The sequence below is a fragment of the Chamaea fasciata genome, unplaced genomic scaffold, assembly GCF_029207755.1.
Source record: "Chamaea fasciata isolate MVZ Bird 193981 ecotype frontalis unplaced genomic scaffold, bChaFas1.0.hap1 SCAF_25, whole genome shotgun sequence".
In the NCBI taxonomy this organism is placed as follows: Eukaryota; Metazoa; Chordata; class Aves; order Passeriformes; family Sylviidae; genus Chamaea; species Chamaea fasciata.
Genome location: NW_027094110.1, coordinates 2,990,547 through 3,108,227, shown reverse-complemented (window position 1 = coordinate 3,108,227; position 117,681 = coordinate 2,990,547). Strand labels below are relative to the sequence as shown.

The window sequence follows — 117,681 nt, the reverse complement described above, 5'->3', positions numbered from 1 at the left end:
TGATCTCCCTTTCTGTAAAATCTTTGTCCTGACATCCCACCTGGACTTCCCCTGCTGCAGCCCGGGGCCGTGTCCTCCTGTCAGCGCGGCCCCTCGGGCTCCTGTACCTGGCGGGGGCTGGGGCAGGATTTGGGGCTTTTGTGGGATGAGGTGGGTGCTCCGGGGGGTGGCTCTGCTGTCCCCAGGGATGGCTCTGCTGTCCCCAGAGGGTGGCTCTGCTGTCCCCAAAGGATGGCTCTGCTGTCCCCAGAGGGTGGCTCTGCTGTCCCCAGGGGTGTCTCTGCTGTCCCCAGAGGGTGTCTCTGCTGTCCCCAGGGGTGGCTCTGCTGTCCCCAGAGGGTGTCTCTGCTGTCCCCAGGGGTGGCTCTGCCGTCCCCAGGCAGCACAGCCCGGCTGTCCCCTCCCGTGTCCCCAGGGCAGTGCCAGCCCCGCCCCAGCGGTGCCGGGTTTGGGTTTCGGGCGGGTGGAACACACGGAGGGCAGAATTCCTGCCCGCATGGCCGGGACCAGACGGAGCCGCAGGGGCTGAGCCCAGATCTCTGTGTGCGGAATTAATCCCTGGGAATGTGCTGGGAGAGGGAGAGGGAGAGGGAGAGGGAGAGGGAGAGGGAGAGGGAGAGGGAGAGGGAGAGGGAGAGGGAGAGGGAGAGGGAGAGGGAGAGGGAGAGGGAGAGGGAGAGGAGAGGAGAGGAGAGGGAGAGGAGAGGAGAGGAGAGGAGAGGAGAGGAGAGGAGAGGAGAGGAGAGGAGAGGAGAGGAGAGGAGAGGAGAGGAGAGGAGAGGAGAGGAGAGGAGAGGAGAGGAGAGGAGAGGAGAGGAGAGGAGAGGAGAGGAGAGGAGAGGAGAGGAGAGGAGAGGAGAGGAGAGGAGAGGAGAGGAGAGGAGAGGAGAGGAGAGGAGCTCTGGGTATAAATTGCTGCAGGAGGGGCAGGGGGGGCTCAGGCTTTCCACAGAATCCGCCAGGGGCAGATTAAGGATCGGAATCCAAATGAATATTTCCCCCCACTCCCAAGCCCTGGGGTTATAAATAAATTTATAAATAAATAAACAAATAACCTCCCCCCAGCTCTCCCAGTTTGGGATTCCAGAGGATTCCCAGTGCTCTGGGAGAGCAAAGGGTGAATTTAAAGGCAGCAGAAATGGCCCTAATTAAAGAGGCATCTGCTCCCCTAATCCACTTTGTGCCCTGCCCCAAACCCAGATCCTGCTCCTAATTAAATCACCAAAAAAAAAAGAAAACAAAAAAATTAAGGCCACACTATCAGTGCAGTGTTTGCCTTTGGCCATTCAGATGGGATTGACCCCGAACCAGAGCCCAGGATCTGGTGCCAGTGTGGATCTGGAGCTGGAATTTGAGTCAAGTGTCTCTGAAACTGGGTCACACCCCAGAACACCCGAGTTTTTTGGGAATAAAGCTCTTTCAAACCACAAAACCTTCAAGTTTTGTGGGAATAAAGCTTTTTCCAACCAAAATACTCAAGTTTTATGGGAATAAAGGTTTTTCAAGCCCCAAACCCCCAAGTTTTGTGGGAATAAAGCTTTTCCCAGGTAATCGCCAGGACACAAAGTGAATGGGAGTGAGCAGGAGCTGGGAGAACATTCCCACTTTTATCATTTCCCTTTTTTAAACAGAATCCTCCCCTTGCCAGGCACGTTTCCCTCGTTGGCACATGCCTGGAATCCTCAGGGCCTGGCTGGCATCCCAGAGCAGGATCCCCTCCCTCCCCTGCGATTTTTCCCATCCATCCATCTCATGTTTTATTGCTGCCCCCAATAGCTGGGATTCTCCCTGGGATGTGCAGCAGGGGCCCAGCAGAGCTGCAGGGAGCTGACCCTGACCTCCCATCCCTGGGGAACACCAGCCCGGCATGTCCAGGACTGGGATCAGCCCCTCTGGGAGCAGCAGAACCTTTGGGGCATCCTCTGAGAACAGATCCCAGCAGCTCTTTCCCTGAGCCAGTGGGGTTTTCTCCATCCTCTGAGGTGGCAGCCAGAACCTCCTCCTCAATCCTTTATTCCCCACATTTCCCTGAGCAGCTCCAGGAATCGCAGTGGGCAAATCCAGGAGGAGAAAACCCTGGAGATCCATCTGTCAGAGGGAGGGGAGCTGGTTCCAGGGTGACCCGGCCGGGGCTGGGCTCTGCTGGAGCAGGATCCGGGCTGGAATGTGCCCAGGGATCCCCAGCAGTCCCGTGTCCCAGGCCCTGGGAATGCTCAGACCTCCCTGCCCTGGCGTGGAGCAGCTCTCAAGGCAAAGGCTCTGCCGTTAACATCAGCCCTGACTCAGCACAAGCCGTAAATCCACTCTTCTGCCCGCTGAATGAGCCCAGCCCGTGCTCAAGTCATCCCCAATCCCGAATTCCCTCCCCAAAAATCCCCTTTCCCATTCGTTGTGCTTTCATTTCCTTACATAAGCCTCGGCTCTCTGCAGGATTTTCCCCTTTATTTTCCCTTCGTCAGGAATTCCTTGTGTCCCTTCACCTTTTCCCTTCCCATTGCTTCTCCAGCCGGGTCCCTTCCCCACCCCGGGAGGGACCCTGGAATTTCCCTGGGCCGATCCCATCCTGGCGGGATCCACGGCTGATCCAGGCTCAGAGCTGAAAGCTGAACCCTGCCCTGGGCAGCACGAAGCTCTTTCACAGCATTTTTCTTCTTTTTTTTTTTTTTTCTTTTCTTGGCATCTTCTGGCAAAAGAAATGCGCGGTTGCACCCTGGGAATGAAGGGCTCCCCCCGGCAGGGCACCAGGTGGCTTTTTAAGGAGAAATCAGTGGATTTTAGCACATGAGAATAGGGACAGGCAGATCCAGGCACAGGGAAACCCTGCGGCTCTGCAGCTGGTTCAGCCCCGGAGCCTTGTGAAGGAGTCTGAGGTGTTTATTTCGTCCCTGCTGCATCCCCACCTCTGCTATTCCCAAATCCCGGGGCTGCTGCTGCTCTCCTTCCCTGCAGGAAGGGAATTTCACTGCCCTCGCTCCTCTCCGCATCCGCCAGGAAAACAGGGATAAAGCCAAAATCCGTCACAGCCCCGAACCCCAGCGGGGTCCCCAGGCAGGAATAACCCGGTGCTGGCTCCAAGAAAGGATCACAGAATCCCAGAATCGCTGAGGCTGGAAAATCCTCCGGGATCATCGAGTCCGAGATGTTCCCAATGCCCACCCTGAGCACTCAGTGCCACCTCCAGGTGACACCTCCAGGGCTGGGGACTCCAAACCTCCCTGGGCCCTTTCCACGAGGAAATTCCTGCTGAAATTCCAACCTGAGCCTCCCCTGGAGCAGTTGGACAAATAAATGACACGACAATTCGTGTTATTTTCCGTTGTTGTGGTTTCATTTCCTTCAATAAATCCCGGGTTTCTGCAGGATTTTAAGGTTTATTTTCCTTTGCCGGGAATTCCCTGCAGTCCTTGCCTTCCTTCACCTTTTCACTTCCCTTTTCTTCCAAGACTGAGGGAACACACAAATCCCCCACGGCGTTTCTCTAAAGAAAACCCTCTCCCAGCATTATTTAGATGCCTTTTTTTTTTTTTTTTTGACAGTTCCACGGCCCTCAGCATAAATATTTAGACCCCAAAGAAGCAGCAGCCAGGAAGGAAGTTTGCTCTCCCAGCAAAACGAGCATTTCCATTTAAAAAAAAACCAACAAAAAAAATCTGAAGTTTCTCAGCCACTCCTAACGTGGGCTGAACTGCGCAATAAACGCAAATTCATGGAGTTCTCCAGCCTGCTGCTGGTGCTTTCCCAACTTTCCCAGTTCACTCTCTGGACAGGGAAACACCCAGAGTTGTTCTGTTTTTGTTTTTGGTTTTTTTACAGCTCAGAGTCCTGAGGTTTCCTGCTGCCCCTCAGCTCCCTCTGGAAGCACCCAGGAATATTTCACATTTATGTTCTGATATTTCACACCTGGTGGGCACCACGGTGCTCCCAAACCCTTTTTTTTTTTTTTTTTTTTTTTTTTCCCCCGGCTGGAAATGTGTCCCGGTGTAATTTAGGGCACATCAGCACAGGAAAGTGAACTTGAGTGAAGCGAGGGCATCCCCTGGAACGGCAGCAGCTTCTGGCAATTAACTCTGAGCGCCGGGGAGACCTTGGAATGCAGCTCCAACTGCTCCCTTTGAACCCTTTAAAGTCCTTTTGCGAACGATTTTATCGCGGCTCCCTTCAAACCCAACCCCGGTGTGACAATGACACAGGGGCTGCCACCCCGGAGCTGGCTTCATTCCATGCCCTGCCCGGGAATTCGGGATTTCTGCTGCGTGTTCATCCCCAGGGAAGGGTTGAAGGGCTGGAAATGGGTTGGAAAGGGGCTGGAAGGGATTGGAAGGATTTGGAAGGGGCTGGAAGAGTCTGGAAAGGGCTGGAAGGATTTGGAAGAGCCTGGCAGGGACTGGCAGGAGCTGAAATGGGCTGAAGAGGGTTGGAAGGGGCTGGAGAAGGCTGGAAGGGGTGAAAATGTTTGGAAGAGGCTGGAAGGGTTTGGAAAGGGTTGGAAGAGGCCGGCAGGGGCTGGAAGAAGTTGGCAGTGGCTGGCAGGGACTAGAAAACGCTGGCAGGGACTGGAAGGGACAGGAGGGGACTGAAGGGGGTTGGAAAAGGCTGGAAGAGGCTGAAAAGAGTGGAAAACTTTGGAAGGGGCTGGAAAGGAGTGGAAAGAGTTGGAAGAGGCCGGCAGGAGCCAGAAGAAATTGGCAGGGGCTGGCAGGGACTGGAGGGGACTGGAAGGGGCTGTCCCTGTCCCGGCTGCCCCAGGGGGCTCCCAGGGCAGGTATTACCGGTCAGGGGAGCCGAAAGGCAAATATTTCCCGTCCCCTTCGGGCTGGGCTGGGGCCGTGCCCGTGCGCGGTTCATTAGCGAGGCTCGGCTGCACGGCGCTAATTCGTTAATCTGCAGGACCGTGTCCCGGCCGTGTCCGGCTTTGTCCCGCCTTGTCCCGGCTGTGCCAGGGGCAGGAGCGGAGCCGGGGCCGTTGGAATTCGCTCCTGTGGCTGCAGGGGCGGCTCCTGCGGGCGGGTAAGGGCGAGCCCCGGGCTGGTGTTATCACACCAGGCAGCTCCTGCCGGTCCCTTTCTGTCCCCTGCAGCCCTTCTCTGTCCTCTCCAGTCTCTTTCTGTCCCTGTCTGTCCTCTCCAGTCCCTTCCAGCCCTCTCCAGCCCCATTTTGTCCCCTGAAACCGCTTCCATCCCCCTTTTCCATCCCAAATTTTCCATCCCTCCCTTGCCATCCCTAATTTTCCGTCCCCCCGTTTCCATTCCCCCTTTTCCATCCCCCTTCCATCCTTTTCCAGGCCCTGTGCACCCCAAACCCAGCCCGTCCCTTAGGTTTCAGGGTTTCAGAACGCACCAAAACTGAACTCTCAGCCCCAAACACGATCCGTTTAAAAAATTCCCTCGAGCGGGGAAATCCGGCCTCCCGCTCATCCCACATCCAGTCTGAAGGGCTGTGGGGGCTCCAGCCCAGCCCACATGGAAAAATCCCGACTGGAAATTCCTGCATCCCTTCATGTGATCTAGGATTTTTATGTCTGCATCACCCCCCCCCCCCCCAAAAAAAAAAAAAAAAGACATAAAAAAATAAAAGTAAGGTGGTGCTTTCGGTTTGTTTTTGGGTTTTGGGGGGGGGGGGGGTGTTTGTGGGGTTTTGGTTTTGTTGGGTTTTTGTTGTGGTTTTATGTTTGTTTGGGTTTGGGTTTTTGTTGGGGTTTTTTGTTTGTTTGTTTGGGGTTTTGTTTTTGTTTTGGGTTTTTTGTTTTGGTTTGGGGTTTTTTGGTGTGGTTTTGTTTTGGGGTTTTTTTTTTTTTTCCAGTACAGCACAAGGAAATGTACTTCCGTGCCGCAGTGTCGGGGCTGGCAGGTCACAGCGGCGTCCACGAGGGTCCTGCCTGTCCCCTGCCACGTCCTTGCTGGCAGCCAGGCGAGTCCCCACCCCGGCAGCCGGCCCGGGCCTCCTTTATTGCCGCTGTAAATCAGGGAAGCTCCGCCGCCTTCCAGGAGCTCTGCAGATTTATGCCGAGAGCTGACCCGGCATCTCTATTTTCAAATCTAGGGCGGATTGAAATATGCTGCTTTTCAATAATATATTCAGGTTAACAGGGCCTTTCTATTTGAGCAATTAATCTTGCACGGAGCGAGCACCTCCGGGGACGACGTGCGGGGGTTGCTAAGGAGAGGAAACAAACAGCGTTGTGTAACCCGGCCCGGCGGATGATGCTGGGATGCAGCTCAGCCCCGGCTCCCAAATCCCGAGTGTCCCGAGCCTCGGATGGACACGGCTCCGCTGCAGAGCAGCCTCAGCTCAGCCTGGGTTACTGTGATCTGACACAGAAATATCGAGGTGTAAATCCGTGGGGAGAGGGGAAAGGCAGGGCTGGGCTGGAGGAAACCTTTCCAGAGCATTCCCAGGGCTGCTCCCTGGTCCAGCATGTGTTCAGGGCAGGAGGGAGGCTGAGGGCACAAAACACATCCCTTGGGGTGCCCGTGGATGGATTCGTGCCACAGGTAAATCCAGACTGGCTCCCAAATCCGATGGTGCCACCAAAGACTTCCCAAACCTGATCCTGCTCTTTCCTGATCCTTGGGATGGACATGGGAGGGGGACATGCAGGTTCCACTGCAGAGCAGCCTCAGCTCAGCCTGGGTGACTGAGAAGTGATTCAACACAGAAATATCGAGGAGAAAACCTGTGGGAAGTGAGGAAAGGCTGGGCTGGGCTGGAGGGAGCCTTTCCAGAGCATTCCCAGGGCTGCTCCATCCTCCAGCACGTGCCCAGGGCAGGACGAACCCCAAGGGCACAACACACATCCCTTGGGGTGCCCGTGGATGGATTCATGCCACAGCTAAATCCAGGCTGGCTCCAGCAGTGGCGGTGCCCCCAAAGACTTCCCAAACCTGATCCTGCTCTTTCCTGAGCTGTGGGAAGGACATGGAAGGGGGACATGCAGGTTCCACTGCAGAGCAGCCTCAGCTCAGCCTGGGCTGCTGACAAATGATCCAGCACAGAAATATCGAGGTGTAAATCTGTGGGAAGAGGGGGAAAGGCAGGGCTGGGCTGGAGGAAACCTTTCCAGAGCATTCCCAGGGCTGTTCCATCCTCCAGCAGGGCAGGAGGGAGCCAAAGGCACAACACACATCCCTTGGGGTGCCCGTGGATGGATTCATGCCACAGCTAAATCCAGGCTGGCTCCAGCAGTGGCGGTGCCCCCAAAGACTTCCCAAACCTGATCCTGCTCTTTCTGCCTCCCTCTCGCTGTCTCCTGCCGAATTTCAGCTCCATCACCACCCAATAAACACCAGGACAGAGAGAGGCTCCTCCTGGCTCCAGGCCAGCCAGGTCCCACAGCCCCGTGCCCAGGAGGGAATGGGAACTGCTGGGAGCCACCTGGGGCAAATCTCAGCCCGTTTGTTCTCACCTCTGGTCTCCCTGTGAATGAATCGGGATGGAATTGTTCCCTGGGAGGGTGGGGAGGCCCTGGCACAGGGTGCCCAGGGGAGTGGGGCTGCCTCTGGATCCCTGGAAGTGTCCAAGGTCAGGCTGGACCAGGCTTGGAGCAGCCTGGGACAATGGAACGTGTCTCTGCCCGTGGCAGGGGGTGGCACTGGGTGAGCCTTAAGGTCCTTTCCCACCCATGACTCCCTGATCCCTTTCTTTGTCCTAAAGTTCAGGAAACACACAACTTTTAGGGCTGGAACTGCCCCTGGTATTTTTTTCCCTCTTCCCATTTTCTATTCCCCCATCACCAGCAGCATTCCCAGCGTCGCAGATTCACAGATCCTCGGGATCTGACCCTCAGCTCCTCATTCTCCCAGCACATTAAATCCCAAACCAGCGTGGGCACGCTCCTGCCAATCCATCCAGTGACCACGGGACTGGGCTGGTGCGCAGGGGGACAAAAACCTCCAGCTGAAAATGATCGAATTTGGTGCTTTTTGCCAGAGCTGCCGCGGGCTGGTGGAGGCAGCAGGGGCTGAGCTCTGCAGCACAGCGGGGCCTGACTCCGATGGAAACCATTCGGGCTCTTTTAGGAGCCGCATCATTCCATGACACAAATTTCCAGTCGCAAATAGCAACAGGCTCGGGGAGAAGATGCAGGTGGCCGGGGCGTGATTAACGAGCGCTGCATCTGTCACTGGAAGTGGGAATTCCACTGGAGCAGCCCCTGGCAGGGCAGGATCCAGGCTGGCTGAAAATCTGGCTTTTTACAGTGGTTTTTTTTCCCCCTTTTTTCTCATCCCACCAAAAAAAAAATAAAAAAAAAAAAAAAAAATCATTTCCTTGGGAGCGCAGTAAAAGAGATTTTCCTGATTCCTGTTGCAGCAGCAAAATCGCAGCGTGTGAGGAGCCAGCCCTGCTCCTGCCTCCATGAAATCCAGGTAATGATCCAGAACTGCTGGGAATTAGTGTTTCATTTTGCCAGCCCTGGCAGACAGCTCCCTAATGGAAATTGATTTCTGGCTTTTCCCTCTGCCATTCCACACGCCCGAGGAGCAGCTTCGTGTCACCTGCCGGGGGATTTGGGCCAAAGGGCCTCACGGGTGGCCCTGGGAAACACCTGGTTAATTACTGGGGTGTTAATGAGCACCTGGGGGCACGGGGAGGGTGGGACAGGCCAGGAGCGTGGCAGGGACACCCCGTAATTGTGGCAGTGATATTCCATGAGTGTTACAAGGACACCTCTGAGTGTGACAGGGACACCCTGTGGGTGTGACAGGGATATCCCATGAGTGTTGCAGGGACACCCTGTGAGTGTGACAGTGACATCCCTTGAAGGCAACAGTGGCATCCCAAATTCTGGGAGATTGTCCCAGGGCCCCAGCACCCCAAATTCCTGGTGATTGTCCCAGGGCTCCACCATCCAAAATTCCCAGCAATTGTCCCAGGACTCCAGCACCCCAAATTCCCAGTGGTTGTCCCCAAGCTCGAGCACTCCAATTTCCTGATGGTTGTACCCAGGACTCCAGCACCCCAAATTCCCAGTGATTGTCCCCAAGCTCGAGCACTCCAATTTCCTGATGGTTGTACCCAGGCTCCAGCACCCCAAACTCCCGGGGATTGTCCCAGGGCTCTGCCATCCCAAATTCCTGGTGATTGTCCCTGGGCCCCAGCATCCCAAATTCTCAGAGATGGTCCCCAGGACTGCAGCACCCCAAATTCCCGGTGACTGTCCCAGGGCTCCACCATCCCAAATTCCCAGCGATTGTCCCTGGACTCCAGCACCCCGAATTCCCAGCGATTGTCCCCAGGGCTCCGCCACCCCGAGCTCGGGGCGATTGTCCCCAGCGGCAGCTCCGGGTTTAATCTGATCCGGCGCCCCCGCACCGCCCAGTTTGGGGCTATTTGGGTAAAACCCGGGTGCCAAGGGCGGCACTCGGGGCTCGCCGGTCGCCCTGGATGTCCCAACCCTTCCCTCGGCCAGGCGGAGCGAGGCGCTGACCCAGGTAAGGCTCAGGCAGCCCCGGAGGCGGCAAAAGGAGGTTTTTCAACCCTCCTTCACTTCTGCAGCCGCAAAGGAACCGGGGGAAATGCGATTTTCCCACGTTCCGCTCCTGCCGTGCGTGTGGGAAGCAGAACTCGGCGGGGCTGGGTTGCCTTTGAAGCAGAATTCGAATTTGTCTCAGTTTCCCCGGTTTTGTGGGTGCTTTGAGAGGGCCATAAATTGTTTCGTTTGTTTCCCGGTTCTGTGGGTGCTTTGAGAGCGCCGTGAATCGCCAGGTGAAGGAATTGTTGGTCCAGGTGGTGTCCGGGGTGTTTGTTCCTTGCTGAGGTGGGAATCGGCTCCCGCCGCGTTCCCAAACACGTCGTGGTGCGGTGACAACAATAACAATTAGCCGAGCGTGCGGCGGAGTGTTAATTGCTAACTGCAATCCCAAGCAGAGCCTGTTCGGGTCGGTCCCATCCTCTATTCCCGCTTTCCCTGGGCAGCGCTCCGGGACATTTCCCTGGCTCGGGGACTGCTCCGTGCCCGCTCCGCTCCTCCTGCATTCCTGAATCCCAAACCTCCCCAGGTGCATTTTGTGCTGGTGCTGACAGCTCAGAACTGCGCTCCTGCCTGGCCTTCCTGCCGAATGTTAATCGGGCTTTCATTCCCGGATGGATCCGGAGGGAAGGGGAATTCGGGGAGGAGGGAAGAGTGGCAGGTTCGGAGCTCTGCAGGGGAAGACGCAGGACGGACACTGAATTCCGGATGTGTCCCGGTGTTACCCTGCATCGTGGGGGAACATTTTTATTATTAAAGCAATTTTCCTTTGGTTTTATACGAAAGGAAATCCGCGAACAAATTCAGGACCTCTCCCTGAGCCTCAGCTCCCCTCTTGCACAGGTGAGAGTCCTCTCTGCTGGGGGTTCCTGGGGCACTTCAAGCTGCTGGAAGGATTTTTTCCGTCACAGACCTCTTTGAAAATAGAAATTAAAATAGAAATCCACGGTAAAAAACCATGGGGAAGCCTGAATGGAGTTTGGGGTTTCATCCTCAGGGCAGCAGAGGAGGGGGAGCAGCTCCAGGAGGCAGCTCAGAGCCCGCCAGCCCCAGGGGCAGGGGATGGGGACAGCCCTCACCATCCTCCCACCTCGCAGGAATATTGCAGGGAGCTGGAAAAGAGTGGGAAAATCAGGGGGGAAGAGCGTCCCAGGCAGGAATAATCCCCATTTCAGAGAGGGGCAGAGGGGGCTGAACACATTAAACCCTTTCCGTCTGCCTTAGGGGCTGCAGCGCAACATGGACTGAAGCGGAGCACGGAGTCAGAGGATGGAAGTAGGGAAAAAAAAAAAACTTTAAAAGTGATGCTGTGATTTTTATTTTTTTTTTTTAACTTAGAGCAGGAAAAAAGCGATTTCAAGCCCCTGAGGGAGGATGTGGGCTTACACCGTGGGTTTCACCGTCCTGCCCCACGTCGGAGGATTCCTGGGCTGGTTCCTCAACCGGAAGGAAATCCCAGAGTGGTACGAGAAGCTGAAAAAACCTTCCTGGTGCCCGTCCCGCAGAGTGTTCCCGGTGGCCTGGACCATGCTGTACACGGGCATGGGGTGAGTGCTGGGAGCGCCGCTGCCGCCCCGCCAGGCTCTGCCCCGGCCTTTGGGGGGTCCCAAAGCAGCCAGGGGTGAGCCTAGCACGGTGCTGGCAGGGACACAGCCAGCCCTGGCACCGGGCAGGGGGCAGGAGTTACTCAGGTGTGGGACAGGGGAGGTTTGGGACATAGAATCAAGGAATAGCCCGAGCTGGAAGGGGATCATCCAGTCCTGCTCCTGGCCCTGCAGAGACGCCCCAAAATCCACCCTGGGCATCCCTGGGAGCGCTGTCCAAACGCTCCAAGCCAGTCCTGTGGCTGTGCCGATTCCCTGGGGGAAAAACCTTTCCCAAAATCCAACCTAACCCTCCCCAGCGCTGTTTCCTTGGCCCTGTCCCTGCTCCCAGAGAGCAGCTCGGTGCCTGGGCTGCGCCGAGAAAAAAATTGTTGGTTTTTTTTCAAGTGCGGAGACATGAGAGTACGTAAAATTTGTGAGCCTGCTCCCAGTTGAAGGTTGTAATTAATGATGTAATTGTCAAAAAGCCCCGTGCAGAATCTGTCAGGTGCAGTGCGAGTGCCTCATCCTGGAGCATTTCCATGCCGTTATCAACCAGGAAAGGTTAAAAGTTTTTAAACAACAGGGATTCCAAAGGATCCTGCTGTGGTGCAAACCTCCCTGATGGGGAAAACATTCCTGCAGGAGAGACCCTGCGCCTCCCGAGGGTGGGTGCGGGCACTAAACTCGTGTCCTTCCTCCCAGCTACGCCTCCTACCTGGTGTGGAACGACCTGGGCGGCTGCGGCAGCAAAGCCATCGTGCCCCTGGGGCTCTACGGGGCCCAGCTGGTGCTCAACTGGGCATGGCCCCCCCTGTTCTTCGGTGCCCGCAACCTCAACATGGTAACAATGGGGCTTCCCTGCCGGTTTTGGGTGCGCTTTGGGGCCGTGCAGGGGGTTTGAGCCCCGCTGCACACACACGATGGTATCAGCCCCCCCCGCAGCCTCGCCCCGCTCCGATAGCCGGGGTGGGGGAGCCGCGGCTGGGCAGTGCCGGGGCTGCACCCCCCAGTTAAGGGTCCGCGCTGGGAGATAAAGCCCTTTGTGGGGTCACACCCTGGGTGACAACAGCGCTGTCGCATCCCTGAGGGGGTGAGCGGCTCCCGGGGGCTTATCGGGCACAGCCAGGGCGGGGCTGGGGCGCTGCCACACCCGCGCTGGGCCAGCCGGCTCTGCTCAGGGGACACAGGCACGGACCGGGATCCGCGTTCCCACCTGGGTTTTGGCACTCTGGGGGTGAAAGGGGCCGATGGAGAGTTTGTTCAGTGGTCACGGGCAGGAGCAGGCTCTGTGTCAGCAAAGGGGACACTCGCCATGAGCAGGGATTCGATTAGGAGCAAAGAGCGCATTAATTAGTGTCAGCTCGGGGTGTGACACACTCAGATGTCGCAGGGACAACGTCCTGGGGGTTGGGGCGGCTCCAGCGCGGACACCCCCATCCCTGCCCCAGCTCTCCAGCTGTACCGGGATATTTTGGCTGTCGCAGAGTTCAATCAGTGACCACGGGCAGGAGGAGCAGGTTGTGTGTCAGCAGAGGCACTCTCCACGAGCAGGGATTCAGTAATGAGAAAAGAACACATTAATTAGTGTCAGCTCGGGGTGTGACACACTCAGATGTCGCAGGAACAACGTCCTGGGGGTCGGGGTGGCCCCGGTGCCAACACCCCCATCCCCGGCCCAGCTCCCCGCCCGTACCGGGATCTTTTGGCAGCGCAGCGCGGGGCCGTGCCGCCCTCCCGGGCCGGGAATGACCGAGCTGTGTGTGCCGCAGGCGCTGATCGATATCCTGCTCCTGGACGGGCTGGCCGTGAGCACGCTGTGCTCCTGGTACCGCATCAACAGGGTGGCGGCGCTGCTGCTGCTGCCCTACCTGGGCTGGCTGGCCATGGCCACCTGCCTCACCATCCGCATCTGGAAGGACAACCCCGAGCACAAGAGAGACTAAACCCAGGGATTTCGTGCGGCTAAAGCGCCCCGAGGTGAAACAAAGGTGTAATAATTTGGGGGGTTCGTTTTGGGATTTGCCTCTTCTTCGTCCTCTTCCTCCTCCCGCCTCTGTTGTGAGAGGTTTGCAGCGTTCCCTCTTTAAACAGGGTTTTCTCCAGCAGGTTTGGGGGCTCCAGCTGTTCGCTGGCCTCAGTGCCACCAGGTCAGATTCCAAATGAGCTGGAATAATTCGGGCTGGGAACCCTGGGCACTCCTCACCGCTGCCACCATCCCCCCGAGGGCAGAGCGTGGTCACACGCGTGGCCAATCCCATCTCCTCTGCTGGGACCAAACCAAAATGGCCTTCACCTCTGCACACCCATCTTTTAAGAATTTACTTGATTTTTTTTTTTTAAATAAATGGATTTTTAAAAAGAAATTACTTGGGGTTTTAAATTTTTTTAAAAATAATTACTTGATTTTTTAAAAGAAATTACTTGATTTTTTTTAATTACTTGGATTTTTAAAAGAAATTACTTGATTTTTTAAAAATAAATGACTCTTTTTTTTTTCTTTCTCTTTGTTCTGTTGCTTCGTGTTCCTGTACGCCCTGGTTTGTGCTTTAGCTCTTTATCTGCCAGCAGGGATGGGTCTTGTTCTGCTGGTGGATGGAGATTGGGCTCTGCCCCATGTTTGGGGAGCGCCCCACTCCTTCCCCTCCCTGCTTCTCCCAGGAGGAAATTCCTCTCTCCCACCTCGGTGTGCCATTCCTCAGCAGAGCTGAAAAACCCACACCAGTTGCCTTTGAAGAAAACTCTTAATTTTGTTCTTTTTTCAAGTGCAGACGCACGAGAGCGTGTAATATTTGTGAGCCTGCTCCCAGTGCCTCGAAGGCTGTAATTAATGATATAATTGGCAAAAAATCTCCGCGCAGAAGCTGTCAGGTGCAGTGCAAGTGCCTGATCCTGGAGCATTTCCATGCCGTTATTAATCAGGAAAGGTTAAAATGATGAGAATTCCAAAGGAACGGGAAGGAGTCAAACACAAGGGGTGCACGGACTCATCCTGGTCTGTCCCTTTTCCTGGAAACCTGAGCTCCGGAGTCTCCAGACAGAATTTACGTTATTTTTAATTGCTAAAAGCACTAAATGGAAAGAGAAGGGGCACGTGGATCTTCTTCCTGGCACTGGCTGTAATAGGGGCTGTAATTAATTTGGGTTGTAATTGGGGTTGTAATTGGGCGTGGGAGGGCTCAGCTGGGGCTGTAACATAAATTGTGTTTGCTTCGAATCAAACAAGCCGTTCGTGTTTTTTGGAGAATAAATAAATAAATCTGAGTTACTCTCGCTGCACTGGTTTGGGGTGAGGTTCCCAAAAGCTCAAGGGATCGAGGGAAGGGATTTGGGAAGGCCCCACAGGTGGGTTCATTCCCGGGGCAGGCTGGGAGCGCATGGCCCGGGTGGGTTTGGAACCCAAAAGGTCCCCAGGGACACCTTCCCTTGGGGTGACGAGCTCCTCAGTCCCACCAGCCCAGCTCTGGGGTGAGCAGGACAATTCCTGGCTCTGGGAATCCAGCTGGATTTGGGGGGATGCTGAATGTTCCTGGATGCAGCCTGGGCAGAGCTGGGGGCTCAGCGCAGCTGAGAAACGGGAGCTGAGAGCAGCTGGAATTCGTTGTTCCTCCTACAGTTTGGTGGTTCTGTCATTTTTGATCCGTTATTTTTCCCCCCTGGCTCGGGACTTCTCTCCCCAGGGCAGCTGCCAGCCCTGGGCTGTGCTGTTCCAAGGAAAAGCTGCAGGAAAAGGCTCTGGAGCAGCCCCACAAAGCCCTGCCAGCAGCGCTGGGGACATCAAAAGCTGCTGAAAAAAATGAAAAGAAATAAAGAAAGAAATCCTATAACACTTCAGGGCTTCCTTTTCTGTAATAACACTGCAATTATTTACAGCTCCTGTGTCTCCCTCATGCCAAAGGACAGGCAAATGTAAATTATCTCTCCCTCAAACCAAGGTGGGGTCTGGCTGATTTGGGGGTTCAGGCTGATTTTGGCTCTGCCCATCCTCTCCTGAGGGAACAGGGATGAGCAGGGCCACGCAGAGAGGCCAGGAAGGATTAAAGGAAATCCTTATCTCCTTTTGGAAAGGGGAGAGAATTATTTAAATCACATTTAAATTGGCGGCTCTAGATCCAGCTCATACCTGCAACTCTTTAATAACATTTCCAATTAAATAGATGAATGCATATTTGATCAGCTTTCATAAATTGGGTCTATTTCCTCTTCCCACTTTTTTTTTTTTTTCCTGCAGGCAAAGGAAAATCTGAAATTAGGATTAATAGATTTTTTTTTCTCTCTCTGTTTGCCCTCCCCATTTTCCCAGCTGCTGGGACTGGCTGCCTTGTTGTTGTTTCCCTTCCAGTTTCTCCTCCTCCCAAGCCAACCTCTAAGTGCAGAAGGAGCTTTTCTTTGCCTCCTGCCTTTTCTCACAGGCAGCAAAAATAGCAAATACTCCTCCCTGTCCTATCCAGAGCAGCCTGAAATCAATTGGGAAAATTAAATTCAGTGAGACACCCTCCTGTATTAATATTTAAAGCATCGTTTGGTGCATTTGCTGTTCAAACAGATACACTGAACCCCCTTGCATAAAAATAACTTTAATGACATTTCAAAGTCATCCGGAGGGTTTCTTGCCCAGGCTGTGCAGCACAGCCCCAAACCAGCCTTGGTTTTCCAGGATCCTGGAATTCTGGAATGGTTTGGGATGGAAGGGAACTTAAGGATTATCCCATCCCACCCTCTGCGAGGTCAGGGACACCTCCCAGTGGCCCAGGTGGGTCCAAGCCCTGTCCGAGCTCGTGTTTGTCCCGCCCCAAGCCCAGATTTCCCTTTGGAATGGGCACAGTGTCCCAGCCCAGGGATGTGCCCTGATGGCTCCAGGGGCTGTGGCACCCGGAGCCCAGAGCCACCTCTCCAGGGATGTCCCTCACTCCAAACTCCAAACCCCAGACACCCTCTTCAGGAGATGGAGGAATTTGCCATTAAACTGACAATGCCCCTCGGGCCCAGCAGTCGCTCCCTGGCTGCTGCAGCCACAGGATTTGTGCACAACCAACTCCCCTTCCCTTCCCCTTTTCTTTTCCCTTTCGCCTTTTTTTCCCTCTCCCCTTTTTTCCTTTCCCCCCTTTTTCCTTTCCCTCTCTTACCCCCTAACTCACAGCTGCCCCAGCACCCTGGCTGCAGCAGGACAGAGCTTTCCCTGCTCTGCTGCTGCCTGCAGCCGTGTTCAAAGCACCCACCGAGGTGCCAGCCAGGGTTTGTCACCTCCCTGCAGGTGACACAGGGCTCCGCCAGGCCCTGCCCCGGCTCCGGGTGCTGCAGGAGAGGAATTCCTGTGCTTGGAGCAGCTACAGCAGGGCTGGGGCTCTCTTTCCCCCAGATCTACTCGCAGGAAGCTGCAGCAGGAGCTCCAGCCCTGCTGGGAGCTGTCATTAACTCCCACTTGGGCTTGGAATTAATTGGGGAGGCAGCAGCGCCTGCCAAGGCTCCTCGTGTGCCAGGCCGGGAATGGAGAGCCAGCGAGGGTTGGGCAGGGAGGATGAGGCAGGTACAGAGGTGAGAACATCCCTCACCTGGGGCTCAGCACAGCCGGAGCATCTCTCACCAGGATTTTGGGCACTGCCCGGCTCAACCCCGCGGCACAGGAGGGGCTCCAGCCCTCCTTGAAACCTCCCTGGACCTGAGGCAGCAGGAGAGGACAGGTGAGAACCCCGAAGGAAGGGAGGAAGGAAGGGAAGCTGTCGGTGTTTGTTTATTTATTTGTCCCGTGGTTACAGCTGGAAAAAGCCGGCGGGGGCCGGCTGCCAGACAATGTCTCCAGGGAGACGTTTGTTAGTGCCACCAGCTGTCCCCTCGGCATTAGAGCGCGGCTGAGCCGTGACTCACCGGGCCAGGCTCTCATGTCACTCTCGCATCCAGCCCGAAATGTTCCTCGGGCCCCACGGTGCCATAAAAGCTCCGTGCTCCTGGCACGGCCTGCGGCAGGCGGCTGTGGGTGATGGGGAGAGGGAAGAGCCAGGTTAACCCCGGGAATTCCTGCTGCCGGGAGAGGGGCGGGGGACACAGCAGAGAGCCCTGTTCGGGGATAAAAACCATCGGAGGCGCCTCTAAAGTCACTGGGAAAGCCTCTCTGGGCTGGGAGGGATGCAGGATCCTCAATATCCAAAACTCCAGCGAAGCCTGGAAGCTTCTGCCAGCACACGCTGTCCCTGAGCCCTGCCCTGTGTGTCCCCTGTGTCCCCTGAGTGGGGAAGGGTCTGGAGGATCCCGAGGGAGCTGGGAAGGGGCTGGAGGATCCCGAGGGAGCTGGGAAGGGGCTGGAGGATCCCGTGGGAGCTGGGAAGGGGCTCAGCCTGGAGAACAGGAGCTCAGGGGGAATTTCTGGCTCTGCACAACTCCCTGCCAGGAGGGGACAGCCGGGGGGGATTTGGGATCTCATCCCAGGGAACAGGGACAGGAGGAGAGGGAACGGCCTCAGGCTGGGCCGGGGGAGGCTCAGGTTGGAATTCCAGCAGGAGTTTCCTCATGGAAAGGACGGCCAGGCCTTGGAAGTGCCCAGGGAGGTTTGGAGTCCTGGAGGTGTCACCTGGGGGTGGCACTGAGTGCTCAGGGTGGGCATTGGGAACATCTTGGACTCGATGATCCTGGAGGGATTTTCCAACGCCGCGATCCTGGGATTTTATGAACAAATTCAGAGCCAACTGGATAAAAGATGAAATCACTGGGGACAGGGGCAGCTGGAGGGGAACATCAATACAAACTCTGGCTGGCAGGTGCACAATTTGGGGTCCCCTGGGTGCTGCCGGGAGGCCCCTCCTGAGCCCCTGGGGACACGTTTGGGGGTCACAAACAGCCCCCAAAGCCACCAGAGCCCTCACCCACCCCCAGCCCCGCCGCAGCAGCTCCGTGGTGCCCTTTTATATTTTTGGCTGCAGTGGAGGGAGGATCGTGGCTGTTCCAGGCACTGCCCTAGAAGGAGCCGGGCAGCAGCTGGGGGAGCCTCGCTGCCACATTCCCCAGATTAGATTAGAGCTCGGCCCTCGCAGGGGCCAGCCTAAAGCTGCAGCAAAACTGGGACCCCAGCCATGAAGAGCTTCCAAAAATAAAGCAGAGTAGGCCAGAGGGGCTGGGAGGCTGCGTGAAAATAGGAGGATTAGGAGGAAATGAGCTGTCAGTCATTGGGAGAGGATTCCCACCCCAAGAGCAGCCCCTGAAATGTCAGAGGTGACAGTAATTGGACAGGGGAGGTGGAATTTGAGCGTTGTCACCACACAGGAGGCAAAACACCACCCCTGTCCCGCAGGAAAGTATTTTAGGCTTAAAAATAAATAAAATCCTGCACCGTGGAAGATATATGTTCCATGGATAGGATGTCTTGGAATCTGTCAAATCCCTGGTTGGGCTGTCACCACTGCCAGCTCTCTGTCACCTAAACAACACCACCTAAACAACAACTCATCAAAGGGGTGCTCTGTCCCCAAAATCTGCATCCATGGCGGCACTGGGGAACAGCTCCAAAGGATATCCAGCACAGCAAGGCAGGGTGATGGCAAGGGGGGCTGGGAAGAGCAGCCAGAATTAATTATCTGCGATAATTTGTTATTAATTTTCCCTGATAATAAATGACCTGCCCGATGGTGCGGATTTATATCGCTTTGTGGTGGTGCAGCCTCATCCCAAGAGCTGGGTTTAACTGGATCACAAAGGCTGAGCTGGCTCCAAAGCAGATATTCCCACTGATTTGATTTTTATGGAATACCTCTTCTCCTCCTCAAACTAAGAGCAGGGGTTTTTTTCCACTAATACTGACTGAATACTCCATCAAATACAGCTGAATATTCCACATTCACCCAAAGTTTGCTGCCGGTGGGTTCTGAGCTAAGTGCAGAGCCCACAGTACTGGAGGTTTGATTTCCAGTGTGCTTTGATCCCCAAATCCTGCCCAGCCACACTGTTCCCACTTCCTTTGCCCCATGGAATGACCAGGATTGGTTCCTGGGAGAACCTCACCCAGGTTTTTATTAAACTCGGCTCAGGCAGGATACAAACTCTAGATGATTGAAATTGAGAGTGAGATGCTGGGATAGTTTCATACAATCCTGAAAGGAACAAAAAAGAGAGGGAAAACCCCTCCAAGCCCAGATATGTCCCAGTGCACTGGGAACTTATGGGACACTCCAGCAACGGGGAGGAAAATGCAGAACAATGGGAGAAGCAGCACTGCTGCCCACTGGGAATTCCAGCTGCACTTTCAAATATTTGGGAGAAGGTTCTGGCTTGGATTTACAGCTCCAACGAGGAGATTTCCTCCTGAGTCCTGCATGAGCAGGGTGGGATGAACCACAGGTCTCCTGCTGGGATGCTCTGGGTGATCCAGGAAGCCAAACCCACCAAATCCAGGGATTTTCCAGCAGAACGGCCACGACCCCTTCACCTCTTGCCTGAGCCAGGCCAGCCTGTGCTGGTCCTTCAAGGTCAGCCGTGGAATCCCCTGGCAGAGGAGGCTGTGAGAGCAGGGATGTGCCCCGTGCCAGCCCAGGGGATAAATACACGCCTGAGCTTCCAGGATTTTCCATCGGGGAAAATTAAGGGCTCATCCCGCCCACCGAGAGGTTGTCACCCGGTTTGAAATTAAAAGGGGAGCAAGAGGGACTGCTGCAAGGAGCTGGAGGGAGCAGGGGCAGGAGGTGACACCCGAGAGGCCCGGGTCACCCAACGCCGTCCAGCCCCTGCCGCCGCTGCTTTGTTCCATATTTAGTCCCTGACAACTGTGCCTGGGGCAGGAACTCCCAGCTCCGTTCTCCCTCCTCTCTCGGCTCCCAGAGCTCTCAGAAATTGTTCTTTCTCTCTGCCAGTGGCCACGGCTCGGCCCCAGCGTCCCGGGGAAGATGGCAGAGAAGCAGGAGGAGCCCAGCAACGCCCAGAACGGGGAGCCCGACAACGCCGAGGAGGGCGAGGGGAAGAAGAAGAAGGTGAAGAGGGAGGACCTGCCACCCTTTGAGATCGTGACAGGGTAAGAGGTTGGGATTTAAATACGGAATTGGGGGAGTTCAGAGAGCTCCGTCGCAGCTTTTAGGTGGGGCAACACAAGCAGCATCTTCCACCAGTGCGTTTCTGAAGAGTCTGAAACGGTTTGGATTTATTGTGGGGTTTTGTTTTAAGTTTTGCTGACTTTTAGAGGGCGGACTCCCAGCAGGAAGGCACAGAAATGCACTTGTTTTATGGCAACAGCTCTGTTTCTGCAGCGCTGGTTCCCTTCCAGCCCCGCAGACGGGATGGGGATGGAGGTGTTGGCTTTGATGAGAGCCGGGTATTGATTCCTCGCTGTGATCAATGGCTCTTGTCTGAGAATTTTTCCACCTGTGGATCAGGAAAAACACCCCTGCCACGGCTGATTGGCTTGATGGGCCTGAGGGACAGGTTTTTCAAGAGACCTAAAGGTTCACATTTTCAAGAGCTCCGCGGCCACAGCTGGAACCTGACTTTCATAAGGAAACCAAAAAGCCCAACTGGCAGAAAGGCTCCAAAACAAGAGGCAGTTTTGAAGGCAGCAGGGCAGCAGGGAGCCTGGCCTTTGGAAAAGTAGGATGTCACAGGGATCTGGTGGAAGCTGAACTCTCAGCCATAATTGACAGCTGCAAGTAGGAAAACCCTCGGTGTCTGTTCCCTGTAGGAGCAGCAGGATGAGTCCCTCTCCCCTCACATTTCCCTTATCAGTCACCAAAGGAGTGTCTCAGCAAATAAATCAAACCCAAAATTTCTTCCAGCTACTTAAAAGTAAAGCTCAGGCCTCCAAAATATCCCCCGGGATCCTCCTGCCTGTGCCATGGGCACTGCAGGTGAATTTTGGCTGCTTGTTCCGACCAGGACGAGTGAGGCAGGAGAGCACCCTTGCCACAAAATTGGGTTCCATTCCTGCCCAGGGGAGGGAAAAAAAATCTCCATTTTCTTCTCAAAATGTGACTGCTGTGAAAAAAAAAAATCCCTTCTTGGGGTGATCTCTGTCACATATAATCATAGAAATAAATGATTTGCCGTGGCTTTGAAGGAAAGAACATCCCTCTGCCAGAAACGGAGCTAAGGCACCTAAAATTGTAGATAGAAACCACTGAACACTTAACACACGTCCTAAAATGAATTTTAATGAGCAAATCGGGTATTCCAGCCTTGGAGCACTCAGCCTGCAGTTAGAAATGCTGAGGGGACTGAGGAGGATTTCCAAACTTCCCTGCTAAGCCCAAGGCCCTGTGCTAACCACGGCTGAAAAACTTCCTCAGCACCAGCCTGCAATTAAATCCTTTGTTGGAATGCCACGGGTGTCCCAGGATTTCACAGGATTTCCCACCCTGCGAAGGGGAGAGTGAGGAAGTGAAGCCCAATCCCTAAAGGACCCCCAAAGAGGTACAGAGACCCCAGGGATTTTTTAACTTTCATTTTAAGGAGGACACCAGGGGATCAGGCCTGGGATCACCACGTGGGTTTTTCCCATGATTTCCGAATTCCCAGCCAACCAAGGCAGTTCATGGGAGTGATGAGGAAACACAACTGCAGCCAGGGAAGAAGCACTTAAACCCAATTATGTTGCATTTCGGCTTTAGCCCTCGGATTAGGGGCATCTCAGGACTGCCAGCCAAGTTCTCACTCTGCTGTTTACAGCTCCAGGAGGAGTCTGGCTTCCAGGAATCACTGGGAAGCCAATTATTCTCTTTAAGAATATTATCCCTTTTTTTTTTTTTTTTTTTTTTTTGGCTGAACACAGCCTGTAATCCCAATCTGGGAGCATTTCCTGCCACATTTATTTCCACTTTCCCCGGGTGTAAATGAGGCTCCTTGTAGGAATTCTTTGTTACTCTTTTAGATAATCCACATTTTTGTTCCCTCATTAGATGTTTCCTTCTTCTCTCCTGTGTGACAGTGCCAGGGTCACACTGGGTAGCTGCTCTTTCCTCCAGCCCACCTGATTTCAGCAACTTCAATCCCAGACCGAAGATTCTGCCTCAAAATTTCAATTTATTTTTTGGTCTCAATATGATCTATCACTTTGCTTCCTAGGGAAAGCTGATAAATTAGGTTGGAGCATTTAGAAATCCCTAAAAAATGCCATTTAATGATGCTTTTCAGGGAAGGTTTCAATTTTGACCTTTCCTATCCTCAGGTGAGCTGTGCCACCCCAGCCCAGAGTCAGAGCAGGGGTTTATATTGAGAATACTGGGGAATTCAGTGCCTGTGAACAGTCTGTAAACGATTCCCATAAACATTTTCACTCTCCACAACCCCCCGACAGGAGGCTGGAGCCAGGTGGGGATCAGCCTCTTCACCCAGACAACAGGATGAGGGGAAATGGCCTCAAATTGCGCCAGGGGAGGACATCGGGGGGAATTTCTTCACAGAAAGTGTTGCCTGGCCTTGGAATGGAAGTTTCTATTCCTTATTGGAAGGTTATTAATTGAACTAATGCAGAATCCAAGTGGCTGGGAGCAGAATGGAGGTGAACATCCCAGCTAAGCTCGGGCACACGCCGAGATAAAGCAATAAAATCCATCTGGAAGGGCTGGATGCAGCTCCCAGTCAATCCATCCTGGAGCAGGCTGCTGCTGCTGCTTCAGCGGTTCCATGAAAACCCAGAGTCAGCCTGGGCACTGCTGTGACCCCTCTGCTGCCAGAGGGTTAAACCAGGGATGAAACTCCCCGTGCCTCTGATGTATTTAAAAACCTGATGTTATTGCGAAACCACTCGTTGCAGACATCGCTCTGGAATGGGTGTCTCATGTCTGCCCTTCAAAAAAATTGTTAATTAAAGAATCCTTAGCCAAAGAAGCACTCAGTTCTCAGGATATCAAGCAGGAAAAGTGCTATTCTTGGGAGCACATGCATTTTTTCCCACTCTTTTCCACCCCTTTCCCTTCCAAACCTCCAGAGCCATCCCATGAGATGTTCCATCACGAGGTGATCCTGGAGTCACAGAAGGGAAGATGTGGACAATAAATTAAAAGAGTAGGAGAAGGTTATCAGTAGGGACTCCAGCAGGAAATCCACATTTTCACAGCAAGGTCGGATTTGATCCTGGATATTTTATAACCTAAACCTTGGAACAGAGAGAAATCAAGGGGAGATGCAGTGATTTGTCTATGGTCCCACACAGGGGTGATCCAAGAGCGTGACCTACGGCTTTTTTATCTTCTTTTCTCTTAGAGTTGGGATTAAATGTTCCAGTGACAGCGTTTGTGTTCGGACTCAGATGTTTATTAATTCTTATCTATGTCACAGTCTCATAAGCTGTGAGTTCTAGCTAACAAAGTAGAAAATGGCTTTGTATCTCTCTGCAAGGCCTTTAAAGAACAAATTGTCCAACTATGAAATGACCCCTATATTATTTTTACTTTTAACCCAATAACCAACCACCCGTGGTCCACAATGCAGATTTTTCTACCCAATTACAAAATCCCACCCAGACACATGAAGAAGAAGGTGAAAAGACTCAGCCTCTGCCCTAAAACTGCCATCTTGCTTTATATATATTACTGTATTCTAAAGCCTTAAACTCTAAGTTTTCCACCCTGTGATATCACACACTTCTATTCAAACTGCACACCCACAATCCCAGCGCTATCAGTCAATTCTGGAAGCCTTCTCCACGGCCACAGGTCAAAAGCAGTATTTGCTTTGGGGTCAGCACAGAAAGCCTGAAATTCTCGGTGCCCAGAGTTCCAACAGCGACTTTTACCTAAATCTATCTCTGAGCCTCCTCTCTGCTCTCCCCTCCCTTCCCCAGGGAACGCCTCCCAGCCATCTTCTTCAAATTCCAGTTCAGGAACGTGGAGTACAGCTCGGGCAGGAACAAAACCTTCCTGTGCTACGTGGTGGAGACGCAGGGCAAGGAGGCGGCCACCAGCCGGGGCTACCTGGAGGACGAGCACGCGGCCGCCCACGCCGAGATGGCTTTTTTCAACACCATCCTGCCCACCTGCCAGGCGGGGGCCCGGCACGATGTCACCTGGTACGTGTCGTCCAGCCCCTGCGTCACCTGCGCCCAAGGGATCGTCGAGGCGCTGCGAAAGAACAAGGGGCTGCGCCTCACCATCATGGTGGGGCGGCTCTTCATGTGGGAGGAGCCCGAGATGCAGGCCGCCCTCAGGAGCATGAAGGAGGCCGGCTGCAAGCTGAGGATTATGAAGCCTCAAGACTTTGAGTATGTCTGGAAGAACTTTGTGGAGCAGGAGGAAGGAGAGGAGGCCAAGTCCTTCGTGCCCTGGGAGGATATTCAGGAGAATTTCCAGTACTACGAGGAGAAGCTGGCTGAGATCTTGCACTGAGGTTCGGGTGAGTGGGGGGGGGGGGGTCACTCATTAACTCTCCTCTCTCTAATTTGGGTTCCAGTTTCTCTTACTGTCAGCGGAATGTTGCTAACAATCCCAGGCAGTGCCCTGCCCCTTCCAGGGGCTCCCCCCACAGCACATTCCCATGGGATTTAGTGCTTTTCTGTCTTCTTCTCCAGGAATAAAGAATAAAAAGGTTCCAGGGCCAGCGGAACACCTCCCTGTTCCCCACAGGGATGATGTTCAGGACAACTGGGAGAGCAATGGAGATTGAAGGGGATTTTACTCACACCCCAAAGTCTAACCCTAAAAAACACCATTAAAGGAAATCCCAGTTGTTGCAGAATTCCCTTTTCTATGGGGTACTGACAAGTCACCTCTCAGTCTCTAGGACGTCTCTTTTTCCCTCCCCAGGATGAGAAAGGATCCATGAAGAGATGTGACAGACCTGGACACCTGGGACAGTCCTGCTTCCCAAAGCTTTGATTCCAACAGGATGGAGAACCAGCCTCTGTGGGACTCTGAACACACACACACACACAACACAGACCTCTGGTGTTTGGGATTTTTTTGGGTGGTTTTTTTTGTTCCTCCCCCTCCCTGCCCCAACCAAACCCAAGCTGTGGTGAAAGGGATGGCAGTGATCCACAGGCAGGCTGTGGGATCACGTTCTGGGAATATTTAATGGGAAGAGACCTTAGAACAAAGCTACTGGTTAGATAAATGCATTAGAAAGGGGAAAAGAAAGGGATTGAAGGTGAAAAAGAAATTTTCTCCCTCTGTTCTCCTCAACAGTCAGAGCTGTGATTTAATTCAGGGCCAACAGCTCTCTTCCAAATCACGATGGAGCCCAAGAACTCGAGATCAAACAATGATGTTGGGATATAAACCTGGGAAAAGCAAAGTGAAATAAAATGGGAAGCCACTGCAAAAGCCAAAGCGCTGTTTATTCCTTCTTCTCTACTTGCAAGGAGTCCTAAATTGAACCTGACAAGTCTGAGTTCAAGGACATCCAGGGACAGCCACACAGGGAATATTTTGTAGCTGGGAAGGGAGAACTAAATGCCTAAAAAATTTCCAGAGTACACACAAGTGTTGGAGAGCAGGATCATTTTCCATGTAAAACAAAGGTCACGGGGATGCCATGAGTGAGGAACCAGAACAAAAACCCAGACACAAATATGGGGAAGGACTGAATCCATGAGCAGCCTCAATGGCTGCTCTGGATCAGCTCATTGCTCCAAATTCCTCTTTGTCCAAGGCTGTTTTTCCCAGCTACAGCAATTCCCCACCAAACAGGTTTACAGAAAATGGGCAAGGGACAGGGAGATCTTAAAGACAAACAGGATTTGCAGCAGCAAAAAGCCCCACAGAACTGAGTAACTCAAGGAAATCCAATTTGGAACCCTGTCATGCTACAAAATTCCCGACTCTTATGTCAAATTTTTATATTTCTTCAACACACCTGGCACTTTCCTGGGCAGTCAGAATCAGAGAAGTCAAAAAGAATTTGTTATTGTGGGAGGGTAGGAAACCAAACACAAAGTAAATGTCTGTGGCAGTTCCTCAGTCCTGGAACAAACTCTTCCAAATCAGTTTTCCATGGATCTCAGAACCAGGGGCGGTACTAATTTACTTTTGTTTTGGGTGACAAACACCAACCTTTGTGTAACACTTGGTCTACAAATGCAACAAACAAAGAAACGTGAAAATCCCACCCTAAACTCCATCCTGTGAGTTTCTAGAGCACATCAGCCTGTTTGGACCCTCACCAAACAGAGCTCTGCAGACTATAAATTATAGAGCTGCTGTACAGAGCACACCCACCAGGTGTATTTACACCGCTCATGCATTCCCTGCAATCCCAGAACCGCCACAGGGACCAATCCAAGAGCAGGGCAGAGTTTATTTAACATCACAGCATGATCTTGAGCGAGCACCATCTCAGCAAACCCAATTTGTGGCCGGGAGGGAGGAATGAAACCGTCCCCACCCGTGAGGACAGGTGGGTGACCCCAGTGCCAGGCGGGACGGGGCAAAGAGAACAGAGCAGAGGCGGCAGCGCTGCCCGGGGCAGCTCAGCAGCACCGGAGCAAACACAAACCCCGAGGCAGCGGCTCCGATTCGCCGCGTGGAGCCCCAGTGACACCTGGTGGCTGCGGGGACACACTGTGCGAGGGTTTTCACAGCCCCTCCTGCAAATTAACAGCCCAAAGGAACTTCTCGGGGGCTGGCTGCTGCTGGAAGCCCGTGTCGCTGTCACACGAGTGAGTGACATCCCCACACAAGTCCCCCCTGGTCAGTTCACAGGTTCTGCTCCTAAAACTGGGGGAAACGGGGATCTTTGTTCTGCTCACAGGCTGTAGACTGTGATCTTGATGTCGGTGTTGTCAAACACTTCCTCGAGGATGGCTGACACCTTTTCCCACTGCAGGCCGTCGAGTCCACACCCAATCCTGGAAGATAAAGCACCAGAAGAGCTGTGGGGCCTCGTGCTGTGCCCCAGCAGCCCTGGGGGGGGCTGCAGTGTGAGGCCTCAGCTCCCCACAAACCCCGCAGAACACGGGGACAACAAGGAACAACCCAAATGTGCTTTGCTACTATTGAAATGCACAGGGAAATGCAAATTAGATTTGCCTTTTGAACAAAGGATAGAGGTGGATGCTTGAATACTTATTTCACGTGGGATCAGCCCTCAGAAATGAAACACCCAAGCACTGGGATTGCAGCTCCAGAGCCCCTCACCTGGGCATGGAGATGTCGGTGACTCCGTTGTTCAGGCAGTGAGCTTTCATGGCTTCCAAACTCTTCTGCATGTTCTCATATGTGGGCTTGTGAGAAACCTTCTGCTTTGTAATCTACAGCAAAAACGAAAAGCTCAGCTGTGCCTTGGGCATGACCCCTGCAACCTTCTGTCTGTTATAAATACTGTTACAAAACGCACATTCCATGATATCCCAAAATTCCACACCCAGACTTGCCTCTGTGGAAAGACCTGAGCAAAGAACTCACATTTCACAGCTTAAAACGCTCTAATTTAGCAGCCAGTTCTGTCCGTGGAAAGGTGAAATGCAGGTGCACAGAACAGCTTGGTTGTTCCTCACCAGCAATGTTTGACACATCTCTTATTGAGGGAAAATTCCAGAAACTCCCTTCCAGTGCCCAAAGGGAGCCAACAAGACACAGACCATTTACAAGGGCCCCGGACTCACAGGACAACGGGAATGGCTTCACATTGCCAGAGAGCAGGGTTAGATAGGATATTGGGAAGGAATTGTTCCCTGTGAGGGTAGTAAAGCTCTGGCACAGATTGCTCAGAGCAGCTGTGGCTGTCTCATCCCTGGAAATGTCCAAGGCCAGGCTGGACAGGGCTTGGAGCACCCTGGCATAGTGGAAGGTGTCCCTGCTCAGGATGAGCTTTAAGGTCCCTTCCCACCCAAACCATTCTGTGATTCCCCGATTCCATGAACACGACCAAAACCCTCACAGCTGTTAATGCCTGATATGTGACAGTTTAGCCCCAGGGAGGTGTCCCAGTGCCACCCCAGCCCTTACCAGGTAGTAAATGTACCGCTCGTCCCTCTGCAGAACCGCCACCTCCCCCGTCTTCTTCTCTAAAGCACAAAAATCAAGATGCTTTATCAAACAGCCACACTCCATAACCCCAATCAGCTCCAGGAGCTCCTTCAGGCAGCACTCACTTTGATCCAGGAGCTCCTGGACGCCTCCAAACTTCTTCTTGAAGAGCACAGCGATGCCGGCGCCCATGCGGCAATCCTCGCTGATGCAGTGGGCCAGCGCGTCCGTGCCCGGGCACGAGAACAGGTCCCCCTTCACACACCTGATCTGCACAGCAGGGGAACAAAACCCCCTCAGAGGGCACACAGGGCTCTGCTGCCTGGGGACTGGGCAGCAACTGGGGCAGGGGTTGAGTTCGCTGTGCAAAGAGCAAGTGTTTGGGCATGCAAACCCAAAGGGAGGGAATTACGAACCCCACGTGGGGAATTACAAACCCCACAGACAGAATTGCAAACCCCGGAGACAGAACTGCAAACCCCACAGACAGAACTGCAAACCCCATAGGCAGAACTGCAAACCCCACATGTAGAATTGCAAACCCCATAGGCAGAATTACAAACCCCACATGTGGAATTACAAATCCCGTTGACAGAATTGCAAACCCCATAGGCAGAATTACAAACCCCACAGACAGAACTGCAGATCACACCCACAGCCTTACAACCCGAACTCACAGAATGACAAACCCAATATAAAGAATTACAAAGCCAATACAGAGAATTACAAACCCACTATAGAGGATTGCAAACCCACTACGGAGAATTACACGCCCCAAACGCAGAGTTACAAACTCGCTACACCTTCTCAACAAGATCATTTATAGAGCCTCACGTGCCAGCGCAGCGGGTAATCTTGCAAAATCAAAGCTTAAAAGGGTAATTATGTGACAGAGAGCACAGCTGGATTAGTGAAACCCCTGGAGCAGCAGCAGTCTGGAGGTGCTCAGGCAGGCAGGTGTGCTCTGTGCTTGCTGCACAGCCTCTGCCCCACTGACATTACACACAAAAAGCACACGGAATTCAGCACTGGCAGCCACTTCGCTCCCAAAAGCTGCAGGATGCAGCCAGTGCTGAGATGTGAGGGCAGTAATGAGGGGAAAGCCTCTTTGCACAGACAGTAATATCCCATGTAACCCATTTCCTACGCACTCTCTCCTCCTGATCCTTGGAGAAGTGGGTGGCCATGGTAACGTGGGGTATGGAGAAGGCTCCTGCAGCTGGAAAGATGAGAGAAAAACAATTATTAGGACCCTCAAGCTAGGCAGGAAGAGTGTGTTAGAGGGGGCGAGGGCGAGCCTAACTGATCTGTGACAGCGGGACAACCCTGAACGATGCCGCTGGCCCTGACCCGGTCCCGTTGCGCCTACAGCTCCGGCCCGGGAGGAGGCCCCAACCCTGGGTCACCGCACAAAGGGCACCCCCAGGCTGCCGCCCTCCTCCTCATCGCCATTATCGCCCTCCTCTTCCTCCTCCTCCCCCTCCCACCCCTCAGGGCCACTCGGCCGCCGCACCCGCGGGGCGCGCAGCGATCACCCGGGCCAGGCCCACGGCCTGCGCCACGCCGAGCCCGCCCAGCGCCGCCCACATCGCTCCGGCCGGGCCGCAAGGGCGGCCCCGCCTCACGGGCACAGGGCCCCGCCTCAGCCGGCACGGCGGCTCCGCCTCAGGGGGGACATCGGCGGTACCGCCTCGGCGGCCCCGCCTCGCGGCGAAATGGCGGACCCGCCTCAGGGGGACTCGGCGGCCCGTCCTCAGCCCACGCGGCGGTGTCGCTTCACACCGGGCCGTATGGCCGCACACCACACGGCGGTATGGCCGCACTCAACATGGCGGCCGCGCCCCACACAACATGGCGCTACGGCCGCACTCAACATGGCGGCGGCGCCGCTCCGCGCGCGCGGGCGGACCCTCTCCATGGTGCCGGCCCAGAACATTCCGGGCAGGGGGCGGAGCCTGGAGGGGGTGGGCGGAACCCATCCCGCGCCTGCGCCCCACGGCCCCCGCGCAGCCGCAGCAGCGCCGGGCAGGGCGAGGCGCGCGGTTGGGCGGCCGCGGCCGGGCGGGGCCCCGCCCCTCGCCCCCTTTGTCCGCGGTTGGGCGCCATTTTGCGCGGCGGGCGAGTGCGGGCGCTGATTGGGCTTCGGGGCGCCGCGGCGGAGCCAATCAGCGCGGGGCGCGGACCGGGCAGCGCGGCACGGTGAGCGCGAGCGGCCAATATGGAGCCCCCGCGCGCCGGGATTGGCGGGGCCGCGGCCACTCAGGGGCTGAGGGGGGACACCGGGGCCGGGCCGGCCGGGGCCGCGGGGACAGCGGGGCTGAGGGCCGCGGGCTCGGGGGCTCCGCGGGGCTGAGGGCAGCGGGCTCGGGGGCTCCGCGGGGCTGCCGGCACCGGGCTCGGGGTCTCCGCCGCTGGGCCGGGGGCGCGGCCTCTTCTCCCGGCGGGGCCCGCGGCGCCCCGCCCTCCCCGGGAGCCTCCCCGCCGGCTGAGGGGCCCGGGCTGCCCCGGCCGGCCCCGCTGTGCGCGGTGCCGCCTCCACAGGTGTCGCTCCGGCAGCAGGGCCGGCCCTCGGGACACCGGGACTCCCGAGCCGGGGCGTCCCGCACTGAAACAACAGCCCCGGGTCACGCCTGGCTTCCACCAGCCCCAAAGCTGCGCTGCACATGCCGTGCTCAGTCCGCCCCCGGCTTAAATCCCGCTCGCGGTGTGGGCGGGAGGCTCCGCCGTGTCCCTGGAGCGGCGGGATCCCGCGGCTCTGCCCCTTCGGGAGCTCTGCTCCCGCCTGGGACACGCTCCCGGTGATGCTCTGGAGCTCCCGGGCTGTTCATGGCTCTGGTTTGCTCCTGCTGTGGGTTGGTTGATGGGGAGGCTGTTCCTGGTGCAGCTACGTTTGTATAAATACAAGTTCTGTATATTAGATACGTATATATATAAGTATTTGTATATATTTTGGAGCTATGCTGTGCAGGGCCAGGAGTCTGATGATCCTAATGAGTCCCGTAAAACTCATTTTTAAAAAATATATATAGTGTTTATATAAATATGTGGAACTGGAACACTCTCTCGTTCCCAGAGCATTCCCGGTGAGGAAGAGCTGCCCATGAGCTCACCGGGGGAGGAGCTGCCATCCTCTGCCGTTGATTGATCCCCGAGCTTTAATATTTAACTTGGCCACTCTGTGTTTAATGGAGGGGTTGAGATAATCCCTCGGAGGGTGAGGATCCAGCGCTGGGAGAATCTTGCCCAGTACTTTGGGCAGCTGCTGCTGGGTGTTGGGTCTACAGAGCTGTTAATGTTTTAATTAAAGGTTTTAATTTAAGGCAGAAAGGAAGTGTCCGGTGTGAAATTGAAATGAGAACCTGACGGCAGCGTTTTTAGAAAGATTATTTATCTTCTTTTATTCTGGCTGTGAAAAAAGTCTCAGGAAATGGGCAAAGGATGGTGCTCAAACAGCAGCAGTAACCACAGCAACGGGTACAGGGAGTCTGTGACTTAATCCTGTCAGCATTCCTTGAAAAATTGAGGGAGCCGGAGGTTTTGTGGCTTTGGACTTGGAAAATTAAAGTTCTGGGCTGTGTTCTCTTCCAGCAGTGCAGCAGGAACTTGTTGAGTCGTGGCATAAATCAAACACCTCGCTGCAGCAGGAATTCTGCTGCTCTTGGGCCAGTGAGGGGAGAAGCAGTGGCAGGGAAAAGGTGATTTGATAAACTCAGCACGGCGGTGTCGATGTGTGCAGGGAAAGGGCCGAGGAGTGAGAGGTGCTGGGAAACCTGCTGGTGGTTCCCAAAAATACATGAAGGATGTTTTTGAGTATTTAAATACTTCTTTAGGGAAGAGATTCCTCCCTCTCTGTGAGGGTGGGGAGGCCCTGGGTTAGGAGCTGTGGCTGGATCCCTGGAGGTGTCCCTGCCCTGGGGGTGACACTGGATGATCCTTGATGTCCCTCCCCACCCAAACCATCCCATGAGAGCAGGAGGAGAGGGGAGGGAAGCGAGGTGTGCCGTGGGGGAAGGAGAGAAGCCTTCACAGCTCTGCTGAATCCTTCAAGTGCAGTTGGGTTTCACACCTGAAGGCTGCATTTCCCGAGGTTTTCCTTCAGTGACACTGCCCTGCGTGGGCCCAGGGTGGGCAGACTCACAGAACTGGTGGAGCCCATGAAATTTGGGACAGAATTGAGGTGGTTTTGCTGCTCACTCAGTTGGATGTTCATGGCTGAGATGGGGCAGCTCTGGGAGAGCTCTGCCCTGGGGCAGCTCCTGCTTTGCTGGGCTTTGCAGCTGCTGGGGGACAATGGGGATTCCCATGCCTGGGGACAGCGGATCACCTGGTTTTTGCTTGTCTTGCAGGGGCTGAGGCACCATGGAGCAGTACACAGCCAACAGCAGCAGCTCCACGGAGCAGATCGTGGTGCAGGCGGGGCAGATCCAGCAGCAGGTACGGAATGTGGGAATGTGGGGGCCCTTTGCACCCCTCAGAGGGGCACAGCAGCACCATCCTCACCCTCCTGGGTGCCTGTTCACCTGACCTCTGTCACCTGGGCACTGCTGGCACCTGCCTGGGCGTCAGAATAAATGTGTCTTTTAAAATGCACTTACTAGATCTTAAAAATAGAATTAATAAACTTTTATAAAAATTCATAATTTTTAAAATATTATAATTTATAATATAAAATACACAGAATTTATTTATATAAATTCATAAATTTTTATATAAACATAAAAACTTTTATAAAATTAAATTTAAATTTATAAAATTAAAATTAAATTGCAGGTTGTGCAAGTGACCGAATTTCAGGGAGTTTGCAAAATGGTAGTGACACGGGGAAAGTGAAATATAAAGACATATAAAAACACATTAACACGTCTCTGAAAATGCAGGAAACAGAATATTAACAGAGACAATCTGTTCTCCACAAGAAAAATTCCCCCCAAAGTTGAAATGGGTTTTGTTCAAGCCCACAGAGGTTTCCTCCAGCTTCATCAAATGGACATTTATAGAGATTCTTCGTTTCAGGACAACAGGTGGAGCAAAACAAAACACGCAGAACAGGAATTAAACCAGCCATGGAGCTTTGGATGGACTCATCCATCCCACAAAGAAGTTCACGTTTCAGTGTGCAAAACACCAGGGCTGAGTTTTGAGGCCTTACTGATTTTTTGGGGGGATGTATTTATAGCTGCCTCTGAGTTTTTGTTGCATCTTCTACTGGATGATGTTTTCAGGGAGATCTGCTTTGCTTTTCCCTCAGTAGGGCCCAAATCCTTCCCCTGGCTTTAGCTGGAGTTGATTTTTCTCAAGATTGCACTCGAGATTAAAACATTTTATATCAAGGATTATCCGAAATACCCGTTTGCAGCAGATAACCAAAGGTGCAGTTGGTTTATTGACATTTTTTAGGTGAAAAGGAGATGAAACCATCTCCTGGCTTCCATTTGCAGTACAACTTCCTAAAGCCTGTGTGTGACATGAAACATTTTGCTAAAATAAGTTGTTTTACCAGGCTGTTGCAGCACTTGGGAGGGAGCTGTCCTTCATCTCCCCATGCTAACACAGTTACTGGGAGTATTTTGGGACTCTTAGCAAAGAGCCTAAAGATAGCAAAGGCTTTTAGCTCTGCCTGCTCCTGCAGCCTCTGCAGACTGTCCCTTGGGGTCACTGGTGGGCAGACAGTGACACAGGGCGGGCAGAGATGAGCTCAGGCTGTGCTGCAGGAGGGGCTTTGTTGGGACCCTTCCCAGTGCCAAACCTGGGCAGTGAGCAGGCTAAAACCCTGAAACTGAGCTTCAAATCCTGCAAAATGATCCCTCCCGTTCCCTGTGAGTTGGGATGTTGAAACCTGCAAATTAAAACCTTGACACTGAGCTTGAAATCCTGCAAAATTTTCCCTCTCATTCTCTGTGAGTTGGGATATTGAAGCCTAAAACTTCCAAACTAAAACCCTGAAACTGAGCTTGAAATCCTGCAAAATTTCCCCTCCCGATCCCTGTGAGTTGGGATATTGAAGCCTGCAAAATTAAACCCCTGAAACTGAGCTTGAAATCCTGCAGAATGACCTGTCCTGTTCCCTGTGAGTTGGGATATTAAAGCCTGAAACTTTGAAACCTAAAACCCTGAAACTGAGCTTGAAATCCTGCAAAAAATTCCCTCCCATATTCTGTGAGTTGGGATATTGAAGCCTGCAACCTCAAAATTAAAACCCTGAAACTGAGCTTGAAATCCTGCAAAATTTTCCCTCTCATTCCCTGTGAGTTGGGATGCTGAAGCCTTCAAAATTAAAACCCAGAAACTGAGCTTCAAATCCTGCAAAATTTCCCCTCTTGTTCCCTGTGAGTTGGGTTGTTGAAGCCTTCAAAATTAAAACCCAGAAACTGAGCTTGAAATCCTGCAGTATTTTCCCTCGTGTTCCCTGTGAGTTGGGATGTTGAAGCCGGAGACTTCCAAACTAAAACCCTGAAACTGAGCTTCAAATCCTGCAAAATTTTCCCTCCCGTTCCCTGTGAGCTGGGATGTTGAGGCCTGGCAGTGCCACGGGCAGTTCCAGGGAGCTCCATCCCTCGGTTTGCTGCAATCCCCGTCCCTGGTGTTCCTGGGGCAGTGTGTGTGACCCCCACGCCCTGCCCCAGCAGCGTGTTGTGCATTTCCATGTGTCAAGCTCTCCCTGTTCCTGTTCCCAGCAGCAGGGAGGTGTCACAGCTGTCCAGCTGCAGACTGAGGCCCAGGTGGCATCGGCCTCAGGCCAGCAAGTCCAGACCCTCCAGGTAGTGGTGACCTCTCTGATCGTGTTTCTGAGCACTGCATGACCCTCCCCAGCACCACATATCTAATGCTGTGTTTTCCCAGGGTTTCCAGGAGGAGCAGGGGCCTGTGGAGCAGGAATCTCTCTCTGCAGGCTACTGCCTGAAGGGTTTGCCAGGGTGTTGGAGCTGTTCCCAAGGTGCATGCCAGGAGTTCTGGAAGGGAATTGTGGTTCAGTGAGGCTTCAAAGTTAAAAAATGCCAAAATGAGGAAGTAACAGTCGGGATAAAGCCCAAAGATTTCCTGTAATTCCCAGGAAATGAGGGTGTTGAGCTCTTCCCTGAGGAGGGCTCTGCCTTCACTGCAGGGGACAGACAGAGGTGGTGCCAGAGCCTGAGCCTGGGCAGTGGAACCTTCTCCCCTGTGGCTGAAAGGGCACCTGGGGACAATTATTGGCCTCTGTGGCACTGAGAGATCCAATTTCTTGTTTACAATGTGAACAACCCAGGGAAACCCAGGAGCCATGAGAATCCAAGCAGTAAATACATCCCAGTTTGGACAGAAACTTGTTTCAGTGTGAAGTGTTTCCTGTCCTGCAGCCTCCACCTCCTTAACTCAGCCAGGCTTTCCAGGAGCCCTCTGCAGAGCACTTGACAGTTTTGCACTCAGAATTCTGGTTTGGTTTGTAATTCCTCAGAGCAGGGTGGTTCCAAGGGGCTGGGATGGCCCTGCCAGGTGCAGAATTAACACAGCATTTTTTATGTTCAGAGTTCAAATCTCAGACACTTCCTGACTTGGATTGCTGGGCTCACTGGGGCCTCTGGTTGTTGTTATGTTCTTCCCCACCATTTATATATATTTTTTTTTCTTCTATTTTGCCTTGCTCTGATTCATTAACAAAACTCCTGGAATGTCTTCTTTTCCTTTCTGCTTCTTGGACATTGTGCTGCTGCCTGTGCTTCTCTGTGCTGACCTGAGCATGCTCCTCCCTGTGTGATCCAGCCCAGGGGCTGAGGGCCAGAGTGGGGACCTGGAAACTCAAATTCCCAGGGCAGGATTTGGCTCCTCACTCCCCTGGGGTGTGAAACCCAGGAACTGGGTGACTTCACCACATTGTGATGTTCTTGTTCCTAAACAAATCAGAATGTGTGACTCCCGAGCTCAGGAGACTCATTTTGCGTTTAGGCCCTGAGGGCAGAGCGTTTTTCAGGATGTGTGTGGGGAATTTGGGGACTTGGCAGGTGAGGGGGTTCAAACGGGGAGGTTTTCCCCTTGTTTTTCTTTTCATGGGCCCTTTTCCCAGTGCCCAGAGAGATACCAGAGTCCAAGAGTCCAGAGATTTTTAGGCCAAAGTCGCCACAGAATCCCAGACTGGTTTGGGTGGGAAGGGCCCTTAAAGCTCTCCCAGTTCCAACCCCAACACCTTCCCCTATCCCAGGGTGCTCCAAAAACCCCAATGTCCAGCCTGGCCTTGGACACTTCCAGGGATCCAGGGGCAGCCACAGCTTCTCTGAGCCACCTCTGCCACGTCACACTTTATTTTTATATTTACTTTTTTGTATTTATATATTTGTATTTCTGGGATTTTTGGGCCCAGAAGTGGCTGCTGCTGATCCACTTTGACTTTCCCTCCCTGAGCTCCATTTTGTGGTGTTGCTGCAGTTACAATTTCCCTCGATAACCGTGGAGAGTTTCTCTCAGCACGTGCCATGCTCCATGTCAGTTGGGAAATGGGAATGTTGTAGGCATGAAATTGGAGAGAGCTGAAGCCATCCCAGAACCTCCCTGTCAGAACAGAGCTCTCTCAATAGGAACCTCAATTAAAGATCAGTAATTGTGAGGTGAACACTGAAGTTTTTTATCCCACTTTGCTCTTGGGCTGTGCATGAGGGCAGTTCTCGTGGCTGGAAAACGTGGTTTTCATGCTTTGTAACAACTGGCCTGCAAGAGAAGCAGGTAATTCACTAAATCCACAGCACATCCTGGAGCCCAGAGCTGGTGTGAAGCAGCTCAGTGCCCGTTTCCCTGTTCCTCTGCCCCCACAGCGCCCCAGGTGAGCTGTTGGGCTGCCCTGGCGGGGTTTTCATTGTTGCCTTGTTGTTCACAGGTGCAGGGGCAGCCCCTGATGGTGCAGGTGAGCGGGGGCCAGCTCATCACCTCCACGGGCCAGCCCATCATGGTGCAGGCCGTGCCCGGGGGACAGGGACAGACCATCATGCAGGTGCCCGTGTCTGGGACACAGGGGCTGCAGCAGGTGAGACAACCCGGGGACACTGCACGGCCTGGGGACACTGTACAGCCTGGGGACACTGCCTGGGGACACTGGACACCCTGGGGACACTGCCCAGCCTGGGGACACTGCACGGCCTGGGCATGCTGCCCAGCCTGGGGACACTGCACACCCCGGGGACATTGGACACCCCAGGGACACTGCACAGCCTGGGGACACTGCACAGCCTGGGGACATTGGACAGCCCGGGGACACTGCACAGCCTGGGGACATTGGACAGCCCGGGGACACTGCACAGCCTGGGGACACAGCCTAGGAACGCTGCACAGCCTGGGCACACTGTGCCTGGGGGGACGCTGCACAGCCTGGGGACACTGGGGCTGCTGCCACTGCCACCCAGGGCTCTGCTCAGCACCCCAAAACCAGGCACAGGTGGTACTTGGTGGCTCTGGTGTGCTGGGAATGAGTGAAAGTCCTTTATGAGCTCAGGTTTAGTCTTTTATGACCTGGTGTAAACCTTTTAGATCAGTGCTAAAACACAGCTGGGTTGGTTGGGGGTTTTTCATCCTGGAATGATTTGGGTTGGACGAGACCTTAAAGCTCATCCAGTTGCACCATCCCTAGAGCAGGATTTTTGTTAGTTGGGATGTTTTATCTGGCCCTTGCAATGTAGTTGGAGATCTGGTGCCTGTTCAGTTTTATGGCCCAGAAAGAGGATTTATATTAAAAAAAAAAAAAAAAAAGATTTAAGAAAAAGCTTCTTACAAGTAACTTGTGCTTGAGCCTCTCTAATATGTGATGGCTGAAGGGGAATTTAAACAGCCTTGTTGCACAGAAGACAATGGTGAAGGAGGTACAGAAAATGGATTTTTGTCTGGAAGGTAATTACCTGTTTAAAAGACAGCTGGTAAATTTGAGGAGGTGGTCGAAGTGTTCCAGAAAAGCAAAGGGAAGAACTGTAACTGTGGCATAATGAAAATGTCCTGATGATTTAGGGTGGGATTTAGGAACCCAGCACAGTCCAGGAAGGCAAATGATGTCTTGGTGTTTTGAGAGGTTTATTTAATATTTCCTTTGTTGAAAACCACTGTAATTTGTATGAGGTTCTTCTCAGTCTGGTTGGTGGAGGAAAAATCCATAACTCTTTTATTAAACACAAAACTTTCAAACCATATTCCAGCTCTTTTTTTTTTTTCTTTTTTTTTTTAATCTTAAGAATGTTCCACAGTGGTGGAAAGACTCTGCAAAGCTGAGGACAACTTCATATATCCCAGAAGTACTTCTGAGTGCTGGATAATTAACACCCCACAGACGTCTTAAATCTTAGTCCTCCTCTTCCACCCGACTCTCTGTTCCCAGTGGATGTGAATAATTGATTTCTCCTGAGTGATTTATTGTGTAAGCAGTGCAGAGCTGCTGGAGCACAGTGACACAGCACGCTGGTCCCTCTGGCCCGTGTGCCTGTGTCACAGGGAGCGATCCATTACAAACTCCTCACCTTCAACTTGGAAAAAGGGAAGACTCGCTGCTTCCTTTTTCTGTGCAACGCTAAATCACCCTCAGAGATGACTTGGTCATGCTGAGGCCGAGGAGGGAGAAATCAGAGGCATAGTTAATGTTCCTTTCTGACTCTTTCTTCCACAGATTCAGTTGGTCCAGCCAGGTCAGATTCAGATTCAAGGTGGGCAGGCTGTGCAGGTACAGGGGCAGCAGGGCCAGACCCAGCAGATCATTATACAGCAGCCCCAGACTGCAGTTACTGCTGGCCAGACACAGGTAACTGCACCAGCATGAAAGGCTTTTCTGCAGAGGAACAGGAAGAGAAACTTGACAAATGACTTAAGTTAAAAAAAAAATGAAAAAAAAAAAAGAAAAAGAATTATTAATATTGAGGAGAACTTGAGAATCAGTGTCATGTTTTTGTAGTGTTTCATACATGACTCTGGGGCAGAAAAATTAGATTGCATGTTTTTCTCCATCGTGTTTCTGTATTTTATTGGTTCGTGGTTGGTTTTTTTTTGTCTCTTTGTTGGATTTTGAAAACATGAAGCATTGCTAATTCCATACTTGGGCCATTGTGTGCAGTAGTTCAGTCACACCTGGGGTTTCTGCTGATGCTTTTGGTTAGGGCCAAAATTGAATTTTGGAGCAGAACAGTTCTTTCACATCTTCATGGTGAGACAGGAAACCTAGAATTTGGGGTATTTTTTTTTTTCATTGTTGAACTGTTAGAAAAAGCATCTTACATGTGCTTCAGGTGTTTGATCTCCAGGTATTTGCTCTGTGCTCCAGCCTATTTCTTACTGCTGCTAACGAGGCAACAGAAACAGACACCTGGAACACCTCAAGCACCATGTGTTCATTCAGGAATTGTAAACCCTGGAGGAAAAAAAGAGGCAATTTGTGACGTTCTTGTGCTCCTTGTTTTGTTCAGACCCAGCAGCAGATAGCAGTGCAAGGCCAGCAGGTTGCCCAGGCTGCTGAGGGCCAGACCATCGTGTACCAGCCCGTGAATGCTGATGGCACCATCCTGCAGCAAGGTAGGAGGGCTGGCAGGAGCCAGGGCACCTCTTGGAGAGGCTTTTTATTTATTGAGGTGTCTCTGTGCTCTGCAGGGAGTCACTCCTGGGTTCTTGCCCCAGAAACAGAAAATCCTCTTGTCTCTGGCGAGGGCTGGTAGAATAAAACCCCTTAATTTTGCTTTTCCACCTCAAGAGTATGTGGTTACTCACAGTGAGGTTGCAAAGGCGAAAACTAGGAATTCTGCTGGAATTAAATCCCTCACTTCAACACTTTCCTGACTCTCTGCATGTTTTGGAAGGATGAATGAGTAAAACACAGAAGTGGGACTAATGCTGTTCCCTTCTTTTTGTGTGCGTGTTTTTGTTTCTTTTTTATTTTTTTCCTCTCTTTTTTTTTTTTTTTCCCCTTTCTTTTTGTGTTCTACTTCCTTAAAGTTACAGTCCCTGTTACAGGCATGATCACCATTCCTGCAGCCAGCCTGGCTGGAGCCCAGATTGTCCAAACAGGAGCCAACACCAACACCACCAGCAGTGGCCAGGGGACGGTGACAGTGACACTGCCAGTGGCTGGGAACGTGGTCAATTCAGGGGGAATGGTCATGGTAGGTGTGAAATCCCCACTGCTGCCTCTGGAGCCTGAACTTTAAGGTGTTTGTGCTCAAACCCAGCAGGATTTTCACAGGGGTAGGGATGGGATGGTGGGAGTGAGTTGAAGGGGGGCAGGGTTGGGTGGGATTTTGGGAAGGAATTCCTCCCTGGAGAGGGGGGAGGCTCTGGCACAGGGTGCCCAGGGACGCTGTGGCTGCTCTGGAAGTGTCCAAGGCCAGGCTGGAGCACCTTGGGATGGGGGAAGTTGTCCCTGCCCATGGCAGAGGGTTGGAATTGGGGTGATCCTTAAGATCCCTTCCAGCCCAAACCATCTTAATTCATGATTAACTCACCTGAGATTCCGATAATTCAGTCAGTCCCCTCTGTAAGTTCCATTAGTTTAAAGTTTAAACAACACAAATTTTCAGCTTCAGAGGCCTGGATCCTGCTGTGATCTTTGCTCTGGACTTTCCCCCACAGCAGCTCAGAAATCCAGAAACTGAAATTCAAACTGAGCTGTGAGCTGATGAGCAAAGGTTTAAATAGAGGTTGAGTCACTTCTGGTTTTCTTGAGGATCCCTTAGGATTTGTTTCCATCATTTATAGAGGTTTTTCCTGCCCATTCCTATTTCTTTTGAACAGTATTTTGAATGCTGTTGGTCCCCACTAGATGTCAGCAGCTCTGCAGTGTTGGCTTAGAGATGCTCTGAAACGAAATAATTGAAATAAGAGATAACCCAAAACAAAGGGAAGCACTGGCCACGTCCTGTTTGTTTAATTGTCCAAGGAGCAGCAACACAGTCAAGGAATTGCATTGAAACTTTATCAGGAAAACCCAGCAGGACTGATAAGGAATTGATTAGTACAAATTGATCCTGCAGTTTGACAACGGCTTCATTGCTCCTTCTCATTTCAGCAGCTGCGTTACCTGAGCAAAACCCACTTTCTGTTTCAGTGCTGGGGTTTTTAATGACACTGTTGTGTGCAGTTTGTGTGCTGAGCTGCAGGAACTAACCCCAGGCTCTGTGTGCAGATGGTGCCTGGGGCTGGCTCGGTCCCAGCCATCCAGAGGATCCCTTTGCCTGGGGCAGAGATGCTGGAGGAGGAGCCCCTCTATGTCAATGCCAAGCAGTACCACCGCATCCTCAAGAGGAGACAGGCACGGGCCAAGCTGGAGGCAGAGGGGAAAATCCCCAAAGAGAGAAGGGTGAGGATAAAACTCAGGTCTGACACGGAGGAAGGCACAGGATCCCACCTGGGCTGGGAAACGAGGATTGGGATCTTGGTGTTCCTCAGTTTTACAACGATTTTGTTCATGGGCTACATCAGAGTACATTTTTTAAGTCCCTTGAGGATGATTCTGCTTCTTTTGGGTGTTTTTGGGAGTGTCTGGAGCTGTGTGAGCATGCATTGTCAGCACAGTGCTTATGGGGCAGGGGATGGATGGGGACTGGGAATTTCTTCTGGGAAAGCAGTGAGTGTGAATCTGTGGGGCAGGGGATGGATGGGGACAGGGAATTCCCCCTGGGAAAGCAGTGACTGGGAGTCTGTGGGGAAGAGGATGGATGAGATTTCCCAGGGAATTCCCCTGGGAAGGCAGTGAGAGGGCAGAGTGGCTGCTCCCTCACCTGCTCCTTCCTACCCTGCAGAAATACCTGCACGAGTCGCGGCACCGGCACGCCATGGCCAGGAAACGGGGAGAGGGGGGCCGCTTCTTCTCCCCCAAGGAAAAGGACAGCCCTCACATGCAGGTGAGCGGGGTTTGGGGCAAATCCCCTCTCATTTTCCCACCTCAATCCCTTCAGGACACACATCAGAGGTGTCTGTGCTGCTTTGTTTGGGTTTTGGGGGCTTGGCTGCTGAGCCTTGTCCCTCCCTGCCTCTGAATTTCTCTGCTGCTGACCCTTGTCCCTCCCTGCCTTTACATTTATTGGGAATAAAACCTCCTGGCACTGCTTGTGGAGAGCAAGGGATGGTTGCCCCGAGGAATTAAATGACAGTAATGTGGGTAGAAGCGTCTTCACTTTGTAGTTTTTAGGATAAATGCACACAAACGTTCTCTGTAAAACAGCTTTGCTGCTGGGCACTGGGGTGTTCTTTCAGGACATGAATTAAAGGGAGAGACACCTTATCTTTACATCTGATGGAAAATTAAAAAATGGGAATGTCTCATTCTTAGCTGCATCTTGATTTGCAAAGAAGGTGCAAGGCATTTTTCAAAGGAAGGGACACAGTGGAGTAGAATGAACAGGTTCTGTGGCTGCCCAGCGCTTTAGAGCAGTCCTGTGCCTTCAGGGAGTGTTTCTTCTTTTGAACTAAAATCATTCCTGAATATCAGACCAGTCCTAAGTCTTCCTACATACCAGAAACAACAAATTCTATGAAGGTATTAGGATTTTTGTGTCCCTGGCTTGCAAAACCCAGGAAAGATAGGACATTCTTGGAGATCAAGAGGACTGCCAGGAATGTCCTGATAGTTGTGTGTGGTTCTCTTTAATTCACGGAAAAATGTGGAATTTTGTACCTTTTGTGTCTGCAGGATCCAAGTCAAACCAACGAAGAGGCCATGACACAGATGATCAGGGTCTCCTAACCCCTGCTTCCAGGGAAAAACCCCTGAAGGGAATTCCCATCCCTCCTGCCAGCCTGTCCTGCCTGCCCGGAGTGCCCAGTGAATCCTGGAGTGGGACAATCTCCATGCCACAGCCTGTCCTTTTCCACACAGCAAGCACCACGTGTTGAGGACGTGCTTGAGGTTTTAACTCTATGAACAGAACCTTTCAGACTTCCTTGGTGCCCTCTCCTGATCCAGCACAGGGAATTTGGAGTCTGAGCGCTCATCCCTTTGGTTTTCTTTCATTTTCCCACCTCAATCCCTGTGGCTGGTGCAGCTCAGCCATGTCCAGGGACAGATTCCAGCTCCTCCAGCCCGCACTGAATGGCTGCACCACAGGCCTGTGTTTGCCCAGCAGAAATTTGTTATTCCATCCACTCCTCACCCCTTTGGACTTGGTTTTCCCTGAGCTGGGCTCTGCTCTTGCACTTCCGACCCTGGCAGAAACTGAAGGGGATTCTTTTCAATTCCACCTTGTAAATGTGTAAAGAAGCTCTTCTCTGGGAAAGGTTCAGCCATGCAACCAATGCTAGAAATAGTCGAGATTACTGCAGGACTTGATGTGTTGTGTCTCTGTTACAAGTGGGGTGGGAGATGTGGGGAGGAATTGGGTCAGTCAATCAGTCTCTGGGTGGTTTGGGATGTTCATTGCCAGTACTTGTTGCTTTGGAAGAAAACTGGACGCGAGTATAAAAAGGATGGAAACTTTTAAGTGAGTCTCTTCCAAAGGAATTTTTTGTTGCTGTTGTTTGTTTTTTTGGGGTGGTTTTTTTTTTTTGTTTGTTTGTTTGTAGATCTTCTTTCTAACCTGCCAGTGAAGTCCACGGTTCTCCAAGAGATGTGGAGCCCTCAGTGTAAGAGTTGTGGCGCTTGTCCTTTGTTGGGATGGAGTTCCTGATGCCTGAATCAATCCTTCAGTTCCAGAGTGAGGGGTGGTTCAGGACAGCAGCAGCTGGGGCAGCTCAGCCTGAGGTACCTGAAGGACTCAGCGGGTGAAGGCAGATACTGATGAACCTTTCATGCTTTTTATAAATGAAGCTCTTAAAAACAAAAGTGGCACTTAGTGAAGGAGCAATACTTCAATTACCAAAAACCAGGATTTTTCCATGACCTACAGCTGGCTTTGGGCTGAGCATCTCCACAGAACAGAGCTTTAATTTAGATTCTAAGCCTGCTCTGTTATCATTTGAATTTTGGTGATGGGAGCAGTAGTTAAAAGCATTTAGCAGGTGATTTCTCACCATTCCTCTCCTGTCCCCTCCCACCTCGATGAGTTACACAGCTGCTCTGGGGATCATCTGCCTGCTGCAGTCCCAGATTTTCCAGTGTTTGTGTCCTGTAGTTCAAACTGGATCACAGCAGTGAAGCTTGGGGTTGGGAATGTTGCTGGGTGAATGTGAACCTGGCCAGGTGAAGCTGAAGAATGAGGAGTTTTTGAGGAAATGCGGCCAAGGATGGGTGAGACAGGGTGAAATTCAGTGAATGCTGATTTCAAATGACACAAAAATGCAGCTTGAGAATTATATTTCCTCCCTCCCATGTTTTCCCATTTACTGGGAGCTTATGGCTAAAGACAAATCAGCAAGTTATAGAAGACTGGGAGGATACAAAAGAACAGAGCCTGGAAAATTTCTGTTTTCCTTTGGATGAAAGAGAAATACTCAACCTGAGAGTATGAGAGGGAGAAGAAATGTTGGATCCATGTTGTGAGCAGGCAGTCCTGGAGGAAGAGGGAGCCTGTCCAGCTGTAGGGATGCCCTGTGGAAGAGTGGAAGGGCAAGGAGGAGCTGCAGAGGGGGGTTGGAATTGGCAGCTCTAAATGCAGCTCAGCTCCTTGGTGGGAATTCTGCTTCCGTGTTTCTCCCCACAGCTGGAGCTGGGAAGGACACCCAGGGGGACACCTGCAGCTGCAGGAGGAGCTGGCCTGGCTCCTAGCAGGCAAATAAACCTCCTTCCTTTCAATTCTTGTCCCAAGTTAGACCAGCAATCTGACACTCAGCTCACAACTCCTAATTAGGATTGATTTCTAACGATTTCAAGGGCGTTTTAAACACCGATGGCATCGTCAGGGCCTCTGGTTGCTTCTGCCTTAAATCCTTGCCCAGCTCCTGCGCTGGTTTTCCTCAGCTGGCACCTGAAACCCTCAGGCAGCATTTCCTGGGCTCTCCCCCATTTCAGGAACGTGCAGCTCTCCTTAAGGGATTTTAGTTGGATTTGCAGCACTGTAAATATTTCTTTTGGAGCATCTTTACATTTTGTTGGTAGAATATTTGTGTGCTGGAGTAAGAGCCTCTCCAGGATGTTTTTTGCTCTTCAGTTGATGGTAAATCTGTGTCCTGAAACACCTTTTTGAGAGCTGGAAGTTTGGGAAGCAAGATTACTGCTCTGATGTAGATTTTGTTCCATTTTTTTAATGAGTAATCACTTTTCTTAAAGAACTTGTAGACTTTTTCCCAATATCCCTTCATATCTAGGTTCTCTGATCCGCTGTTGTAGGTTGTGTGTAAAAAAAAAACCCCACGGATTTGTGTTCTAGAAAGTCTCATTGTTAATATTTTAAATAGCAATGTGAAAGCCTGAGTGCTCCTGTCATATTTTTTATTTGTTTTGTGTCCTGTGTATCACTGCTGAAAGTTTTGTTTATTTGGTGAGGTTGGAGCCAGCAGTCAGCACCACGGTACCAAAAATATCTGCTTTCTTTTCCCAGGAAATCTATAAAATTGGAGACATGTCCAGTTCAAACCTCCCTAGTAATTAGACGAGAATTCTTTCTAGATTGGCTACACTTGAGCAAAAACTCGACTTTAGGAGTGAGTTAAAGAGTGGGTGAGGGTGAAAGAAGAGGCTTGGGGAGAAATGTGTTTGATGGAACCAGAGCAGTGAAGCATCAAACCCATCAAAACCCAGATGTATAGGAGTGAAAAAAAACAGGATTTGGGGGAAAAAAAATGGTCTTCAAGTGATGCCAAATGGCATTAAGGCCCTGCATGTTAAAAGGTGGGGAAAAATAAACTTTTCTTTGTGAAGGGGCATGGGAGGGTCCTGGGCTTAACATAATGTCAGGCAAAGTTTGTACATAGTTCAAAGTTTTTAATTTTTTTTATATGACGCATTTTTTCAAGTGTATTTTGGTCTTTAATAGATGCAATTGTAAGTACTGTGTACACTCTCCAGCTAATAAAATTTATAAACTGAGAAGCTTTTGCTCTGTTGTTTGGGATGTTGTGATGGGGTTTGGGGAGGGCAGCGGGGGCTTTGGGGTGGCTTGAACAGTCCTGTCCTGACCCGGGATGGCCGGACAGCCCCTGCCCTTTCCCAGGGTGTTCCTGCCCTCACCCCACGCCCTGTGGGGCCAGCACGGCCAATTTGGTGCCCTCAGCCCCATCCTGCCACATTGCCGCCCATGGGTGCTGCTCCTGCGGCCCCAGGGCCGGGCTGTGGGTGCTGGGGGGACTGAGGGACAGCGCGGTGTCCCCCCAGGGGTGCTCCTGCTGTGGGGCTTCTCTGGGAGCGGCACCCTCTGTCCTGGCCTGCGGTTCTGCCTTAGGATGAGGCGTGTGGGGAGAGGGGAAGGGCGGGAAGGGAAGGGAAGGGAAGGAGGAAAGGAAAGAAGGAGAGGAAGCCAGTGTTGCTCCATGTGTCCCTCAGGAGTGGGACAAGCACGTGCTGGCTGTGGGCTGGGCAGGGAGAGGCTGTGCTGCCATTCCCACCTGGAAGGCGACGGGAAACATGCCAGGCAGTGGCTCCATGTCCTGGCAGAGCTGTGGGCACAGCACTCATGGAGACGCTCCTGCAGGATTCATTGTGTTCTGTAATTATCCCTGAAGTCACCTGGAAGTTGTGCTGGAGCACCAGGAGCGTCCATGGAAGTGGTGTTGGAATCTCTTCCTGTGCTCTCCACCCTTGTGTGCCCTTCTCTCCCTTTATATTCCAGGTTACCTCCCAGGAAGGTGATTCCTCCTCATCCCCAACTCCCAGGGATCCTGTCATTATCTTTTTAGCCCAAACACGGCAGAATGAAGACCCTCGGAGTGAGTTTATTTCTGTGGTTTGGCACAAAAAGAGTTTTCCTCTCAGGAGAATTGGGTGGGCTTTGAAAGCTTTAAGAGACAGCGAATTTCCCAGTCTCCTGCAATCCCCCTGGGCATGCTGCTCTTCGCAGGATTGGAACTACGCGCTCACTGCAATATCAGGAAGAGTTAATGGCACAAACTCCACACCAACGTCTCGAACCCCCCAGAGCACAAAGCTGGCAGTCATGAATTCTTTCCAGAACTGGTCAATGCAGTGACGATCCCCAAAATACCCCAACCCAAACAAACAAACAAAAAAAGAAGGAAATGACAGCATGTCAGATCAGAGAGCGGGAAGCTGGAACAGGAAATGAGGAGAACAATCACGCAAGCCTGTTTTGGAAGCCACAAATCAGTTTTTTCAGCTATTATGATGTAATTTTCTAGCTTTTTTTTTTTTTTTTGCTTTTTTTTTTTTTTTTCCTCCAGACAATTTGCAATAGAATAATAAAATCATCTCGGATATAATGGTAAAAAAACCTGGTGTGTAGCCACATCAAAGCAGTCAACAGGATTTACTTTTCTCTCTCACCTTCAGAACTGCCTAAGCACTCACAGAGCAGAGTTTATCCAATCCATGGATGTATTCCCTGCCTTTCCACCTTCCTTCCCTCCCCTGCCACCCAGTACCCAGGCTGGAGCCTTCCTGCAATCCTGATATCCAAAAATTAAACCCATTTTTGTGTCCTGTTCAGCATCCTCAGTCTCCAGCTCATGGAATTAAGAGGAAAAATCTCAGTCAGCTGAATTTGGGGATTTATCCACAATCCCCTGAGGGATGTTTGCTCATCTCGCCTCGATAACAGGATTCTGTAGTTGGATCAACAGGGGTGTAATTTGTAATAAAGTCAAGCCAGATTTATCCTGGAGCACGGGTGCGTGTTAATAAACAACAAACAGGGAAATACAGAGTTATTTCTTTGTAAAACAAATCCATACCTCGGAGTGTAAATTCCACCCCAGCAGCTCAGGCTGATGACAGTTTATACTATAAAGCAGACAAATATTTTCCAAGCAGCCCCTTCTTTATTAGAGCATGTCAAGCGCACTGCTTGTCTCTCTGAAGCCCAAGAAAAAGCTCACAGGTTTAAAATAAAGCAGATTTTTTTACCACTTTGCTGAATCTCGTCGGAATGGGCAGTAATTAACAATGTTTTTGTGAATATTTAAGTCCAGAGGAAGCAGCTCACTTGGCCTGGCTGTGGTGCTCTATCAGGTGCTGCCAGACACAACCAGTTTCCTGTGTTTGGGCTCACAGTTCCCTGCTCTTTAAAAATAATTTGGGAAAGCAAATGCAGCGCAGCTTTCCTCTGGGTTTGCCCACCGAGGTGCTGTGCTGTTAGAAAAGTGCAGTTATTTTCCAGGGAAGTTGTGCATCCAGGTGTGTCCATTCCCCCACCCCATCCCCACCCTCAGCAGCTGGGTCCAGACTGAGCTGGGCGGTTTTGGCTCCTGAATATCAGCCTTGGTTTCGTCTACAGCTGCAAATATTTCTTCCTTGTCTCGTGAAATTGAGGAAAAGCAGAGGGGATGTGTGGCCAAAGGGAACGTGAGCTCAGAGGCGTTTAGGAAACCTGCACGAACCGCACCTCCTGAGGTTTAAGGGACTGGGCAGAGTCAGCCTGTGGAATATTTGGGGTGATTGCAGGTAGCAAAGTTTTCCCTTTGATGAAGATTTGTTGTTGTCCCTGCAGATTCAAGGCCAGTTAATGACCAGCATCGTGTGTTTTTGTGATTACCACAAGCAGAAAGAAACTGAGGGGATGGGGCTTCCTCAGACCAGTGAAGTGGTTTGTGTCTGCCTTGCAAGAAGGTGTCAGACAACCAACAAATCCAGGCACCTTCAGCCTGGGAGCTCCAGGAGAAGCCTCACGCCCTCGGGGGATGGATGGAACTGTTGGATAATCCCCTGGAGTGGTGACCCAGCATAAAACACCAGGGATTTCTGACTGGGGTCTGCCAAAGTCCATCCCTTTTCCTGCCATGAAGGACAGAAACTCTCCTGGGTATAAAACTGTACTTTTCCCCGCTCATTCTAAACCTGACTCTGACTCCCAGCTCATCCCTGCCTCCCTGCCCAAGGATGGCTGTGAACACCTTGGGTTTCTGGGATGACAAGCTGTAGGGGCAGGAAAACCAGCCCAGAGGATTCCGGAGCTTCACCTGCCCTTTTCCTTCTGGTGGAGGTGGTGAGGAGGAGGAGGAGGAGAGCAGCAACCAGAGTAGTGGTGGGCAGGAAGGAACTCAGCCCCACGAGGGCACAGGGACTGCAGGGAAACCCAGGATGTCTCCATTCCTATTTGCAGGTGATGGGGTTAATCTGGGAGGGGACTTGGTGTGCTTTACACTGGATTATGTTTCCAGGATAAAAACTGCAGTGCATCCCCCCCCCGTCTCTGTAACAAGGGTGGTTCTGTGAGAGCAGCACTGACCCGCAGCCACAGGGGATCCATCCCAGCAGTGTCCGCCTTGGCACTTGGTGAGCCTGGGAAGGCTCAGGAGCTTGGATTCCCTTCCTGAATGCCGCCAATGTTCACAGACACCTCTCAGGAGCTTGGATTCCCTTCCTGCAGTGTCACCGGGGCTCACAGACATCGTTCAGGAGCCTGGATTCTCTTCCTGCAGTGCCACCAGGGCTCACAGACATCCCTCACTGGGATGCCCTGGCCTTTCTCAGGGTCTGTCTTTGGTCTTCCCCCTTGGAAAACAACAACAGCGACAAAGAGCAGGTGATTTTCCCACATCAATCCATCCCTGGGCACTTCTGCTGCTGCTGAAAAATCAGTGACTTTTCCTCCTGCAAAGATTCCGATTGCTCAGAGCCTGTTCCATCTGCTGGTGTAAATATAAAATTTCATTTATCAGCGAAGCCAAGCCAGCCCCCCCGCCCCCCTCCACCAGTCGGCTCCAATTTGTTTATCCCATTAGCATGTATCAAAAATCTGTTCAAAAAAATGAAATTCAGGAATTATCTGTGTCTCAGGAAATTTCCAGGCTCCGAAGAGAGCTCTTTAGCACTGACCCGTAATCTTTCTTGTCAAGTGGTAAAAAATTGCTGACTTTTAGAAGATCATTAATTCTTTGATTAACTCAGCCCAAACTTCCAGCTTGATGCTGTTCCTTAGTTTGTTTCTCCCCTGGAAGTGGCTCCTGAGATGATCTTCTCCTGAGTCATTAACCTGGAGCTTTCTCAGCTGCACTCTAATCATACTCCATGAGAACTCATTCATCATTCCAGTCCCTCCTGCTTTAATGAGACTTTGATCGGAGTTACCTTGAATTTGGGGCAGCATTTTGCACCAAACACAGGGTTGGAGTTCCCCGTTGGCTCTCACAGGATGGGAGCACTGAGGGACAGGGAGTTCCTTTCTTTGCAAACAGCTCCAAAAGTTCTGATGAACCTCGAGTTGTGACTCATCAGGGGGAAGACAGGAAAAAACAACTCCATGGAGTGTCCAGGTCACCCAGCACAGGAACAGGGCCAACGACAGCACAGAGAGAATGGGGAAGGGAAGGACAGAACCAGCCCCAGAAATATTTCTGTCCCAAACCCACTTGGTTTTCATTAATACAGTCCTACCAAATTACATTCATTGTTTTTGATGGTAATCAGTAAATGATTGATTAATTTCTTTCTGTTTCCTTGGAGATGTTTTATTTCAGAAGGCAAATTCCTCTCTGTGGACGCAGTCAGACAGCAGGTCACCTGTCTGGACCAGGAGAGAGCAACAAACACAGATTTTCTGCCCCAAAAGTGGCTGATTTAAGACTGAGAACCTCACAGTGGCGGGAGGGAAAGGCCTCCGAAGGACAAAGGCTGACAGATGTCTCACCATGAAATTTCCATTTCTGATCAAAATGCAGAACTACTCTAAAAATGAGAACCCAAAAGTGTAATTAAAATAAGCAAATTTCAGTCATTGTTTCTGTGGGCAGTGAGAGGTTGGGCTCTGAGCTGCTGCTCCTGCACGTAGCTGGCTCTGGATGTTCCAGCCCATCCTGCTGGCTCCGAGTGTTCCTGGATGTTCTAAACACTCCGGGGTGTCCCAAGCATCACCTCTGCTCTGGGACACCACTGTGACCTGGTGTCCTGCAGGAATCCACACCAAACCAGAGAATCAGCCGGATTTTATTTAGTTTTGCAGGGAAAAAGAAATGTGAGTGCCCATGGGTTTGGGTACCTGGGAGAGCTGAGTGCAGCCTCACCGTGGGGAGGGATGGACAACCATCGCATGGGAGAGAAAACTCAGGGAGAACAGCAGAGGGACACAAAGTCTCTTCAGAGAGGAAGAAGCCGGCCCAGAGCAGCAAGGAGACCACATCCCTTTCCTGGAATATCCTGTGGTTCCTTACTCCTTTCCACGGGGATTTTCTCCAAGCATCCCCACTGTCCAAAGCAGCTTTCGGGAGCTGCCACTCCTCACCTTGGAAAGACAGAATGTGTCACCCGGCTGTGCCCTGAGGTGGCAGGGAGTTGATGGGTGTCAGTTCAGACCGTGATGGAGTGTTCCTGGGAATGATGGCTGGAATGGGAATGGCAGCTGCCTGGGGATGAGGTGCTAAGGCAAGAGGTGATGAAGAAGATGAGGACGTTCCCTCTCCAGAGTGACAGGTTCTTCCACACCTGTGCTTGGTAGGGATCCTTTTCTTATGGCAGGTGGCAAACGCCTGATTTTCCTTTTCCATGGATTCCCTTTGGCTCGGCTCACGCAGAGCTCTCCCAGGAGACGATTCCATTGTGTCCGAGGCCAGCAGGGCACGGGAGCACCTGCTGCTCACCCAGGCCTGGGTCCTGCCCTCTGTCCCTGCTCTTCCTGCTGTGGGCAACAACACACACCAGCACAGCCACCAGGAACTTGGCCACCAGGAATCCAGCCAGGATGTAGAAAACAGTGAAATCCACGTCGGGAGGGGACCTGTGGGGAACCAGAAATGCAACCATGAAGGGGAGGGTCCAACCTTGAGAAAATCTCTTGTAGTGCTGCCTTAGTCCGAGGAGGATTGGACATCTCAGCACGAGGAGTTGTGGGCTCACCTGGAGATGCTCTGCACAGCTCTGGGCTCCTCTGGCTCGTGGGTCACCAGGTCAGCTGCTGATGGAAACACAACAGTTTAGTCTGCAGACGTTTCTGGGTGATGTTCAGCTGGGCAGGTAACCCAGGTGAGACAGGGAGCAATGTGGGGGTGACATGTCAGGTGCCCTCTGACAATGAGGTCACGCTGCTGTGAATCAGGAATAAAAGGGGCAGTGAAACACAGAATCTCCTTAGGGTGAGACTAAAGGAGATTTTGACTCAAGTGGGGCCTTGGCAGCTGCAGACACCCATGAAATTCCAGTAGGAACCCTTGAAATTCCAACAGGAACCTGTGAAATTCCAGTAGGAACCTGTGAAATTCCAATAGGAACCCTTGAAATCCCAGCAGGAACCCTTGAAATCCCAGTAGGAACCCCCCAGACTCGGAGCCCCAGGACGTACCTGCCATCACCTCCACCCGCACCTTCCTCAGGCTCCTGGTTTCCCCCAGGAAATCCGTCCTGCACTGGTACAGCCCCGCGTCCTCCCTGCGCAGGTGCCTCAGGGTGACGGTGAGGAGCCCGGCGCGGGTGTTGTCCCTGATGGAGGTGCTGCCCCTCCTGCCCCACGGGAAGGGCAGCCAGGCGGGCGGGGCGCTCACCACGGGCTGGCACCGGCCCTGCTCCAGCTGCCGGCACCAGCTCTTCTCCCGCCACCACTGCCGCGGGTCGTAGGAGCAGTTGACAGAAATGGTGTCCCCCTCCATGGCCGCCACCACCGTGACGTTCTCCGCGGCACAGGATGCTACGAGGGACACAGGGACACAGGGAGGGGTGAGCCAAGGCTCTTCCAGGTCTATCCCTCATTGTGGGGATGATGAACGTTATTTTCATCCTCTAGTGATGTCACCCATAGGACTGTCATCTGTCGGACTGTCACCCATAGGGCTGTCACCTGTAGGACTGTCACCCGTAGGGTTACCACCCATAGGACTGTCATCTGTAGGACTATCACCTGTAGGATGTAACCTCTAGGACTGTCACCCATAGGGATGTCACCTGTTAGGGATGTCACCTATGGGGCTATCACCTGTAGGCCTGTCTGTGTAGGGCTGTCACCTGAAGGACTGTCACTCATGAGGCTGTCACCCACAGGGCTATCACCTATAGAGGACTGTCATCTGTAGGGTTGTCACCTGTAGGGTGTCACCTGTCCACTTCCCCCATGACCAACCCAGTGTTCTCAGATCTTGGCTCAGATATTCCGGAATTTGCCCCCAGTGACACCTCCAAACCAGTGCCCTGCTCACTGGTTCCTTCTGAATCCCACTCTCACTTTTCAAATCCGGTTTAACTTTTTTTTTTCCCCACCTTATCTTTTAATATCTTACTAATTTTAACCATGTTGACAACTGGTCTTTGTCTGCTTGGCTTTTTTTTTTTATTGTCTTGGTTCCTCATTTCTAATTTCCATTCCTCTTCGTGACAGGCAGAGGGGACAGTCTGAGCTATTAATACTTCCAGAGAGAAATGCAGTGCGGTATTTGTGGAAATCTCTATTTCTAGTGGAAGAAAAAGTCCCAGGCAAATGCTTCTGTGAGACCATAAGTAATGATAAAACAGAAGTAATTTTAAAAATAGGCTCTTGTGAGGACTTTGTGCTGGCTGAGCCTTTTAATAACACTTCTTACAATCATTTCAACAATTCTAAGTGAATTGTAAACTGAAAAAAATATGAAGTTCTTTCAGCTTGACTAGAAGAAGACCTGAAATGGAACTGTGCTCTGCAGGTATCCAACACCTACAGGGCTTTGTCCTGATGTGTTGCTCCACTTGGGTGTTCCAGTCAGGGTTTACCTCAAGGAATATCCAGTCCAGTCCTCTTCAATCCCTCCAAAACACTTTAACTGCTTCTCCTGTTTCCCCTTCTTTCCTCCAGCTCTGCCCCTTCAGCCCCAGAATTCCCACAGCACTAAAAAACATCTCGCACAGAATCACTGAAAGATTCCCTCATGTCCCTCTGGAAAATGTTGTGTCATTCTCTTTTCAACCAAATCTGCTGACACATCATAAACTGTTGGTGTTCCTCCTCCCTTCCTGGGTGCCACTGAGCAAAGAACAGTGAACTTTTCCCAAACTCATCCCAATTTTTTGGGACAGGTTCTTGTGCTCCCACAGCCCGAGTCCGCTGCCTTTCCCTGCACTGCTGTGAGGATCTGGGATCCCCAAAGCGCCGCAGAGAGGCCCCAGCCCTGTACCCCAGCTCTCATTTCAGATGGACATTCCTTTCCAAGCTGGAAAACCCAGCTGTCTGGGATTTCAGAGCTGTGCCCCTCACTGGGTTTTACTTCCCTCCCCCTGAGCCCCACCTGTGGCCATTTGCATCTATGTAAATCCCATTTGCTAATGCAAACAACCCAGGATTTTGCAATTTCACGTTGCACATAGGACTTCTCTCATCAGTGGTTCCTGTTCTGACTCAAAAGGATCCCTGTGAGGAAATCTGGGAGCGCTGGGATCACCCTTTGATGGTAAATAAAGGGAAAAGAGAAAACTCTGAGGACGGAGCCTTCAGACAGAGACAAAGCATTGCCCCAATCCTTCACCTGACCCCGAAGCCACGTGTGGTTCTTACCTGACAGGAAGACCAAGGTGAGGGGCAGGAGCATCTCCATGGAGCTGAGCAGAGAAGGAAGGGAAGAGGAGCCTGGAGAGGAGCGAGGCCAGCTCTGCCCATGGGCAGCTCCTCTCCCCGTCCTTGCTGTGCCGGAAGGAAGGAGCACAGGAACTTGGCATCTTTTTCATCCTGCAACATTGAGCAATCCTCCAGGGACGGGCACTGCTCTCTCATTGTGGGCTGAAAATTCAGGCATCAGCACTGCCCAGTCCAGCCACAGCTCCGTCAGCCTGGGAGGGAGCAGCACGTGGTGGCCTGAAGCCACAGGCCTGGCTGTCTGCTCCCACTGGAGCAGGATTTCACGGAATCATGGAATCCCAGAATGGTTTGCGTTGGAGGGACCTTAAAGCTCATCCAGCATCATCCCTGCCATGGGCAGGGACACCTTCCACCATCCCAGGCTGCTCCAACCTGTCCTCAGACACTCCCAGGGATCCAGGGGCAGCCACAGCTTCTCTGAGAACTCTATTCCAGAGCCTCCCCACCCTCACAGGGAACAATCCCTTCCCAGTATCCCTGGGGAAATGGGAAGCCATCCCCTTGTGCTGGCACTCCAAGCACGATGGTGATAAATCATGATAAATTATTTACAGCAGCTGTGCATGGGGGGAATTTGTGGAAAGCTGGAAGGGAGGCTCTCATGGTAGCTCTGGCAGCACCCCGAGGGTGAAGGAGGACAAGGACATCATGCCCTGGGTTATCAGGAGAATGAAGAGCCTGGAGCATCCTTGTCTGAAATCCAACCACACACAGCAGGGCAGGGGCACTGCTCGGCTTTTAACAATTGTTCTGTACCTGGCACAATGGACACAGGATCTCTGCTGGGGACACCGATTCTGAGCCAGCCGAAGCCACAGTGCTGGAGGGGCTCAGGAATGCAGCCATGGACCCCCCAGAACATCAGCAAACTGACGGGGGTGGGCTGCTGGCTTTTCATTTTTGAGTTCTGGTTTATTTACTTGGAGGTCTTCCGTGGAAGTACAAATAGCCCCTGGCTTCTAACCTGGTGTGGTGCTAAACCTGCAGGCCTGGCCATTCCTAAGTGTGCCTTTCCTTGAGTTAGTGGTTAAAAAATGGTCCCTCACGGTGACCAGAAATTCTCTGTCAGGTGACTGATTGCAGTTCTTGTTCCAGTGAGCACAGATCTGGATTCTCTTTGGGAATCTTCCCAAAAATGCCTCTCTTCCACTCCACTGTTTTTTTGCTATTACTCTTCCACAGCTTGACCCAGTGCAATTGCACGAAGAGCAAATTGTTAGGGGGATGTTGGGCTGAATGAACCATTTCCAGAACCATTTTCTTTTTCTTTCTGACAGGTCAACTCTGAAAACCTCAGAAAATTTCCATCAGCCTCCCTGCTGCAGCCCTGGCAGGAGAAGCCTGTTGGATGTGACTGGCCTGACAATGAGGGCTGGTTCAGGCCCCTTTGGTCTGTCACCTCCAGCAGGGCTTGGGGCAGGGAAATCAGGAGCCAGAGCTCCTGGAGAAATGGAACTGAGCCCCATAAACTCATCTCATGCTGCTCCCCACATGACTGCTAAATAAAACGTGTCATTCGGAGCGTTTCCAACAGAGACAGGGAAGTGCAGGAGTTGGTTCTGCTTCTTCTCAGAGTCCAGCCCTGGCATGCCCAACGCATTCCATGAGAAACGAACCCAGGCACAGCAAGGTTCCATTCCGTCCCTGCAGCACTGCAATGAGTTTGCTTGGCCACAGCGGCTGAACTCTTGGGATTGGGGCAGGGTTTGTCCTGGGACACAGCTGGAATACCCCACCCAGCCATGCCCAGACTGCTCCTCTCCACAAGGCCAGGCCTCCACACCTGCCTCTCCAAGACTCTGCACTTTAATGGAATTGGAAAAGCGGATGTACAAGAGACCCTGGGAATTCCCCCACAGCTCTGCCTGACCCGAGGCAATCTGCCACAAGCGTGGCAAAACCTCTGCTTGGCCCTAAAACAGGAGGGGAGGCTGAGAATGCTCAGGCAACACCACACACACGGCAGCAAAACTCAGCGTGTCCATCCACACAGCCCCTGCTCCTCACTCCCACTCTGCGCCCCAGTTCCTTTCTCCCATTCCTGGCTGGTTTGGGATGCTGTGCCTCATTCCCTGCCGTTCCTGGGGGACTGGTTGAAGGCGATGATGGCGTATTCCACGTGTTGGGGGCTCCTGTGAGCCTGACTGGGCTCCACGTTGCAGTAGAGAGGATCCTCGGGCCTGGGCTGGGATTGCACATCCAGGTTGATGTATGCCAGCCCTTTGCTGTCATCCTGAGAACTTCCTCTCCTCCCAGTGCTGCCAGGCTGGGAAGAGAAAGGGAAAGCACTTGTTAGCCTGAGTCAGTGCCACAGCTGCTGCCAGGAGAACGAGATTTTCCCACAAGGAAAGGAGAATTCTTTTTGTCACCACCTCTCCTGGATACAGGTGACAATCTCATGCTCTGACCCTGCTTGCTACTCCTTGAGTCCCTTCTCAGGGGTTACTAGAATTTGCTCCACCGGGTTTGCTCCTGCTGGAGCTTCCTTGCATTAATTACCCCCCTCCTCTCCCCAGCTAGGAATATTCCTCTCTCTGCTGACATTAAATACCTTTTCTCTCCTGTTTATAACCAAACTGAGCTCCAAGGACCTCACCAGGTGGGTCTGGCAGCTCCTCCCAGACTGCTGGTCAGGGCTTTGGCACCGTCTGGGAAATGTTTCGTTTTCCTTACCTGTGCTGTGCCCTCTGCTCTGTCACCGGTGTCCTCTGCTTCTCTGTTGCCTTTAAAATGAGGCAAAAATCAGAGGGTTTAGATGTGGAGAAATCCATGAAAAGCTCTGTGCCTGAGGAGGTTTGGGAGGGCTGTGGGACTGCCCAGTGATGGGATGTGCCTCTGCCCTGGGCCTGGGGAACCCTCGGCTCTCTTTACTCCTCCTCTAAGCTGTTTGCACCCCTGTGCAGGCTCTGGAGGAGCCTGGGTTTGATTTATGGTGAGGGGAGGCAGGGAGGAACCTGCCTTGAGGCCTCCCTGACCTTCTCAGGGCAATGAGCTCAGCTGTTGGAACCCTGGGCACTGAGAATTTTAGACTTACTGTGTGACAGGAGCTGACGCCCAGGCAAACACTGCATTTGACCTGAGGCCATGGAAAAGTCCTCCAAAACTGAGCGACAGCTCTGGGATTGTGGGTGTGTAGTTTGAATAGAAATGTGTGATACCACAGGGTGGAAAACTGAGAGTTTAAGGTTTTAGAATGTAGTAATATATAGATAAAGCAAGATGGAGGTTTTAGGGCAGAGGCCAGTCCTTCCTTTAATGCCTTGCCTCTGATCTCCGCCCAGTTGGTAAAATTTGGTTTGTCTCTTGAAGGATCTTTTGTATCATCCTTTGAGATGACTCCTGGAACTGGAGGAAAGGGGACTAATTCTCAGTTTGCATTCTGTGGGTTTGTGTCCTGCAAAGACGCTCCTTCTTCAGCCGGCGAGGCTGTATTCACTCACCTGGGGTGCAGTGAGGGAAGGCCCTGCCTGGGACAACCCCAGCCCCACGTACCTGTTCTCTTCAGGAGCTTGTAGTGCCTGACACCCAGGGCTATGGAGGTGATGACGGCCAGGAGGAGCAGGACGAAGAGCACCACGGACAGGATGATGAGGGTGTTCCCACTGGAGCTGGAGGAGAGGGAGGGGTTACCAGTGTGGGATGGTTAAACAGCCCATCGCCAAAATGGGACCAAAAGAGGGACAGGGACAGGTCTTATGTGCTCAGTTCAAGCACATAAAACCTGTCCCTGGGTCTGGTTCTGCTGCAAGATCTCCTGCAAAATCTCCTGCAGATCCTGCAGGATCCTCCATCTCTGAGGCTGGGCCAGTCCCTGCTGATCCAGAAGGGAATGAGGCACTGGTGACCTTCTCTGGTTCCTGACTCTTGATTTTTATACTTGGTTGTACCTTCTGAGCTTTTCCTAAACCATTCTCCAGGCTTCAGAAACAAGCCACTGCTCAAAGCTCCGAGCACAGCTCCAGGCTCTCTGGAGCAGGGATGATTCTGCTCTTGGGTGCTGCTGCACCACTGACAACAGCAGATGTACAAAGGGGGGGAAATCCTTTACATTTAACTGCTAAATGGAATAACAGCAGCCAAGGGCTGTCCCACTGTGAAATCCTCAGGCAGGAGGGAGCAAAGTCGAGGCTGAGGGGCAGAATCTGGGGGTTCTGTTCATGTGAAGTGCAGAGCCCAAAGAGAGAAGGATAAAGAAGTAGAGAGGCACCTGCAGAAGGCTGTGAGTTGATTTTACCAATCTGCCTCTTCCTTTGGAACTAGGGCTGGGGCAGGAGCTGGAGGAGAGGTGATCCCAACCTCTGGTGAGGATCCTGTCATACCCAATTCCTCTACGGGCAGGAGCCAGAGTGCCCAGGGCCTGCCTGCCCCAGGGGTGCAACACAAATAACCTGTGTGTGCTCAGGCTCAGGGACTCTTCTTAGGCCTTACCTGGGTTCTGGGCTGTCACCAAAAAGAATTTCCTCACTTTCGTTTTCAGTGTCTGGAGAAGCCCCCGGAGGCAACTCTGCAATCACAGACACGAGGAGAGGAACGGTCACTGTGGGGCTGCTCTGCCTTCAGCAGTGAAACCTCTGCCACTGCTGTCCCCGTGCCCAGGGCCCTGATCCCATCCCGTGAGCTCATCCAGAGCATCCCAGCGTCCCCTCGCATCATCTGCACTGCTCGTTCTTAGTTCTGCAGGAGCCAGGCTGCAGCCTGGTGCTGCTCTGCCATGACCAGAGGCCTCGGTGCCTTCCCTTGCCATTAAAACGCTGTCTGAAAGAGAACCCAGAAGTCTCAGATCTGTAAAATCCGAGTCTAAAGTCGTTCCCTTGACAACCCAACGGAAGGTCTTTGAAAGCCAAAGGATGAATCACTCTAAAGGGGCTATAAAGTCACTCTAAAGAACTGATAGCAAACACTGAGTGACAGAAACGCCTCTCAGGACAGCTGGAGCTGCTCCCAGGTGAAGGAGGAGCAGCCCAGCACCGACGTGGATCTGCTCCCATCCCTGCTGCTATTCCACAGGGCGGTGGCCATGAGAAGATCCAAAGCTGTAGGGTTTGCAAGCACAGGCAAGGTGCGAAGTGGGGTGAGCTGGGCAGTACAGAAGGAGAGAGCAGGGCAAGGAGTCTGGAATTTACAAAGGTGTCCTGACAGATCCACACCCACCCCTGGAAACGTTGAGCGTGACCTCCTCCATGCGGGTCAGGCCGGAGCTCTCCTGGAGCGCGCACCAGTACACGCCCGAGTCCTGCCCCTGCAGCTGCTCCATGGTGACGGTGACAATGCCCTGCTGGGTGTCATCCTGGATCCTGACACCTTCCCAAGGCGTGCTGGGTTCCGCTGGGAGCTCTGAGCTGGTGGTGGCCAGCACTTTACACAGTTCCCCCTCTTCCTTTTTGCACCAGGCTTTGCTGACAGCCCCGTAGTCTGCGATCGTGTAGTGACAGTGGACAGAGATGTTGCCTGACTCCTTGACTGTGTGCTGCTGGGTCCCTGGAAAACACCCAGGATGTGTACTGAGACCCCAGAGTGGGATCCCACAGCAGCAGCCCCTCCCTGGCACTGGAATACCCTGCAATACCTCCATATCCACCTCCACACATTCACCTCCGCATCCACCTCCCCTAGGCAGAAGGGGACTGCACCCAGATTCCCCACGCAGAAGCGTCATAAATTTAGTAGTCCTGTCCCCCTCCTGTGACTCCCTCAGGGTGGGACACTCAGCCCATAGGGTCGGGGAGGGTTGGTGGCTGTGGGGTCGGAACAAGAGCAGTGCCTGGCATGGGGGAGGCTCCCAGCAGCACCCAGTGGGAACCAGGGCAGGAGCCACCAGTGGGACGTGCTGTGGGAAGCAGTTGGGATGAGCATCCCCACCTGTGGGACTCACGGGACCTTCCCCTGAGCCTCTGCTAGGAGCAGACACAGCATGAAGGGCCAGGCCTGAGCTGTGGCTCAAAGGTCCTGTGGATAAGTTGCCACTGCGTGTGCTGGAGGGACGGGCAGGGGGAGAGACAGGTGTCACCTGGGCTGAGAGCTGCCCACGTCCACACCTGGCTGCCAGGAGGGGCTCACTCTCGGGCAGAGGGAGTGCAGTAGGAACTCACTCTCAGACACTGAGTGCAGTAGGAACTCACTCTTTGACACTGAGAGCATGGCAGGAACTCACTCTTTGGCAGTGAGAGTGCAGTAGGAACTCACTCTCGGACACTGAGTGCAGAAGGAACTCACTCTTGGGCAGTGGAGTGCAGTAGGAACTCACTCTCAGCCACTGCATGCAGTAAGAACCCACCCCCAGACACTGAGAACACGGCAGGTACTCACTCTTGAACACAGAGAGCACGACCTCCCTTATCTGGGTGCGCCCAGGGCCCAGTGCACACCAGTACACACCGGAGTCCGAGGTGTGCAGCTTCTCCATGGTGACAGTCCCTTGAGCATTGTACGTGACTGATGCTCTGTCTTCCAGGGATTTCATTGCACTCTGTTTGAACGGTGTTTGTCTCTCCGCCAGGACTGTGCAGCCAGTCTCCTCTCTCCGGCACCACACCATGCCATATTTGTTTGGGCACTGCACTGACAGAGTGTCCAACTCCCACTTGAGCAGCTCTGTGGAACACCAAGCACACCGCCCAGTCAGTGCCGGGCACACGGGCACCTGGGACTGACCATGCCCTGGGCCAGCTCCCTCAGGAGTTGGGAGCTGGGAGCCAGCAGGACCAGCCAGGTTTGTGGAGCTCCTTCACTCCCCGTGGATGTGGGGAAAGCAGGGAGTGAGGCTGGGGGGCTCAGGGGAAGCTGCTCAGCTGTGGGGGAGAAGGGGGCAGAGCAGGGGAAGGAACGATGTTGCTTCTTGACAAGACTTGGCTTTGGGTGGGGTACAGGTACTCACCCTTGAAAACATTCAGAGAGATCTTCGTTCGCGGTATATAATTATTACAGTTGTAATAAGCACAGGAATATGTGCCTGAGTCCTCCGCCCTGAGGTCAGTCATGGTGATGGACACAGTCTTACCAGTGGTGTCATCCTCCATTGTGATTCTCTTACCCCTGTTTCCATAGTACGTGGACGCTACTTCTCGACGCCCTCCATCTGGTGTCAGGAGGCACCAGTATTTTGTGTAACCAGATTCAGTCAGTGTGTAAGGACACTCGATATACAGAGTGTTCCCCTCCCGTCGTCTCAGGGTTTGGCCTTGGAGACCTGGAAGGATTAGACGTGGTGAGGGAGAGGGGAGCTGATCACAGACCCACAGAACCACAGAATCACAGCATGACACAATCACAGAATCAACAAGGCTGGAAAAGATGTTTGAGATCACCAAGTCCAACCCATGTCCTAACACCACCACCCTGTCACCCAGACCATGGCACTCAGTGCCACATCCAGTCTTTTCTTAAACACCTCCAGGGATGGTGACTCCACCACCTCCCCGAGCCCCTTCCAATGCTCAATGACCCTTTCTGTGAAGTGAGGGCTGCCCGCAGCCTCTCGAGGGACACAGGGAAACTCTGCCTCCAACCTTCCCCTGGGAACACTGGTGGCTGGAAGGGCTCCAAACCCCAAAATCCCTTCCCCATGCTGAATTCACCTGCTTGGAAATGAGAAGGGCAGTACTGAGATTTGAGCTGGGGCTGCAGCTGGGGATCGAAGCCCACAGACAGCACAGGGCGCTCGAGGTGCTGAGCCCTCAAGCCACGTGTGGCACAGTGTCTGCAGCTGTCCCTTGTCCCTGCTCCTCCCTGCAGGCAAGTGGGGCCCATCCCTGCCCACACCAGAGCCAAGGGCTCTGTGGGGTGGTGGGAAGGAGCAGAGGGAAGCAGCCAGGGCAGGGAAGCAGCTCTGCCACATCCCCAGCGATGCCAGCGGCTCCCGGCTCTGAGGCTGTGCTGGCTGCGGGTTCCTTCCCCAGCCCTCCACGTGCTGGGAGCTTTGTGCTCTCTGCAGGGCTGGTGAGGGACAGGAGGTGCCCTGGACACTGCCCTGACGGTGCCCTGGACACTGCCCTGACCCAGCAGTGCCATCAGAGGAGCCCAGCGGGGCCAGTGTGGTGGGAAAGGCCGACCAGGAGATCCACGCTGTGCTCCCAGCACAGCTCACCCCCGCAACCTGGAGGAGCCAGGGCTGTGTGCTGGCAACCGGGGCTGCCCTTCCCTCCCACCCCTGCCCGGATCACAGCCTGGCCGCTGTTGGAGGAGCTCCTCGGGCAGCAGGAAGTGGGGAAGGTTGTCCCTGTCCCCAGGGACGCGCCCTGCCCTTCTCCTACCTGGGAAGCAGAGTGGCAGCAGGAACAGGGCCCGGAGCTCCATGGCCATCCTCAGGCCCCGGGAAGGGGCATCACTGGGGGCTGCCCGGCGTGTCCTGTGCCAGTGTGGGCGCCCCGTGACCCCTTCTGCCTGGCAGTGACACAGCTGGGGGAAGTGCCCAGCTCTTGCCTCAAGCGGAAACACCTCCCCACGTTTTGTTACAACATGAATATGAAGATAATCTCAGGGTGTTTTTGGGGAAGTTGCTGAGCCCAGAGCACGGCCTGCCCTGGTGACAAAGGCTGCTGCTGCTCTCGCCTGGATGGTGGCATCTGTTTTGTCACCTTCCTGTCCCCCCAGCCTGTGGTGAGGTCGACCCACCGGGCTCCTCTTCTTCCCTGGCTGGTACGAGAGGAATGTCCCAGGTGTCACATGAACTTCTCTGTAGCTGATTCTGCACTCCGGTGCTCTGCAGGGCTAACACAGGGGATGGGGAATGGCCTCTGTCGCTTTCCCCTCCTCTCCCTCAGCCTCTCTGAGGAACTGCAATCCACACAGCGCCAGCGCTCCGGGCAAAGCCACCTGTGAAATCCTCCAGGTGACTCCTGGATCTGCCGTGCGTGCATCCCACAACCGAAGCCCCCTTTGGTGACAGCTGTCCCAGCTCTGGGGGGACTCCCTCGTGACCCTCCACACCTGGTTCTGTCCCAGACAGCTGCTCTGGGGAGCAGGAGCAGTGTCAGGCCTTCTTTGCCTCGAGGCCAAGCTTCCCTGGCCTTTCTCTCTCTGGGTGCTGTACGGATGCTGGAGAAGGCCTGTGCTTCGCTCCGCTCCAGACACCCCGTGCTCCCCACACTGGGAATCGTGTCCCTCATCAGCAGGACTTGGCTGAGCCCCTTCTGCCTCCCCTTCACCTCCCCGTGTCCTTCCCTGCCCTTGAAGGCAGCGGGAGCAGAGCAGGGAGCAGCAGCGCCAGCACCGCGTCCCCTGGGCCGGCACCTGCCCCGCTCCAGCAGAGCAGCACACACAGACTCCACCGACACCCCGGCTGCAAATCATTTCCAATTATACGAATAAGCAGCTTATTAACAATACATTCTGGCTAATCATTTTGTGCTAGATATCTCCTGCATTGTCTTGTCCCCAAATCCCTCTCTCATCAGGCACTTGATGCGCGGTAACGAGAAGGGGGAATGCGCTCGAACGAATCCCAGGAGTCTGCAATTACTTTCACTTGCTGCAACTGGTCGCCTCCAAACTGAGCCAAGAGCTGCTCCTCAGCCCTTCCCACGGCGTTTGCTGCGTCCGTGGGAGGTCCTGGCCGAGGGGAGAGGCTCTGTGGGGCAGGACAGGCCGTGAGGAGGTGCCCGGCCAGCGCCTGGCATCTTGCAGCAGCAGGGATGTAATGAAGTTGGTCCTTCTGCTGCATCTCTGACAGAGGATCAATAGGATTTTAATTATAGAATCACAGGGAAGAAGATGAATGTTATCTCAGGAGGTCACTTAATCCAGCCCAGTGACACAGCAGGATCAGGCCTGCCCGTGTCTTTTCTAAAGATCCCTTTAACCTGTTGAGGTGGCGGCGTTCTCCTGTTCAGTGCTGCACCAGCCCCATCTGAACACTCCTCCCAGCTCTGCTTCTCCCTGCTCTTTGATGCCTGTGTACCCACTGTGACTTTGGAGATCAGATCATCCCCATTCTCTGTTCCTCCCCTCAGTCCTTCCACTCCAGACCGACTCCAGACAGCCGCATCCCAAAGATTTTGATTTTCCCTCCCCAGTCTGCTCCTGACAACTCGGATCATTTCTTCCCCTCCTTTCTCTGAACTCTGTTATCAATCCACCTCTTCCCTGACTGTCTCCTGGGATTCCCCAAAATTCCTCTGGAGCTTAAGGATGGAGCCATCCCCACTGTGCTGCCTCCCAGGAAACCCTGGAATTGCAGCTGATTGCCGTGGATTGGCTCTGGTTGCCGTCACACCCAGGGAAGCGACTCTGGGCTCGGTTTTCCTAAAATTACCGGGGCGTTGGGGCGGGTTTATGGGTTTGGGGTTTTCGGGGCACAGGGAGCTGCAGTGGCGGAGCGCGGCCGCCAGGGGGCGGGGGAGGCTCAGGAATGAGCCGCGGTGACACCCGCGAGTGCCCGGTGCCACCCCCGTGCCACAGCGCCAGTGCCACCCCCGGACACAGCCCCCAGTGCCACCCCCGTGCCACAGCCCCCAATGCCACCCCCGGACACAGCCCCCAGTGCCACCCCCTGCCACAGCGCCAGTGCCACCCCCGGACACAGCCCCCAGTGCCACCCCAGTGCCAAAGCGCCAGTGCCACCCCCGGACACAGCCCCCAGTGCCACCCCCGTGCCACAGCGCCAGTGCCACCCCCGGACACAGCCCCCAGTGCCACCGCAGTGCCACAGCGCCAGTGCCACCCCCGGACACAGCCCCCAGTGCCACCCCCGTGCCACAGCGCCAGTGCCACCCCCGGACACAGCCCCCAGTGCCACCGCAGTGCCACAGCGCCAGTGCCACCCCCTGACACAGCCCCCAGTGCCACCCCCGTGCCACAGCGCCAGTGCCACCCCCTGACACAGCCCCCAGTGCCACCCCAGTGCCACGGCGCCAGTGCCACCCCCTGACACAGCCCCCAGTGCCACCGCAGTGCCACAGCGCCAGTGCCACCCCCTGACACAGCCCCCAGTGCCACCCCCGTGCCACAGCGCCAGTGCCACCCCCTGACACAGCCCCCAGTGCCACCCCCTGACACAGCCCCAGTGCCACCCCCGGACACAGCCCCCAGTGCCACCCCAGTGCCACAGCGCCAGTGCCACCCCCTGACACAGCCCCCAGTGCCACCCCCGTGCCACAGCGCCAGTGCCACCCCCGGACACAGCCCCCAGTGCCACCCCCTGACACAGCCCCAGTGCCACCCCAGTGCCACAGCCCCCAGTGCCACCCCCTGACACAGCCCCCAGTGCCACCCCAGTGCCACAGCCCCCAGTGCCACAGCCCCCAGTGCCACCTCCCTGCCACAGTCCCCAGTGCCACAGCCCCCAGTGCCACCGCCCTGACACAGCCCCCAGTGCCACCCCTGCCACATCCCCAGTGCCACAGCCCCCAGTGCCATCCCCCTGCCATGGCAGGGACACCCCACACACCCCCAGTGCCACCCCCCTGCCACATCTCCAGTGCCACATCCCCAGTGTCACCCCTGCCACATCCCCCAGTGCCACCCCCCAGTGTGCCACCCCTGCCATGGCAGGGTCACCTCCCACAGCCCAGGTGGCTCCAAGCCCCGTCCAGCCGGGCCTGGGACACCTCCAGGGGTCCAGGGGCAGCCCCAGCCCCTGTCACACACACGGGGTCCGTGTGACACTCACGTGGCTCTGTGACATTCCCCGTGTTCCACCTGAGGACGAGCAGCTCTGCTCAGGGACTGTCCCTGTCACCTCTCACTGCAGGGACATCCCCAGACGCGGCAGTTTGCCCACCCGAGCCCGCCTTACCCACGCTGCAGTTTGGAGACGAGGTGGACGGAAATTCCTGTGAGACCCCAGAGCAGCTGCGGCCGCCCCGGAACCCCTGGGAGTGTCCAAGGCCCGGCTGGACGGGGCTTGGAATGACCTGGGATGGTGGAAGGTGTCCCTGCCATGGCAAGGGGTGGCACGGGATGATCTTTCACACCCCTTCCAACCCAAACCATCCCACAATCCAAGGATATCCCTGCCTCAGCTGCAGTGGGCTGTAAAAGACGCTTCTTCCCAGAACTCTGAGCCGACTGCAGACTCGGCACCTGGCTGCTCAGCTGGTGGAGCCCATCGGGCCCTCCCTGAGACACAACCACGAGCTGCATCCTCAGCACATGGACACAGAGCAGCCCCTCGCCCTCGGCCAGCTCTGCAGGGACCAGAGGCCGCGGGGAGTCATCCCAAACAATCCTGAGGAAGGGAGACACCGGGATGAGGGAGAAGAGCGGGGGGAACTCTCAGAGTGAAGTGGTAAAAGCTGGCTCAGCGAAGAGCAGCAGCAGCGAGAGGACAGCGGGGCAGGGGGAGGCTGGGACCCCCAGGCTGGGTGCGGAGGGGCTGCCGGACCCGGGGAGAGCCGGGCACGGGCTGAGGGCTCAGCTCTGGAGGAGGAGAGGCCCCACAGCAGCAGCTTAGCGAGGGGCCTGGTGTTTGGTCTGTTCCACATCAATGGGGCGTCCAGCTGTGGCTGAGGATGAAAGCGAGCGAGAGAGAGAGAGGATTAAAGGCTCCCAGGGTCTCCTCTCACCCGCCTCAGACTCGCCAAGAGGGCAGTGTGCGGCTTCGGGAAGGCTCCTTCATATGGAAAATATTATGGGAGGGAGAGAGAGAGAGAGAGAGAGAGGAGGGGGAAGGGAGCAGGGAGAGAGGGGAGATTGTCCAGAGAGCGCTGGGGGTGCGCTGACCACTAAAAAGCTCTTGGAGGCTCGGCCTGAGGCAGGAGAGGAAGTGCTGAGCTCTGCTGGTGGGGCACAGGTGAGATGAGTTTGGGAGGCGGGAGAGACACGGCAAGAGGAAAAGAGAGCGATGAAAGGAAAGTGGAGAGTGGGAGCAAAAAGGAGAGAGATGGCAGGGGAGGTGGTGAAAGGCGGGCTGAGGGCTGGCAGGGGTGACAGGCAGCTCTCTGCTCCCTGCTGGGCTGGCCAGGTGGCCACCTCATTCCATTCCTCCTGGAATGAGTGATTTTAACAGGGGAGAAATCCCTTCTCCCTCCTCCCTGAGGAGTGAACCAGTGGAGGAAGGGCCCTTTGAGGACCCCATTCGGATGTTTCCTCCCCAGTTTGCCCTAAACCAAGACAGAGCCCCCCCGCCCCCGCCTGCTGCTCCGCTCCCAGCAATGTTCCAGGGATGGGGAACAAATTTCTACCAGGAGTGAGACGTTCTGCACCGAGCACCAGCGAGTTTCCAGTGCGAGGTTTCCTGCCAGGCGGGCCGGGGGGTGTGGAGCCCTCCCGGGATAATCCCGGGAGTTAACACCCGGCCCTGCTTATGGCCAGGATGAGGCACCTTTCCTGCCTCCTGCTCCGCCTGCCACCGTTTCCCTGCTTCCATTGCTGGGATTTTCTCTTTCCCCCACATGTGGCATTGCCGGTCTCCTCCCCCACCAGCTCCCGGCGCTGAGATCTCCCCGGCATCCACGGGCTCCCACTCCGCTTCCCTCCTTGATTTATCCCCGGTGACCTTCCTCGCCCTCGTTTCCAGCAGTGTGAGCACGCAGGGCACGGGGGGAGGGCAGCCCGTCCCTCCCTCGCCGTCCTGTTCTGCTCACACCACAACCTGCAGCAGTTCCCTGCACACCAGGGCCAGGGATGTTGGAAGATTTGGGTTGAAAAACACGACTTTTCCAGTTCCACACTTCCCACCATCCCAGGCTGCTCCAGCCTGGCCTCGGGCACTTCCAGGGATCCAGGGGCAGCCACAGCTGCTCTGGGCGCCCTGTGCCAGGGCCTCGCCGCCCTCACAAGGAGAAATTTCCAACCTGGCCTGGGTTGCCGTGCTCTTGGCCATCGCTGCAGCAGCTGAAGACATTCCAGATGGTCCAGAAATTCAACCTGCAGAGCTGGGAGGTGTGCCCTGGCCCCCCAGCATGGACACACCTGCCAGCTGAGGGGATTTCTATGGCCACAAGTGCCCTGGTGCCCTGTGACTCCTCACGAAACGAGGAGTTTTAACACGATTCTTAACACGGGAGAAATCACTTCTCCCTCCTCCCTAGAAAACTCTTCTCAGTCTCTGCTGCAGGGTCTGAGGAATTGCAGATGAAAGCCTCAAGGTCTGAAGTGTCAGAGGAGCAGCCACCCCAAAGGCGCTGTTGGGTTTTGGGACAGCAGCTCAGCTCTGATCCCGTTCGGGCGCTCGGGTGGACCCCAGCCCAGCTCCCCAACGTCCCGAATCTCTTCCTAAATAGTTGGCAAAGCGTTTTGCCCCCTTCCCTCGCCCAGCAGGGAACAAATCCCTTTGCCCCCAGTCTGGAAATCTGCCTTCCTGTCCCTCCCTTCCCCGCCTTCCTGGGGAGCCGGCGTGGACGCGGTGCTGCCGGCTTGCCTGTCTGAGCTGCTTAGTTAAGAATAATAAACAAATTCCTAAATGGAAGGATATTCTTTAAACCTGCCTTGTGCTGCCTTGCCAGGGAATGCAGAGCCCACCTCCTGTCCCCCTGCAGCCCCGGCTCCGGGCTCTCCTGAAACCTGAGCTGCTCCGCCATGGAGCTGCAGCGTGGCCTCTGCGTGCACCTTCCCCCCTGACCCCGTCTGGATTCTCCTGTCCTTTTCCTGACACAGCTCCTGCCTCCCGCTCAGCCCAGCCGGGGGCTGCTGGGGGCACTGCCAGAGCTCGCCCCACAGCTGGGCACGCCAGGGCTTTGCACGGGGAATCGTGGAATCAGTCGTGGAATCACGGAATGGTTTGGGTTGGAGGGAGCTTAAAGCCCATCCAGTGCCAGCCCCTGCCATGGGCAGAGACACCTTCCACCATCCCAGGGTGATCCAAGCCCCGTCCAGCCCGGCCTGGGACACCTCCAGGGATGGGGCAGCCACAGCTTCTCTGGGAATTCCGTGCCAGGGCCTCCTCACCCTCACAGGGAACAATTCCTTCCCAATATCCCGTGTGACCCACTTGTCCCATTGTCCTGTCCCTGTGGAGCCCAGCCCATCCTGAGCTCACCTGTTCTGCCTCCCCACTCTGCTCTCTGCAGCTCCTCTGACACAGGGATGTCCTTCCCTTCCTCCCCGTGTTGCTCCTGCACGTTTTATTGATGAAAAGATCTCTTTTATTGAGATTTTTTCCACCTTGTCCTGCTCTTTCCCCCTCCCAGCTCTCCCAGCTCTCCCCTCTTTCCTTCTCGGTGGCCCATTTTCCTCATCCCAGCACTCCCAGCCCGCAGGAAGCCGATGTCAGTTGGAGGCTGAGCAGTCCCTGGGACCCTCTGGCCCTGCCACACTTTTCAACCCACTTCTCATTTTTCTTCTCCTGCTCCGGTAATTTATTGTTTTCGGCTCTCCTCCTCCTCAGTTCCTGCTGAAGGGAACTCATCCCCTGCCTCTTCCCTCTGTTTTCATCTCGAGAAACAGGGAAAAACCCATTTCTGCTCTTTCCCCAGCTCCAATTCCCCTTCCACCCCCACACCCTCCCACCTCCCTTCCCAGCCCTGAAACCTCTCCCTGGTAGTGTTGCTGTAACTGTTCAATTAAAGGAGCAATTACAAAATCAATCAAACCAAACCAGAGCCGAGCACCGAGGGGGGCCCGGCTGGGGACAGGGACAGGGACAGTGCCAGAGCCCGCCCAGCCCGGGGGCAGCTCTGCCCCAGTGCTGGGGACACCAAGGACAGGGTGGCCCTGACACCACCAGCCTCACACCCACCCCCCGTGCAGAATTCCCCTCCTGAGAAAACCCTGGAAAAGCTGCTGGTGCTACCCGTGGTTCGGATCAGCCGTTCCATGATTTCAGCAGGATAAATCCACGTGTGAAAGGGTTTATCTGTGATTTCTTGGGGTTTCTCCTGCTGATTCCCTTTCCCCATCTGGATGGGTGCTCCTGCAATCAGTGTCCCCTTTGTCACCTGCTGTCCCCTCACCAGGTGACACTCGCAGTGTCTCACTCCCCACTGTCCCTGTCTCCTCGGAGCTCCATCCGTGATTTTCAGCGCTGGAATTCCCTTCCAACACCTGCAGCCCCCTTGGTGCTGTCACAGCCAGCCCGTCCCTGACAGAGAGGGACAAACTCTCCCGAATCATCCCAAACAAGGCAAGATCAGCTGGAAAACGGGATTGGGTTAAGAGGAAATTGTACAAAGCAGATGAGTTTGGGTTCATCTGTGGGCAGAATCCTGCCAGCTTTCCACAAGGAATCCAGCTTTGGCACAAGGATTTTCCCAAGGATCCTGCTCTGGTTACACCAGGGAAACCCCCATCACCACCTCAGCCCTGGAAAAGCTGAGGCAAACCGAGGAGAATTTGGGATGGCAAGGATGGGAAAGGCTTTGCTGGCTTCTTGGGAAGACATCCATGAAAGGAGCAGCTCCCGGGAGCCCTTTGCCTTGGGATGATCCACCAGGATTTGCCTCAGTCCCACTGCTGCGTTCTGGGTCTGCTTTTCAGGGAAGACCCCTCCGGGTGGAAGGGAAGCGGGACTGGAGCCATTGAATGAGGAGCTCTGAGCCCAGACTCGCCCGTGATTCTGCAGAGTCAGAGAAGCAGCATCCCAAAGGTTTATCATTCCTTCCAGAGCAGGAATCTGGCGGCATTCCTGGGGCAGGAGTCCAGTTTGGCTTTCGTTTTCAGTGAGTAATCCCAAAAGCCCGGTCACCCTGCGGGTCCCAGGGAATCAGGGCTGTGCTGGCTCTTCCCAGTGTGCCACCAGGGACAAATCCATCTGCCAGGATGCTTTAAGGAGGTCCCCATCCCTGGTTTTTTGGCGTTTTTTAAGTTTGGTCACCCCCCAGCTCACCAGAGGTTGATATCTCTTAAATATTGAAGATAAGCACACAACTTGCCCCTGTTCCCAAGCTCCCATGTCTGACTGCAAAACTCCTCGATCTCCCCACCCACCTGGAAACACGGGATGAGGAGGGCTGGAAAGGCAGGAATTTGGCACGGGGGTGGGTTGATTTTCCTGCCCCTTATCAGCCTGGTGCCAGGTTATCTTGGGTTGTGCTGATACCGTTCAGGGTGGATTTACTGGGTGTGCCCACGGCCTTGGTGTTTGTATAAATCCAAGGAAATCAGGGGCTGTTTCCAAGCACTTTAAAGCCTGAAACATCAGCCCAGCTGTGCAGCCCCTGTCTGCGAGGTGCTGCTGGGTTGGCACAGTTTGGGAATATATCGATTCAACAATTTGGGAAAATTCAATATATCAATTCAACAATTCGGGAAAATCCCCCAGGTTTTGTCCTTTGGCTCTCAGCCCTACAAGGATTTTAGCCTGTGGCTTTCACACAGCTGCCCTCCCTGCCAGCCTTTGCTTGGAAGGATCAACTGAGATGACATTCCAATTTTTTCCTGGTGGGTTTGGGGCCCCAGTGCCTGGGAGAGGAATCATTATGGGAATGATCTCCAGTGCCAGGTGGGACAGGGAGGGATGTCATCTCACAAGCCTCTCGTCCCAAAGCCACAAATGTGTCACCCACCCCCGGCTGTGCATCCATCCATCGAGGCATGGCTGGGAAGAAGCAGATCCCAGCTTAGGAGGGAGGAAAAGCCCACCTGGCTCCTTGGACAAGCAGCAGATAAAGACTCCAAACACTCTGCGGGGCTGGGAGATCCCAGTCCCCATTCCCAGTTCGCTGTGGGGGGATAGAGGTGGATAATGGACCTGAACACGCTCCCACTTGGCTCCTGTCAGGTGGGGAAACGCTGTCTGCAGGGAATTGACTCATCATCTCCGGGGGTCTCGCTCCTGACACGCAGCAGGAGGAGAAATGGGATTTATTTTTTTACAATGAGGCCCTGGCACAGGAAGCTGTGGCTGCCCCTGGATCCTTGGGAGTGCCCAAGGCCAGGCTGGACAAGGCTTGGAGCACCCTGGCATGATGGGAGTGTCCCTGCCCATGGCTGGGGGTAGGATAAAATGATTTTTAAGGTCCCAACCCATGCTGTGATCCCATAAACACCCAAACCCTGCGCTCCCAGCTCCCAGCCTGGCACTCCTGCAGCTCCCAGGCTCTGCTGCCAGCCCCCGTGTCCCCGTGGAGTGCCAGGGGCTGTGTGGGGACACGGCCACGTGCCCGGGTGGTGGCACCATGGCCGAGCCTCTGGCCATGTCCAGCTGCCCGTTCGCCATCTATATTTGGGCAAAAAATGACTGGGAATTGTTTGTTTGTGGCTCCTTGGAAACACCCCCCCCCCCCGTGGAAATGGCTCCTTTTGTTTGGTTACTTGGGAAAAATATTTTCCCTGTCCTCCTTTCCCTGTTTTGAAACTCGATAAAAAAGCCAAGCTTTTAAAAAAGCCCAGGAATATCCTGGAGTGTCACCAGGCTCTGGCTCTGCCCGTGGCTCCGTGGGCTCTGTCTCTCCCCGACACTCTGCTCCACCTCCCTGCACATCCTGACAATGGAAACACCATTTAAATGTCCTCCAAGTTTCTCTTCCCATTGAAAGAGGGGATTTATTCTCCCTTTTTTTTTTTTTTTAAATCAGAATTAATGTGATTCTAATGTGTTCCTTTTGATCTTCAGGGGATTTTTTATACTGATGATCCCTAATTTCGAAATTTTTTTTTCTCCCTCTCTCTCCTTTTTTTTTTTTTTTTTTTTTTTTTTTTGGTTTTAATTGTTTTAAAAAGCTTCAGCGAAAAGAGGGAGAGAGGGTAAAAAAAAAATCCATCCTCCTTCTTTGGCACATCTTTAACCTTTAAGTACCTCTGGAAAAAAAATGTTTAAAATATATTATACATTTTTAAAGAGGGTGCGTTTGACAGGTCAGTCTCAAACCTCTCTCTCTTTTCCTTGCGCTGTGTTGGAATAAGACAATTTTGCAGCTTGGATTTTTTTGACAGTTAAATTGCAATGTAGGCAGAGGGTGGAATAGGGATCCTGTCTCTTTAACTCTCGAACTAGACAAAGACTTTTCCCCTCTGAGAGCTGAGCCCGGGATCAGAACTGTCAGATGATCTCGTAGCACTTGGGAGAGTTTGCAAAGTCATAATTATATCTTTTAACCTGTCTTGCTCTTTGCAAAAGAAAGGTCCTATTATATTGAAATGAGATTATTAGCCATCAAATACTTTCTTTCTTGGGATTCTTCTTTTCTTAAAAAAAAAAAAAATAATATATATATATATATATTTAAAGAATTCAAATACCTTAACTACTTTGCAATTGAATTTTTATACGATTTACTTTTTGCTAAATAAATGTTCAGGAGCAGCTGGTTTTTGTTGTTTTTTTTTTTAAGTATTTTTAAAAGGGTGTTTTCAATATGCAGATGCAAAAAAAAAAAAAATCAGACTCAGTGTCTGAAATGTCACCTGGATAATTAAAGGAAGGTAAAGTTTCAGAGCTCAGTTCAGGTTTTTTCCCTAACCCTGGTGCTTTTTCCTCATTTCAATGCCAAAAATATATTTTCCCCCGAAACCCAATCATTTCCAACCTTCCCTTTTCTCTTTATTATTTTTTTTTCTATGTCTTTTCTTCCTGAAAAAAAATGAAAACGAAACCCCAAATAACTGGAAAGGTTTTGGTTGGTTTTTTTTTCCAATCCCCACAATTAAAATCCCCACACTGCGGTGCCAGTGTGGGCTGGAACAAAAGGGGACGAGCGCTTTAAAGGTGTCACCAAAATCGCAGGAAAATCCCATCCCAAACTCTAGGAAAAGCCTCTTCAAGGAGCTCAGCCAGCACCAGCTGGCACAACAGTTACACCCGGGCGAAATTTGACATTTGAGGTTAGGAAACGGCCGATATTTTGAACATTTTAAAACACCTGGCTGAAAAAAAGGGATTGAAAGGATATAAAACAGTTGAAATCCATAGGAAATGTGGGCCTGATCCCAAGATCTCTGAAGCCAAGGAGGATCCTTCCACCTGCCCAGCCACTCCAGCACCCTTTACTGGGAGGGACTGGTGCCTTTAATGGGGTGATTGAAGTGCTGTCATTTAATATAATTCATATTGTGTCACCCTGTCCTTTATAAACTCCTTTTTCAGGGCTGGGTGATGCTGTGGCCATAAAATTCCATCCCGAGATTAAATTCAGATCTGACAAAGGGCTCGTTCCTGGTGCAAACTCCTAGGGCGTCAGGAGCTCCCCAATGGTTTATGGGGGTTTTTTTTAATTACAAAAAATTAAATTTCTAAAAATAATTTTAAAAATGCCCTGAGGGATTCTGCAGGTCTCCATCACTTCAGCAGTGTGAGTAGTTTAAGACAAGGGGAACTGTTACCACGAGTAAAGTTACTCCCAGGTTACGTGTCTGCTCCTACTCTGGTGTGTGTGTGGTGCACACTTCAGTTTGGATTTTCTTTTTCTGTTGACCAAATTCTGCTTTTTTTTTTTTTTTTAAATTCCAAAGCCTAAGAATTCCTAAAGTCCATCCTTTAACCCCTGATTAACCACAGAGGTGTTCCTCACACACAGCCCAGGTGAGTGACAGACCAATCCCACCCACCCCGTGTCACACCAGGCCCTGATTCGGAACCAAACCACCTCAGGAAAGGTTTTATTTGATGGAAAAAAAAAAAAAAAAACACAAAAAAAAACCCAAAAAACATTTTTGAGGACAGGAAAGTTTGGGATTCACATCAGCACCTGCTGAATATTCCAGAAAACCAGGCACCTGCTCAGGGGTTCTGTGTGTCCAGAGCTCCCTCGTGCTCCTTTACTATTGAAACCTCTCCCTGCCTCACCTGCTTTTAATACTCACAAACTGAACCTACTTGAACCTATTTCAAACTAAAACCACATAGTTTTCCCTGGTTCATAGAACAAAACATTCGAGGAAACTTCTGGACACACTCAGCAGGTGTTCTCTGTCCCTCCAGCTTTTGGTTTTCCTGCTGAAGCTGCAGCTCCGAGTTCAAGGCAGGAGCAAATGTCTGCTTTCACTCCTGCATTTTTTTTTTTCCTGCCCTTCCATTTCTTTTCCAAGGGGATGACTTCAGAGCAGAGAGTGGCAGATATTCATGGAGTGCCTGCCTGAGCTGCCTTTAATTGTCCCTGCGTGCTGGGGAGCCAGGAGATAAGAGCAGAGAGCCACTTCAACCTGTGTGAATTTGGCACTGGCCCCCCGACTCACTGGAGCAGCCTCACTTTACACCACCGAGGATCTGACTTGGAATTCCAAGGCTTTCCAGTTGCTATCATAAATATCTCTTCTTTTTCTTGGCAATGAAGTAATCTAGAGAGCGGTTCCAAAAAAATTAGAAGAAGCTGTTGGCAGATGTGTCTATTAGCTTGAGCTGGAGGGTTTTGGCTTTTTTGGAGGCTCGAGCTCAGACGTGGTGTAGCCTGGAGGCTCCTGGACATCCACAGTAGCTTTGCCTTTGGCTGGGCCGTTGTTCCTGGAGGAATGTGCTTTGTTGAGGTATGGAAGAGGTTTAAATTAGGGAAATGGGGAGAATTCCAAAGTCTCCCTCGCCTCACCGATGACCCCAGTGAATCCCTGAGCCCCGGGGACAAATGTGTGTCAAGCCATGGAAGCACGAGGTGATATCCAACTCTGCCTGTGTGAAACACAAAACCCAGCACCTTCCCCAAGGGCAGACTCCTCTTTCTTCCTGTAGAGAACGCTCTCAGCCTTCTGGGAGCAGAATTCCTCGGCAGGGCTGTGCTGGGGAAGCCCAGCAGGGCCAGGCCTGTCGCTGCTGTGGCCAGGGTGCAAGGCTGGCGCTGCTGTGGGTGTAAACACGAGCCAGGAGTGCCCAAAACCAGCCACGAGTGCCCAAAACCAGCCAGGAGTGCCCAAAACCTGCCAGGAGTGCCCAAAGCCAGCCAGGAGTGCCCAAAACCAGTCAGGAGTGCCCAAAACCAGCCAGGATTGCCCAAAACCAGCCAGGAGTGCCCAAAACCAGCCAGGAGTGCCCAAACCAGCCAGGAGTGCCCAAAACCAGCCAGGAGTGCCCAAACCAGCCAGGAGTGCCCAAACCAGCCAGGAGTGCCCAAAACCAGCCAGGAGTGCCCAAAACCAGCCAGGAGTGCCCAAAACCAGCCAGGAGTGCTGAGCCCAGCGTGCCCCAGGTGTGCCAAGCCGTGGCTGGGCTGGGGCTGTGCTCCTCCGCAGCCTCTCCAGAGCGATCCACAACCTGCCTCCAGGGGATGTGGAATCTGCTGTGTTTGCTCTCCTTTGGCAGCCCTTGAGGGCTTCCTCGAAGCTGAGAGTGGTTTTGCAGAGCAAGGCTGGGAAAAAATAAAACGAGGCTGTGTTTTGGAGGAACGAGGTCTCGGTCGGTAGAGCTCACCCCACGCGTGTGCTGCTGATCCCGTCTCCGGCCTGGGCTCACGTCACCTACACAAGACAAGGTGAAACTCTGCATGAATTCCCAGCTGGGGCTGAAATTGCCTGGGTTTTATAATTTGGCGCTGGGACTGATCCAGAAAAAACATCAAAGCCTCCTGCTCCACCCCTGGCGCTGAGCTGGACTGACTTTGGGGGCTCAGCTGACCCCCCACTCCCTGGAAAGCAGAGCAGTGCACCAACGCCCACGTGCTGCTCTCTTGCGTCGTGCCAGCCGGGAACCAAAGTCACCAGGAGCTAAAATCCCATTGCTCCTCGTGGTGTCACCCTTCCTGATGGGATCGCTGCCTCTGTGGGAGCGGCAGCTCCCGTGAGGGGAGGAAGGACTTGCTGTGGGCATCACTCACCTTGTCAGACCTCCGTGGTGGCCTGGGGGATTTGGTGTGGGCCCAGAGAGCAGCGTGGGCAGGATTTGCGTTGCTGTGGCCTTTTTGGGCAATACCAGCTCCCCCAAACTTTGCTAAGTGGAGCATTTTTCCTAAAGCAGCTCGGTTCCTTGCTGCCAAGACAACCCTATCACCTCCAGATAGTCAGCACTTTTCCGGGCTGGATCAATGGGCAATTGTTCCAGGAACACATGGAGCTCCCCCAGCCTGCCTCTCTCCTTCTGTTGTCTCGTGTTTTCTTTGGGTTTTGGTTTTTTGTTTTTTTTTTTTCTTCCCGAAAATTTTATTTCAACCTTTAACAAAACCCCCAGAGATCCGAGCAAAAAATAGCACGAATAAGAAAACAAATTCTATCATAATTTCTCTCCAGGCCAGGGAAATAATAATTGCCCGGCGTGCTCTGCTCCTCCTTCCCAGCCCCGGGAAGGTTTTACGAGCTGGAGCAGCCGCTCTCTCAGGAGGTGCTTGAGAGGGGAAGGAGCCCACGAAGCCGTGTTTTCCATCTGCTGTTTCCCCATGGAAGCCAGGCCGTGGCTTGGCCCAGCCCAGGCGGTGACAAACCCCTCGGATCATTGTCAGGGAGCTGAGCTGACACCTGTGACCATTCCAGGGCGGGGGTTGGACGCAGCTCCAATCCCACATTTTGGGTTTCCAGGCCCCGCACAATAATCACCTCTTAACTCCCCCCTCCCTCCTCGGCTCTCTCGGCGCTGAGCTACAGCAGACGGGAGATTTCATGTGCCATAAATATTTAGATTGTGCCTGTGTGTTTATAACACTTGCTGGGGTGGGACTGGAGCAGCTCACACTCTGCAGCAGCACCTGATCCCGGGGAAAAGTTTTCCATCACCTCACGGGGACCCACGGAACGGCCACGGGGGATCTGGGTTGTCCTTCCCTGTCCTGCTGCTGGAAAACAGCAACAGGGACAACGTGAGGGAGATTTCATGGAGCTGCTGCTCCAGAGGATCCGGAGGAAAAAAAAAACAGTTGTGGCTGGGGTGGAATGGGGAAATTTTTGTGGTGTTACCAAGGGAAACAGGTCCCTCATGTGCCCCAGAGGTTCCAGGCCTGTCCAACACGGAATCCCAGCCTGGTTTGGGTTGGAAGGGACCTTAAATCCCATCTCATCCCACCCCTGCCATGGACATGGACACCTTCCACCATCCCAGCCCGCTCCAAGCCCCATCCGACCCGTCCCATGGCATGGCTCCCCTTAAAAAGGTGGAATCACTAAAGCAGAGGATTTGAGAGCAGGTTAGACCGGGGGAAGGACATTAAAGGGGATTTTTGGAAAAGCCCAGCTGAGGTTCCAGGCCCTCTTCCATAAGGATCAGGCCAAGCTGTGCTGTGCTGGTGGCCCTGGCTGGGCTGGACTGGGCAGACTGGGAGGCCCTGCAGGGCAGGCCCCGTGCTCAGCCCGGCATTTTCCAGAGCACCGGGGCTCTGAAGTGTTATGGAATTTCTGGGGCTTTAATAAATGTGTTTTTACGAATGTTTCTTTAGGGGAAAATATTTTTTCTTTTGTTTCTCTGCGTAGCCTCTTTAGGACTTGCTGTGGAAATGCAGCCAATACTTGGAGCTCTGGCTCTTTTTTCCCTCCTGTCCTGTGCTTTTTTTTCCCTCTCTTTTTAGGTTTTTTTTTTGGACAAGAAATAAATCTTGGGTTTTAGTCCCTTCCCTTGCTGCTATTCCATCTACCTGCTGGGTTCTGTTCTGTGGATTTAGAAACAGGAAAAATGACTCCATGGCAAACTTGGGAAGGGTGTTCCTCCCTGGGCAGGAGGTTTGATTTTTGTCTTTGCTCCAACCTTTCTCCTGGAGCCTTTAATGCTCATCGTGATCAGAGATAAGACATCACCAAAGATGCATAATAAGGAGTGTCCAGTTTGGAGGTTGTTGGATCCTCTTTAAATTTTGAGTTTGGTGCAGCGAGGACTGGAATGAAGAAGGGGGAGGGAAAAAAAAAAAAACAGAGAAAAAGAGCGAGAAAACCCTTCCTCATCTTGTTTTAGAATCAGCAGATGGAAAGGAAACATAAACTCAATTTTATGTGGATTATAAGGCACCTATAAAGAGTCATATGAACTGAGACACTTGGCTCTGGTACCCCAGTGATACCTATGGAACAATATGTGAAACCTATTACACTCTCCTGGCTGTATGTGTGTGTGTATATTTATATCTATGGACAGAGAATGAGCGAGGGGGGCGAAATATGGGGCCTTTATTTTTATTGGCTTCTGCGAAGAATAAATTACACAGCGAGGGCGAGGTTAAATTATTGTAAATGTCCGTATGAAAGGCATCACTTAATTATTAACAGTCTGCTACAAATAAAAGGTACAGATGCTAAAATGGCCTGACCTGCTGGGTTGGGGGGTGGGGGGGTTGTTTAAAGTTGGTGCTGAGGCCCACAGCTGACTTGTTCTGTCAGACAGGCTGGAAAAAGAGGCACAGGGTAAGGTTTCATTGCAGGGTGGCTCCCAGCCCTCTTTACCAGATGGCAAAGGAAGGCTTGGAAAATGGGGCAGGGGAAGGTGGGAGCATTCTGGAATCAAAGAATCCCCCTCCCTGTGAGGGGAGACGATGCTCAGAACCACTTGGATGGGGAATAGATGGAAGCTCCAAGAGTGGAACTCCCCATTAATTTTGTCTCGCAGTCTCTCTCCCTCGTGCCTTGCCCACAAAGGGCAAACCCACAGTGGATGTGAGTCTCTTAAAGTGGGATGAGGAAACCCACCCCTGTCCCAGGTAGGAAAAGGTCAGAGCCCCTTTAAAGAGGGGGGCTGCACCTGAGCAGCCGGCAAAAGGTAAACTCACAGACAAAAGCATCCCAGCATGGAATTTTCACAGGGAAACTTGGAGGCTGCACCAATCTGAGAGGAAAAAAAAAAAAAAAGCCTGAAACTCCACCAGTCTACAGGAATGGAAGAACTCTGTGGAAAGCTCTCCTTTGCACTCACTCACCGAATTAAAGCTGCTTTTGGCAGGGAAGGGGCCGTGTCTGTGATTCCATGTTCAGCCTCGGGGCCAGATGGAATCCCCTGGAGCAGCTGGGCTCACCCCCTGCCCATCCCCGCCCTCTCCTGCACGGTCCAGGCACTCCCTGGTGGAGCTGGAGCATCATCTCCCAAGGAGAGACATGCAGCCTTGTTTAAAGATCCCCAAATCCCTGAGAATTTGCTGCCTCCCTCCTCGCTAAGCCCTTCCAAAGGCTCCATGTGCCAGCACCACCGTTTGCTCGCATGAAAAAGCAGGACGGGGAAGGAAACACTTGGTGCGAGCTGGATCCTGATGGATTTTAAAGCAGGTAGACACCTGAGGGGATGGGACAAAGGGAAGGAACCCAGATAATCACTCTCCAGTGGTCCCTACACCCATGACTAGGTGCAGAGCATCCCCACCCCTGTCTCTGACACGGAGTTGTGTAAAGCCACATCAGGTTATTGCCCTGAGCTGTCACCTCCTGACTCCCATAACACAAAGACACAACAAAAAAATGCCAATTTTGTCTTCCATGTCGCTGAAATTCCCATCAGTGGCTGTGTCTCTGCTGCCTCTTCATCCCCTTGGCTCCGGGTGCTCCCTGCAGGAACAGGCCTGGGAGCTCCTCAGTGGGAGCAGGGTCTTCTTGCCCTTGTTCCAAGGCTCAGGTTTGTGGAGAAGGTGTTGAAGAAACGACTCCAGAAAAGGGAATTTCGGTCTGGTTTCCCACCACCTCAGCCTTCTGCATGAAGGTTTGGAAATATGAGCCTCGAGCTGGGGAAATTTGAAGTCCAGGTGGAGACCGGTTGGATGGAATTAGTGACAGGTAAATTCTCTGCTCCACAGGATCCCTCCCATCTCGGCGTTTTACCTTTGTGGGATGTTTTCCCATGAAGCCCTCGATGACAGGCAGAGCAAGAAAACACTTAACCCGCTTCTCCTTCGAGTTCTGGTGCTGTAGGAAAGAGGAGCAGAGGCTTTTCCCTGCTCCTGGCAGACAGGGATAGAATTCCTGTCGGGAAAAAGCCGCCTCCACAGGAGGTACATCTCGGAACAAGGGGGAAGCGTGTCGTGACCAGGCTCCAACAGTAGCAGAGGCTGCTCCAGACCCCATGGGCTGCTGAGAATCCCGATCCCTCACATCTCATGGACTGCCTTGGCCCCTCTCCAAAGGCCCTTGGCAGCCGTTCAAGGCCTCGCAAGGTGCTGAACAGGCCGACGTTCCTTTTGTCTCCGGCGTGTGTGCGTGTGGGTGTGTGTGTGGGGATGGATTACCCCAGCTTCCCTGCCGGAATGGGGCTGGGATTTGGCTGGAAGAGCTGCAGGTGAAGGGTTTGTAAGGTGGCTTCACCTTGCCCCGGAGCTCCAGCTGTTTCCTCCACAGGTTCCTGATGGGTGATCTCAAGTCCCACTCGTGGCTGTGAGGGCTGTGGGTAAAGCTTTGGCAAAGAGTCAGGAATGTTGATGGGATCAATCCAGAGGGATGGAGACGTTGTTGGGAGCCCCTTTTGTGCAGCTGCTGAGCGGGAAGTGCTGGTGGTCACTGCTCGGGGCTGTGGCTGCAAAGGGCTCCGTGGGGCTTGGCTGAATGGGGCGGGGGAATTTTTGTTGTTGGGATTCAGTGGGGAAGGTCGGGAACAGCAGAACTGCCACCAGGGGATGGGATGGGATGGGATGGGATGGAGTCCTGGGAGATTCCAAGCTTTCCAAGGGTTTTGGTGCAGGGCAGGGACAAAGGGAGGTGTGTGGGAAGGGGCTGCTCCACCAATGTCCCATTCCCACATCCCCTTCTCCCAGCCAGTCCTGAGTGGAGCCGTGGCCGGGGGTGAAACTTCCCGAGGCTGTAAACCCTGGGATCTCCACGAAAGGGAAAAAGTGACAGGGGGAACAGCCAGGCCGGCCCCACCTCGCAGGGTCCGCCTGGAATGTGTTTGCTCTGCGGGGGGAGCGAGCGGTGCCGGTGTTGGGTTTGTAACGTGAACCCTCTGCAAATACCTCCGGGGCAGACAGGTCCCTTTCGGGCTGTGTTTATTTAACAAAGAGCCAGTGAAGTAACTGCAATTTCATTGTCAATTTACTAATGCGTTACAGTTATGTTTCTGAACCTCATTGTTTGGGCTCAGGAGCTCGCAGCGCCTGGCCAAAACTTTCCTTTTTTCTCCCCCTTATTCCTCCCCTCAAGTGTAAAACACGTTTTATTATGACTAGAATGTCTTCTATTTATCAAAAACTGGGATTAAAACCCTTGACTCCCCCCTTCCACACACATATCCAACTTGGCAGCAGGTCGGTGATTAACCTCCTGAAAGCCTCACTTGCTCGCTCTTTTTTTTTTTTTTTAAAGCCTTTTTTTATTATTTTTAAGAGAGGTAAAACCACGCACGATTGTGCACACGCTGACACATAACACACACACACACACACGTTTTAAAAGTTCATCTGGGAAGAATACAATGGAAACTCTGGCTGGAAAAGCCACGGAGCCGTGCGTCTTTGTGGTCTGGGAAGTCTGACTACGGCCTCCTACTCTTTTGGATGGAAATCTGGGGTTTGAAACACGATTGCACGTTCTCAATAATAATAATAATAATATTAAAAACCACCCCAATAACCACCCAGCCCTCCCCAACAGGGAGTGGAAAAGAGAAATGAGGTTTTTTGGATGGAGAAGGGGAGAAGGTGGCAGAGCAGCTGCTGAGTTGTTTTGGGTTTGAGCCTCAGCAGGTCCTTCCTGCTGTGGGAAGGGGTGAAGAGCGGTGGGGTCGCTCTCAGCTGAGGTTTGGTCCATCCCCTGTCCCACACTGGTTTATTTTCACCAAGGATCCTTGTAGGAGAGGACTTTCCTCCTCTCAGAGCTGTGGGACGAGCCTTGGGTTCACCAAGTTTGACTTCAGGGCTGCCATGGTGGGAGCAGGGTGGGACATTTGGCTCCAGACAGGACACGGGGACCTTTTCGGTGACGTTTTTGCTCTGGAACACCACAAACATCCCTATCCCACATTCCCAGGCACTGGGGGAGTTTTGGGAGCAGCTCTGCCTGTGGGCACCTCTGTGCGTCCACATGCCCATCACTAACGGGGGACATCCACAGGCAAAGCTCGGCCTGTTGGACTTTTGGTCAAAGGATTTGGCATTTCATTCTGCCCAGGACACTCCAGGTGCTGGTGCCTGGGACAGAGCTGTGCCAAGGCTGTGCCACTTGGATGGCGGAGCTGCCCATGGGTGTCTCAGAGTTGTTTGAGCCGGGTCTGTCTCTCTTTTGGGGTCGATTGATCTGGGTTTGTCAGTCGCTTTTGGGGCTGTTTGAACAGGGTCTGCCTCTTCCTTTTGGGGCTGTTTGAGCCAAGGTTTGTCTCTCTCTTTTGGGGCCTTTAGACCTGGGTTTGTCTATCCCTTTTGGGGCTATTTGAGCTGTTTTTGTCTGTCCATTTCAGAGCTATTCAAGATGGGCTCCTCTCTCCCTTTTGGGGCTGTTTGAGCCAAGGTTTCTCTCTCCCTTTTGGGGCTGTTTGAGCAGGGTCTGCCTCTCCCTTTTGGGGCTGTTTGAGCCAGGTCTGTCTTCCTTTTGGGGTTATTTGAACCTTGGTTTGTCCCTCCCTTTGGGGACTGTTTGAGGCGGGTCTATCTCTCTTTTGGGGTTGATTGATCTGGGTTTGTCAGTCGCTTTTGGGGCTGTTTGAGCAGGGTCTGCCTCTTCCTTTTGGGGCTATTTGAGCCAAGGTTTGTCTCTCCCTTTTGGGGCCTTTAGACCTGGGTTTGTCTCTCCCTTTTGGGGCTGTTTGAACCTTGGTTTGTCCCTCCCTTTGGGGACTGTTTGAGGCGGGTCTGTCTCTCTTTCGGGGTGCTTTGAGCAGAGTTTCTCTCTCCCCGCTGCTCACACCACCCCTAGAGCCCAGCGCTTTCCCCAGAGCCCCTGCAGCAGGTCCTGGCCGTGCCCTCGTAAAAAACTTGTTCTACTCTCTTTTAAAAATTTATAAGTTTAATAAAAATTAAAAATAGACAATTAGGAGACATAAGAGCAAACATTCCAGCTGGGGTGCTTCACTAGAAAGCACACACTCTTCTCTTTCAATTACTGTGTTTTTAAGGATCGCTGTTTTATATGTTCAATAGGTATCAAATATTCAATAGATATTAAAACATTCTTTTCAGTTTCAAGTATTCTTAATTGTCTTATTTGATGGATTTGTGAGTGGTTCCACTCTGTCTTGGTGACAGGGGTCTTGGCTGTTTTCATTTTGATTAAAAAACCCAGAAATCTAGCAGCCTTCTTGTAGGGCTATAAGGTGATGACCTCTCCCCCCACAACTTTTGGCATTGGTCAGTCCAGACGTCACAAAGAACAAAACTCAGTCTTCCCACTATTCCCACTACGTCACAATTAGAAAATACACTCACCCCTTTTCTAAACCCCATTAACAAAACACAATACGGCACAATTACATATAGCGTTCATTCCAATATTTGCGAAAATCCGACTTTATAATACGTATTTCTAACACCCTCAGAGGCTCCGAGCGAGCCCTTCACGCCGGGTCAGCTCTCGGGCCCTCCACAACACACAGTCGTGACAAATTACACGGGGTGGCTTCAGCGGGGACCCCTCGGGGCTTTGCAGCATCCCCCGCAGCCGGACCGGGGGCTCTTTGTGGGGCCGCGCCCGGCGCAGCCAGCACAGCCCGCTCCGTAATGAGAGGGAAGATTTCTGCTAATCTCCTCCTAAATGAGGGGCTAATTCCTCCAGCAGAAACTTGTCAGCTGCTTGTTAACAGCCTCTCGGACCGCGCTCACGTGGCCTTCATTATTTTTAGGAGCTTTTTTTTTTTTTTTTTTTTTTTTTTTTTTCCCCTTCTGGTTTGGAACAGAAGCTTAAACTTTGCTTATACGGAGCTCGTTTAACAACCCCCGGCTTAAAATCCGATGGTTTTGGGAGAGAAACCCGGCAAGAAATCCAGCGGCGCTGGTAGTGGGGGACGTTTAATATTGAATTTAATTTTCTTCCTTTTTTTTTTTTCTTTTATTTTTTCTTTTATTTCTCTTTTTTTTTTTTTTTTTTTAAATGTGGAAACTTTTAGGCACAATCCCGGCCCTGTGTTTAAGTCATTAAAACATCTTTAAGCATTTTCTGGTTTGAGTTTTCTTAGCAGCAGTCCTTTTCCTGGAATGTATTTTATTTTTCTTTTAAGTTGATGAAAAAAAAAAAAAAAGAAGAAAAAATAATAATAATAAAAAATAATAACCCGCCCCTTGTATTTCCAGGCGATTTTTTTTTTTTCTTTAAGGGGAGTGAGGAGAGGGGGGTGGAGGAGGTTGTGGGATGAGGAAAGTGAGAGAACAGGGCCCTTTCTGTGCTTTATTTCTAATCCGCAGGAATCCATTTTAGCCTTTTACGGCTGTTGCACTTGCTGACAGGATTTACATTCTCCGTATGTTATCTGAAACATCACAATCTGCGGCTCTGGGATTGTTTCATGCCTGGGTTAAAAACACGCCGGTGCTTCTGGGAGGCTGCGGGAAGGGAAGAGCAGGGGAGGGAGAGGGAAAGCTTTTAAAAAAGGGGGGAAAAAAAAAAGAGGGGGGAAAGTGAGAGCCGAGCAGAGTTCACGGCCCAGACAAACTGATGTTCAAGGGAAGCAGGGAGGGGTTTAGATCCCTTTGATTCCGGCCCTGTTGGAGCACAGTGCTGGGCTGGGAAAGCAGCGATGGAAAAACCCACCCTGCTCTGTCTCTGTCTGAAGCCCCTCCGTGCTGAGCTGGGATGGAATCACTGAAGGGTTTGGGGTTGGAGGGGCCTGAAAGTTCTTCCAGCCCCACCCCCTAAAATGTTCCACTGTCCCAGGTTGCTCCACGCCCCTCCCAGCCTGGCCATGGACACCTCCAGGGATGGGGCAGCCACAACTTCTTTGGATAACCTGTGCTCACAAGGACATCCATGTATTTAAAATTCCTCTTTTTTTTCAGTTTTTCAGTCATTCACCCTTGTCCTGTCACTACCGCACTCCTGGGATGAATGGATGGATGGATGGATGGATGGATGGATGGATGGATGGATGGACGGACAACAGCATCCAAGAATGTTCTTCTGGCCTGCATATCAAGAGCTCCTGGGAATGAAACTTGATTTTGGTAGAAACCGAAATAAATGCCATTAAAACCCAACTCCACCAAGTGTTCGTTGAGGAAAGAGTGAACACTTGGTAACAATTTTCCAACAGCCTCAAGCATTGCTGTGCCCATCCCAGCTATCCATCAGTGATCCCAAACACTCATCCCTCCCTCTGCCTCAGCCTGGATACCCCAAAAATCCCCAGGCTGGGCTCTTCTCTGCATCCCCTGCTCTTCCCCACCGAGTCTGGGCCGTGTCCCTGAATGCACAAGGAGGTGCCACTCCACCTTGTTGGCTTTCTGCTCATGACCAAGCTCTAAGCTCTTAAGGTGGGGACTTCAGCTTTTTAATAACTCACAGGAGAACCCAGGGAAAATGTAAGTTTTATGGAGTCTAGAGAATATTTTTAAAGGATTTAGATGTCTGGAAAAAGTGTCTTAGGAGGTTTAACTGCTTTGCAGTGGAAAAAAAAGAAAAAAAATTAACAAATATTCTTATTTCTTTGTTAGTCCCTTTTGGGGCAGAGCAGCCGCCACATGTTCCGGGCAGGGCTGTGATCCCAAGGCTCTGGGCCAAATCCCAAATCCGTGCAAGGCAGCACAGCCCAGGTAGGGTGGGCTGGAGCTCGGTCCTCTGTGTGTTTACAGGGTGAAAGCTCTGTAATCACTGGGGATCTGAGAGATTATTATTTTTGGGGTGGTATAAAAAACACTCCGGGCTGTGAAAAGCTCCGTGTCGGAGAATCAGCAACATTATCCGGGATCCTAATCCAAACAAAGGGGGATTTGGGCTCGCCAGGCTCTTCTCGCACCCCCCTCTCTGTGCTCCGTGCTGGTTTATCCTCTTAGTGGGGATGGAGCCACCTCTCCAGGAGCTGGATGGTGGCTGGGCACCAGCCGGGGCTTTGTGCCAAAGCAGGACGTGGTTTCAGCTCGGTGTGTGGCACCTGAGCTCGGGAAAAGCCAATTTCCCAGCGTGGCACTGGCACAGCCCGCCCCACGCATGGCTGATCTCGTCTGGGGTGGGCTCCACCCGGGATAAACTCACAACAGTTTCCTCATGGAAAGGGTGGTCACATGATGGGAGGGGAGGTTTGGAGGCCCCACCCCTGCAGGTGTCCGAGGAAGAACTGAGTGTCACACTCGGTGCTCTGGGCTGGTGACAAAGGAGGGATGGGACACAGCTTGGGCTGGATGGCCTTGAAGAGCTTTTCCAGCCTCAGAAGTTCTGGGATTCAGTGGGACACATCAGGAGGGACGCTCATCTCACAGATCCCTCCCTGATCCCAGGTTTGACCTGGAACTCCTCCCTCCCAGGTAAGAAGGAGAGCAGGTTTGGATCAGATAAAGGAAGAAATTCCTCCCTGTGAGGGTGGCGAGGCCCTGGGATTGCCAGAGCTGTGGCTGTCCCATCCCTGGAAGTGTCCAAGGCCAGGTTGGACGGTGCTTGGAGCAACCTGGGACAGTGGAAAGTGGCAGGGTATGGCATGGGATGATCCAGCTCCCTTCCAACCAACCCAATCCACGATTCTGTGAACACCCAGCCCCCTGCCTGGCCATTCCAGTCCCCCCAACACCCACGTGGAGCTCCTGCTGTCACTTCCACACCCCTTGGCTCATCCCTGGGCACCCCCAGCCCGGGGCAGAGCCCCCAGTGCCCACAGGAGTTGTGTCCCTACCCCCCCAAATCCCTGCGAGTGAAAGAACCCACCTGTGTCTGCGGGGCCTGTTTGGGATTCCTGGGAAACTTTAACCTCTATTAATACCACCGAATTATTCCTTCATATGGCAAAGCACTTATGTAAACCGATCTCCTCCCGCCTCGGAGGAGGCAGGCGCTGCTCAGATGGATCTACCTGCTCTCAGGGGGCTCCCAAACCCTCCACATTCCTCCACTTTTTTTTTCCCCCTCTTTGCAGGAGGAAAGTGCTTGTGCTGGGAGCGGGCACGTGATGGGAAAAAGGGGGAGAGAGGAGAAGGGAAAGGGAGAAGTGAGATCACCGGGATAATTGGCTCCGAGGCCTCCGGAGCGGCAGCAGGTTGGGGAGAACATTTGTCTGTCTCTGCGTCGAGTTCTGCCGAGCTGGTGTCTGAGTCCAGACCTCCCCAGAGCTGGAGTGAGTTAGGAGGAGGCTGGCCGGGGTCAAGTGGGCTTAGCTGTCATTTACACACCCACACCTTTTTGCCTTTCTGTGTCGCAGCAGCTCATGGGAACCCACGGGAACGAGAACCAGGCCCAGGAGGTTCCTTTGAGCAGTGGCAGCACCAGGGATTCCCAGCCACCGGCACTCAGAGGATGTGGAATCAGGGGGCTGTCCTGGAATTCCTCACTTGGATCGTTTTGCTTTATTTCTTGGGGTTTATGGCTTCTGCCCTCGGCTGCAAAGGCTCGGAGGGGGATTTTGAAACAGGAACGAAGGAGGGAAAGATCAAATGTGTTCACGAAATTGTGGGGCTCCAGCAGATGGGGCTCAAAGAAAAGAATGCCAAAATAGCTGGGGCCTGGCAGTGCTGCTGGGTGGCCCTGGGGCAGAATCAGACCTGTCCTGGGGGGCAGGAGTGTCAGGGGGAAAGGTTTCTGCCTTCCTCCTGGATGGAACTGAGGATCACAGAATGGTTTGGGTTGGAAGAGACCTTAAAGTTCACCTCATTGCCATGTGGGGACACCTTCCCCTATCCCAGGGTGCTCCAAGCCTGGCCTTGGACACTTCCAGGGATCCAGGGGCAGCCACAGCTCCTCTGGGCACCCTGTGCCAGGTCCCCTTCACCTTCACAGGGAAGAATTCCTTCCCAATATCCCATCTAACCCTGGACTCTGGCAGTTTGAAGCCATTCCCCCTTGTCCTGTCCCTCCATCCCTTGTAAATATTCCCTCTCCATCTTTCCTGTCGGCTCCCTCAGGCACTGGAAGATCACAGTCAGGTCACCATGAAGGTTCTCTTCTCCAGATTGAACAATCCCACTCGTCAAACTACACTTGAACCTCTCAGGGCATTCCTAAAGCAAGAATTCCAGGATCCCAACTGCAGCTGCCAGGATCCAGAGTTGGCTCTCGGCCTGGTAGGAAGCCCAAGGTCACAAACGATCCTGAGAGCTTGGAGAGACTTTGGCTTTTCCAACCCAAGAGCAGGACAAGTTGGAAAAAGAGGAGTGGGAAGTTCTGCAGTGTTTCACTCCTCTGCTCCCCAACAGATGTTTCATTTGGGTTTTTTTTTCTTTTTTTTTTTTTGCAAGCAGAGCTGAGGTTTGAAATTCCACCCACGTTGAGAAGTTCAAAATCCATTTTCTGTCTCTCCAGTCACCCTTTCTGCACGGCTGAGGAAAAGGGATTTTGGAAGACTTTTTGCTTGGTTACGACCAGGTTAGGATTCAGCCTTTGGTTCGGTTGTGAGGAGAGAGAAACGTCTGCACCCCCAAAATTCAGCTGTGCAGGATTTTCTGTCCTCGCTTGGATTGAATTGTTGCCTCAGGTGAGGCAACAAACAGAGCAGTGCTAAAGAAATGCTGGAAAATGAGGCTTCTCTTGGCCTCCACAACTGGCGTTGTCCTGCCTGCCTTGTCCCTTCATGCTGGTGACATCCCTGGCTGGCTCCGTCCCCTCTCTCCAACACCGAGCACAGCAGGGACCTGATTTCATCTGAAGCTCTGAGATGCCACCACCAAACCAGGCTGTCCCTGCAGCCCAGGAGTGTCCAGATGTCCCCCAGGTGATGCTGCACTGGAAGGAGCAGGCCTGCTGCCCCAGGACCTGGAGATTCCCGTGATTCCACGGCTGTGGATGGAGCCAGCCTTTCTGGAAGCGGTGCTCTGGTCACTGCGGGGGATTGGGTTAAGTCTGGACAAACGGAGACAAAGGAATTACTGAGCAAAATGTCCTGGCCTGTCTTCTGCAGGAGGTCACCGAGATCATCTGTTTGTCCCTTCTGGCCTTTAAATCCACTAATCTATTTTCCCTTCCAGGAACTGGAACCGTATTCTGAGAACAGCCCCTTAGGAAAAGAGAAAAAAGCAGGCAAAGGAGGCCTTTGAAAAACAACAGCAAAGCAAAACCCCCTCCAACTACAAAATAAACTGAGGTACAAGGTGCAATTAACAATGCACCAACAGCAGAGCCTGGAATGTAAATTGTATTTAAATAGGGCTGTGAAGAATGTTTCAGTCCCCTAAATGGCTTCTCTCTCCTGCTGCCTTGAACCTCCAATCAAGCCCTGCCTGGGAGTAATTTGGGGCTGGAAATTGTTGCCACACGAACAGCTGAAGGCTGGCAGGGTCACCGGCCCCCCGTGTCACACCCTGTCATTTTAGATTAAGATATGCAAAGGCGACGCGGCTGCGAACTTTCCCTGGGCTGTGTCCATCCCCTGGCTGCGAGGAGAGGAAGGCGTAATTGGAGTCAACTGCTTGATTATGATAATTGCTACTGTCTGGGGGAAGGAATAGCCGAGGCCTGGAGCCCGAGCCGGGCTGCACCTTTGGGGTGCTCGCCAGCAGATGGGCCTGGCACAAAAATGCCCTTTTTGGGCCCCGTTTCGGCCCCTTGACCTCTGCTTGACCACTTGTTGACTCCGCCGCTCCGGGCAGGGTCACGGGGGTTTGCTGCTGGTTCTTCCCACCAGAGGATTGGGCCTGAAGGATTTATCCCCTCCCAGGGAAAAAGGGGCTTTTTCAGATTTCTCCCCGCGGCACAAGCGGCCGACGAGGTGCCGCGTATTTCCCGCTGGGATATTTATCGGTGCCCATTGTACGGCCCCGGCTGCAATCTGTGGGAAATCCATCCAGGAAGGTCTGCTGGCCAATCTGTCACAGTTTGCCCATTCCCATTCCCTGAGAGAGCAGGGATGGTGGTCCTGGAGGTCAAAGCACTGGGGTGGGAGTGAGGGGCAGGCACGGGGATTTCAGCGCTTCCAGCAGGATTTAACGGGGCCTTGCGGGGTTCCCTCGTGTCCCTTTGAGGAGCAGCAACAACCCCTTCTCTTCATCGCTTTTATTTTCAAGGTTTTGAGTTTTAAAACCATTTTAAATGGTTTTGAGGTCCTGGGATAGAGAAGGAAGGGTCTCAGGGTGAACTCCTGAGGAAATGCTGTTGTATTCCCAAATCCACCCCAGGTTTGGGCTCTGAGGCTGAAGCCTCGGAGCCATTGGCATTTCCAGGGGGAGTCAAAACACTTCCATAGCCCTGGGAAGCTTGGCAGCAATTTCCTTCAGCGCACGGGAGCTCCTCAGCCCAGGAGTGCTGTTAGGCAGGGAAAGGCCCCGGAATGGAGATCACATCCATAATTAAGGAATTATTGCTAATTCCTAGCTATTACTTATTAATGTCAACCCTCACTGCAAAGCTGCTGCCGCGGAGCAATGAGCACAGCCGGAGCTCCAATAATAAATAAATACCAACAAATCCATTGGGTAATTGTTTCCTTGGTGTCATAAAAGTTGACTAAAATTGCGAGGTTTAATGTTAACAAAAGCAGAGATCTCTGAGGAAGGCGTACCTGGGAGGATACCTGGATTTCTGGGACAGAACAATGGGATAACAGGACCCATCTGGCCCTGCGCAATCTGCAGGAGTGCCCAGCCCCAGCTGCCCCAGGACAGGGTGCTTGTGCCCTCATAGCACTTAAGGCAATGACTCAGGACCCGGTGGCTGAGGGCTGTGACACCATTGATCCCATTAATTGATGGGATAACCAGTCCTTTGGGAGAGGTTCTTCCTAATCTCCATTAGCTCGAATTTGCTTTATCGCTCTGCAGCGAGGAATTTTGCGTCCCTTTCTTAAAACTCCATCCCCCTGATCCTGGGGATCGTTTGGTTCAATTTCCGTGGTTTTGTTTTCTTTGGGTTTTTTTTTCCAGCTCCTCGGGAATCGCTCGGGGAACGAGCAGAGTGAGGCCTGCAGGTGAACTCTGCTTCTCCGTACAAGTCCAGATCTTTCTGACAGCTTTGTTTCACCTCACCAAAAAAATTGCCAAAATACACTCAGGGCCTGTTCTCTCACTCCATTTTCAGTTTCAGTAGGAAACTCCGAGAGCAGCTGACAAAACCCCTTTCACACTCTCCCGATTTTCTTTTACCGAATCCGGAGTCCTCCCTCGCTGCCAGCAATTCCTCCTCTTTCATCCAGGAGCTGCCTCTGCCCTGCTGGAGCTGCAGGTGTGGGGTCAGGAGCAGGATGGGGAAGTCAGGGCTCTGTCCAGGTGTCCAGCACAGGTTTGGGGCTGCAAACGCCCCCTCTCCGGCTGTGTTCCCAGAGGAGCTGCTGGAAGAGCCTCTCTGGAAGCTGATCTGTGCCAAGGAGAGCACAACAGGCCCTGGCTGAGCTGCTGTGGAGGGAACGGTGAGGGATGGGGTCCCCCAGCACCCCCTGAGCTGGCTCTGACCTCCCCACATGTGCTGGACACTAAATAGAGCCATGACCTCAGGGAGAGGCAGATCCAAGCCCTGGGCACTCGGGAATGTGGTGGGACAAAGGACGCAGGGATTAGTGGGATGGAGGAATCTCTCGTTTCTCATGGCCGTCACAAGCAACTGGAGTCTGGAAATGTTAACCAGGAGGTGACAAAACATTGGCTTTTCTGGAACGTTCCTCACAAGGGCGAAAGCAAACCCCCGAGCCCGGGAATGCGGCTGTTCTTCCTTCTTTGATCACAAGTTGAACATGAAGGAGAAGTTTCAGAGCCCTTCAGCACTCAGTGAAGCAAACACTCCCCTCCCCAGGCCAGCCCCGGGGCCTCCCAGCAGGAGGGAAGGAGCATCACAGAATCCTGGAATGGTTTGGGTTGGAATGGGACCTCGAAGATCCTCTTGCCTGGCAGCTGCTGTGGATGGTTTGGGAATCAGAGCTCTGCCCTCACCTGCGGGAGGGGCCCTCACCTGAGGCAAAGGAGCTTTTCCCCTCCCTTTGGAGGTGGGGGTGAGGATGGCAGCCTCCTCTGTGGGATGCTTGGAAGTTTGGGAATGCCAAATTCTGCCTGAGAGCCGCTCATTGCTGCTGCCCTGCGGCACACGGGGAACTCGGCTCCGTGTCCCCATCCCACTGTCCCATGTCCTTCTCCAGCTGCAAGGACTGGGCTGATGTGGTGCTGCTCTCCATTCATTCAAATCCTGTCCCAGCAGGAGGTTTGAGCTTGCTGTTATCCCAGTATGGAGGGGTCGGTGCTGGAAGTGCCAGCAGCAGTTTTGGGACATGATGGAGTGGCTGGTACTGGAAGTGCCAGCAGCAGTTTTGGGACGTGGTGGAGTGGTCAGTGATGGAAGTGCCAGCAGCAGTTTGGGGACGTGGTGGAGTGGTCAGTGATGGAAGTGCCAGCTGCAGTTTTGGGATGTGGTGGAGTGGTTGGTGGTGGAAGTGCCAGCAGCAGTTTGGGGACATGGTGGAGTGGTCGGTGCTGGAAGTGCCAGCAGCAGTTTGGGGACGTGGTGGAGTGGTCAGTGATGGAAGTGCCAGCAGCAGTTTGGGGACGTGGTGGAGTGGTCGGTGCTGGAAGTGCCAGCAGCAGTTTGGGGACATGGTGGAGTGGCCAGTGCTGGAAGTGCCAGCAGCAGTTTGGGGACGTGGTGGAGTGGTCAGTGATGGAAGTGCCAGCAGCAGTTTGGGGACGTGGTGGAGTGGTCAGTGATGGAAGTGCCAGCTGCAGTTTTGGGATGTGGTGGAGTGGTTGGTGCTGGAAGTGCCAGCAGCAGTTTGGGGACATGGTGGAGTGGCCAGTGCTGGAAGTGCCAGCAGCAGTTTGGGGACATGGTGGAGTGGCCAGTGCTGGAAGTGCCAGCAGCAGTTTGGGGACATGATGGAGTGGCCGGTGCTGGAAGTGCCAGCAGCAGTTTGGGAACATGGTGGAGTGGCCGGTGCTGGAAGTGCCAGCAGCAGTTTGGGGACGTGACTGCCCTGTGGCTGTGGTGGTGGCACCCACGGTGACACCCCGGGGTGATGTCTCCTGTCTGGGGGCCAGCTCAGCCTGCCTGCAGAGGTGCTGCTTTTGCTGCTAAGCCGAGGTGCTTTAAAGCAGCTTTGCCTAAATCCCCGTCCGAGGTGGACACGGAACTTCCAGGCCGGCTTTGATGTGCTCAAGGCCTCTCACCCGAGCTGTGATGTTTATCCTGAGTCGGGAAGGGAAGGGAGGCCTGGCTGGCTGGGGAAGCACGGATGGAGCCCAGCTCTCCTGAGAGCCCAGCCAGGCTTAATCCAGAGCCCACCACGGCAAATCTCAGCTCCCAGAGCCCGTGGCGGGAGCGGCAGCAGCTCCATCTCCCACCTCCTCCCATCACCTCCCTCCCGGCTGGGTCCGGTGTGAGGGACAGGCACAGAGAGCACAGCAAAGCTCAGGTGTCTTTGGAGCATCAGCTCCAAAAAGGTGGCAGGGTGGGGAGGAGGCGTCTTTTTCAAAAAAGAGCCAAAAAAAGAAAAAATTAAAAAAAAAAAAAGAAACAGTAAACGCATCAAATAATAATAAAAACCCACCCTTTTCTTTGAGCCTCAATGTATGCTGGTGCAGTGCTTAGGGGATTAATCTCTTAAAAAATAAGTGCCATGTGAGTAGACAGGCAGTGATTAAGGTTTTAACTGATCAGTCTGCGTCTGACAGTGAACCAGCTATTATCTTAACGGAATCAAACGAACATTCAGAGCCTCCGCTCAGCCCCAAACATGAAAGGAGATGTCATCTGCTGGCAGTTGGCAAAGCCGCAGGGGAAGGGGGAGAGGGAGAAAGGAGGGAAGGCGAGGAAAGCAAAACAAGGGTGAGAAAAAGGGGGGAAAAGGAGGGGAAAGAGGGAGAAGGGCTGAGAAAAGGATGGAGGGGTAAATAAAAGGCGGCGAGGGAGGGAAGGAGACAAAAGGGAGGGCAGGAGAGGTTTGAAGGAGCGCCCTGCTCTGGTGTTCCTTCCCTTCCTGCTTCCCCGAGTGGTTTGGAAGCTGCTCCCTGAGCAACGTGGGCCTTTGGAGCCCTCTCCAACCCTTGCCCTGCCTTTTCCCGCAGCGGCCGCCAAGGTCTGCCCCGAACCAGGGAGGTCTGGCACTCTTGAACCTGAGGTCAAAAACAAGAGGGAGGAGAAGAATGGCCTTCAGGCCAGAGGAAGAAACCGGGGCAACCGGGCTCTTATCGGGATAAAAGGGCTTTATCTGCCAGCACTTAAACAAAACACACACGCCTGAGAGAAGAGGCTCTGTCAAGTGTCTGGCGGGGCCACGCTGGAGACGGCAAATCGCTGAGGGACAGTGGGGTTCATTCCCAAATCCCTGCGGGATAATGGGGTTCATTCCTCAGGGAATATCCCAAATCCCTGCAGGACAGTGGGGTTCATTCCTCAGGGAATATCCCAAATCCCTGAGGGATAGAGGGGTTCATTCCTTAGGGGAGACCCCAAATCTCTAAGGGATAGAGGGGTTCATTACTCAGAGAATATCCCAGATCCCTGCAGGATAGTGGGGTTCATTCCTCAGGGGAGACCCCATATCCCTGTGGGGTAGTGGGGTTCATTCCTTAAGGGAGACCCCAAATCCCTGCAGGACAGTGGGGTTCTTTCCTCAGGGAATATCCCAAATCCCTGTGAGAGGGAGGGGTTCATTCCTCAGGGAATACCCCAAATCCCTGCAGGGGCTCCTTCCTTACACTGTGCAGGCCCCAGAGCTGGAGCCGGGGCAGGTTTTGGGCTCTGAGGATGAAGGGCAGGTGGGATTTTCCTGGGCTGGAGACACCAGCAGCTCCCGGGAGCTGCTTAACCCCAGCTCAGCGGGAGCAGCCTGGGAGTGAGAGGCTTTTAAAGCCGGGATCAAGGGAGCAGGAGCCAGCAGCAGCTCTGGAGAAGGTCAGGAAGGGGAGACGAGGGGACATCCAGGAGTGGGCAGACACAAACCCATCCCATTCCTCTAGAAATCCCAGTCAGTGTGGATCAGTCCACATTCCATGGGTGGATGCAGCTCCCAGCAGCAGCTCCCTGTGAAACCAGGAGCCAGGCTGGGATCCCATTCCTTAGGGGACACCCCAAATCCCTGCAGGACAGAGGGGCTCATTCCTTAGGGAAAACCTCAAATCCCTATGAGATAGAGGCTTTCCTTCCTTTGGGGGAGTCCAAATCCCTTTAGGATAGAGGGATTCCTGCCAGAGGGAAGACCCCAAACCCCTGTGGGACAGAAGGGCTCATCCTTAGAGGAGACCTCAAATCCCTTTAGGATAGAGGGGTTCGTTCCTTAGGGGAGACCCCAAATCCCTGCAGGACAGAGGGATTCATTCCTTACACTGTGCAGACCCTGGAGCTGAGGCTGGGGCAGATTTTGGGCCCTGGGGATGGAGGGCAGGTGGGATTTTCCTGGGAATTTCCCCCGGGATGTGCTGGTAGACAGAAATGGAGCAGTTGCAGTCGCCAGCGCAGGGCAATGAGGGCTGGGAGAGGGAGAGGCTGCCTGGCCGAGAGGCAGGAGCTGCCTGGTCATGTTTGCAAGGTCACTTCACATCAAGGGAACGCCAGGATTTATGGACTCGAGGGTGCAGGAGGAGCTGGGGCTGCAGGAGGACAGGGAGAGGTGGAACAATGGGGGTTTGTTCACCCGGGGCTGTGGGGCTGGGGGTGACTGGGACCAACCAGGGGGGAAGCCAAGGAGTTGGAGAGGAGATGGAGGAGCCCTGGAGCTGGCTGGGATTCCTATAAAACGGTGGGATTATGGCACGGGGAGGGGAGGATGGGTCCTGGGTTCCGTGGGAAGGGGTGGGATCCACGCTGGAGAAAGGCAGCAGGGCTGGAGGTGCCAGTGCCCGACACCCCACGGACCTGCAGCCCCCTGGGTGCCCTTTGGATGCCCCTTGGAGCAGCAGCCCCTGGCACAAATCCACATTCACAGCTCAAAGGCAGCGTCCAGCACCCCTGGGGTGTCCAGGCTGCAAATCCCACCCACCGATCCCCTTTTCCAGAGGGGCTGGCACAGCTGAACGCCTCGTGGTGCCCTGCCCCAAGGGCTGGTTTTCTGCTTGATCCCTTTGGCACTCAGCCCTGTCCCTCCCCATTCTCCTCCAGGAAAATATTCTGTGCCAGAAATCCCATTTTTTGGGGGGGGGATATCCTGCTCTCCACCTTCCTGCCAGACTCCCCGAGCTTTGGCATGGGGCAAAGCCCCTCAGTGGAGCTCAGACCCCGGTGGACACCTCAGGTGTCCTTCCCTATGCATCCCTCCCATCCCACGGCCCCGGAGCATCCCAGCACGGGGAGAACCATGAATTTCCCAGGGTGCAGCCCCCTCTGCCAGGCTGTTATTGCTCCGTGCTGTCCCCGCTGGCTCCATCCATCTGCCTGGCGCTGCTGCTCCGTGCCAGGAGGGCTCGGGGAGCTCCGGGGTCACGGCTGCCCCATTACGGGGCGAGATTTATCCTTGGCAGGTGTGCTGCGGGATGCTATATTATCCAGGATTATGAACTGTAACAGGATAATCTCTCTAATGTAATTCAAGCTCTCGACATGGCTTATGGCTCCTTAATGTACCTCAGACTGAAGAATTACAAGAACATTTTCCCCCCTCCCTGCCTTGTCAGCTCCTAAATGATTTAGGCAATCGCCTGAAGCCAGATCTTGGCCTCCAGTCATAACTCAGAGCACTTCAGTAAATATGATGGGGAAGGAGTTTTCCGGGCTTTGCTCTTTCTTCCTTCCACTCTGCTCAGCCCTTGGCGAGCTGCGGAATGAGCAGGGAGGGCTGGGATGTCCAGGGAGTGAGCTGGGACTCACAGGGAATGAGTTGGGACTCACAGGGAATGAGCTGGGAATGCTGAGACTCACAGGGAATGAACAGGGAGGGCTGCGATGCCCAGGGAGTGAGCTGGGACTCACAGGGAATGAGTCAGGATGCCCAGGGAATGAGCTGGGAATGCTGAGGCTCACAGGGAATGAGTTGGGAGTCACAAAGAATGAGCAGGGAGAGCTGGGATGCACAGGGAGTGAAAAGGGAGAGCTGGAACTCAGGGAATAAACAGGGAGAGGTGAGATGCACAGGGAATGAGCAGGGACAGCTGAAATTCAGAGGGAATGAGCTGGAACTCCCAGGGAATGATTTGGGACTCCCAGGGAATGATCAGGGAGGGCTGGAACTCACAGGGAATCACTTGGGAGTCGGGGAATAAACAGGGAGAGCTGGGATGCACAGGGAATGAGCAGGAAGAGCTGGAACTCGCAGGGAATGAATTGGGATTCCCAGGGAATGATTTGGGACTCCCAGGAAATGGTCAGGGAGATCCAGGACACTCAGCCCTGCCCTCACGTCCCCGTCATCCCCTGGCCTTCCTCCCTTCCTGCCCTCAGCTTCCAGCATGGATTGCTGCCCCCCAAGCCCTCGAGGGCAGGGCACAGGGCCCTCAGCAGGTCCCCTCTGGGGACGGCTGTGCCTGTGTCACCCTGGCACTGTCCCCATTAGGTCGCCCCCCCCGCCAGGCACAGCAGCCTCAGCAGCAGCGCCCAAGGCAGGAGAGAGGGAGATTTCCTCAGGAAAACCCTTTCCTGTGCCTGAACACGGCCCTGAGCAGCACGAACAGCCCCTTCCCGACGTGTCTGCCACATCCTGGGAGAGGAGACCCTCCTGAGTGCGGAGCGGCAGGATCACAGCTCTGCTCTCCGCAGCAAGATGCATTTCCAGCCACCTGAAGGAGGAGGGGTTTTTCCCTCTTTCTTTCTTTCTTTCTTTTTTTTTTTTTCCCCCCTTCCCTGGAAGCTTCTGCAAGACAGAGCCTCATAAATCTCACCTCCCAAACCCCTCAGGCGGCCGGGTGTCTGCGTCCTCTCCATCTTCATTTCTTTTCCCTGCTTTGATGCGCTGGGAGGCGGATGTGCCGTGCCAGGAGCCCGAGGTGGGAGGCGGGAGATGCCACCCTCCGTGTCCCTGCCGTGCCACGTCCCTGCTGTGACCTTGGTGGCACCTGGGGTGGAGATTTGGAGGGGCTGGAGGGGGTGTCCTGGATTTCCTGGTGGTTTGGAGGGGCTGTCCTGGATTTTCCAAGGGCTGCTGTGATACAGGTGGTTCAGAGCCCCTCAACCACTGGGAGTTCTGCTGTTGGGATTCTCTGGTGGGATTCCGTGTGGGATAACCCGGCAGTAATCACTGGCTTGGTGGAAAATCAACCCCCTGCCAGGTGCTGGATTGTTCCTGGGCAGCTCCAGGTCTGCCTTTCGTCCAGATCCTTCCCCAGCAGCGCGGGGATGCTCAGCCTCTCGCTCCCACTGACACCCAACCACCTCTGCTGCACCTCGGGCTCTGGGATCTGCAGCACCCACCCAAAAATCCCTCCCAGGATGCAGGGAAGATGGATTTGGGGATCCCAAAGGTTTCACACCCCAAGCCTGGCGCCCAGGGAGCAGTAAAATGTGCAGAGGGAGGGGATGGAGAGAGGTTTCCAAGTGTGAAGTGCCAGGACAGAGGGGAATGGATTCCCACTGCCAGAGGGCAGGGATAGATGGGATTTGGGGAAGGAATTCCTCCCTGGGAGGGCGGGCAGGCCCTGGCAGAGGGTGCCCAGAGCAGCTGTGGCTGCCCCTGGATCCCTGGGAGTGTCCAAGGCCAGGTTGGAGCAGCCTGGGATGGTGGGAGGTGTCCCTGCCCAAGGAGGGGCGGAACTGGATGAGCTTTAATGTCCAGGCTCTCCTGTTAAGCCAAGAAGAAGAGTTCCCATTTCTCCCGTAATTATCCACCTCTGATCACTGCTTTGATTTCAGGGTGGATTTTGTGGTGCCGATTTTAAGTGGAACGAGGATCATTCCCATGGAAAAGACAACTGATGCAGCCCCTCCATCCCAACAATCTCCCGGGCAGCAGGATCCCAGCTGGGACCTGCCAGGAATCCTCCTCTAAAGTCGCTGACCCTGCTCAGCTCTTCCCTCTCTCCCGGGGTCTTCCCCGGGGTCACTTTTCTCCCAATCCCACCACGATCCCTCCTGCTGCCGCCTCGGTGACCCCGAGGACAAAACCAACTTTTTGTAAACGGGACGGGAGGGGAAGGAAAGAAAGCAGAAGAGGCGAAAAAAAAGAAAAAAGAAAAAAAACAACAGTGATTAAGGACAGGAACTGCGGGGATACAAATTCCACCCGGCCACCAGACTTCAAATAAACACCACCTCTGCAGATGATGTGGGGGGGAAAAAAAGCGATCCTGGGAAAAAAAAAAGCCCCTCCTTCAGCATTGCCGGCGTGAGGCCTCGTTACCTGTTGCTCGTGTGAGCCTGGCAGGTGTGTGAAGAGCCGGAGGGGGAAGGAAGAGGGAGGAAGAGGAGGAGAGAGAAGGGGAGGATGCAGCCTCAGGCTGGGGCAGGGGGATGGCCGAGCTTTCCCTGGGAGAGGGGACAGAGATTCCCTGTGAGCACATCCCTGCCCAAAACCTCGCCAAGGACCCACTCAGTGCCCTGGGACTGCCCCGTGCCCACCCCGGCGCCTGAAAATCCCCGAGGAGCTGCGCGGGGAGGGCGAGGGAAACGACCCCGGAAAGAGGGAAAGCAACGGGGATGAAAGAGACAAACAGAGGAGGGTGAGGCGCTTCAAAGACTCCTCCAAAGGACACGTCCGGGAGCTGCGGGTGCCCGAGCGGGGCTGGCAGGGGCAGGACGAGGAAGCCCAGCGATCTCCGGAGCTGCGGCGGTGGCAGCGGCGGGCGGTGGCGGTCCCCGCGGGCAGGGCAGCTGCCGGCAGCTGTATTTACTGTTGCTGTTTGTTGTCGCCCTGGCAGCCTCCGTAATGTGAATTTTCTGTGTCACTGGCTGAGAGGATTCCAGGCAGGTTTTTTGATAATGTGGGGGGTTTTTGTAAACCAGGGGAGGGAGAAAGGGAGGGGGGGGGAAGAAGCCACAGGCTGGAAACTGCTGGGCCCAGAGCTTTTAACTCCTTCGGCACCGAGTGAGTCTGGCTGGAGTTGGTGGTTCTCAGAATCCAGGGATTTGGGGCGGGTTTGGACCTGTAAATGTGGTGTTTCCACCACACTTCCACAGCCTCGGCCCATCCTCAATTCCCAGCACCGAGAAGTGAACCCCCCGTTCCCCCCATCCCTGCATCCCCCTCCCGTGTCCTTTCCCCATCCGCTGCTCGGGGTTTATGGGTCAAATCCCTCCGTGCCTCAGTTTCCCCTGCTGGAAAAGGGGCAGGAAGAAGTCGCGGACCGAAAGCAGCGCTCAGCTGATGCCATCGGTCCCGGGGGTGGCCACGGGCAGTGCCAGGTTGCCCACCGGGCACTGAGAGGCTGCCATCCCCTCAGCCCGGGGCTTTTTGCCGCTTGAAAGCCAGACAAGGAAATTGCAGCGGGGTTTTGATCTCTCCGTAAACAAACTTGGGGATGCGAGTGTAATCTTCTGCTCCTTTGTTTTCGGGCAAACAGAGCGGCGGCGTCTGTCCCCTCGCGGCTCTGCTGCCGGAGCCCTCAGCCCGCGCTGAAAGGCGGCTCCAGAATCCCTCCTTTCTTCCTTTTTCTTTTTTTTTCCCCCTTCCCTTTTTGTGCGGCTGGTGCTCGGGGTGATGGGTGCAGCGCGGAGAGGAGCCGGGGACAGGAAGGAAAAGCTGTTTTTACACGGTGGAGGGACTGGCAAAGCATCCCCAGACCTGCCTCTGCCTCCCGGGTGGCACCTCCGGCTTAACCTCTTCCTTCCTGCGGCACAAAGGGGGATCCCCGCCAGCCTTTGCCATCTCCTCCCCAAAGGCTGATTAACCCTTTGCTCGCTCACCCACAGGAGAAACGGGCACTTCCCTTCTTGTCTGGTCCCTCATTCCCAAGCGCCTGTTGCTGTGACCCCGGGACCTCGCACGGGACAAAGAATGAGCCTGGAATCCCTGTGGCTGGACAAACGCGGGATTTCCAGGCCTGGATTTCTGTGCTTTTCCACCAGCTGTGCCTCCCTGGGCGCCCTCTGGTCACCTCGGCCCCTGTAGGGAAACTGAGGCACCAAATTCCCTGGGATCGAGCAGCGGTGGAGCTCCGCTTCCCCCACACCTCGCGGGGTCTCACAGCCCCCTCGGAAGCTCCGGCCACCTCGGCTTTCCCAACGCCGGGATTTCAGCTCCCCTCACCCGGGCAGGAGCCGCCTGAGCCCCTGACTGACACTTGATTGACAGAGCCAATTAGCCAAACGAAGCCAACTGCATTCAGCCCGCAGCGGGCTGGGGGAGGAGGGGGGAACCAGAGGGGAAGCCAGAATCCAATTCCTCTCCCATCAGGCGTGATTGCGGGTTTTGTTTTATTCTCAGCCTGGGTTGGTTTTTGTTGGTTTTTTTGGGTTTTTTTTTGTTCCCGGAGCCTCTGGATGCCATTCAAAGGGGGCTGGAAGCCTCCCCCCGGGTGCCGGGGGAGCTCGGGGGCGTTGGCATCACCTGGGCACGTCCTCGCAGCTCCGGGATTTCCCCAGGTGGAGCGGGGAACTCCTCGTGCCCTGACACGTCCCAGATGAAAGCGCGATCCCATCCTGGCACCGGGGGATGGAGCGGGGGGGATGCCCGGGGCGGGCAGGGCTCAGGTGGGCACGGAGGGAACTCCCAGGTGGGATTTGTGCCTTTCTGCGCGTCCCCGGAGGAGGGGAGCCGGGAGCGCGCCGAGGACAGGCTGTGCATGGAGTTTGTCTCTCCGGAGATCTGCGTTTCTTCTCCCGCGATGTTTCTTGACTCATTTCCTCAGCTCGCAGGCAGCGATATTTACTTAACCCCGCGCCGGGAATGCCGAGTTTGGGGGCTGCGGGGGCTCTCCCTGCCGCCCTGGTGACACGTGGGGACACACAGGGGGACACACACGGCTGGCAGGGTGCCCGCAGGGGTGGCACCTCGCTGCCTGCTCTGGCAGGGCCGCAGCGGGCAGCAGGGCACAGCATTGCAGGGTGCAGTGACAGCCCCGGTGACAGCCCCGGTGACACTCCCAGTGACAGCCCTGTCACACACAGCACGGACAGATGTCCCCATGCCAAGCCCAGCTGGTGCAGGTGACAAATCCTCCCCACAGTGTTCGGTGCCCCTTGCATGGTACCGAGGGCATAAATCATCACGGATCTCAGTGCTCCTGTCGCCAGCACACGGATTTTTGTCACCTCCCTTGTGCTGGGGACACTCCAGCAAGGCCGGGGCGCTGCAGAGGAAGGAGCTGAGGCTCTTGTGGTGGCCAAGGCCTGTCCATGACCTGTCCCAGCCCTCTCCCTTTCCCAGCTGTTTTCGCCAGCCCAGCCTGAAGCCGTTCTCCCTCAAAGCCCTCCTTGTGCTGCAATTCTGGGAGCCAAAGCCTCTTTGATGGGCGGAGGGCCGGCCCTCGCTGACCACCACCAGGCTCTGGACACATCCCAAAGCTTTTCCAGCTTGTGACCGCTGCTGAAAGGGTTCATTTCTTCCCCCTAATGAGATGCAGCCCTGGCTGGGGGCACCACAGCATCTGCTCAGCCGCTCGCAGCAGCCAGGCTGAACGCTCTGGGCGAGGAGGGACAGCCAGGAGAGGTTTCGGGCAGGCCAGGGGGGTCCCACAGCCCTTCCTGCAGGAGGGGTCCCATCCAGGGGACCTCCAGGAGTGGTGACACTCGGGTGGGGTGGGTGGAGGAGGCTGCAGAGAGCTCAGGGTTGGCACAGCCTGGAGCGGCACTGGCACAGGGGGAGCATCCAGCTGTGTCACCCTGTCCCCATCCTGCTGTCCCCAGTCAGCCTGAGCGCAGGACTGGACACGGGCACGTGCTCAGCTGGCCTGGAGCTTCCTCCTCCTCATCCTCCTCCTCTTCCTCCTGCTCTGCTCAGCTTCCCGAGGGCAGGGAGCTGGCAGGGATTGCAGCGGGCCGGGCAGGAGCTGCCTCCAGCTGGGAGAGGCACATGGAAACACACCGGGAGCTTCCCCGCAGCCAATTCGTGCCCCAGCTCAGTGCACATGAAAAAGTCATTCAAGGAGCCGCTTGAAAACGGCCTCGAGCTCCCCTGGGCGCACTCGGGGTGTCAAATGATTCCCAATCATCCAAGAAAGTCTGATCAGCCTTGGATGGATGGAAAGAATCCGGCTGACTTAGTGAGCTTTGGATGCAGCCCGGAGTTATTAGGAAGTAGCTCTCAAAGCCTGCAGCAGGCAGCTGAGAGAAGTGAAACTCTACCCAGGTGTTAGAGATCCTTAAACTGGGAAGGAATTTTTCTTCCCCTTGGCTCTGGAACAACAACAACAGCGCTTTTTTTTTTTTTTTTTTTTAATTTTTTTTTTCCCCTTCCAGCTTATTTCAGAGCAGAGCAGTCGGGCACTTCTCCTCCTCCTCCTCTTCCTCCTCCTCCTCCTCCTCCTCCTCGCTGGGGTTGTCTGGAGCTGTTTGAAGGCAGGAGCGGGGGCTGTGCCAAGGGTTTGCCCCTCTGCCACGGGCTGTGCCCTGGGGCATTTCCCCCGTGGAGCTGCAGGAAGCAGGAAGGCTGAGCTCGCCCCACAGCCTGGCCTCTGCCAAGGGGGTCTGTGCGGAGAAGGAGGAAACTGGCAGCAGTCCTGGAAATTTAAAGCCCTTCCACTGCCCGGTGCTTTAAAACAAACAAACAAAAAAAGAAAATAAAATAAAAAAGTATTTGTGATAAATGAATGAATTGATATCGCTCCGAGTCTCCCTGAGTCATCCCAGTCGCTCTCCCTGTGCGCGGATGGGAATCCATGGGAGCAACCCCATGGACAAACACGGCTCTGGGCCTGGCTGCCCGAGAGAGCACGGGGAGGGTGATTCCCCGAATTCCCCTGATCCCAGGGACACGTCCCGGAGGGGCTGAGGCTGCCAGGGGGGCTCTGTGGATACCAGGGGGGCTCTGGGGCTGCCGGGGGGGCTCCTGCACCACGCTCGGGCTCGGCTGGCTCGTGCAGGTCCTTCCCGGAACGCGCCTGCCCGGCTGGAGCGTTTCTGGGAACGAGGTCCCAGCGCTGTTGGTTTGGGGAGCCTGCCAGGATTGGGGGGGACTGGGGGGAACAGCGAGGGGCCCCTGCTTTGCTTAACCCCTTCCCTGCCGGCTCCAGCTCTCGGGGTTTCCACAGGGATGTGCCCAGCAGAGAGGAGGACGCTGCCTCGCTCCACGCCAGGGAGGAGCATCGGGGCCTCGTGCATCCGTCCCCCTGTCCGTGTCCGCCGGTGTCTGGCGGGAAAAGGGAGGGAGAGGAGAAATTTCCAGCCGGAGCCAAGCCTGAGCCTCACAAATCCCAGCCCATCCTTCACGGGTTAAGCGAGCCCAGGGCTGCGTGTGCTAAGGTCAACACAGGCTGCACCTGCCCACGGCTCCTGTGCAGGCAGCACAATTGATGGCTTGTTCCTTTCAGGGTTGCCGTTGGAGCGCGGTGCCCAGGCCCCGGGCCAGCCTGCTGATCACATAAAATATTATTTGTGTTTAAAAATTCCAGTAATTGACTATGCACCGGTTTTTTCCGAGCCTTCTGCCAAGGGCAGTAAAAAATCAAAATCCGTCCCAGGTTATTTTCATCATGCAAATTCCCATTTCTGTAAACAGGAGTGCGGCGCTGGGAGCCGGGGCCGGCAGCCGGGACGGACGCCAGAGAGAGCTGGGGCTGGAGCACCGGGAGGGACAGGAATGGGGACAGGAATGGGGACAGGGACAGGGACAGGGACAGGGACAGGGACAGGGACAGGGACAGGGACAGGGACAGGGACAGGGACTGGAGTGGGGACAGGAATGGGGAAAGGGACAGGAGTAGGGACTGGACAGGAGCAGGGAGAGGAGCAGGGACAGAGGAGCAGGGAGAGGAAAAGAGAAAGGAGCAGAGACAGGAGCAGGGACAGGGACAGGGACTGGAGTGGAGACAGAAGTGAGGACTGGAGCAGGACAGGGACTGGAGTGGGGACTGGAGCAGGGACAGGGACAGGGACAGGGACAGGGACAGGGACAGGGACAGGGACAGGGACAGGGACAGGAGCAGCCCGGCCATGCAAGGTGCAGCCCCTGAGAGCTGCCCCATCCAGGCCCTGCCTGTGCTACAGGGCCTTGGAGATCCCCTGGTCCCTCCTGGCTGTCCTATCCCTGTGTTTTCCATCCCTGCTGTCCCAGCTCGTCCCTCTGTGGGATCTCTCTCCCAGGGCTCGCTGCTGACTTCGAGCAGCCCTTGGGATACCCCAATCCCAGGGATCTGCCCAGTCCTCACCTCCCCTGGATCAGCCAGGCTGGGGGAAGGGAGCATCCTTGAGAGGGGAACTCGGCGTTTCCTCACGGAAAGCCCTCGCAGGCTCTCCAGGAATGGTGTGAGGAGGTTTTGGCTGCCTCACAGGGAGCACCTGGCTGCTCCCAGGCTGCTCCCAGGGTGGAGGGAAAGCGCTGGGCAGTCCCAGCTGGATCCCCGCGGCTTCTCACCCACCCAATCCCAGCCCTTTAGTGCACAGAAACCCCTCGGGGCTGGCCCAGGATGCTCCAGTGATGCTTTGCAGCCATCCAAGGGCACCACAGAGGATGTCCCAAAGCAGGATTCAGGCCCCACACCCTCCTGGGAGCCTCTTCAGCCAGATCCGAGTGTTCCAGGGCAGGATTGGTGCTCTCCAGCCTCTGGGAAGTGACAGGTAGATCTGCAGGCAATCCCAGTAATTTGCAATTTCTAGAGACTTTGAGGTTTTGAGGTCAGGGTTAAGAAGTCTAGAAAGCCTCACCGAAAACCCCAAAACTTCTGAAGTTGCATTAGAGATAATAACAAGCTCAGAGTGTGCCTCGGGGCATGCACCAGCACCAGGCTGAGGCTGGGGCCGTCAGCTGGATGAATTATCCCATTCTCCCTCCTTATGAGACCTCTTTGTACCCATTTTGGAAACTTGTGGGAACAGCTGAGGTTTGGGGTAGGACACGGGGCCACACAGGCCCCTGACCTACTTGGAAGTGGCATTTCTGAGTTCCTTCGGGCCTTTTGGGTTTGCACACATCAGCAGAGATGACATTTTCTCCTCTTTAAGGAGAGGGGCGGGAGCCCTCGCGAAGAATTCACATCTGTTTTGGAAACAAGTCAGCGCAGGAAAAGTGCCCACACGGAGCAGAAATGTGGTTTTGATTGTGCTGCACTCTCCAGAAAGGAGGGCTCGCATTTTAAACTCTATTAGACAGAATAATAACAGCTCACAGCTCGTCTGCCTTTCATCTGGCCCTGCTTCCCCAGCAGCGCGGGGATGCTCAGCCTCTCGCTCACACCCAACCACCTCTGCTGCACCTCGGGCTCTGGGATCTGCAGCACCCACCCAAAAATCCCTCCCAGGATGCAGGGAAGATGGATTTGGGGATCCCAAAGGTTTCACACCTCAAGCCTGGCATCCAGGGAGCAGTAAAATGTGCAGAGGGAGGGGATGGAGAGAGGTTTCCAAGTGTGGAGTGCCAGGACAGAGGGGAATGGATTCCCACTGCCAGAGGGCAGGGATAGGTGGGATTTGGGGAAGGAATTCCTCCCTGGGAGGGCGGGCAGGCCCTGGCAGAGGGTGCCCAGGGAAGCTGTGGCTGCCCCTGGATCCCTGGGAGTGTCCAAGGCCAGGTTGGAGCAGCCTGGGATGGTGGGAGGTGTCCCTGCCCATGGAGGGGCAGAACTGGATGAGCTTTAATGTCCCCCCAACCCAAACCATTCCAGGATTCTCTGATTCCCTGATGGGCTACAGGGACGCCCTGCATTATTCCTGGTGCGGGGATGGATGAGCCCAGCCCAAGCCCCAGGGAGGTGTGGAGCTCAAGGAAAGACCCATCAGTGCCCCAGGTCTCTGCCAACGCTTCCTTGGAGCCCCAAATCCTTCCCCTGTTGGATCTGGAGTTTGGGTGCTGGAGAAGGCAGCTTGGTCTGGATCCATCCTGGTTTTCCAGCAAGTGTTGGCCCATGGGCTGGTTTTTGCTTCAAAGAAAAGAATAAATCCGTGCATTATTCTTTATTTTAAGGTGATCCCTGCAGTCTAACTCTTGGCTAATTACTTTGGCTCCACCGAAAACGTGGCGTGATTAATAGCCACGGATGTGTGTTTAACTGAAACCTCTCACGTTTGGAGGGAATAATAACAATAATAACTTTTTCCATCCATGGAGATCTGGACCACTTATGATAATTAAAACTGCACGACACTGCCAGTGAGGGTCTTGAGCTACTTTCCAGTTACCCAGGTAATCCTTTCCTGCCTCCGTTATTGCTCCAGGGATCTCTGGTGGATACTGGAATTTTATGTCATTTTTCCCTTGTCCTCCTGGACCGCTGCATTGCTCTGTCACGGAGCTGATGGCTCCTTGTCCTGTGGCACGGCCTGGAGAGGCATTTTGGGGTGTATTTGTGCAGATAAAAACCACTCCCAGCAGCGCGGGATCCTCCCAGAATCCCACTGGGATGGAGCGGGGTGGGTGCGCTGGGAATCCGCTGGGATTGGAGGCAGCAGAGGGGCACAGAAGCAGCTCCAGGAGCAGCTCCAGCTCTGTTTGAGCATTTCCTGGGGTGTGCCCGACCCGGGCTGTGACTCAGGCCGTGGAGGGGCTCTGGGGCTCACGGCTCAGCCGCTGTTTATCCGCTGGCAGGGATGGACCAGCTGCGCTGGGGAATCGCGGGAGGCTTTGTACAAACAAGGAGAGGAGAGGCCGAGGGGAGGGCTGGGGGCTGGAAATACCGGCTGTAAACACGACACGTTTCACGCCAGGCCAGCTCGGAGCCGGGTGATCCAAAGTCACAGACGTGGCGCGAGCGGAGCAACAGGGAGGGCGGCGCGCCCGCGTGGAGCGAGCGGAGCTTTCACAATAAATGATTAAAGCATGGTTCAGATCCCGTCAAATGGAACGGTGCTAATCTAATCACAATCCATCTGGTACTGCCACATCTGTCCCAACACCTCCACCTCTTCATTTTCAATCAGCCTTAAATAGTACATAATTATTAATGTCTCCCCGCCTGTCAGACGGCGCGGGGGATTCACTTATCTCGCGCGATCGGCGAGACAGAGACGGATCCAACGCCAGGCTCGGGGGCCAAGGAACCTTTTGCCCTTGGGTTCATCCCGCCCTGGGCGCTGCTGGTGCAGGGGTGGGCTGCAGTGTCACACGTGGCCCCTGGGGTTGGCAGCAGCCCTGGCAGCTGGCAGGGAATGGTGCCCGCGGTGCTCAGCGGTGCCACTCGCCACTGGAACTGGTCAGGGAGGGAAGCTCAGGCTGGGAAAGGGCAGGAGATGCTCCCAACTGCAGGAGATGCTCCCAACCGAAGGAAAATTTCCCAACTGCAGGAGAATATCCCAGCTGCAGGGGAACGTCCCACCTGAGCTGCCTCCACCTGCGCAAGGCTGCCCTGACCTGCTGGGGACCTGCTCTCCGGGGTGCCTGCTCAGGAAAACCTCACCGACAGTTCACCTAAATCTTCATGGGCTGCTCGTCCCAAATGCAGAGCTGGCTGGCCTTCACAGAGGCTGCTGCAGTAGCTTTTTGCAGCCCTTCCAGGACCCCAGCCAGCACCAAAGGCCCAGCTGCAGACAGGTCCTGTGTGTCTCGGATAAAAGCTGGGCTCAGAGCTCTCCGTGTGGGCTCCTCGCAGTTCTGGGCCACACTGAGCGGCCAAACTAAGCAGCCCAAGGTTTTACCAATCCTCGGGATTTTTTCTGGTGAGTCTTCCTAAATCTGGAGATGTTTAAAGCCTCAGGAATCATGTGGTTATGTGAAAATCTCGTCTGTTTCCTCTTTTATAAAAAAAATATTTTCTTGTCCTTGTGGCTGAGATAAAGCTCAAAAATATGAACTGGAGCAATGTGAAACCCAGAAAGTAAACACTGGGTTTTCTTCAGGGTTTTTAAGCTCGTTCCCTCAGGTGGGGGGGGAGGCAGGAGCTGTGATTTCCTGATGGTCAGGATTAAATCCTCCTTCACATCAGTCAGTCAGACCCAAAACCTCTTCCCCCACCCAAAAATCCTGCTTGGCTGAGCTCAGCTGAGCCTGAGCAGAGCCGGCCGGGCAGCGCTCAGAAACCGGCCTGAAGGAAGCAGAGCCCAGAGCAAATACCTCGTGCGAGCCGAGCCAGCCGGGCCTGGCTGTTTACAGAATAAGTTACCAAATAACCAGTGTCTTGGGGACGGCTGGTGAGCCCTTGGAACAAACATTCCCTTTTTCTGCCGGGCGCGATCGATGTGCAGCGGGCGCGCGGCAGCTTTAGGTGGATTTGGAGGTTGAAAGCGAAGCCCGGTCGCAGTTCACAGTTTGTTCACAGACAAATCCTGCTGCTCGGGTTGTTTGCGGCTCTTTCTTCTCGGAAAGAGCCTGCTCAGCATGTCCAGGTGAGGCAGAGCTCTCGCATCACCCCGGGCATCTAAAGCAGGGAGTTAAAGGCAGAGCTGACGGGGGAGAGCTGGGCTGTGACAAGGATGCTCCTCTCATCCCTCTTCCACAAGGCTTCAAAGCCTTTGGGTGCAAATTATTCCTGGTGCGGGGATGGAGGAGCCCAGCCCAAGCCCCAGGGAGGTGGAGGAGCTCAAGGAAAGACCCATCAGTTCCCCAGGTCTCTGCCAACGCTTCCTTGGAGTCCCAGATCTATCACCTGTTGGATCTGGAGTTTGGGTGCTGGAGGGGAAGAGGGCAGCTTGGTCTGGATCCATCCTGGTTTTCCAGCAAGTGTTGGCCCATGGGCTGGTTTTTGCTTCAAAAACAGGAATAAATCCATGGCCTCTCTTGGCTCGGGTGCAGCAGCTTGGGAAAGGGGATTTCCAGGGCTCTGGTTGGTCGGAGTTTCAGGCTGGTTGAAGTCTGGGGGAAAACGGGGAGGACAGAATGAGGGAAGGAAAAACCCAAATATCAACAGATGTGACTCGGGTATGGGCCAGGTGCTCCATTTGGGGATCTTCCCTGTGTCCTTGAGCATCTTGGATGATTTGGGGAACAATTTTTGTGTGGTGTCCGTGGAGGAGGAAAGAGCTTTGCTCTGCTTTGCTGCCCTGGAAGCTTGGGTGGGTTTTGGGTACAAATGTGGCAGCAGCAAGTGGACAAAGGCCTGGAGTGACAGGACGGGGGAGTGACTTCCCACTGCCAGAGGGCAGGGCTGGATGGGATATTGGGAAGGGATTCCTCTCTGTGAGGGTGGGAAGGCCCTGGAAAGGCTTTCCCAGGGCAGCTCTACCTGCCCCTGGATGCCTAGGAGCATCCAAGGCCAGGCTGGACGAGGCTTGGATCAGCCTGGGACAGTGGCAGGGGGTGGCACTGGATGGGCTTTAAGGTCCCTTCCAACCCAAACCATTCCAGGATTCTGGAATCTCCAGTGTGGAGACCCTGAGGCTGCAGGTTTGGGTCCCTCCCCCGTTCCTGCTCCTTGTCCCCAGGTCCAGCCGAGCCCGTGCTGCACCAACAGGAGCCACCGCCCCTCGTTGTCACCTCCTGGGGTCGGGACGAGCGGGGACACCCCTCGGGCGGGGAATTCCCTGAGGATTGCGGGGCAGTGGGATGCAGCGGGGTGGAGTGTGGGGGGTGACCCTGCCCCGGCTCCGCTCCCTCTGGTTCCCCTGGCTGTCCCCGGTCCCCCGGTGCCCCCGGGCCGCCGCCAGCAGAGGGCACGGTCCGGCCTGCGCAGCGCCCGCTCCCGGCTCCCGGCGCTTCCCGTCCTCCGCTCCCTCGCCCCGCTCAGCCCGCGGCTCTTCCTCCCTTCCCTCTCACCCTTTCTTCCCTTTTATTGTCTTCATCATCTCTGGACACTCTTTTCACTTTGATCTGCAGAAACTTTGGCATGGCTCCCAAAACAAATATGTGTGTTTTAGCAGGGCGGGGGGGGGAGAAGAAAAGGGGAGAAGAGCAAAGCCGAGCCTTTGTTCCCGCAGCTGCTGCCGTGCTGCAGCAGAGCTCACACAGGTATTAAACACTCCCATCGATCCGGCAGCCGGTGGTCCGGCCTTCCCTGCCCGTGCCGGGTTATTTACCCCGGGAATAATTCGGTTTCCTGAGGTCTCGCTTGAGTACAAGAGAAATGAAATGGAATGAAATCAGAGTGAAGAGCTGGCAGAGGGGCTGCTGCTCCCCCAAACAGCGCCCAGGGACACGGGCCGGGGCGGGAGCAGCGGGAGGTGCCGCCAGTTCCTGGGGTGGGAATGACCGGGATCCCTCCCCATGGACACCCTGGGAACAATCAGCCCCCTCTGAGCTCCCTCAGCATCCCCAGCCCGCAGCTCCCTCAGCCCCACCTGGGACCGTGCCTGGGGAGCAGGGACATCCCGAGAGGGCACCGGGGGGCTCCTGGTGCTGCCCAAAGGGACGGGAGCATAGGAAAAAAGATAAGGAAATATACCCCATCGTTCCCTCCTCCGGGTATCCCTCACTCCTCTGGGGTATCCCTACTCCTCTGGGGTATCCCTCACTCCTCTGGGGTATCCCTCACTCCTCTGGGGTATCCTTTGCACCTCTGGGGTATCCCTCACTCCTCTGGGGTATCCTTTGCTCCTCTGGGGTATCCCTCACTCCTCTGGGGTATCCCTTGCTCCTCTGGGATATCCTTCACCTCTCCAGGTATCTCTCCCTTCTCCCAGGTATCCTTGACTCCTCTGGAGAATTCCTCACTCCTCTGGGCTATCCTTTGATCTTCTGGGGTATCTTTCATTCCTCTGGGGTATCTTTCACTGGGATCCCCTTTCTGGGGTATCCTTTGCTGCCCTAGGGTATCTCTCACTCCTCTGGGGTATCCCCTCACTCCTCCAGGTATCCCCTCACCCCTCCGGGGTATCCCTGACTCCTTTTTCCGATGGCAGAGGGGCTGGGCAGGCACAGGGCAGAGGCTGCTGCCCTCGGTGCCAGCGGGACCGTCCCTGCTCCGGCCACGGGCAGCGCCCGGGGCTGCGGGGACGGAGCTCGGCCCGCGGGTACCGCAGAGAATTGGGGCCGGGGGGAGAAGCCGGGGCATCGTCTGGCTCCCACATGTGCCGAGGTTGTTAGGAAGATTTATAGGGCCGAACGCGAGGCCTTTTTTTTTTTTTTTTTTTTTTTTTTTTTTCTCTTTGGCTTTATAATAATACATTAGGCTTTTAACCTCTGACCGGCAGCGCTGGGAAGGGGATGATCCAGGCGGCACCGGGCGGCTCCAGCCCCGCGGGGAAGGGCCGGGCGGCGGGCACGGAGGGGTTAACGCGGCGCGGAGGAATGTGAGAGTTTAGCGAGAGGCGTCGGCTGTCTTGAGGTCACCTGTGAGGGATTAGCCGGGCGGGCAGACAGTTGTTGTTTGAGGACTGTCTGAGGCCGGGGAAGGGGCGCAGGGGGGCGGCTCGGGGGCTGCCGCGGGTGGGATCTGCCCGTCCTGCCCTTGGGGCTGGAACCTCTCTGGCCGGGGAATGAATCCATCCGTCCCCCTCCTCGCATGGAGCAGAAGGTGGGATCTCCCCCCCCCGGCCGTGCTGTGCCAGAGCCCAGGTGGGCGGCAGAGATGCCGAGGAGGAATTGAAACATTCCAGGATCCATCAGGGCTGTCCACGGTCCGTCAGGGCTCTCCACATCTGCGCTCCTTCCCACAGAGCTCCCTCCAGGGAGGACCCTCAGCCCAGCCCGTCCTGCCTGGGGGGTTCCCAAAAGGAGCCTTGGCCCTGTGGGGCTCCCCTAAAAAACCCCTTTTCTTCCCTGCCCTGGGCTGAGCCTTCGCCCCCTGTGTTTGAGCTGCAGGACACACAAAATTGGATGAGCAGGGTGTCCCTGAGGCCTGGATGGACCAGCAGGGGCAGGAGGTTGGAGTGGGAACTGCCCCATCCATCCAAGGCTGCCCTGTGGCTCTTCCCAAGCGTTTCAGACCCAAAGCTGCAGGAATTTCTCCTGCATTCCCACTCCTGGGTTAAAACCCACCCTGGTTCCCTGCTGGGCCCACAGGGTGGGCAGGACACGTGTGGGGCACAGGAGGAATCTCTGCCTGGAGCTTCAAGCAGGATCCAGCTGGGGCTTTTTCCACCTTCACATCATCAAAACAAATTCAAAGGCTCGGTTTTGAATGTGGGACCTCATTCCCGCCTCGATGTCTTTCCCGCCGTGGAGTTCTCTGCCCTCTTCAGAGCAAGATCAGGGAATCAAAGCAACGATTCCAATTCCTCGGGATTCAAACCAACATGTAACTTCCCCCTGCACCTCTGGCTCCGAGATCCCGCCGTGCCTCTGCAGATGAAAGGTATTATATGAGGATAAATTCTTAATCATCACAATAATCAATCATTCTTTACTTATAATTTAGTGGAAATTAATCCAGCAGACGAGCGGAGGGCCAAATGCTAATCTGTGTCCTGGGTGTCTTTATTGACTGGGAAAGGAGAGAGTCTTCCCTGGAAATAAAGAGGCTTGAAAAAGTGCACCCAGAAGTTTCGCATTTGGAAAGAGAGCAGAGACAAGAAGAGAAAAACCTCATAGAAACTCTAAAAATTGCACTTTAAAAACTGTAAAAAAAACCCCTTTAAAAACCTTTAGAAACTTCCACACTTCAAAACTTTTATACTTAAAAAAAAAAACCAAACCAACTCATTTTTTGAGTCAGTCCCTGGGTTGGGGCTGGAGGTGACTCAGGGTTTGAAATGCCCAAGGGAGGGTTTGGAGCTGCCAGGAGCAGGGAACACCCAGAGCTCACCTGCAGGAGCTTTATCCTCGTGGTTTATTGGAATAAAGGAGCCCAGGTTGCATTTCAGGGCTTGTAGAGCTGCCCTCACACCCGGGTGAAGATCAAGGAGAGTTCCCTGTGGAGCAGGTTTGGGATGGAGCAGGTTTGGGATGGAGATTTGGGATGGAGCAGGAGGTCATGTCCTGCCCAATTCCAATCGGGAAACCTTCTCCTGCAGGGAGAGGCTCCCTGGGGCTAAAGGAGGCTTTTATTGCCCCGGCACTGCAATAAAACACAAAATAAAGCGATTTTATTGAAATTAAAATGTAAATGGAAGATTTGTCTCACATCCCATCCCCGGCCCGCAGCTGGATCCGTGTCTAGGGCAGGTGGGAATCCAAACTCCACCCGGCATTCCGTGGGCTCCAGCTCTGGGAATGGCAGTGACCCTGCCCTGTCCCCCAGTGCCGGGCCCCAGCACATCCCTGCAGGTCCTGTAGGAGGGATGGATTATCCCTGGGGAGTTGGTGAGCTGGGCTACCACAGGAGCAGCGCGTGGAAGCGGCTCCTGCGTCTCGGGAAGGCTCCCAGGGATGGCCGGGATCTCCCTGCCGGGGGAATGTTTGTAGCACTCAGCTTTCCTCTCCTGATGCTCCGGGATGAACAGGAAGGAGTTTTCATCCAAAGGGGATGCAGAGCACCCAAGGGAGTAGCAGAGGGGTGACAGGGTGGGTCTGGGGGACAGCAATTCCAGCTGGATGCGGGGACAGCCGGGATGGAGCAGCTCCCGACCCCTCAGCTCTGCCCCAAGGCACGGGGAGCAGCTGGCAGGGCACACCCCCGAGGAGGGGACGGTCCCCTCAATGTCCCCGCGGTTCGGGGTGGCTGCCACAACTCCCCCAGACACCAAGGAATGCTCAGAGAGGCTTCGGGGCCATCCCATGGTTATCCCCATCGCCCCTGGGCAGGGTCTGGTGGCAGCAGGAACCGCCCCCGAGGAGCAGCCACCCCCTGGCAGCGGTGGCAGAGCTGTCCCTGCCCAAACCCGTCCCAGCTGTGGCCGAAGGAAACTCTCCCCGAGCCGGCCCGGGGGTTTCTGGTAGCGGCTGAGGGACAGGATAATAAAACAGGAAAAAATTAACATGTAAGAAAACAGAGCTGCACCTGAAGCAACAGAGGCGCGGGCAGCTCCCCTCAACGCCAGAAAGGAACCGCGAGGAGGGGACCGGCCCCGTGCCCCCCTCCCCTCGCTCCTTCCCTCACTCCGATTTCAAAGGCGCGCAAACAACGCCCGGCACTGTGTGGCATCTCCACTCCTAAATCTTCCTGTCCTCGGGTGTGTGTAACGTGAGCCGAGGGCAGGATCTGACCCTCCCGGGGCACAGCCTCGGCTCCGCGGAGAAATCCCCGCCTCGGATCCCCCAAAGCCCCGGGACAAGGCGGAATGTGCCCTCCCGGGGCGGCAGCTGCTGCGGGGCCCGGCTGCAGCCCCTGATCCCAAAGGCTCTGCTGGGGTTGGGTTCAGCTCCTGACACCTGCAGGGCACAGGGACGGCCCCAAACCGCCCCGCTTTCCAGCCCGGGCGGGGTTGGTCCCACGTGCTCCCAGATCCTCCCGGCTCCGCTGCACCGTGTGTGCTCACACAGAGCCTGGAAGTGCCTGGATTCCCAAATATTTGGGCCCTAATGTTGGATTTGGGGGAGAAGTGGGCAAAGCTGGACCTGGGTGTCCATCCTGGGTGTCCATTCCTGGGGGATCCATCCTGGGTGTCCATCCCTGGGGGATCCATCCTGGGTGTTCATCCTGGGGGATCCATCCTGGGTGTCCATCCTGGGGGATCCATACTGGGTGTCCATCCCTGGGGGATCCATCCTGGGTGTCCATCCCTGGGGGATCCATACTGGGTGTCCATCCTGGGTGTTTATCCTGGGGGATCCATCCTGGGTGTCCATCCCTGGGGGATCCATCCTGGGTGTCCATCCTGGGGGATCCATCCTGGGTGTCCATCCCTGGGGGATCCATCCTGGGTGTCCATCCTGGGTGTCCATCCTGAGTGTCCATCCTGGGGGATCCATCCTGGGTGTCCATCCTGGGGGATCCATCCTGGGTGTCTATCCTGGGGGATCCATCCTGGGTGTCCATCCTGGGGGATCCATCCTGGGTGTCCATCCCTGGGGGATCCATCCTGGGTGTTCATCCTGGGGGATCCATCCTGGCTCCCTGGGGACCAGCCCAGCCCAGGGCTGGCAGGGGCAGTCCCAGCACATCTCAGTTTTGTCTCTTTGCTTCTGTCACTCCCAAAATGGGCTTGGGGAAGGGTCAGTGATCACCCCCCTGGTCAGACACCCCCAGACTCACGGGGTGGTCCCAGAGGGTGACAGGGCACAGTCCCCACTGTCCTCCCTGTCACTGGCCCCGCCTGGCTGGGGCTGTTCCCTACCCTGGGACAGCTCAGGCAGGGAGTGGGAGCTGGGCTGGGGATGGGGCAGAGCTGGGGCTCCCTGGGAAACCATCTCCTGTGAGCGCTGCTGTGGGGGGAGTGTCTGTGTGGGGCCTGGCTCTGGGTGACCAGGTGGGGACGCGTCACAGGTTGGACTCACTGACCTTGGAGGTCTTTTCCGACGTAAATAATTCTGTGTTTTCTGTTGTGCTCCTTCCTTCCTTCCTTCCTTCCTTCCTTCCTTCCTTCCTTCCTTCCTTCCTTCCTTCCTTCCTTCCTTCCTTCCTTCCTTCCTTCCTTCCTTCTTTCCTTCCTTCCTTCCTTCCTTCCTTCCTTCCCTTTTCCTTTCTCCCTCTTTCTCTCTTTCCTCCTTTTTCTCTTTCTCTCTTTTTCTCTCCTTTCTCCTTTCTCTCTCTTTCCCCCCTTTCTCTCTCTTTCCACCCTTCTCTCCCTCTCTCTCTCTCTTTCTTTTGCACAAGACACCCTCTCTCCCCCCTTCCCTCGCTCTCGGTGAGAGCTGATGCAGTTAATTGGAGCTTCTTGTAAGTGAACATTAACACAGGCAGAGCCAAGACGACGACGTCTTGGCAGCAAAATATCATTATCAGTTCTTGAGCTCCAGCCAAAATCCCCTTGCGGTCAAAACACAATTCTTTAAACTAAACAATTAAAGATTTGTGCGAGTGTTGCTGCCATGAGTTATCAAGGCC

At 54.1% G+C, this 117,681-nt stretch overlaps 5 protein-coding genes across 17 annotated transcripts; 2 read left to right on the top strand and 3 right to left on the bottom strand.

Annotated features, from left to right (window-relative positions):
- Nucleotides 1-9,339: 9,339 nt before the first annotated feature.
- APOBEC2 (apolipoprotein B mRNA editing enzyme catalytic subunit 2) lies at nt 9,340-25,286 on the top strand. 2 transcript variants are annotated; one of them, XM_066203739.1, is made up of 6 exons: nt 9,340-9,428; nt 10,805-11,013; nt 11,755-11,893; nt 19,884-20,041; nt 23,801-24,348; nt 24,759-25,286. In XM_066203739.1, the coding sequence occupies exons 2-5, from the start codon at nt 10,841-10,843 to the stop codon at nt 24,339-24,341; spliced, it is 1,011 nt and encodes a 336-aa protein (XP_066059836.1). In that variant the 5' UTR covers nt 9,340-9,428; nt 10,805-10,840; the 3' UTR covers nt 24,342-24,348; nt 24,759-25,286. The 2 variants fall into 2 exon arrangements, with proteins under 2 accessions (XP_066059836.1, XP_066059835.1); XM_066203738.1 differs by lacking the exons at nt 9,340-9,428; nt 10,805-11,013; nt 11,755-11,893 and adding an exon at nt 16,612-16,730 and having other exon boundaries at nt 24,759-25,281.
- Nucleotides 25,287-26,232: 946 nt separating this feature from the next.
- Nucleotides 26,233-29,667, bottom strand: OARD1 (O-acyl-ADP-ribose deacylase 1). 6 transcript variants are annotated; one of them, XM_066203742.1, is made up of 6 exons: nt 29,649-29,667; nt 29,072-29,139; nt 28,046-28,190; nt 27,900-27,958; nt 27,090-27,202; nt 26,233-26,800 (listed from the first exon to the last, which is right to left on the bottom strand). In XM_066203742.1, exons 2-6 carry the CDS (start codon nt 29,105-29,107, stop codon nt 26,698-26,700), a joined length of 456 nt encoding a protein of 151 aa, XP_066059839.1. In that variant the 5' UTR covers nt 29,108-29,139; nt 29,649-29,667; the 3' UTR covers nt 26,233-26,697. The 6 variants fall into 6 exon arrangements, with proteins under 6 accessions (XP_066059839.1, XP_066059841.1, XP_066059837.1 ...); XM_066203744.1 differs by having other exon boundaries at nt 29,645-29,663; XM_066203740.1 differs by lacking the exon at nt 29,649-29,667 and adding an exon at nt 29,434-29,540.
- A 338-nt stretch (nt 29,668-30,005) lies between these two features.
- NFYA (nuclear transcription factor Y subunit alpha) lies at nt 30,006-45,807 on the top strand. 7 transcript variants are annotated; one of them, XM_066203718.1, is made up of 10 exons: nt 30,897-31,615; nt 32,267-32,354; nt 34,595-34,681; nt 36,763-36,909; nt 38,530-38,661; nt 39,320-39,425; nt 39,843-40,009; nt 41,029-41,202; nt 41,645-41,746; nt 42,535-45,807. In XM_066203718.1, exons 2-10 carry the CDS (start codon nt 32,280-32,282, stop codon nt 42,586-42,588), a joined length of 1,044 nt encoding a protein of 347 aa, XP_066059815.1. In that variant the 5' UTR covers nt 30,897-31,615; nt 32,267-32,279; the 3' UTR covers nt 42,589-45,807. The 7 variants fall into 7 exon arrangements, with proteins under 7 accessions (XP_066059810.1, XP_066059811.1, XP_066059812.1 ...); XM_066203713.1 differs by lacking the exons at nt 30,897-31,615; nt 38,530-38,661 and adding an exon at nt 30,006-30,119 and having other exon boundaries at nt 34,598-34,681; XM_066203714.1 differs by lacking the exons at nt 30,897-31,615; nt 38,530-38,661 and adding an exon at nt 30,006-30,119 and having other exon boundaries at nt 34,595-34,678.
- A 4,304-nt stretch (nt 45,808-50,111) lies between these two features.
- On the bottom strand, nt 50,112-54,657 carry LOC136301192 (triggering receptor expressed on myeloid cells 2-like). Its single transcript, XM_066204073.1, is given in 5 exon segments — nt 50,112-51,598; nt 51,718-51,775; nt 52,160-52,501; nt 54,332-54,371; nt 54,373-54,657. Coding segments are annotated over 5 exon segments (780 nt in total). The 5' UTR covers nt 54,502-54,657; the 3' UTR covers nt 50,112-51,387.
- Nucleotides 54,658-54,970: 313 nt separating this feature from the next.
- LOC136301196 (polymeric immunoglobulin receptor-like) lies at nt 54,971-63,074 on the bottom strand. Its single transcript, XM_066204083.1, has 8 exons — nt 62,662-63,074; nt 61,287-61,598; nt 60,719-61,003; nt 59,564-59,890; nt 58,841-58,916; nt 57,905-58,020; nt 57,086-57,135; nt 54,971-56,678 (listed from the first exon to the last, which is right to left on the bottom strand). The coding sequence occupies exons 1-8, from the start codon at nt 62,708-62,710 to the stop codon at nt 56,478-56,480; spliced, it is 1,416 nt and encodes a 471-aa protein (XP_066060180.1). The 5' UTR covers nt 62,711-63,074; the 3' UTR covers nt 54,971-56,477.
- Between the last annotated feature and the right edge of the window lie 54,607 nt (nt 63,075-117,681).

What these genes read in the sequence shown, in the direction of transcription:
- APOBEC2 (XM_066203739.1), top strand. Translation starts at nt 10,841, where the DNA reads ATGTGGGCTTACACCGTGGGTTTCACCGTCCTGCCCCACGTCGGAGGA. An exon ending in ATGCTGTACACGGGCATGGG is followed by an intron (nt 11,014 to 11,754) that starts GTGAGTGCTGGG and finishes CCTTCCTCCCAG; the next exon opens with CTACGCCTCCTACCTGGTGT. An exon ending in CCCTTTGAGATCGTGACAGG is followed by an intron (nt 20,042 to 23,800) that starts GTAAGAGGTTGG and finishes TCCCTTCCCCAG; the next exon opens with GGAACGCCTCCCAGCCATCT.
- OARD1 (XM_066203740.1), bottom strand. Translation starts at nt 29,509, where the DNA reads ATGTGGGCGGCGCTGGGCGGGCTCGGCGTGGCGCAGGCCGTGGGCCTG. An exon ending in CCAAGGATCAGGAGGAGAGA is followed by an intron (nt 28,191 to 29,071) that starts GTGCGTAGGAAA and finishes CCTGCTGTGCAG; the next exon opens with ATCAGGTGTGTGAAGGGGGA. An exon ending in CCAGGAGCTCCTGGATCAAA is followed by an intron (nt 27,959 to 28,045) that starts GTGAGTGCTGCC and finishes TTTGTGCTTTAG; the next exon opens with AGAAGAAGACGGGGGAGGTG.
- NFYA (XM_066203718.1), top strand. Translation starts at nt 32,280, where the DNA reads ATGGAGCAGTACACAGCCAACAGCAGCAGCTCCACGGAGCAGATCGTG. An exon ending in TTACTGCTGGCCAGACACAG is followed by an intron (nt 38,662 to 39,319) that starts GTAACTGCACCA and finishes TGTTTTGTTCAG; the next exon opens with ACCCAGCAGCAGATAGCAGT. An exon ending in AAATCCCCAAAGAGAGAAGG is followed by an intron (nt 41,203 to 41,644) that starts GTGAGGATAAAA and finishes CCTACCCTGCAG; the next exon opens with AAATACCTGCACGAGTCGCG.
- LOC136301196 (XM_066204083.1), bottom strand. Translation starts at nt 62,710, where the DNA reads ATGGCCATGGAGCTCCGGGCCCTGTTCCTGCTGCCACTCTGCTTCCCA. An exon ending in GCTGCCACTCTGCTTCCCAG is followed by an intron (nt 61,599 to 62,661) that starts GTAGGAGAAGGG and finishes TAATCCTTCCAG; the next exon opens with GTCTCCAAGGCCAAACCCTG. An exon ending in CTCTCTGAATGTTTTCAAGG is followed by an intron (nt 61,004 to 61,286) that starts GTGAGTACCTGT and finishes GGTGTTCCACAG; the next exon opens with AGCTGCTCAAGTGGGAGTTG.